The sequence below is a fragment of the Mobula birostris genome, chromosome 11 (genome assembly GCF_030028105.1).
Source record: "Mobula birostris isolate sMobBir1 chromosome 11, sMobBir1.hap1, whole genome shotgun sequence".
NCBI lineage: Eukaryota > Metazoa > Chordata > Chondrichthyes > Myliobatiformes > Myliobatidae > Mobula > Mobula birostris.
Genome location: NC_092380.1, coordinates 13,202,139 through 13,324,034, shown reverse-complemented (window position 1 = coordinate 13,324,034; position 121,896 = coordinate 13,202,139). Strand labels below are relative to the sequence as shown.

Below are 121,896 nucleotides of genomic sequence, written 5' to 3'. Positions count from 1 at the left end.
TACAATAGGGTCTTTTAAGAGACTCCTGGATAGGTACATGGAGTTTAGAAAAATAGAGGGCTATGGGTAACGCTAGGTAATTTCTAAAGTAAGTACATGTTCGGCACAGCTTTGTGGGCTGAAGGGCCTGTATTGTGCTGTAGTTTTTCTATGTTTCTATGTATAAAAAAAGTTGGAAACCCCTGGTTTGAGGGATATGGCCACCCTCTGGCTCAGGTCAGCATCAATATCACAGGCACCTTGTGAAATCTGTTGTTTTACGGCAGCAGTACAGTGCAATACATTAAAAAATATATATAAATTAAGATAAGAAATATATATATTTTAAAAATTAATTAAGCAAAAAGAGAGCAAAAATAGAGAGGTAATGTTCATGCGCTGGTTCACTGTCCATTCACAAACCTGAGGAGAGAGGGGCGGAAGCTGTTCCTAAAGCATTGAGTGTGTGTCTTCAGGCTCCTGTACCTCCTCCTGGATGGTAGTGAAGAGAAGAGGGGATGTCCTGTGTGGGGGGGGGGGGGGGTCCTCAACGGTGGGGAGGCCAGTGCCCGCGATGGAACTGGCTGAGTTTGCAGCTTGTTCTGATCCTGTGCGAGCTTCCATACCAGACAGTGATGCAACTGGTTGAAATGATCTCAACGGTACACCTGTAGAACTTTGTGAGGGTCTTTGCTGTCAAACCAGAATCAGCACGGATGAGTTGGGCTGAAGGGGTCTTTTGATGTTGGTTGACTACATGATCCATGCTTCTAATCCTGAGCTCAGTATCTCATAACAGTATCTAGCACTAAGAGTATTTCCATCTTCCATCAGATGATCTATCACTCTGCTTTCTTCCTGCACTATCCCCACAGCCCTTGATACTCTAAAACCCAGAGACGATCTAGGGCCCTCTTCCCAAGAGCTCACTGATGGACCTTCTCTCTGAAGCAGAGAGTTCATTAGAGTCCTTGCCCAGCTTCCACACGAAGAAATTTCTCATCACCTCAGTCTTGGGTGAGACAGTGTTGCAGCGGGTAGAGCCACTGCCTCACAGCGCTGGCGACACGGGTTCGATGTGCTGTCTGTGTGGAGTTTGCATACTCTCCCCGAGACTGTATGGGCTTCCTCCAAGTGGTCTACTTTCCTCCCACAGCCCAAGACTCACAGGTTAGTCGGATAATTAGTTGCTGCAAATTGCCCCTTGTGTGTGGGTGAGGGGTAGACTCTAGAGAGATGAATGGGATCAGTGTAGGTGGGTGCTTGATGGTCAGTATGGTCTCAATGGGCTGAAGGGCCTGTTTCATTATCCTATCCCTCTATAACACTGAAGTCCAAACCACGTTTATGAGTATGCTCTTCCTAATTCTAGACATCTCTCTCAACCTCAGAAATTCGGGTCCAGTGGTACGAACACACGTCACAAAGTGTGGTCTTCCTTGGTCGTAGTGGATGAGCATGGTGTTGGTTGTCCATCGTGTCTGACGCTGACGGGAGACCTGTGTGGGAAGAGTTTTTAAAGTGGAAACACCGTTGCACTGTGGGGCAGTTCCATTCTCTCGACCTCGGAGGTCTAAGTCCAGTGGTACGAACAAACATCACAAACTGGGGCCTTCCTTGGTTGTAGTGGTCTTCTGTGGTCTGTCATGACCTTCGGTCTCCACGGAGCGTTGCAGTACCGCCTTCTTAGCTGTTCGATCTCACTGTAGATCTCATCTGCCCAGTCCGCTGGGAGCTGACTTCCCATGATAGGACAGGGACGTCCCTATCTCACCAGGGTATGAGTCCGTCGGCTACCTTCACCTGGTTTAGCCCACCTGTTGAAGTGGGGTACCAGCGTATGGGCGCTGTCGTATGCAAACAGCCACTTGGAAATCATAGTAGCAGAATGGTTCTGATCCCCAGGCTTGAATGTCTTGTTATTTATGCTTCCTTGCCCCCTCAAAGCCGGCTGGCACTGAGGTACAGTTGGTAGAGCTGTTGCCCCGCAGGTCTAGTGACCCGGGAGCGGAAGGAACAACTGTGTGTGTTTCCCCTTGGTGTTCCGGAGTGAATGGCAGGTTAATTGGCCCGTATTGTGCAGGTGAGTGGGGGAGTCTCGGGGGGAAGTGCATGGGAATGTGGGGAGAAAAGGTTATTGGAAAAATTAGTGAGGAATGAGGTTGCTCAGTGAGCCAGCACAGACTTGCTGAGCCAGAATGGCCTCCTTATAGAGCAGGGGTTCCCAACCTTTTCATAGACCAATACCATTCAACAAGGGGTCTGTGGGCCACACGCCCTGTTCTAGATACTAAGATACTAAACTTCCCTTCTACCTGACTTGGATTCCAATATGGTCCATGGCCTCTGAACCCACCCACCGCCCCAAATCCTTCCAGGTATTCTGTAGCTAATCAGTGACTGGCTACAGAATTAGAGACCCTGTAAACATAGGAAGCGACGCAGCATCCTGAATCTCTGTGGTTATGGGAACGTCTGTCTGGGGAATTGCTCCTCTAGTCCCCTCACCTTCCTCGTCCCCATCGTCCTGCAGAACCACCCGTCACTTTGACTTTGCTCCCCAAGCTGTCTCCTTCTCACCAACGTTGACCACAAGAAGCTGCGGAGGGTTGTGGACACAGCTCAGAGATCACCGAGACCAGCCTCCGCCCGATGGACTCTGACTACGTCTGCTGACTCAGGAAAGCAGCCAGCATAACCAAAGACCCTTCCCACCTCAGGCAACCCCTATCCCAACGGGCAGAGGATAGAAAAACCTGAAACCATGTGCCGCCAGGCTCAAGGGCAGCTTCAACCCCGACGTTATAGGACTATTGGATGGTTCCCTGGTAAGATAAAATGAGACTCTTGATCTGATGCTCTGTCTTGTTATGATCTTGCACCTGACTGTTTACCTGAACTACACTTTCCTCTGTACCTGTTACACTTTATCCTGCACGGTTATTGTTCTGCCTCAATGCACTGTGTAATGATCTCATCTGTATGCAAGAACCAGCTTTTCACTGTATCTCCTCCACCTAATAAAGTGGCCGCTGAGTGTATGTTTGTGATCTTCTGCTGCTGTAACCCATCCACTTCAAGGTTCAACATGCTGTGTGTTCAGAGACGCTCTTCTGCACAGCACTGTTGCAACGCGAGGTTATCTGAGCTACTGTTGCCCTCCTGTCAGATTGAGTCGGTCTGGCCATTCTCCTCTGACCTCTCTCATTAACAAGACATTTTCACTCACAAAACTGCTGTTCACTGGATTTTTTAAAAATGATTTTCGCACCATTCCCTGTAAACTTTAGAGATTGTTGTACACAAAAAGAATCGTAAGAATTTCAGGTGGTATACTGTATATATTCTCTGATATTAAATGTTACTATTTAATGAGCACGCCTTCAGGTATACCTAATAAAGTAGCCACCGAGTGGATTTTTTACCACCTCTTAATGTAGCCCACTGCCCCAAAATTACAGCTATAGACTTGCCAGAGAACAAAACATTATCCTTCAGAAAAAGCTCATTGTGCCAGTGCCAACCAGAATACCAATCTGCCTGCACGTGGTCAGTACCCCTTTATCCCCCGCAGTTCATGCACGTTTTAAACACTTCACACCAGCCCGGAAGCATGTACCACCAGGGCCATGGGCAGCTTCTACCCCAATGATATCAGACTTTTGCACCCCACTGTCTACCTCATTGTGAACTTCTATTCTATCGTTTGTTCGCACTGCACCTTCACTGTAGCTGTGAAACTTTATTCAATGTTGTTATCGTCCAACCTCGATGCACTGTGCAATGATCTGACCTCTACGAGCTGTATGCAAGACAATCTTGGTTCGTGTGACAACTGTAAACCAACACCACTTTTCCTGGCAGCACATACCAGGCCCCCACCCCTCTCTGTGTAAAGAAAAACTTCATTAGCAAAAGATCTTCTTTTAAATAAAACCTGAGATGTCCTTTTAACTTCCTCCCTCACATAAGCCCCGTGCCCTCGAGTGTTCTCTGGTTGACGTTTCCACCCTGGGTAAAATACTGACTGTCTACTCGATGTACGCCTCTCATAACTGTTTTGGTCAGATCTCCCCTCAGTCTCCGACACTCCAGAGAAGACAACCTAAGCCTGTCCAACCTCTTCTTACAGCTAATCCACCAAAGCAGGCTGCTTCCTGGTGTAGAGCTGCTAGGACTTGATGTTTCAATCCCTATGGTAAGATGGCACTCTTGATGTTGGCAGTGGGTTTGGAGTGGTGACAAGGAGGGAGGGTAGGTACGTCATCGGGGTCATCAGGTGAGCACCCTCCTTCTTGACATTTTGTTGATAAGCCCACGACGTCTCCAGAGGGCTCAACGGTGCTACCTGGCGTCCCAGATACACCCCCCTCAGTTCCATACCCTCCTGTCTTCACCTTGCAGCCCAGTTGTTGTCTTTCCTTTTAATCCAAATCCAATTGCTGCTTTCTTCTGCTGCGTTTGACAAGGACTTGATTGCTTGTTGGAGGGAGTGACCCCTCACCCCCATCTTCTTCAATAGACTGGTCGTAGATGTAGCAACGAATCCCCTGCATCCCACTTCTACAGGGAAAATCTTGGTCTTCCAGCCATTCTGGGCAGCTTCAGTTGCCAGTTCAGAGTACTTGGTCTTTTTCCTCTCATAAGCTTCTTCGACACCATCTTCCCATGGTACTGTCAATTCCACAACATATGCCAGCTTGGCTTTTGTGGACCACAAGACCATGTCTGGCCGGAGTGTTGTAGCTGCAATGTCTGGGGAAAACACAAACTTTTTTTTCCAAGTCCACGTCCATTTTCCAATCCCGAGCAACCTGCAGAATGCTTACATCTTTTGAGAACCTCTGCCTCCTCCTCCACGCCCCCCCCCCATAATGCAGTAAGCAGAACTGTGCATAATACTCCAAATGTGGCCCAAGTTAAGCTTCATACCGCTGCAAAGTGATTTCCATGACTTTTATATTCGTTGCCCTGGCCGAAGAGGGAATGTGTGCCCTACGCATTCTTCACCACCCTACCTATTTGCTTGATACTTTTGGGAGATACTGACTTGCACCCCAAGATCCCTCTGTACATCAGTGCTTTTCATTTACTTTATACTTTCCTTTTGCATTTGATCGCTCAAATTCTTCAAAGTTATTTGTAGGCCACCACACCTGACTTTAGAACGGAAGGAAGGTTTCTGATGAAGAGTTATATGCTGGCCATTGTCCTCCGGAACAACTGTGGTGAGGTTCTGGTGCTGAGATGATTGACTTCCAATAACTACAACTGGGTGTGATGTGTGACTCCAGTGCCTAAAGACAGCTCCCCCATCATCCACTCTGCAAGGTGTTGCTATGACAACAGAGAGGTCAATCTCGTCCCACCTTTGCAATTCAGCTTTTTTCTTTGGACGGAGGATGCCAGGCGCATCAGAAGGGTGACGCGGTCGATTTTCGCCGGTGTTCGCTGCTTGTACGGGTCAACTGATTGGTCCTTGGTTCGGGCGGCAGTGTGGCGCAGTGAGGGAGGCCAGAGACCCAGGTTCAAGCCTAACCTTGGGTTCTGTGTGCGGTTTGCACGTTCTCCTGGTTTCTGAATGAAAATCAGGTTTAGAATCACCGGCAAATGTGGTGAAATTCGTTGCCTTTGTGGCAGCAGCACAATGCAATACGCAATAGAGAAAAAATATGTGAATTACAGTAAGAAATAGGTATATTACAAAAGTTGCAAAAATAAGTAATGCAAAAACTAGTGAGGTGGTGTTCACAGGTTCAATGTCCATTCAGAAATCGGACGGCAGAGGGAAAGAAGCTGTTCCTGAATCACTGAGTGTGTGCCTTCAGGCTCCTTTCCGACAGTAGCAATGAGAAGAGGGATCTCCCAGTGGCCACGCATCTTAATCCCATTCCCATTCCCATTCTGGAATGTCCATCCATGGCCTCCTCCACTATCATGATGAAGCCACACTCAGGTTGGAGGAACAACACCTTATATTCCACCTGGGTAGCCTCCAACCTGATGGCATGAACATTGATTTCTCACACTTCTGGTAAAGCCCCCCATCCCATCCCCCCACCATTCTCCATCCCCCTTTCCCTCTCTCACCTTACCTCCTTGCCCGCCCATCGCCTCCCTCTGGTGCTCCTTCCCCCACTCCCCTTTCTTTCTTCCACGACCTTCTGTCTCTTCCACCAATTTACTTCCCAGCTCTTTACTTCATCCCCTCCCCCTCCAGCTTTCACCTGTCACCTTGTGTTTGTCTCCCTCCCCTCCCCCGACCTCTTAAATCTACTCCTCAGTTTTTTTTCTCCAGTCCTGCCGAAGGGTCTCAGCCCCAAACGTTGACTGTCGACTGTGCTCTTTTCCGTAGATGCTGCCTGGCCTGCTGAGTTCCTCCAGCATTTTTGTGCGAGTTGCTCGGGTTTCCAGCATCTGCAGCTTTTCTCTTGTTTGAGAAGAGGGATCCTTGAAGATGTCCTGGACGCTGGGGAGGCTAGTATTCATGATGGCGCTGACTGAGTTTACAACTTCCTGCAGGTTATATTGATCCTGTGCAGTGCCCGCCCCACCACCCGATACCAGACGGTAATGCAGCCAGTTAGAATGCTCTCCACTGCACATCTGTAGAAATTTGCAAGTGTTGTAGGTGACATACCAAACCTCCTCAAACTCCTAATGAAATATAGTCGCTGTCCTGCCTTCTCTGTAGCTGCATCGATGTGTTGGGACCGGGTTAGATCCTCAGAAAAAATCACAATGTGGGTTTTCTACAAGTTCTCTGCTCCACCTACCCACCCACCCACATCAAAGACGTGCAGGTCGGGAGGTTAGCTGGCCTCTGTGAATGCCCCTAGTGTGTAGACGAGGGGTAGGATTTTGGGGGGTGGAGTGGAATTAATGGGGATGTGGTAATATGGAAAGGCATAACAGCAGAGCAGTTAGCATAAAGATGTTGCAGGGCCAGAGTCCCAGGTTCAGTTCCACTGCTGTCTTTAAGGAGTTTGTACATTCTCCCCGTTACCATGCAGGTTTCCTCTGCGTGCTTTGGTTTCCTAATTGGGTGTTACTGGGAAGGGCCTGTTACTGGGCTCGATCACCAAATGAAAAAAGGGATCAGTGTCATGTAGCTGGATGGTCAGTTCAGACCCTATAGGGTAAAGGGCCAGTTTCTGTGCTGAATGACTCAATAAGAACAATGGTGAGCAGGGTGTTGGGTAAATGTAGCTCAATATAATTATTAAAAACATCTTCCAACAATTTACAGATGTTCAGGAACAGTTATTACCCTACGACCATCAGACTCCTGAATGAACATGGATAACCTCACATAAGTTCAAGTTCAGTTTACTGTCATTCAACTATACACATGTATATGGCTGAACGAGACATCGTTCCTCTGGGGCCAAGGTGCAAAATACAGTCCATATAGTCACGCACAGTCCATACAGTCACAGACTGTCCACATAGTCACACAGTCCATATAGTCACAGACAGTCCATATAGACACACACGCAGTACATATAGTCACACACAGTCCATGTAGTCACACAATAATATTAACACAGGTCCCTGAGTGGTGGGGCCTGAAGATTGAGTTTGACTGATTCCACAACCTACAGACTTTACAACTCACGATCTCAATATTATTTATTTATTTTCCTTTATTTGCTCAATCTGTCTACTTTTGCACAATGGTTGTCAGTCCTAACATATAGTTTTTCATAAATTATATTGTACTTCTTTATTTCCTTGAGATGCCTGCAAAAAAATGAAACTCGAGGTGGTATACAGTAATCTATATGCACTTTGCCGTGGACTCAATTTTGTTAACTTCAGTTCTGAATGATAGTTGTTTACGTTTATTGTTTGCACGATTTTTTCCTGCACATTTGACAGTCTTATTTTAAAGGATTGTATTGGGTTTCTTTGTTTTGTGGCTGCCCGTAAGGAGACGAATCTCAGGGTTGTATATAGTATACATACTTTGATAATAAATGTACTTTGAACTTTGAATTTACTTTTGATTTTGACTTTGTCTAACTTTATCTAGGCAATATTCAATTTGGTCAGCAGGTGTCAGTGTTGTAATGGCGACAAGGGAGAGCAAGTCAAAGTTCAAAGTGAATTTTATATGTCACCATATAGTAGCTTGAGATTCGTTTCCTTGCAGGCATAGACAGTAAATCCAAGAACCATAACAGAATCAATGAAAGACCATACCCAACAGGGCGGACAAACAGCCAATGTGCAAAAGACAACAAACTCTGCTAATACATAAGAAAAAATAACTGTCCCTGAAGCTGGCGATGTGAGTCCTGAGGCTCCTGTACCTTCTTCCTGCTGGCAGCAGCGAGGAGAGAGCATGGCCTGGGTGGTGGGGGTCCCCGATCATAGATAATGTTTTCTTGCAACAGCTCTCTGTGTAGATGCGCTCATTTATCAGGAGATCTACGTACACAGGGCCCCTAGCATTATTAAGGATCCCACCCATCCATCCAGCATCCTCTTTGATTTCCTACCCGTCAGGTAGGACTCTATGATGCATAAAAACAAGAACGGTCAGAATGAGAAATAGTTTCTTCCCCCAGGCCATCAGGCTCTGAACTCCCAGCCGCATCGTATTCAAAGTGTCACTGGTTAATCTGATCCATACCTTACAATATTTAATAATGCAATTTAGTTTGTTATTTATGTGTGATTCATCTGTAGATTTTATCCTTACCATCATATATTATCATGTGTAATGTGCGTTATGAGTACTTCCTGGTTCAAAGAAATGTCTTGTTTCTATATACATTACACATTAATATAATGTATATAACCATATATAGTTGAACGACAATAGACTTGACTGGACTTGGTGGGGAGGGCTTTACCCGTGATGGACTGGGCCATATCCACTACTTTTTGTAGGATTTTCTGTTCAAGGGGATTGGTGTTCTCATACCAGGCTCTTATGCAGCCAGTCAATATACTCTCCTCCACACATCTATAGAAGTTTATCAAAGTTTTAGATGTCACGCTGAATCTTCGCAAACTTCTAAGGAAATGGAGGCGCTGCCATTTTTTCTTAATAATTACATTTATGTGCTGTGCCCAGGACAGATTCCCTGAAATGAGGAATTTAAAGTTGCTGACCCTCTCCACATCTGATCCCCTGATGAGCACTGGCTCATGGACCTCCGGTTTCTTCCTCCTGAAGTCAGTAATCATAGAAACCATAGAAAAACTACAGCACAGAAACAGGCCTTTTGGCCCTTCTTGGCTGTGCCAAACCATTTTCTGCCTAGTCCACTGACCTGCACACAGACCATATCCCTCCATACACCTCCCATCCATGTATCTGTCCAATTTATTCTTAAATGTTACAAAAGAACCCGCATTTACCACCTCGTCTGGCAGCTCATTCCATACTCCCACCACACTCTGTGTGAAGAAGCCCCCCCTAACGTTCCCTTTAAACTTTTCCCCCCTCACCCTTAACCCATGTCCTCTGGTTTTTTTCTCCCCTTGCCTCAGTGGAAAAAGCCTGCTTGCATTCATTCTATCTATACCCATCATAATTTTATATACCTCTATCAAATCTCCCCTCATTCTTCTACGCTCCAGGGAATAAAGTCCTGACCTATTCAACCTTTCTCTGTAACTGAGTTTCTCAAGTCCCGGCAACATCCTTGTAAACCTTCACTGCACTCTCTCAACCTTATTTATATCCTTCCTGTAATTTGGTGACCAAAACTGAACACAATATTCCAGATTCGGCCTCACCAACGCCTTATACAACCTCATCATAACATTCCAGCTCTTATACTCAATACTTTGATTAATAAAGGCCAATGTACCAAAAGCTCTCTTTATGACCCTATCTACCTGTGACAATCATCTCCTTGGTCTTGCTGGCATTGGGTGGGAGGTTGTTGTTGTGGCATCCCTCAGCCAGATTTTCAATCTGCCTCCGACATACTGATTCATCACCGCCTTTGATTTGGTCAACGACGGTGGTGTTGTCAGCAAACTTAAATATGGCATTGGAACTGTGCATAGCCTTACAGTTACAAGTATAAAGCGAGTAGAGCAGGGGCTAAGCACATAGTGGGGATCGTGGAGAAGATGTTGCTGAGAGCCTTGGCTTCCCTGCCCAACAACCCCGATTTTAAACCTGCCTACTTCAATTTAACCTACCAACCAGTTTGCCTTTGGACTGTGGGAGGAAACAGGAGCACCGGGAGGGAACCCACGGGGAAAGCGTACCAACTCTTACAGGCAGCGGCGGGAATTGAACCCGCGTCGCTCACACTGCGAAATGTCGTGCTTACCAGTACGCTACCGTGATTCCGTCCGACTGTTCGTTCCTCTCCAGAGGTTCTTCCTGACCTGCTGAGTTCCTCTACCATTTTGCCTGTGTGTGTGTGTGTAGCTCTGAATGTCCAGCATCTGCAGAATCTCTTGTGTCTATGGTTTATGGTATTTTTTTTGCACTAACACGTCGTTTTGCAATTTTGTTCTCTTCGCTGTCTTGTGTAATCTGTGCTCTGTGTTGTCGCTACTTGTATGCGATTACATCACGCCCTTGCGAGTTTTTTCATTATACCAGTACCTCGCCGTACCACACAACAAACTCAACTTGAAATTCACTCCATCAAGATCCGATCTAGTCGACCCTCACTCGTCACGGATACCAGCCTACCCTGCAGAACTTTTTCTCCCCCGCCAACCTTCCCATTTCAGCCCAGCGAGTTTTCCAATTCACGAAGGTCCGGCCTTGACCCGGGGGACCACAAGAGCCCAGATGAACTCCATTCCAGGTCAGTGAGATGGAAGGTAATGGACGTGAGCCGCTAACTCTCTATCTGTCTCGCCAGAGCTGCTTTATTTGATGGGCAGTTTATTTGTAAGGTCGGGGTCACAATGCCACCCCCGCTTTAGACTGGGCTGTTGTATGGGGGGAGGGGGTTTAGGGAGTTAGGGAGTTAACAACAGATACTGTTAACTTTGTTTTCCCAAGTAGCCCTTCGCCTTCCAGTAGCCGGTTAGTCCTTGAGTGAGTCCTTTAAAGGCAGAGAGACTCGATGCGAGGCTTTGGATTCGGTTATGTCATTTCCATCTCGTTCTCTCTCACGAAACCTGTAAACTCGGCTCCCAGGCGGACACAAAAAAAATCATTCCGAGCATATTTGTTGAATAATCCAATCAAAGAGGCTATAGCGGTCAGCGAACTCACAGTCCCGCGGGCTGTTTCAGACTCCCTTTCATTTCGAGTTTGCTGGGGTGAATCGGAGAGGGTGTCTCTCTGCGCGGGGAAGGGGGGTGGATATGAAGCCGGATTACTCCTCCTCCGCTGAGTCATTGCATTGATTTCATTCCTGACATTTTTCCCGAACCTGTCATCCACCCGGCTTCCAAAATACCTCATCTCCAGAATTCCAGTTTGGGAAAAGCGGGAAACGGACGCGCTCTGCCGCTCCGAAGGTAAGTTTGGCTTCTGTCAAACTTCGCCTCACTTCGCACACGATGCCGCGGCAGAAAGAGGCTCTCGGAATCGTTCTCATTGCTGGCATTTTTTGTGCCTGAACTTCCGCATTGAGGAACTAAATCTCAGTGGACCCTCCAGCCCCGGAGCTGGCGATTAAACACGGTTGTATTCCTTTCTCGGCACTCGTCTGTATCTCGGGAGAGGAGCCCAGAGGTTCTTACATGCAACTGAGTATGTTTTAGAAATATTGACCAAAGGGGACGTGCAGATCAGAACAGCATCCGAGATTTGTAGCTCCGCTCGGGAAAGCTCCTTGGCTTGTAAGTTATTTCTTTGTATTCTATTAATTATTCTGCGGTTAAAGTTTTGAGTCGCCAGCATAAAACGGCTGGCTGGGCGAAATCCCAGCCGCCAGTGGGATTAGCACAGAACACCAGAGAGCGAACAAACAAAAAAGATTAAAACTTTTCTGGCATTTCGCCAGTGCGGTTTAGTTGCAAAGTCACGTATTTTATTATGTTGTACCCCGGCACGATGTCCGTACAAAACAACTTTTTGCATGCGGGCAGTCGAAGGGCACATTTAACACATCTTAAAGCAAAACTGAATATCTTTGTGCGGTCTTTTAAAAGTTCATAAATGATTAAGGGGTCAATTAACTTTATTATTCAGAGTGTTCCTTTTTATAACTTTTAGCATTCACAATACAATAATGGGAACGTACAATCAGTGGCCACTTTATTAGATACCTCCTGGTCTCCTGCCGCTGTAACCCATCCACGTCAAGGTTCGACATATTGAGCGTTCAGAGATGCTCCTCTGAACGCCACTGTTGTAGCGTGTGGTTATTTGAATTACTTTCGCCTTCCTGTCAGCTTGACCCACTCTGGCCGTTCTCCTCTGACCCCCCTCATTAACAACACACACTGGAGGGCCTTGGCAGGCCAGGCAGCACCAACGAAAAGAGTAAATGTTGTTTCAGGCCGAGATAACGTTTTCGCCCACGGAACCGCTGCTCCCCAAGTTTCCCTGTTTGTTTTTCGCACCATTCGCTGCGAAGAGACTGTTGTGCACGAACATCCCGGGTGATCAGCAGTTTGCGAGATACTCAAACCACCCCGTCTGGCACCAACTATCATTCCACGGTCAGTCACTTAGATCACATTTCTTCCCCCATTCTGATGTTTGGTCTGAACAACAACTGAACCTCTTGACCATGTCTGCATGCTTTAATGCATTGAGTTGTGGCCACCTGATTGGCTGATTAGATATTTGCATTAACGAGCAGGTGTACTTAATAAAGTGGCCACTGAGTGTAGTTGGCTATTTCAAATGTGTCCTAACTCTAAGTTTTCTTGCTGTCTGGTCTGATGGAGTCCTGGTCATAGAATTGTACAGCACCAAAACAGGACCTTCGGCCCATTGCATCCATGTTGACCCTTCTGCCCATCAATACTAATCCTATTTGCATGCATTAGGATTGTATCTTTCTGCAGAGTTGTGGTAGCACCTGCTTGTTTGATGTTTAAGGAGTTTATTGAAAACAGATTGCGATTTCTCTTCAATGATGGGAATTTTAACCAGTAATCCTTCACTAGCTCATCTTCTCATGTCATTCTCTGTCAAAATCCTTGACTCCTCCAGGCAATCTTTACAGTGTAGACCAACAGAAACCCTCTAATGATGGATGGAGCGATGGTCTGATGGAAGTATAGTTTGATTGAGGGATTGTCTGATGGAAGAATGAGGAATGAGTTGATGGAGAGATAGTTTGATGGAGTGATGGCGTTACACAGTCGTGGTCTGATGGAGTGGTGATTGATGGAGGGATGATTTGAAAGAGTGATGGTCTGATGGAGGGATGGGCTAATGGAGAGATTGACAGTGATGGGTTGATAGAGTGATGATCTGATGGAGGGATGGTTTGATAGAGTGATAGTCTGAGGAGTGATAATCTGATGGAGGGATGGTTTGATAGAATGATAGTCTTATGGAGGGATGATCTGATGGAGGGATGGTTTGATAGAGTGATGGTCTGAGGAGTGGTGATCTGATGGAGAGATGGGCCGATGGAGGGATGGTTTGTGGAAGGAGTGATTCACTCTCTCCCTCGTTAGTGAGAGGAAGAGCCAGTGGGATGTTGAACTATTGGGATGCACAGTGCTTTTTTATGAACTCTCGATCATGGTCTCTTCGGGGGCTTGCATGGTGGGTGGAGGTGGGGGTCTAATGATTTTGTTAGGGCAGGTGGGGGCTAGGAGATGGGGGAGGGTTGATGCTTTGCTGCTGCTTGAGCATGGGAGGGTGAAGGGGGCTTTGGAGTTCTAATGTTTTTCTGTCATATATTCTTTGGGGGGGGTTCTTCTGTTTCGTGGATGTCTGTGAAGAGTAAGAATTTCAGGTTATATCTTGATAACACTCTCTGATATTAAATAGAAGCATTGAACCACAGATGTGAAGGATGGTGGGGCAGTTAGCTACTGTAAGTTACCCTCAATGTGGAGCTGAGTGGTAGAATCTGGTGGCAATTGATGAGAATGTGAGAAAAATAAAAGGGGTTGGATTCAGTGTAAAAATGGGTGTTTGATGGTTGGCATGCATTCAGTGGGATGTTTCCATGCAGTATCTTTCGCTCTATAACTACAGAAAATGTGTGGATTGCTGCAGTTTGTGAAGTTAAAACAGGGCATGATTTACACAGTAAATGGTGAAGCCCTGGAGAATGTCGTAGAACAGCGAGACCTACTGAGTACAAGTACACAGTTACCTGAGAGTCTCCAACTCAGATAAACAGGGTAGCAAAGGAGGTGGTTGGCATGCTTGCCTTCGTTGTCAGGGCACTAAGTACAAGAACTGGGACGTCACGTCAAGGTCGAAGTTATTGTCAAATGCAGAAGTACGTGTGAGCACAGGTACAATGAAAAGCCTACCTGCAGCAGCATTGCAGACACACATAAGCAATATTCACAAGAAAGATATAAATTATTCACAATTTTTACGGGAAAGAATACCATTAGAACCAATTAGAAGCCCATTTTAGTGCAAGGTGACCAAAGTAGTCATAATGTTGCGAATGATCAGGGTTCCCTGGTTGGTGGGGATCTTTGATGATGGATGTTGCCTTCCTGAGGCATCACGTCCTGTAGGTACCACTGTTGGTGGGGAGGGATGTACTCACTGCCTGTTACACTGCTGGAGTTTAGGGCAGCAGTGAAGGTCCTCCAACTCTGGTGATGTTCAGGGTTTCCTTCATCATGTCAGTAGCTTCCTCTCTGTTTTCACTACTGTCAGTCATGCAAATCCCGGGTGGAGACTCAGGAATACTGTCGCACTCAGATGTAGAAGGATTCTTCATTGCTCTTTCCATAACAATTTTGTTTGACCAGTCAGGGTTGTCAGCCTTGAGCTGAATCCTTGAACCTGGAGGACCAGTGGACCACTCTCAGTCTGTCCTCTATCCTTTGACCTGTTTGGCATGAGTGACCCTGACAAGAGCCAAAAATCAAGGCCCTAACTCCAGGCAACATAGCTCTGTGAGTTGTTTCCTCTTGGGGGGGGGGTGTAGTGGGGAGGGTGGAGTGATGTACTCATGGTGTTTTGAGCTGAGTCCATGGCTCTCCGCAGCTTCTTACGTTCCTGTGCATTCGAATTGACATTCCAGAACATGATGCAAGCAGTCAGGAAGCTTTCAGCTGTACAGCTGTAGAAATTGTCCCAACAGTAGGAGATGTCGGCCAAGCCACATGTGGTCCATCAAACCTCCAGGTTCTGGGGTTCGTCTCAGGGCTAACAACCCTGACTGGTCAAACAAAGCTGTCACAGGAAGAGCAATGAAGAATCCTTCTGCAACTGAGTGCGACGGTATTCCCGAGTCGCCACCTGACTGACAGCAGTGAAAACTGAGGGGGAAGCTCGACGAAGGAAGCCCAACAACACTAGAGCTGGAGGACCTCCATTGCCACCCTAAACACCAGTGGCGTAATGGGCAAAAGAAGAAGAAGATAGGTAGATAGATAGGAAAGGTTTTAAAAGATATTTTGAACTAGCTCAGGTAGATAACTTGGTTGGTAGGGATGTGTCAACCCAAAGGGCCTGTTTCCATCCAAGTTGCATAACTCTGTGGCTCTAAAGAGGAGTACTCACAGAAACCGGTGTGGCAACGAAATAGATCCCATACTGGGAAGTCTAAACCAAATAGCACAGATGGAGATAGCCAGAGAAGAGAAGGAAAAGATTCAGGGTCCAGTCTTAACTTCTAAATAAAATTAATAACGGAACTTATTGGCTGGTTTCAGTCTCAGTGCGAACTTTAACATACAGAAACATTTGATTCCTGTCAATTATTAATAGCTTTAGCACAATCTCTGCCGATGCTGTAAGACTAGAAATCACAGGACCGGCCACCTTGTGTGTGCTCGGGGACAGGCTCAGACCAAAACGCCTCCTCTTCACTGATGCTGCCTGGCCTGTTGAGTTCCTGCGGTACTTTGTGTGTGTTGCTCTGGATTTCAGTGACCAGAGCCAGGACTGAAGTCTGGGATCAGAATCAATTATATTATCACTGACACCTCACATGAAATTTGTTTTGCAATATCGTGCAAATAAATAAAAATCTATGAATTACAAATATAACCAAAAAAGAACTAGCAAGGTAGTGTTTATGGGTTCATGGACCATTCAGAAGTCTGATGGTGGAGGGGAAGAAGCTGTTCTTAAATTGTTGAGCGTGAGTATGCAGGCTCCTGTACCTCCTCTCTAATTATAAAGATGTAATTATTAGCTTTATTTGTCACATGTACATCAAAACATCTGAAATGCATCAAATCAAATCAGTGAGGATTGGACAGGGCAGCCTGCAAGTGTTGCCACACTTCCAGCACGAACGTAGCATGGCCACAACTCACTATCCCTAATCTACGTCTTTGGAATGTGGAGAGGAGAGGAGAGGAGCACCCACTTGGTCACAGAGAGAACATACAAACTCCTTACAGGCACGGTGAAAATTGAACCCCAGTCAGTGATTGTTGGCACTACAAAGTGATGCACTAATGGCTTTGTTACTGTGCTGCCCCTAGCAGTAACGAGAAGAGGGCATGTCCCAGAAGGTTAGTTCTGGATGCTGCCTTCTGTAGGCACCATCCCTTAAGGATGCCCGAGAATGCCAGGATCTGGAATGTGGACGGGCTTGTGGTTGGGACTGGGGTCCAGCTTGCTTTTGCGTACCTTGCCCTGTTTCAGCTGGAGGATTCACCGCGCTAATGTGTCACATGTAGAACATGTGGGATGGTAGCGTAGCGGTTAGCACAACGCTTTACAGTACAGGCGATCTGAGTTCAATTCCCGCTGCTGCCTGTAAGGAGTTTGTATGTTCTCCCTCTGACCCCCGTGGGTTTCCTCTGGGTGCTCTGGTTTCCTCCCACAGTCCAAAGATGTACTGGAGGTTAATTGGTCATTGTAAACTGTCCAGTGATTAGGCTAGGGTTAAATTGGGAGATTGCTGGGTGGAGTGTGTCGAAGAGTTGGAAAGGTAGGTTCCATGCTATATCCCAATAAATAAATAGATATTTAGATAAAGTATCTGGGTACAAGTGTAATATCCTAGAGTTCAGAAAATATGCTAGTCCAGCCTTTCCATCGCCCTCAAAGTGCTGGATTATTGTAGTGTTGCTCTGCTCAAGCACTGGGGGGCGGTGTTGGGGGCATCGCCATTGGATCGTGACTGGGAGCCTTTGGGTAGATATTATCCATCAGGGTATCAGGACCGTTGTGATTTTTCTCAATATGCCTTCTCGCTTACCACGAGATGAATTCCCAACGGTTGCCAAGTCGTCAAGGACTCTGGGGAGGCAGTGGGATGTAGCGTCCCTGACGGACTGAAGTGGTTTCAGTGAACTCCGGCGTTGTGCAGTTCTGTCAGCATGGTGCAGCTGCTGATAAACATGTCAGAGCAGCTGAGTCGTTCTGCGGTGCGACGGGAACCTGTGTCACTGCCCTATATGGCCGTCTGGATTACCTGCTATCATCACCAGAGTGTAGGATGAGAAGAGCCTGTCTCTGCCCAGAGAAATGACGACTCGAGCCCTGAACTAATACAGCCTGCACCCCCGTGATTCTGTCCCTCGGGATCACGGGAGATTCTGCAGGTGCCGGAAATCCTGAGCAACGCACGCAACGTGCTGGAGGAACTCAACAGGTCAGGCAGCATCAATGAAGAGGAGTAAACAGCTGAGATCTTTCATCGGGACCAGAAAAGAAGGGGGCAGGGGACAGAATAGAGAGGAGAGGAGTATGAGTTGGCAGGTGATAGGTGAGATCAGATGAGGGGGAAGGAATGAAGAAGCTGAGAGGGGACAGGTGGAAGAGGTAAAAGGCTGAAGAAGAAGGAATCTGCTAGGAGAGGATTGTGGACCATGGGATAAAGGGAAGGAGGAAGGGAACCAAAAGGAGGTGATGGGTATCCATTTCTCTCCCCCCCCCCCCCCCCCGTTTCCCGTCCCCAGTCTTCTCCTCCTTCCATTTAATCCACGGTCCACTCTCCTCCCCTATTAGGTACTGGGTGTTGTAAATACGGTGCGATTTTATGACTGGTATCAACCTAAGGCGGTTGTCTAACTTCCTCAGCCCCAGCAGGTTGTGACTGTGCTTTTACCCAGCCGCGTTAGTACATCAATGCGTTTCCAAAGAAGGACTGATCCGCCTCGCCTGTGATCCACACGGTTACTGTTTACACAGCACCCAAAGACATCTCAAAGCACATTTCTCAGTCCCGCTTTTCTATATAAACGGTGGACATTTGCACAACCCCTCACTAACTTTCCGCAGAGAAGTTTTTTTTTAAGAAAAACAAGTTGTTCAGGTTTTACTTTGCTTAAAGAAGGCAAGTGACGTCACGGGGCAGCTGTCAACGGGAGGTGCCAAAGCGGGGGGAGAACTGTGGGCCAGCGAGCCTGTCCTCTGTCCCGTTAACATTCTCGACAGGTGCTGACAACCGAGGCAGCAGCTGGTCGGAACGAGAGAAATTCTAAAGGGGGACTGACTGTAAAAATAATTTCTTTACAATGCCCATCAAAACCGATGCTGTTGGATCCCTGCTCCGCGCGGCTCTCTCTAAAGCTCGGGGGGCCGTACTGGCGCACTATCGGCGTGGTCCAAGCGTCCCCGGGGCTGTGCGGGTTTACACAGCAATGGCGGGGGTGTGTGCAAATTGTGTGAAGTGTTCATCGAGATTGGAGGCTAGGCCACCTCCGGAGAGAACATTCAGGGTCAGAATGCTGACACCAGGTCCTCCGGCGTCTGTCCCAGTTACAGCGACCCACAAGACCCCTTGTATTTGGCTGAAGTACGCCGTTGCCGAAAGGAGGGTCGGCGCCCTTTTAGGAAAAGCTTAATGTAGCCGGAGCCTGGCATTGTCTCAAGGGTCAACGTTATCCGCCTTACACACTGACTTGCGCGAGAAACTTGCTGTGGTGTGCTGGTCAGCGCCGCGACATGCAACAAAAACAACACTCAGCAATTATTAACAATTATGTAAAATAAAGTTAGAGGTTAAAGGAAAAATGCGCATAAATGCATATTTAGAATGTAAACAACATCGTAAAAGGTGGTTTAAAGTGTTTACAGTGCAGTGACTGAGCTAATAGAGGGGGCGGGGGCTAACTAGATGGTTGGTCAGATTAACTTTTATTTACTATTTTTTAATTGAGATACAGCGTGGAGCGGCCCATTTCGCGCTGCCCAGCCCCCCCCCCCCGATTTAACCGTGGAACAATTTGCAATGACCAACTAACCTATCAACCGGCACGTCTTCGGACTGTGCGAAGAAACCGGAGCACCCGGAGGAAACCCACGCGGTCATGGGGAGAACGTACGAGCTCCTTACAGACAATGGCGGGAACTGTACCAGGGTCGCTGGAACTGTGAAACATTGCGCTAGCCATTACAATGCCGTGCCGCCCTGATAAGATGGCGTGGTTTTTGCAGCGCTTTCCAGGGGAGAGCCTGTCGGTAAAGGCAGTTTGCAGGATGGGTAGTGTCCACTACATTTTCTCCTGCCCACTCTTTGTCCTGGACGCACACAAGTCTCTTTGCATCTCAGAGTTTTGGATTTTCTCCTGGTTTAGAAAATAGTCTGCACATTTATTTCTTCTACCAAAGTAAATGGCCCTGCATTTTCCAACATTGTATTTCATTTACCACTTTCTTACCCATTCTCCTAATCTGTCTAAGTCCTTCTGCTGCCTTCCTGTTTCCTCAACGCTACCTACCCCTCCACCAATCTTTGTATCATTTGCAAACTTGGCAACAAAGCCTTCTATTCCATCATCTAAATCATTGTTATACAGCATAAAAAGAAGCGGTCCCAACACCGACCCCTGCAGAAAACCACTGGTCACCGGCAGCCAACCAGAATAGGATCCTTTTATTCTCACTCGCTGCCTCCTACCAATCAGCCAATGCTCTAACCATGCCAGTAGCTTTCCTGTAATACCATGGGCTCTTAACTTGGTAAGCAGCCTCATGCGTGGCACCTTAGTATGTAGAGATGTGGTTACCCGGTGTCACCTACTGTCTCCTGTCATGGAGAAAGTTTGTGATCCACCTGTAACTGGCACCTGGGTATACTAAGTTTGGAGAGTTTCTCTTCCAGAAGCTCTGGGAGGATAGTATTGAAGGCTGAACTGAAACCAATAAAGAGAATCCTCAAATATAAAATCATAAGACATAGGAGCAGAATTAGGCCACTCGGCCCATCAAGTCTACTCCACCATTCCATCATGGCTGATTTATTATCCCTCTCAACCCCATTCTCCCTGTAACCTTTGACACCCTGACTAGCCAAGAACCTATCAACCTTCACTTTAAATATACTCAATGGTTTGGTCTTCACGGCTGTTTGTGGAAATAAATTCCACAGATTCACCACCCTCTGGCTAAAGAAATTCCTTCTCATCTCTGTTCTAAATGGACATCCCTCTATTCCAGGGGTTCCCAACCTTTTTTATGCCATGGACCAATACCACTAAGCAAGGAGTCCATAGAGTCTATTCGGAGGCTGTGCCCTCTGGTCCTCGATTCACCAACTATAGGAAATATCCTCTCCACATCCACTCTATCTAGGCCTTCAATATTCTATCAGTTTCAATAAAAGCCTCCTCCTCCCCCCAATCATTCTTCTAAACTCTAATGAATATAGGCCCAGCACCATCAAATACTCCTCGTAGGTTAACCCTTTCATTTCTGGAATAATTCTCAGGAACCTCCTCTTGTCCCTCTCCAATGCCAGCACATCCTTTCTTAGATAAGAGACCCAGAACTGCTCATTATACTCCAATTGCGGTCTAGCCCAATATAAAGCCTCACCATCATGTCCTTGTTCTTATATACTAGTCCTATTGAAATAAATGCTAACATTGCATTTCAAAGTTCAAAGTAAATTTATTATCAAAGTACAGAAAAGTCACCATACACAACCCTAAGATTCATTTTCTTGCAGGCATAGTCAATTGATCCATAATAGAATAATAAAAATAATGGAATCAATGAAAAACCACTCCAACTTGGACATCAACCAGTGTGCAAAAGACAATAAACAGTGTAAATACAAAAATAAGTAAATAAATAAACAAACAAACAAACAAACAAACAAATAAATAAATAAATAATAAATAAGCAATAAATATTGAGAACATGAGATGAAGTGTCCTTGAAAGTGAATCCATTGATTGTGGGAACATTTCAGTGATGGGACAAGTGAAGTTAAACCCATTTGGTTCAAAGGGCTGATGGTTGAGGGGTAATAACTGTTCCTGAACCTGGTGATGTGGGTCCTGAGACTCCTGTACCTTCTTCCTGATGGCAGCAGGGAGAAAAGAGCATGGCCTGGGTGGTGAGGATCTCTGGTGATGGATGCTGCTTTTCCACAACAGCATTTCGTGTAGATGTGCTCAGTGGTGGGGAGGGCTTTACCCGTGATGGATCCACTACCTTTTTGTAGGATGTTCTGTTCAAGGGCGTTGGTGTTTCCATACCAGGTTGTGACTCAATCAGCCAATATACTCTCCACCACACATCTATAGAGGTTTTAGATGTTGTGTCTTCCTTTATGTGCCAGGGGATTTGAGATGCTGAAGTCCAAACTGATGTTAACTGTATCAACTACAGATCTGTTGACTCTGTGAGCAAGCTGCAGCAAATCTAGAAAGTTTGAGTTATGGATTTGAGAAATCACATGAATAACCTGTTCTGCTATACCTAAACTCCCGAAATCTGGCAATTTTATGAATCTGATGGTGTTGGGCTATTGGATGTAACTTCTATTAATATTCTCAATACACTACAATAGACTTTGTTTTAGGTGGTGCACAGTTGTATAATGAATCTTCAGGTGAACTTGGTGAATTCCTAGGGAACACGGGAACAAGATCTGAATGGGTTTGAAGGGAGTGTGGAAACTTCAGCCAATGAAGCAATGCTGAGCTGTCAGGATATCTGAACAATCAGGTAGTTGGTTATTGGAGTTTTACCGTGGAAAAATAAAGATCAAGTTCAAGTTTAATTATCATTCAACTAGACCCATGAACTCAGCCAAATGAAACAATGTTCCTCTGGGGCCAAGGTGCAAAACACAACACCAACAGTCATACACAGCACAAGGCACATATAACACATATAAGACAGCAGTAAAATACAGATATAGTCAAGTCCCTGAGTCCATGAATATTACAGCAGTCTGCAGTTGAACACAATACATCTTGTTTTCTGCTGAGTGAACACCGGAAGGCAGCACTGACTCCAACGTGTACACTGCGCCACCCCAGTTCTGGCACTGGTGGAGCTCACCAATACCTCTCTGAAGCAGGCAGCAACACAATCTGCATCAAGTCCTGCTCATTCAGTTTCTCCGCCAATGAGTAACTCGCTAACGGGGTAGACCTGCATGACTTCAAGTTCTTAATGTCCATCAGGGTCTTGCGATCATAAAAATTTTGATTAAAGAAAGGCAAGGTTTTGGTCAACCGCGTAGCAGCTGTTGCATCCGAGCTCACCGCCATCTTACCGGAAGTTGGACACAAACTAACTTTTAGACAGAAGGACAGAGGTCGAGACAGTCACAGACTTGATATGCAAAGATGGTAAATGGTATAGATGGGCGCTTGGTAATCAGTTTATAATTGTCATGTATACCAAGTAGAAAGCTTTTGGTTGTATGTCATCTAGTCAGATCATTCCAAATGCAAATACATCGAGATAGTGCAAAAGGAAAAGTAGACAGTTACAGTGAAAGTGTCATGCAGGTAGAAAATGTTCACGATGAGGTAGATTGAGAGATCAAAAATTCATGTTTAACTTATAAGAGTTTCCTCCAAGAGGACCACCACGTTGTCATAGGGTTTGGAGGCTTGTGTACCTCAATGACCTGGAGAGTGGTGTTGGCTGGAGTCAGGGCTTTGGCTCTTGGTAGGGTCACCCATGCCAAACAGGTCAAAGGGTAGAAGCCAGACTAAGAGTGGTCCACCGGTCCTCCAGGTTCAGGGGTTCGGCTCAGGGCTAACAACACTGACTGGTAAAATGAAACCCTTACGGAAACAGCGATGAAAAATCCGATATCTATGTGCAACTGAGGACCATGAACCACACCTGGGGCACAATGGAGAGAATGGTCAAGGACAAACAGAGATAGGGGAACTTCATTGCTGCCCTAAACACCAGTGGTGTAATGCGCAGTAAGTTATAAGAGGTTTTCTCAAGAGTTTTATAAACTGATGGCAAGAATTTGGTGTGCCAAAGGGTTTGAACCCCTAAGAGCCAAAAAAATGTGAGCCAATAGAATTCAAAGGACAACTGAAGGGGTAGCCAATCAGGACCGAGTGAATGCGGGAGGGGCAATGTAAACGCGAGCACTCCCCAGAGAGAAACACCAACAACTGTGTACTGAGGATGTCACCTCGACGGGTGATGAAACGTCTGCAAGGTCTACAGAGGGGAGGCTGCTTTCTGTGATGTGCCGAACTGCGTCCACAACTCTCTCCAGCTTCCTGCAATCTCAGCAGAGCTGTGATGCGTCTGGGTGGAGAATGACCTTGTGTTTTGTCTTGTCCATTTGTGAATGTGTGAAAACCAAGCCTAATTTGCTGGGCTAAGAGGACTGTTTCTGTACTGTATATTCTGTCAGTAATCCTTTAAGCTCCCTCTGTCTACAATTATAAAAATCAAAGAGTTCACAACGCAGTGGTTGAGACAATTACCCTGTTGCATGCTATTTACATTTGGTGAAGAAACTACGTCAAATCTGGAGCGACACACACAAAATGCTGGGGGATCTCAGCAGGCCAGGCAGCATCTATGAAGAGGAATAAACAGTCAACGTTTTGGGCCAAGTCTCTTCTTCAGGACTGGAAAGGAAGGGGGAAGACGCCAGAATAAATAGGTGGGGGGAGGCAAAGGAGGACTAGCTCGAAGGTGATAGGTGAAGCCAGGTGGGTGGGAAAGGTAAAGGGCTGGAGAGGAAGGAATCTGATAGGAGAGGAGAGTGGACCATGGGAGAAAGGGAAGTTGGAGGAGCACCAGGGAAGGTGATAGGCAGGAGAGGAGAAGAGGTAAACGGCCAGAGTGGGGAATAGAAGAAGAGGAATGGAGGGAGTGGAAAGATACTCTTTTTACCAGAAGCAGAAATCAATATTCATGCCATCAGGTTGGAGGCTGTCTAGACAGAATATTAGATTAGATTCAACTTTATTGTCATTGTGCCAAGTACAGATACAAAGCCAATGAAATGCAGTTAGCATCTGACCAGAAATGCAAAGAATAGTGTTATTTACAAAATAACTGCGAATAAAAAAAAGTGTTACAGCACACAAATATAGAAGTACTCAGACAGTACAATATGGGTGCAATACTGCTTAGCGCTGTGATGTAAGGTTCAGCAGTGTCACAGCCTCAGGGAAGAAGCTCTTCCTGTGCCTGCTGGTGTGGGAGCGGAGGCTCCTGTAGCACCTACTGGATGGGAGGAGAGTAAAAAGTCTATGGTTAGGGTGAGATGCATCCCTGATAATGCTTTTCGCCCTGCCCAGGCAGCGTTTATGGTAGATGTTCTCAATGGTGGGCAATTGGGTGCCGATAATCCGAGATAATCCGATAATATGAGATGTTGCTCCTCCACCCTGAGAGTGGCTTCATCATGGCAAGAGAGGAGGCCGTGGACCTAGATGTCAGAAAGGGAAAGGGGGTAGGAATTATAAAATGGCTGGCAGATGGAGCGGAGGTGCTCGAGAAAGTGGTCCCCCAGTTTACATCGGGTTTCATCAGTGTAGAAGAGGCCACATCAGGATCACCAGATACAACAGACGACCCTAACAGATTTGAAAATGAAGTGTTGCCTCATCTCACCTGGAAGGACCATTTGGGGCCCTGGATGGAGGTGAATGGGCAAGTGTAGCATATCTGTCGCTTGCAGGGATATATGCCAGGAGGGAGACTAGTGGGGAGGGACAAATGGGCAAGGGAATCCCTAGGAAAGCGGAGAGTTGGGGTGTAGGTAAAGATATGTTTGGTGGTAGGATCCCTTTGGAGATGGTGGAAGTTGTGCAGAATGATGTGGAGGCTCATGGAGTGGTAAGTGAGGAAAAGAGGAACTGTATCCTGGTTAAGGCGGCAGGTGAATGGGCAAGTGTCATTTGCAGGGATATGTGCCAGGATGGAGATTAGTGGGGAGGGACAAATGGACAAGGGAATCCCTTGAAAAATGTAGAGTTGGGGGGTGGTTAGGTAAAGGTGTGTTTGTGGTAGGATCCTATTGAAGATGGCTGATGTTGTTGACGATGTTGTGTTGGATGCGTAGACTCATGGGGTGGTAGTTGAGGGCAAGGGGAACTTGTGTTTACATTGAATGTAACCCTTCTACATTTTAACCAATGATCAGTGATTTTATAACTTATCCCATGGACTAACAATTAACCCGTCAAAGTATTACGGAAAAACTCTCAGTTGCATGAAAGTGAAAACCTTTGAAACATTCGACTGAGGTTTAGGACTTGACCTCCCTCCGCCCAAGCACACTCCTTGCCCATCAGGCTACAGTGGCGTAGTGGTTAGCACGACACTTTACAGTACAGGCAACCCAGGTTCAATTCCCGCCGCTGTCTTTAAAGAGTCTGTATGTTCTCCCTGTGATCGTGTGGGTTTTCTCCAGGTGCTCTGGTTTCCTCCCACAGCCCAAAGACGTACCGGTTGGTATGTTAATTGGCCATTGTAAATTGTAGGATTAAATTGAAGTTTGCTGCGTGGTTCGGCTCAAAGGGCTTATTCCGTCCTGTGCCTTATTAGGTAAATAGATTTACTCTTTTGCATAGTATCGTTAAACGCTCAATCCTGCACAAGTTATGTGCCAGTGATGGGTTGCGTACGTTGTCCCCCATTCCCATCTCCAAGTGGAGGTGGGAATGTTGGAGGCAGTAAACAGCCCTCGCTTTCTCTTTTGTCAGCATGTCCTGTGCTGGTCTCTAGCTCCAAGTACTTCTCTCTTCCACTGGGAAGCCAACTGTTGTGGTACTGTATCTAGAAGGAAAGAACATTGCAAACGCACTTGACCTTGATGACTATGAAAATGTTTGTTTTTGGAAAGCCTAGAAAACATCATTATTACTACAAAACAAGTACAAAAGCAAAGCAGTCTTGGCACAATTTTTAATAGGGCTTAGATGTGTCCACAATTGGAATATCGTGCAACATTTTGATCTACTTACCTAAAGAAAGATATACTACCCCTTGAAGAGTGGAAGTATACACTCAATGGCCACTTTATTAGATACCTGCTGTACCTAATAAAGTGACCACTGGGTGTATGTTCATGGTCTTCTGCTGCTGTAGCCCATCCACTTCAAGTTGCGATGCGTTGTGTGTTCAGAGATGCTCATCTGCAAACCACTGTTGTAATACATGATTACTTGAGTTACTGTCTCCTTCCCTTGAACCAGTCTGGCCATTCTCCTCTGATCTCTCTCATTAACACGGCTTTTTCGCCCACAGAACTGCCGCTCACCGGATGTTTTTTTTGTTTCTCACACCATTCTCTGTAAACTCTAGAGACTGTTGTGTGTGAAAATCCCAGGAGATCAGCAGTTTCTGAGATACTCAAACCACCCTGTCTGGCAGCAACAGTCATTCCACTGTCAAAGTCTCTTAGATCACATTTCTTCCACATTCTGATGTTGGGTCTGAGCAATAACTGAACCTCTTGTCCATGTCTGCATGATTTTATGCATTGAGTTGCTGCCACATGATTGGCGGATTAGATGTTTGCATTAATGAGCAAGTGTACAGGTGTGCCTAATAAAGTGGCCTCTGAGTGTATTTCTCCTCAGGAGATCAAACTGTTATCTGATTCCTTGGATAACTGCTACTGAGGTGGTCCTTTGAGGAGAATTTGAGCAAAGGAGGCCAATATACCCTAGAGTTTAGAGCAACGAACTACTGAATCATCTAAAGATGATAAGGAACATAAGCCATGGACAACTTTGGTGGCTGAGTGGGACAACACAAACTTGGAGATACGGTCAATGAACTGAGATGAGGAAGGATTAGTTTCACATAGAGGAATATAAATCCTCGGTATTCTGTACCCTGAAGCTTGTGGATTTGGTATCTCACCAAAGGTTCTGGCAAATTTATGCAGGTGTACTGTGGAGAGCATTCTGGTTGCATGGAAGGGTCACCGCACATGCTTGGAAAAGAATCTGCAGAGGGTTGTAAACTTAGCCATCTCTATCGTGGATACCAGCCTCCCCACCACAGAGGACATCTTCAAAAGCCAGTGCCTCAATAAGGTGGCATCCATTATTAAGGATCCCCACCACCCAGGCCATGCCCTCTTTTCATTGCTGGTATCAGAGAGGAGGCACAGGAGACTGAAGGCACACACTCAGTGTCTTGTGAACAGCTTCTTCCCCTCTGCCATCCGATTTCTGAATGGACATTGAACCCATGAACCTCACCATTTTGGCTCTCATTTTGCACTACTGGTTATCTTCCAGATTGAGACTGATAGATTTGTGAATACTCTGGAATGGGACAGGGATGCTGAGATTGAATCTTGGTTCAAATGCCAAAATGACTTTCTGCCTTCCTGTCTGTTTTCACCAGTTAACTTTTCCTTCATCTCCTTTTTTTTTTGGCTTCTCTCAGATGCCTTTCAGCACAAAGGTCTAAAGCCGAGAAACTCTTTAGCATACTCCAGAATGCTGGCGCCACATGTTTAGATGAAGACTCTCAATCCAGAACATCGACTGCGCATTCGCCTCCACAGATGCTGCCTGACCGACTAGGTTCCTCCAGCATCTTATTTGCTGCTCCAAATGGTTAGATCTTGATTTAACCCGAACAGAGCAGTGTCACAGCTTCGGTGACAACTATGACGACCAGAGAATTCAACTCCTCATATTAGAGTTGAATTGAATTCACTTTATTACTGTACTTACATCCTTCATGTGCATGAGGAGTAAAAATCTTTAATTAAGTCTCTGTCTAAATGTGCAATGTGCAATTTATAGTAATTTATAATAAATAGTACGTACAACAGGACAGTCAATGTAGCATAGAAATACAATTGTATCAGCATGAATTAACCAGTCCGATGGCCTGGTGGAAGAAGCTGTCCCGGAGCCTGTTGGTCCTGGCTTTTATGCTATGGTATCATTTCCCAGATGGCAGCAGGTGGAACAGTTTGTGGTTGGGATGACTCGGGCCCCCAATGATCCTTTCAGCCCTTTTTACACACCTGTCTTTGTAAATGTCCTGAATCATGGGAAGTTCACATCTACAGATGCGCTGGGCTGTCTGCACCACTCTCTGCAGAGTCCTGTGATTGAGGGAAGTACAGTTCCCACACCAGGCAGTGATACAGCCAGTCAAGATGCTCTCAATTGTGCCCCTGTAGAAAGTCCTTAGGATTTGGTGGCCCATACCAAACTTCTTCAACCGTCTGAGGTGAAAGAGATGCTGTTGTGCCTTTTGCACCACACAGCTGATATGTACAGACCATATTAGATCCTCAGTTATGTTTATGCCAAAGAACTTAAAGCTGTTCACCCTCTCAACCCCAGATCCTTTGATGTCAATAGGGGTCAGCCTGTCTCCATTCCCCCTGCAATCCACAACCAGCTCCTTTGTCTTTGCAATGTTGAGGAAGAGGTTGTCTTCTTGCCACCAGTGAGTCAGGGTGGTGGCTTCTTCTCTGAAGGCTGCCTCATTATTACTTGAGTTTAGACCAATCAGTGTAGAGTCGTCAGCAAATTTAATTAGCAGATCAGAGCTGTGGGTGGCTACACAGTCCTGAATGTACAGAGAGTAAAGGAGGGGGCTTAGTACCATAAGACCATAAGACCGTATGATATAGGAGCAGAATTCAGCCATTTGACCCATTGACTCTGCTCCACTATTCAATCATGGTTGATTTTTTTCAATCCCATCTCCTGTCTTCTCCCTGTAATCCTTTACTCCCCTGCCTATCCTAACAACCAATATTTTGGCAAGACATAAACACAAAAGATTCTATAAATGCTGGAAATCCAGAGAAATGGTCACAAAATGGTGGAAGGACTCAGCAAGTCAAGCAGCATCCATGGAAAGAAACAAAGAGTTGACATTTTGGGTCAAGACCCATCATTAGGGTCCCCTGAAATTCCCCTAAATGGTGTCACATCCAAAATTACCGTCCCATGTGATTTTCAACCTCACTCCACTGAGAAACAGCCGTTCCAACTTGTAGAGCCACCACGTGTTTCTAACCATCTCTCTGACAGAGCCGTTTACAGGGCTAGCATCCTCTCTGTGAGGCAATGTATGGTTTACTGGAATCTGTGAGTCTGTGGGAATGAAGATCTCAGCTTTCAGACTGAGGAGTCATTCAATGGTGCTGCCACTGATCCCTAAAGCATCTTCATCTGCTGCTCATCAGAAGGCCAGGTAAAGTCCCTAAAAGAATGAAGACTCCACCTTCTTTTCCGTCCATCCCGAGAGCCTGTACAGTGGGCGTAGAGCTTTTTCCCACATACTAAAATTCACCAGGTCATCATAGCTTTTCACACCAGACAGCCAGCCACTCTAGTGTTGTTTGGTTGATGCTGAGCAGGTCAGTGTCAGCTAAATCAGGTGAGAGTGGGCAGTTGTGCAGAGCATGTTTGATGTTCTGCACCCTTTCGCCACACTCACAGGATTCGCTGGTCTTTAAACCCCACTTCACCATATTGTCTCCCGTCCAACAAACTCCCACTCTCGCTCTGTTGAGAGTGCACCACTTCCGTCTGTCAAGCAGTGCCCTGTCTGGTAACATTTCTGTGGGGTCTTGCACTGTATTGTTTAGTGGGGTTCTGGCTTCTGTTTGTTGCCAGATGTCAATCCTGTATGTTTGGGGGGATGTTCCGTGTGGTAGTTCCTCCACTGTAGCAAAGTTTTTCCTCGGTTTTAGGCGGTTGGAAACTGGCACATGATGATGTAGTGGGTGCCGTGGATCCGAGTTCTGTTTACCTTTTTCAATTTTTGTTGTAGTGTGTCTTCGGATCTCTGGGGGAGCAATGCCTGCAAGTCTGTAAATGATGTTAGTGGGTGTGGGGCGCAGTGTGCCCGTGATTATTCGGCAGGCTTCGTTAAGCAACGGGTCTATTTTCTTCGCATGGGCTGATCTGCCCCACACAGGTGCACAGTATTCTGCAGGTGCATAGTACAGACTGTACTCATAGAGTTTACTCTTTACAAAGGTCTCCCTGTCAATCTCTTCTCGATGGTTCCTTCACCCCTCCGTAAAAAGTCATTGAATCATAGAGTCACACAGCACAGAAACAGGCCATTCAGCCTGTTGAGTCTGCACTGACCATCAACCACCCTAAACCCACAGTAATTCCATAGAACCATAGAACCATAGAAACTACAGCACAGAAACAGGCCCTTTGGCCCTTCTTGGCTGTGCCGAACCATTTTCTGCCTAGTCCCACTGACCTGCACACGGACCATATCCCTCCATACACCTCCCATCCATGTATCTGTCCAATTTATTCTTAAATGTTAAAAAAGAACCCGCATTTACCACCTCGTCTGGCAGCTCATTCCATACTCCCACCACTCTCTGTGTGAAGAAGCCCCCTCTAATGTTCCCTTTAAACTTTCCCCCCCACCCTTAACCCATGTCCTCTGGTTTTTTTCTCCCCTTGCCTCAGTGGAAAAAGCCTGCTTGCATTCACTCTATCTATACCCATCATAATTTTATATACCTCTATCAAATCTCCCCTCATTCTTCTACGCTCCAGGGAATAAAGTCCTAACCTATTCAACCTTTCTCTGTAACTGAGTTTCTCAAGTCCCGGCAACATCCTTGTAAACCTTCTCTGCACTCTTTCAACCTTATTTATATCCTTCCTGTAATTTGGTGACCAAAACTGAACACAATACTCCAGATTCGGCCTCACGAATGCCTTATACAACCTCATCATAACAATCCAGCTCTTAATAATACGATTAATAAAGGCCAATGTACCAAAAGCTCTCTTTACGACCCTATCTACCTGTGACACCACTTTTAGGGAATTTTGTATCTGTATTCCCAGATCCCTCTGTTCCACTGCGCTCCTCAGTGCCTTACCATTAACCCTGTATGTTCTACCTTGGTTTGTCCTTCCAACGTGCAATACCTCACACTTGTCTGCATTAAGCTCCATCTGCCATTTTTCAGCCTATTTTTCCAGCTGGTCCAAGTCCCTCTGCAGGCTCTGAAAACCTTCCTCACTGTCTACTACACCTCCAATCTTTGTATCATCAGCAAACTTGCTGATCCAATTTACCACATTATCATCCAGATCATTGATATAGATGACAAATAACAATGGACCCAGCACTGATCCCTGTGGCACACCACTAGTCACAGGCCTCCACTCAGAGAAGCAATTCTCTACTACCACTCTCTGGCTTCTTCCATCGAGCCAATGTCCAATCCAATTTACCACCTCTCCGTGTATACCTAGCGACTGAATTTTCCTAACTAACCTCCCATGCGGGACCTTGTCAAAGGCCTTACTGAAGTCCATGTAGACAATATCCACTGCCTTCCCTTCATCCACTTTCCTGGTAACCTCCTCGAAAAACTCCAACAGATTGGTCAAACATGACCTACCAAGCACACAGCCATGTTGACTCTCCCTAATAAGCCCCTGTCTATCCAAATGCTTGTAGATTCTGTCTCTTAGTACTCCCTCCAATAACTTACCTACTACTGACGTTAAACTCACTGGCCTATAATTTCCCGGATTACTTTTTGATCCTTTTTTAAACAACGGAACAACATGAACCACTCTCCAATCCTCTGGCACTTCACCTGTAGACAGCGACATTTTAAATATTTCTGCCAGGGCCCCCGCAATTTCAACACTAGTCTCCTTCAAGGTCCAAGGGAACACCCTGTCAGGTCCCGGGGATTTATCCACTTTAATTTTCCTCAAGATGCAAGCACCTCCTCCTTTTCAATCTGTACAGTTTCCATGGTCTCACTACTTGATTCCCGCAATTCCATAGATTTCATGCCAGCTTCCTTAGTAAATACAGACGCAAAAAACCTATTTAAGATCTCCCCCATTTCCTTTGGTTCCGCACAAAGCCGACCACTCTGATCTTGAAGAGGACCAATTTTATCCCTTACAATCCTTTTGCTCTTAATATACTTGTAAAAGCTCTTTGGATTATCCTTCACTATGATTGCCAAGGCAACCTCATGTCTTCTTTTTGCCCTCCTGATTTCTTTCTTAAGTATATTCTTGCACTTCTTATACTCCTCAAGCACCTGATTTACCCCCTGTTTCCTATACATTTCATACAACTCCCTCTTCTTCTTTATCAGAGTTGCAATATCCCTTGAGAGCCAAGGTTCCTTATTCCTATTCAATTTGCCTTTAATCCTGACAGGAACATACAAACTCTGCACTCTCAAAATTTCTCCTTTGAAGGCTTCCCACCTACCAATCACATCTTTGCCAGAGAACAACCTGTCCCAATCCACGCTTTTTAGATCCTTTCTCATTTCTTCAAATTTGGCCTTCTTCCAGTTCAGAACCTCAACCCTAGGACCAGATCTATCCTTGTCCATGATCAAATTGAAACTAATGGCGTTATGATCACTGGAACCAAAGTGCTCCCCTACACAGACTTCCGTCACTTGCCCTAATTCGTTTCCTAACAGGAGATCCAATATTGCATCCCCTCTAGTTGGTCCCTCTATATACTGATTTAGAAAACTTTCCTGAACACATTTTACAAACTCTAAATCATCTAGACCCCTAACAGTATGGGAGTCCCAATCAATATATGGAAAATTAAAATCCCCTACCACCACAACTTTATGTTTCCTGCAGTTGTCTGCTATCTCTCTGCAGATTTGCTCTTCCAAGTCTCGTTGACTATTGTGTGGTCTGTAATACAATCCCACTAATGTGGCCATACCTTTCCTGTTTCTCAGCTCCACCCATAAGGACTCAGTAGACAAGCCCTCTAATCTGTCCTGTCTGAGCACTGCTGTAATATTTTCCCTAACAAGCAATGCTACTCCCCCACCTTTCATTCCTCTGCCTCGATCACATCTGAAACATCGGAACCCTGGAATATTAAGCTGCCAGTCCTGCCCCTCCTGTAGCCAAGTTTCACTAATTGCTACAACATCATAATTCCACGTGTTAATCCACGCCCTCAACTCATCCGCCTTCCCCGCAATACTCCTAGCATTGAAATATATACACCTCAGAAGATTTTTACCACCACTCACAACCTTTCTATCAGCAGATTTGCTTAAACTTTCAACATCATTTATTTTCACCCCAGCCACACTGTCAGCTCTGGCACTCTGGTTCCCATCCCCCTGCAAATCTAGTTTAAAGCCTCCCCAATAGCACTAACAAACCTCCCTGAAAGGATATTGGTCCCCCTGTGGTTCAAGTGTAACCCGTCTCTCTTGTACAGGTCCCACCTGCCCCAGAAGAGGTCCCAATGATCCTGAAATCTGAAACCCTGCTCCCTACACCAGTTCCTCAGCCACTTGTTCCTCCTCCAGAGCATCCTATTCCTACCCTCACTGGCACCTAGCACAGGTAGCAATCCTGAGATTACCACCCTGGATTCCATTTCATTCTATTCTCCCCGCATTCTCATTCTATTCTCCCCGCATTCCCATCGCTTCCCCCACCCACCCAATACTCTACCACTCACCCACACACAAGGGTTGTTGTTCCTTTCCGCGCCCTGTGGCGCATCGGGCAGCATATTTTGCCGTTTCCATAGCACTTTGACTGTTTTTTTTTAAACGAGGCCGAGCGGCTAGCTCGACGCCCAGCCCAGCATGGATGGAAAGCATGCAAGGGGACAGCCGGATTCGAACCCAGGACCCTTGGCCTGGAAGTCCCACTACACCACCAGTGGGCAAACACACACACACACACACACACACACGGGGTAATGTACACAATGTTGGGATGTGGGAGGAAAGCAGTGCACCCAGGGAGGGCGTGCAAACTCCACACGAACAGCACAGGAGGTCAGGATCGAACCCGAGTCTCTCCGGGACTCTGAGGAAGCGGCTCTGCCAGTTCACCGCTGTGCTGCCCCAGAGAAATCGGCTCCTTGTATCTTGGCAGGATTCTTGTTTTCCTCTCGGCATTAGTTGTCCCCAAGCGATGTCGGCACCCAGAATTCATCTTCTCTGGACAGCATTTCTCAGCAGCTGCCTGAGCTCCCTCTTAACCCCCTGGGAGCTCTCTCTCACCACCCCCCCCTGCACATTCTCCCACTGTCGCTAACTAGCAGGTCGCCTCCGCAGACGCATGTCCCTTTAAGGTCTGGCTGTCACGGCCGCAGCTGCTAGGTTTAAGTGTTGGCAGCTGCAAACACAGATGCCAGGTCAAAGGAGAACTTTACCCTGATACTGACACAATACAGAGCCACCCGATAGCCCTGCTTTGTTGTAAATCATTCTTGGTTGAATCAGATTCCGATTCTGATTTATTTATCACACGTGCATTGAAACATACAGTAAAACAACCAGCATGAACCAGGGCTGCGCTGGAAACAGCCCGCAAGTGACGCCACACTTACCAGTGCAAACGTAGCTCAGCCACAATGCTCAGCAGAACAACACGGAACACAATGAAACACGGCACAAGAAGCAATGGAATTACAGGAAAACAAGCCCCTTTGCTCCCTCCCACCCACCCTCACACATGGACATTACAGACAGTCCTCCAGTCTCCAGTCTCCGTCTATGGCCTTCCGTCTCCGTCTCCAGCCTCTCATTCCATTCTGGCCTTTTGTCTCCATTTCCTGCCTCTCGTTCCCGTCTCTGGTCTCTCATCTCCGGTCTCTGGCCTCCCGTCTCTGTCTCCTGCCTCTCGTCTCTGGTCTCTGCCCTCTCATCTCCATCTCCATCTCCGTCTCCAGTCTCCAGGCTTCACCCATCAGGCTTCGACTTCTGGACTTCCGATTGGGTTTCTGTCTTTGGTATCAACCCTCAGACTAGCCGACAACGGGACCCTGAACTGACTGACTGGCTCTCCAGCCTCCTGCTCACACGGCCATCTCATCCTGGAACACCCCACCACCATCCCCCCGCGACCTGGGACAGCCCGACACCCACGGATGGCGACCTGACCCCCTAGCTCCCCTCTCTGTCCCCGAAACCACCTCTACAGACTTAAAAATCAGTCTGGGGAGAGTTGCTGGGAATGCGGAGAGAATAAAGTGACAGTGAATTCCAGTTCAGTGGGCTGTCGGATAACCATGGCGGCCACTTATCTGGGGCAACTCAAAGAAAATGACAGGATTCCCTTCGTTTATTTGGGACGTGATGCCACTTAATTGGGGCAGGAGACCGTTGCTGAACAGCTTCTAACTTGTGTGGCCATTTGACACTATACCAAGCTTAGAGAGGCAGCACATCCCATTCACTTAACACTCTGTAAAAAAAAACCTACCTCTCACATTCCCCACCTGTACTTCCCTCCAATCACCTTAAAATTATGCCACTGCCACCCTGGGAAAAGGCACTGTCTGTCCACTCCATCTAAAACCATTCAGCAAAGAAGAGCACAGCTGAAATTTCACTCTTAGACGATAAAACTTGAGCTGAGCTTGACCGTTTGGCCAATGGAGTTTGTTGCCATTCCATCATGGCTGATTTATTTTTGGTCTCAACACCACTCTCCTGCCTTTGCTCCATAATTCTTGATGTCCTTCCAAATTGAGAACTTGCCAACCTCTTTTTTAAGTATTCCAAACAACTTGGCCTCCACACCCATCTGTGGCAATGAATTCTACAGACTCAGCACCCTCTGGTTAAAGAAACTCCTCCTCATCTCTGTTCAAAGGAGACGTCCTCGTGTTCTGAGGTTGTGCCCCCTGGTCCTTGACTCCCCCACTGTTGGAAACCTCCTCTCCACATCCACTCTATCCAAACCTTATTCAACAGGGTTCAATGAGATCCACTACCCCCCCCCCCCAAACTCATTCTTGTAAACTCCAGTACAGGCCCAGAGCCATCAATTGCTCCACTTTCATTTCTGGGATAATTCGATTAGAACGTTAGATTAGATTAGATTATGAGGACACTCAGTCCTCATTTATTGTCATTTAGAAATGCATGCATTAAAAAATGATACAACATTCCTCCAGAATGATATCACAGAAACACAAGACAAACCAAGACTAAAACTGACAAAACCACATACAGTAATTATAACATATAGTTAGAACAGTGCAAAGCAATACCATAATTTGATAAAAAGCAGACCATGGGCATAGTAAAAAGAAGTCTCAAAGTCCCGATAGACTCATCATCTCACGCAGGCAGCAGAAGGGAGGAACTCTACCCGCCATGAACCTCCAAGCACCACAAACTTGCCGATGCAGCACCTTTGGAAGCTTCCGACCGCAACGGACTCTGAGTCCGTCGGAAAACTTCGAGCCTCCGACCAGCCCCTCTGAGCACCATCCTCTGCTGAGCGCTTCGACCCCACCCCGGCCACCGAGCAACAAGCAAAGCCGAGGACTCGGGGCCTTCCCCTCCGGAGATTCTGGATCACACAGTAGCAGTGGCAGCGAAGCAGGCATTTCAGAAGTTTCACCAGATGTTCCTCCGTGCTCTCACGTCTGTCTCCATCAAATCAGGATTGTGCACGGCACCCTACTTCACAAATAACAGACATCACCACCAGAGTGGCTGCTGCGAGCTGCGTTGAATCGCCATCTTCTCCTCTCCTCTTTAATTCCTGTAGACTTCCTCTGGAGCCCCTGCAATGTCAGCATATCCTTTCTCAGATAAGGGGCCCTAAACTGCTCAGAGTGGTTTAACAATGTGAAGGTAAATGCAGCCAGCTACAGCGCAGGCAGTTTAATTTTGCTGGTGGGAAAGCTGATAGCAGTGATAATCCAAGATGCATTTAACGGCCAAAGAAAATCAAAAAGCTGCAGACATTTGGAATCTAAAATGCTGGATAAACTTGGCAAGTCAGGCAGCATTTTTGTGAAGAGAGATAGTCAACATTTCAGGTCTGGGACTCTAGATCAGAACTGGGAAAGGGGGAAACAAGTTGGTCTCGGTAGTGGGACAACGATGGGTGGGATGAAGGGAATTTACAGAGTGCCTGTGTCCAGTCCTCAGGAGTAACCGTGACGTGCCACCTTAATTCTCCACCCCACTCCCACTCTGACCTCTCTGTCTGTTGTCTCCTGCCTTGTTACAGTGCGGCCCAATGCAATGTCAATGCTTCCCACCGTCTGGGCCACGGCATCTTTTAGCAGCCACCATTGGCCAGGAGCTACAGAAATCTGAGGTTCTACACTGTCAAGTTCAAGAACAGCAACTTTCTGTTCCTGAACCAACTGGCAAAACCCTAATCACCACATTTTAGCACACTGTGACCTCCTTGATCATTTTACCCCAAATGGGCTTCTAATCTTTCCCTCCTACATAGCCCTCCATTTTTCTTTCATCCATGTGCCTATCTAAGAGTCTTTTAAATGTCCCTAATGGATCAGCCTTTACCACCACCCCTGGAAACGCATTACACACACCCACCACTCTCTGTGTAAAAAGAAAAACTACCTTTGACATCCCCCCCATACTTTCCCCCAATCAACTATTAATTGTGTTCTTTCCTGTAAAAAACGTGCGTAATACTGAGGCTTTGGACCCACTCCTGGCTGCTCCAAGGATTTGGGTCTTAGGACTCCATCTGGTTCAGAATGCTGTTGTTGTTGCTAGCTTCTGGTGTTTACATGATTTGTTTTTTTTTGTGCGCATTGGGGGTTGGTCTTTTTTTAACTGGGTTTCTTGCTTTGTGACTGCCTGTAAGCAAACAAATCTCAAGGTTGTATAACTTATTCATTGTTTGATAATAAATTTACTTGAATAATAATTTACATTTTTCTTGCGAGTGGCGCATATATGATGCTGCGCCTGTGATACGTGCCATGATGCTGCTGCAAATAAGTTTTCCACTGCCCCTATGGATGTGATGTTGAAATTTTATAACACACTGGTGAGGACTCAACTTGTACTGTGAGCAGTCTGGAGCCTCTTATGCTAGAAAAGATGTGTTGAAACTGGAGAGGATTCAAAAGTTCACAAAAAATGATTCCAGTATTGAATGGCTTGTCATATGAAGAGTGTTTGATGGCTCTGGGCCTGTCCTCACTGGAATTCAGAAGACAGGGATGACCTCATTGAAACCTATCAAATGTTGAAAGACCTTGATAAGAATGGATGTGGAGAGGACGTTTCTGATGGTGGGAGAGTCTAAGACCAGAGGATACAGCCTCAGAGTAGAGGGGCATCCTTTTAGAATGGAGATGAGAAGAAATTTCTTTAGCCAGAGAGTGGAGAATCTGTGGAATTCTTTGCCACAAGCAGCTGTGGAGGCCAAGTCTTCATGTTTATTTAAGGCAGAGGTTGATAGATTCTTGATTGGTCAGGGCACACAGGGATTATGGGGAGAAGGCAGGAGACTGGGGCTGAGAGGAAAATTGGATCAGCCATGATGAAATGGTGGAGCAGACGCGATGGGCCAAATGGCCTAATTCTGCTCCTATATCTTATGGTTTTATACATATAGGTACTTGTGCATATATAAACTGAACTTTCTTTGAATCTGGTTCAGATTAATTTACTTATCACTATACTATATATACTATACTATATATAGCAGATTTTTACATATAACCTGTAATTAATTATTTAAACGAACAAGAATACTTAATTAAACAATATATTTGTAAGGTTACTCAAATATTATTGAAATATTAAGTACCTACACAACAACCAACACAGTCTAATGATGCACTGGGGGCAGGGGCAGCAAATGTCGACACAGATTCTGAAGCCAACATAGCAGAGCCACCATGTTCACAGAACAACACAAGCAACAACAGCACTGCAGACTCCTTACCTCCCCACGCACACACAGAGCCAGTCCTCCAGCCCTCTGCCTCCGGGTTACAGTGAACTCGCAGCCACGCCGATATCGGACTACAGATAGTGAATCTTCGAAGAAACACTATTGCACCATTTATTATTTATTGTTATAGTAACTTACAGTAATTTTTTAGCATAGTACACTGTACTGCCGTCACAACATGCTGCCAATCTGATTCTGGTCTGGCGTTGCCAGAGATTTCCGAAACTCTTACGCACCCAGAAACCAGAAGCAGCAGTTAGTGAAGCTAAACCCAGCGATGAAGAGATGTGAATTTTTAGACCTGATATTGCAGGATTGCTTCATCTGTACGATGGTTCAAGGACCTGAGATTGAAGTATTTAATAAGGGAGCTTACAGAACGATCACTGATTCAGGATTCAGGCTTGTTTAATGTCATTTTCAGCCACAAGTGTGAAGGAGAACGAAATAATTGTTACTCCAGACCCCATGCCACACAAATTAAACACAATAAGATAAAGAACGCAACAGTAATCATTAAAAAACAAACAATAAGTATAAAGCAAAACACAGACTATACTGGAGGAACTCAGAAATTCGGGCAGCATCGATGGAAATGAAGAAACAGTCGATGTTTTGGGCCGAGGCCTTCTTCAGGAAAGGAAGTTGGGGAGACGCCAGGATAAAAAAGTGTGGGGAGGGGAAGGAGGCGAGCTTGAAGGTGATGGGTGAAGCCGGGTGGGTGGGAAAGATAAAGGGCTGGAGAAGAAGGGGTTTGATAAGAGAGGAGAGTGGACCATAGGAGAAAGGGAAAGAGGAGGGGACTCAGGGGGGAGGTGATAGGCTGATGAGAAGAGGCTAGCGTGGGGAATAGAAGGTGGGAGGTAGGGAGGTTTTGTTTTACATAAATACACAAGATATCTTACATACATAGATTAAAGGGAGACCAGGTGCAACAGTGTTTGTACATAAGGTGACTGACAGGAAATGATAAAACTGTGGACATGGAGACAGTGTTTAAAAACATTTAAGTTATTTTGCTCTGGGCACAATCCCAACCTTGGTTTGTTGGGGTGGAGCTGTTCAGTGGTGGTGCCCACAGCTACAGACCAAGTGCTGGTGAATGAGAAAGGAAGTGTCACTGTACCTTTAAGAACCATGTATCACATGGTAAGATTTTGATATATTGTTGCAGCCCTTTAGTTGATAATTACTTAGTTCAATAAAAGATGTTCTATGATATTTCTGCATCCCTTTGTCAGCAAAACTGAAGAGTTTCACATACAACAAAGAGCACAAAATCATAAAGGTCCTATCTCATCTCCATACATCAGCTGGAGTGTTATATTCATTTCTGGTCACCGTACGGCTCGAGGGAGGTTGCGGGGGAGATTTTATGGAATGATTCTAGAGGTGAGGGATCAGTTCTGCGTAGACTGAGGGGGATAATATTAACCATGAATGGGGAGAGATCTGAGAGGTGATTTAACAGGAGAATTCAAAATGACCAAGGACGCTGAGAAAGTGAAGAAGGAGAAATGTTCCCACTGGCTGGGGGATGGAGGATTTGATCAGCTATAGTAACGGGAAGAGAAAAGACTTTCTCATAGTCAGGGTCAGAAGCAGATTAACTTATGGAGAGTGAGATAAACTGTGGGCTAGGACCTAGGGAGAGCGAATGGTTCAGTGACAGAATGGGCAGAATAGTCCTGCAGAGCTATGAGTGAGAATGAGAGTGAGAGAGAGAGAGAGGGGGAGAGAGAGAGAGAGAGAGAGAGAGAGAATCTATTTGTATGTACTTTTCTGAGTGTGCATGTATCTGTGTATGAGTGTGTGTGTGTGTGTGTGTCCATGCATGTCTCTGAGTGTGCATGTATCTCTGTGTGTATGCATGCATGTATCAGTGTGTGTGTGTGCTGTCAGGGAATATTCTAGAGTTAGGGTATATAACAAATACAAATTTCAACAGCAGCCTGTCTTCAGAACTGAACATGGATTGTAGATTGAATTTAAAATGCAGCTGTGAACAATGGTCTTCCTGGAGCTGCAAATTGGGTTGATTGCAAACAAAGAAACACTCCATTTGACAGCAGATGACTGCATTTGCATGAACGCAGCCCAGAATCGGTGGGAATTAACATCCATTTCGGGTGTCTGGAGTGTGGGTATGGAGATGGAAGTGTTTGAAAAGTTTATATGTAATTCAAAGGAAGCATTGTAGATACATTGTAAATAGAGATTGTCCTGTGGTTACCTTTGATCTTTAGCATATAAAAATGTCATGTGATATTGAGTCAGACTGGCCCCTTCTTCCAAGAGTGTCTCGAGTATGATGCCTGCTGCTCATTTTGCTGAATAAAGACTTTTCTATTCACTCGCTTCAGTGTCTCCCCATGTGTGTGCATATACCTGAGTGTGTATGTATCTGTGTGTGTCTGTGCCTGTGTATATATACACATGTATACCTGCATGCACATGTATCGATATATGGGTGTGTTTGTGTGTGTGTCTGTCTGTCTGTGCGTGTTCACATGGACCTGAGTGTGTGAGTATCTGTATGTGTACGTGTGTGTCCCACATTGTTGAATGGTACTGATTTTTTTCTCCCTGTTTCAGTCTGCACCATTGAAATTCTTTGTCAAAGTGTGAAATTCCAGTGGGTGAGCAGTCTACTGCACCAGAACAATATGACCAGCAAGAATGAAAAGCTTCAGTGTGCGATGGTGAAAATGAGAGAGCTAGAAACAGTGGTTAAAATCATAAAATTATTACATTGGCTGCTGGCTTCTCTTCTGATCATATTCACTTTTTCAACTGTCTTCAAGTCCTTCCCCATCGATGAGCATCTCTTCCCTTCTCCATTTCATTCCTCTCCCAGTGCTTTACCCTTTTGACAGTTAGTTGCAGAATTCGTAAGTGGGGAGGAAATAAGGAAGAGGGAAGTGGAAGAAATGCAAGCTATGTGCAAACAGAAACAGGGTGGAGATCTGAAATGAGTGCTCCATCCCCAGCCCGTCTGCATGATGCAGCTGTAATTCCTGGGCAAGTTCCTCCAATGCCTCCGCTGTTTTCTCTCAGCAGGTCGGTGCTGCCTCCAAGCTAAGGCTTGGACACCCACAAGGAGGCAAAATAGAGGCGAACGGCTGGGGCGAGGGCATGAGCCCTGACCGTGACTCGGAGGCAATGAGCAACTCGATTGACAAGAGCCTGGACAACGATGCGGAGGGAGTGTGGAGTGCCGATATCGAGCAGAGCTTCCAGGAGGCGCTGGCCATCTACCCGCCGTGCGGCAGGCGGAAGATTATCCTGTCGGACGAAGGGAAGATGTACGGTGAGTGACCGTGGTGGGGTGAGTGACCACTGAACAGAGATGGCAATATTTTGTTTCCCTCGAGCTGGAGGGAAGCACCATGAGGCCTGATAGCGGCAGGGACGCCGGTTCGATCCCGACCTCTGGCACTGACTGGGTGGAGTTTTCATGTTCTCCCTGTGATTTCCCTTGGTGTGCCAAGTGGTAAACAGCACCACAGGGGAGTTGTTGTGTACGTGTGAGGGAGAATGAGTAGCAGTGGCTCAGGGGAATAAGAAGAGGGGATTGATGGGGATTTCCTGCTGGGAGCTGGCAGGCACCTGATGGGCCAAATGGCCTCATTTTTTATTATAATAAGTCAGTAAATAAGAATGAGTCGGTCTGTTAGCTCACTGAATGTCCTCTGTTGGTATCTTGTCAAACATTGCTTGACACTCAGGGTGCCCTGAATTTAAGTGTCCATATTAGCCATTAAGTCATGAGGCAAGGAAACTGGCCTTTCAGCCCATTTAGGAATGCCTACTTACGGCCCGTAACGCTGCTGGAGTTTAGGGCAGCAGCAAAGGTCCTCCATCTCTGTCTGTCGTTGGCCATTCCCTCTATCGTGCCCCGGGTGTGGCTCGGGGTTCTCATTTGCACGCAGATTCTTCATTGCTGTTTCTGTAACAGTTTTGCTTGACCAGTCAGGGTTGTTACCCTGAGCCGAACCCCCGAACCTGGAGGACCGGTGGACCACTCTCAGTTGGGCCTCTACCCTTTGACCTGTTTGGCATGGGTGACCCTACCCAGAGCCAAAGCGCAAGGCCCTGACTCCAGCCAGCACAGCTCTCCAGGTCATTGAGGCACGCAAACCTCCAAACCCAACGACAAGGTTGTGGACTGCTTGGAGGAGTTAACAATATAACGTGGAAATCAGATCCAAAATTCCTTGAAAGAGATATCACGGGTCATAAAGAAACCTTTTGGAACATTAGCCTTCATAAATCAAAGTACTGAGTACAGGAGATAGGATGTTATTTGTACAAGACATTAGCAAGGCCTAATTTGGAGTACTGTGTGCAGTCCTGGTTATTGATACCTTCCTACAGGAAAGATATCAACAAGATTGAAACAATACAGGGAAAACTTACTAGGATGTTGCCAGGAGGTGAAGACCTGAGCTATAGGGAAAAGTTGAATAAATTAGGACTTCATTCCCCGGAGTGTAGGAGAATGAGGGGACGTTGGATAGAGGTACACAAAACTATGAGGGATCTAGATGGAGTAAATGCAAGCAGGCTTGTTCCACCGAGGCTAGTTGAGACTAGAATTAGAAGTCATGGGTTAAGGGTGAAAGGCGAAAAGTTTAAAGGGACTCTGAGGGGGAATTTTTTACTCAGAGGCTGGAGCAAGTGTGGAATGAGCAGCCAGTGGAAAGAGTGGATGTAGGTTTGATTTTTACATTTAAGTGGAGTTTGGATAGTACATGAATGGCAGGGGTATGCAGGGCTATGGTCCTGGTGCAGGTCGATGGGAGTAGGCAGATTGGCACAGACTAGATGGGCCAAAGGGCCTACTTTAGTGCTGTACTGGTCTATAACTCAATGAGTCTGTGCTGACCGTCAAGTACCATTTGCACTGTTCCCGTTCTCCCCCAGCGTTCCCAATTGCCTCCTTTCAGACTCTATCATGTACCTGAAAACTGGGGATAATTATCAGCAGCCAAAGGTCATCTTTAGGGAACAGAAGCACACAGGGAGAACCCGCACAATCATGCAAACTCCACACAAACGACCCCTGAGGTCAGGATTGAACCTCGAGGCAGAAGCCCTATCAGCTGTACCACCCTGCAGCATGATTCTCCCATCAAAACATTTTCCTTTCCTCTCCCGAAAGCACTGGCCTGTTCCAGGGTACAGGCCCGGCATTCCTTCCATCTTAAAACATGTCATAGAACATAGAACAGTACAGTACAGGACAGGCCATTCGGCTCACAATGTTGTGCCGAACCAGCTAAAAAGCAAATTTACAAAAATCCCCCAAAAAATCACTCTTACCTACACAATGTCCATATCCCTCCATCTTCCTCATATTCATGTGCCTATCTAAACGTCTCTTAGAAAATGCTAACTTATTTGTGTCTACCACCATACCAGGCAGCACATTCCAGGCATCCACTACTCTTTGAGTAAAAAACATCCCCTTTGAACCTACCCCTCAGATCTTCAATGCATGCCCTCTGGTATTAGACATCTCTACCCTGGGAAACAGAGACTCCCTGTCTACTCTGTCGATGCCTCTCATAATCTTATAAACCTCTATTAGATCTCCCCGCTGCCTCCTCTGCTCCAGAGAAAACAACTCAATTTTGTCCAGCCTCTAATTAAGACAGCATCCTGGTAAACCTCTTCTGCACCCTCTCCAAAACCTTGACATCCTTCCTATAGTGTCAATCCCTATCTTTTCCAAACTCTAGCTTAAGTTCAGAGATGAAACGGGTCTTAAAGTACAGGGAATTTGGAGAGAAGGAAACCCGGAATCTTTGCTAAGGTGTGAGGTATGGCGAGGATGGTGGGAGTCCTTGAAGATAGATTCTGCTCTCTTCTGGCAGTGCTCCTTGTAGTTGTACTCAGTGGTGAGGAGAGGGTTTTGTCTGTAATGGACTGGGCTGTATACTTATACTTTATACTTTATTGTCGCCAAACAATTGATACCAGAACGTACAATCATCACGGCGATATTTGATTCTGCGCTTCCCGCTCCCTGGATTACAAATCGATAGTAAATATTAAAAATTTAAATTATAAATCATAAGTAGAAAATAGAAAAATGGAAAGTAAGGTAGTGCAAAAAAAACTGAGAGGCAGGTCCAGATATTTGGAGGGTACGGCCCAGGATCCGTTCAGCAGTCTTATCACAGTTGGAAAGAAGCTGTTCCCAAAGCTGGCCGTACGAGTCTTCAAGCTCCTGAGCCTTCTCCCGGCGGGAAGAGGGATGAAAAGTGTGTTGGCTGGGTGGGTTGTGTCCTTGATTATCCTGGCAGCACTGCTCTGACAGCGTGCGGTGTAAAGTGAGTCCACGGACAGAAGATTGGTTTGTGTGATGTGCTGCGCCGTGTTCACGATCTTCTGCAGCTTCTTCCGGTCTTGGACAGGACAACTTCCATACCAGGTTGTGATGCACCCTAGAAGAATGCTTTCTACAGTACATCTATAAAAATTAGTGAGGGTTTTAGGGGACAGGCCAAATTTCTTTAGTTTTCTCAGGAAGTAAAGGCGCTGGTGGGCCTTCTTGGCAGTGGACTCTGCTTGGTCGGACCAAGTCAGGTCATTTGTGATATTGACCCCGAGGAACTTGAAGCTTTTGACCTTTTCCACTTGCACACCACCAATGTAAGTTGGGTCGTGCAGTCCGCTACTCCTTCTGAAGTCAACAACCAATTCCTTCGTCTTGCTGTATCCGTATCCACCACTTTCTGTATGATTTTCCATTCCTGAGCACCGATTCGTGATGAAACCAGTCAGGATACTCTCCACTGTGCATCTGTAGAAGGTTGTGGTAGGAACCCTGGTGACCCGCTGAGGATTTTCGAGTGTTATTTCCGATATTTTTGTGTAGGTCGTCGTTTGCTTTGGTGGCTCCATTTGTACGTTTAGTCTCACCCAGGATGGAATGGGGAAACCATTCTGAAATGGGGCCATCAATGGAGAAATAGAATTCAGGAGTCTCCAGCTGCCAGGCCTTGGTCTTCCAAATACTGGGCACCTGATCTCAGTCCGACGCAGTAGATGGTCTGGCACTTGGAACCTCACTGGGGCCGGCATCAAGGCTCCAGGGATGAGGCATGGAGAGAAGTGTTGGGCTTTGTTAGATTTCTAGACTAAGTATAAATCTAAATCTGAGGGACGCAGGACTGTTAGTATAAAGTAGGCTCGGTGCTGGTGTATATAGGTCTATCAATATATACGGTACCTCTAGGCACATATCTGTCACCATGTACCACCTTGTTTCAGTACAAGGTCTGTAACTGTGTACAACAGTGGTACAAAGTTCAAATTTCAAAGTAAATTTATTATCTAAGTGCATATATGTCACCATAGACTACCCTGGAATGTACTTTCTTGAAGGCATTTACAGAAAAAAAATGGCAGAAATGATGAAAAACTAGACATAAAGAGACAAAGACAGATTTCTGTAGAAGTGTGTTTTAGGTGACATAGCAAATCTGAAACTCGCAATGAAATACAGCCACTATCTTGCCTTCTTTATAGCTGCATTGATATATTGGCACCAGGTTACGTCCTCAGAGATATTGATGGCCAGGAACTTGAAGCTGCTCACTCTCTCCACTGCTGACCCCTCTATGAGGATTGGTCTGTGTTGCCTCCTCTTAACCCTTTCTGAAGTCCACAATCATTTCTTTGGTCTCACTGACGTTGAGTGCCAGGCTGTTGCTGCATCACCACTCATCACACTGGGGACAGATCTCCCAGTGCATCAGATATAAAGACAACAGTAAGTTTTGTTGGCATAGCCAGAACTGAACAAAAGTTTCTTTTTTTGTAAATTTAAGAAATAGATGTTACTTCATGATAGAAAAAGATATACAACTAGAGAGCAGGCTATTCTAGACTGGGTATTGGGCAATGAGGAAGGGTTAATTAGCAATCTTGTCGTGAGAGGCCCCTTGGGTAAGAGTGACCATAATATGGTGGAATTCTTTATTAAGATGGAGAGTGACATAATTAATTCAGAAACAAAGGTTCTGAACTTAAAGAAGGGTAACTTTGAAGGTATGAGACGTGAATTAGCTAAGATAGACTGGCAAATGACACTTAAAGGATTGACGGTGGATATGCAATGGCAAGCATTTAAAGATCGCATGGATGAACTACAACAATTGTTCATCCCAGTTTGGCAAAAGGATAAATCAAGGAAGGTAGTGCACCCGTGGCTGACAAGGGAAATTAGGGATAGTATCAATTCCAAAGAAGAAGCATACAAATTAGCCAGAAAAAATGGCTCACCTGAGGACTGGGAGAAATTCAGAGTTCAGCAGAGGAGGACAAAGGGCTTAATTAGGAAGGGGAAAAAAGATTATGAGAGAAAACTGGCAGGGAACATAAAAACTGACTGTAAAAGCTTTTATAGATATGTGAAAAGAAAAAGATAGGTTAAGACAAATGTAGGTCCCCTACAGACAGAAACATGTGAATTGATTATGGGAAGCAAGGACATGGCAGACCAATTGAATAATTACTTTGGTTCTGTCTTCACTAAGGGGGACGTAAATAATCTTCCGGAAATAGTAGGGGACAGAGGGTCCAGTGAGATGGAGGAACTGAGGGAAATACATGTTAGTAGGGAAGTGGTGTTAGGTAAATTGAAGGGATTAAAGGCAGATAAATCCCCAGGGCCAGATGGTCTGCATCCCAGAGTGCCTAAGGAAGTAGCCTAAGAAATAGTGGATGCATTAGTGATAATTTTTCAAAACTCTTTAGATTCTGGACTAGTTCTTGAGGATTGGAGGGTGGCTAATGTAACCCCACTTTTTAAAAAAGGAGGGAGAGAGAAACCAGGGAATTATAGACCGGTTAGTCTAACATCGGTGGTGGGGAAACTGCTAGAGTCAGTTATCAAAGATGTGATAACAGCACATTTGGAAAGCGGTGAAATCATCGGACAAAGTCAGCATGGATTTGTGAAAGGAAAATCATGTCTGATGAATCTCATAGAATATTTTGAGGATGTAACTAGTAGAGTGGATAGGGAAGAACCAGTTGATGTGGTATATTTGGATTTTCAAAAGGCATTTGACAAGGTCCCACACAGGAGATTAGTGTGCAAACTTAAAGCACATGGTATTGGGGGTAAGGTATTGATGTGGATAGAGAGTTGGTTGGCAGACAGGAAGCAAAGAATGGGAATAAACGGGACCTTTTCAGAATGGCAGGCGGTGACTAGTGGGGTACCGCAAGGCTCAGTGCTGGGACCCCAGTTGTTTAAAATATATATTAATGACTTGGATGAGGGAATTAAAAGCAGCATCTCCAAGTTTGCGGATGACACGAAGCTGGGCGGCAGTGTTAGCTGTGAGGAGGATACTAAGAGGATGCAGGGTGACTTGGATAGGTTAGGTGAGTGGGCAAATTCATGGCAGATGCAATTTAATGTGGATAAATGTGAAGTTATCCACTTTGGTGGCAAAAACAGGAAAACAGATTATTATCTGAATGGTGGCCGATTAGGAAAAGGGGAGGTGCAACGAGACCTGAGTGTCATTATACACCAGTCATTGAAAGTGGGCATGCAGGTACAGCAGGCGGTGAAAAAGGCGAATGGTATGCTGGCATTTATAGCAAGAGGATTCGAGTACAGGAGCAGGGAGGTACTACTGCAGTTGTACAAGGCCTTGGTGAGACCACACCTGGAGTATTGTGTGCAGTTTTGGTCCCCTAATCTGAGGAAAGACATCCTTGCCATAGAGGGAGTACAAAGAAGGTTCACCAGATTGATTCCTGGGATGGCAGGACTTTCATATGATGAAAGACTGGATGAACTAGGCTTATACTTGTTGGAATTTAGAAGATTGAGGGGGGATCTGATTGAAACGTATAAAATCCTAAAGGGATTGGACAGGCTAGATGCAGGAAGATTGTTCCGGATGTTGGGGAAGTCCAGAACGAGGGGTCACAGTTTGAGGATAAAGGGGAAACCTTTTAGGACCGAGATGAGGAAAAACTTCTTCACACAGAGAGTGGTGAATCTGTGGAATTCTCTGCCACAGGAAACAGTTGAGGCCAGTTCATTGGCTATATTTAAGAGGGAGTTAGATATGGCTCTTGTGACTAAAGGAATCAGGGGGTATGGAGGGAAGGCTGGTACAGGGTTCTGAGTTGGATGATCAGCCATGATCATACTGAATGCCGGTGCAGGCTCGAAGGGCCGAATGGCCTACTCCTGCACCTATTTTCTATGTTTCTATGTTAACAGAAAGAAATAGTGCAAAAAAAAAACCTTTACATTCATGGACACCACAATATGTAGCGTAAGCTTTAGAGCAGAGGTTCCCAACCTTTTATATCCCATGGACCCATACCGTTAACCGAGGGGTCCGTGGACCACAGGTTGGGAAGCCCTGCTTTAGACTTTTAGATTTAAAGAGAAACAAAACATAAAGGAACATAATATAGACACTAGAAAATCTGCAGATGCTGGAAATCCAAAGCAAGACACACAAGATGCTGGAGGGGCTCAGCAGGTCAGTCAGCGTCTATGTAGGGGAACAGATTGGGCCAACACCCTTCTTCAGGACTCTGAAGATGGCGTCCTGCCAAGACGTGGCCCCTGAGATGATACCCCTTTCATTGATCGAAAGGCTTCCCCACCCAACTTTGCCCCGCCGTGTGTGCCGGTGGAAGGAGCCGAGAGGAACCTATGGCGCACGTGATCAAATCGAGATGGCGTATGCAAATAGTTTTGTAGGCTTGTGGCGCATATGCTTCCCCTCGATCCTTTAAACCCCATCCATAGTAAAAAGGTGCAAAATGGTCATTATCATTACTGCCAAATGAAGCAGCGAGTGATTTTTTTACAAACCCTTACGCCATCTAGCAAGACAGTTGCATAATATGTTTAGGAATCCTTGAAGATTTGATGTTTGCATCAATATTGTACACATCAATATTTTAACTGTTTACTAGTTGGAAATGATGTTATTTTTCAATTGTATTTTTAAAAGATTAATATTGATATTTGTTGTACAGGTTTTCTAAAACGCTTCTCTGATTTCAATCCGACTTTGTTACATTTCAATTAATGTTAAGGCATCCGTTAGTCTTGCGAGACCATGGATCTGCGCCTGGAAAGTCTTCACTCTCCAGGGCGCAGGCCTGGGAAAGGTTGTATGGAAGACCGGCAGTTGCCCATGCTGCAAGTCTCCCCTCTCCACACCACCGATGTTGTCCGAGGGAAGGGCATTAGGACCTATACAGCTTGGCAACGGTATCGTCGCAAAGCAATGTGTGGTTAAGTGCCTTGCTCAAGGACACAACACGTTGCCCTGGCTGGGGCTCAAACTCACAACCTTCAGGTCGCTAGTCGAATGCCTTAACCTCTTGGCCACATGTCTACACTATTAATTTCAATTAATAGTTAAACAATAAATACACATAACTAAGCAACAGGAGTTGTCCTTTTACCCTTAAAAAGTCCATAATCAAACAATGATCATCTTCGCTCAAAACTACCATGGCACTCAAGACAATCTTTTACAAGGCTATCGCCCATCTGGGCACACGCTCTCAAAGGGGTTAGCCACCCCTGGCCTAGACTGTGATCCTTCCCACAGAGCCTTAGCACCAGGTCTCAATGGGTCCCTCAGCATGTTCTCCCCCAGTTGGGACTCTGAGAGGTGGAAGCATCTCGCTGTGCTGGAAGACCAACGGGCTTCGGGCAGACCACAGATCACCGAGGTGACCCTCCAGCTGCGCGCCATGGCTGTCTTGCCACAACCCCAGGAACAGCCCATGGACCAGAGACTCCTCTGATACATAGCTGCTCAGGGTAAGCCGAGCACGGGCACCCTTGCATCTGTCTTAGCAGACAAGGCCCAACATTACTGCAATCTCTTTCCAAAACAACAGGCCCACTCAGGGAGCTAAAACACATCATGTGTCAGCTTCCTGTAAGTGTAACCTCCCGCTGTGGCCTCCCGCACATCGGTGAGACCTGACGTAGGATGGGAGACCGCTTCGCCAAGCACCTACGCTCCAACTGCCAGAAAAAGCGAGATTTCTCAGTGGCTTCCCATTTCGATCCAACTCCCCATTCCCATTCCAACATGTCAATGGCCTCATCTACTGCTACAAAGAAGCCACTCTCTGGTTGGAGGAGTAACACCTCATATTCCATCTGGATAGCCTCCAAACTGATGGCACTCACACTAATTTCTCAAACTTTCAGTAATTGCCCCTCTCCCATTCACCATTCCACATTCCCATTTTCCTTCTCTCACTTTATCTCCTTACCTGACCATCACCTCCCTTTGGTACTCCTCCCCTTTCCCTTTCTTCCACTGTCTTTCATCCTCTCCTACCAGATTCCCCCTTCTCCAGTCCTTTATCTCTTTTTCCAATCACCCTTCCCCCTCTCCCGGTTTCACCTAACACCTACCACCTTGTACATCTTCCTCTCTTCCCCCCACCTTCTTACTCTGAATTCTCATCTTTTTTTTTCCAGTCCTGATAAGGGGACTCAGCCCGAAACATCAGTTAACTCATCTCCACAGATGCTGCCTGACCTGCTGAGCTCCTCCAGCATTTTGTGTGTGTTGCTCCGGTCTTCCAGCACCTACAGATTTCCTCTTGTGTGTTTCAGCTTCAGTGCGGGTGTGAGAAGGTCAGATAGCAAGCGTTCAGATGAAAAGAGGAAGGGATTTGAAATAAGAAGCAGGATCAGGGTAGCAGCAAGGACAGGAAGAGGAGATTTAATCTCTGACTGGGGTAAGAGATGAGCAAGTGCTTCCTTGTAGACAAGTCATCTGAGGCTCCTTTTCCAATGATAGCCAAGATCATCATCATCATCAGGTGCCATGCCCAGTTTGAGCTTTGACTGCCATGGCCCACACACTGCTGTTTCGGGTCAAGTGGATCAATTCATTGGTATTCATTTCCAGTTCTCTGGCTGCTGTCTCCATCATCATTTGTCTTTGTCTTCCTCTTGCTTTCTTCCCTTCAATCTTTCCCATAATTACCGTGCATTCTAACTCCTCTTTCCTAATCACATGTCCAATGATAGCCAGGATAGGTTACTTATAATCTGGGTGATGCATGTGGTGACCTGCTTACCTGCCTGTGAATCCAACTCTGTTCCACACTGAGCTGTAACATGAGAGTATCAGGCTCTCGTGTTGTTGGAGTTTGATCCCAGCAGTCTGGTGGTTAAGGGAATCACTCACCTGTAGTTCCATTTGGTGTGAGTTGGAGACACGGGGACTGCAGATGCCGTAATCGGGAGTGAAAAAACAAAGCAAGCTGCTGGAGGAGCTCAGCATTTCAGGCTGCATCTCTGAGGGGAAATGGACACATGTTTTGGGTCGAGAATATTCACAATGACCGCATCCATAAGACATGGGAGCATAATTAGGCCACTCAGCCCATCGAGTCTGCTCCACCATTCCATCATGGCTGATCCCAGATCCCACTCAACCCCATACACCTGCCTTCTCACCATATCTTCATCTACTCTCCTTTAACCTATCTATATCCCCCTGTAACCTCCTTATGTCCTCCTCAGAACTTACTTCTTTCCTCTCCTATACTCTCTCCCCGTCCGTTATCCACAAATTCCTCTCACGGGCATGCTGCCTTCACGAACTCTGTCCTCACTTTGAGAGAGCTATATCCTGTAAACCCTAGTGCAGGTTTAATGTAGGGTCTTCAGCATCCTGCAATGACCCGTCGTAAATTGGGGGTCTGCTTCATCGAGCACCTCTGCACCATCCGCCACAAGCGGGACTTCCCGGTGGCCAAGCATTTTAATTCCCATTCCCATTCCCGTTCTGACGTGTTGATTCATGGTCTCCTCTTGTGCCAAAATGAGGCCACCCTCGGTGGAGAGGCAACACCTTATATCCTGTCTGGGTACCCTCCAACCTGACTTTCTTCTTCTGGTAAACAAAATTCCCTCCCCCATCCTCTATTCCCCAATCTTACTTCTTCTCACCTGCCTATAAATTACCCTTGGATCTCCTCCTCCTTCCCTTTCTCCTATGGTCCACTCTCCTCTCCTATCAGATTCCTTCTTCTCCAGCCCTTGACCTTTCTCACCCACCTGGCTTCACCAATCACCTTCCAGCTAGCCTCCTTGCCCTCCACCTACCTTTTAATTCAAGCATCTCCACCCCCACCCCCTTCCTGCTCAGTCCTGATGAAGATTCTTGGTCCAAAACGTTGACTGTTTACTCTTTTCCATAGATGCTGCCTGACCTGTTGAGATCCCCCAGCATTTTGTGTGTGTCACCTGTTATGTCCTGCCCTGGTTTAACTTCCTAAAATGTTTCACTTTGCACTTGTCTGAGTTAAATCCCATCTGCCAATTGTTTGCCACTCTCCCAGGCGATCGCGATCCTGCTGAAACCTTCACTCGCCACCACACCGTCTATTTTGATGTCATGTGTAATCTTGGTAATTGTGCCACAAATATTCTCACCCAAATCATCAATATACACTCAGTGGTCACTTTATTAGGTACAGCTGTACACGGGCTCAATAATGCAGATACCTAATCAGTCATGGTGTTGGTGCGTGGCCAAGTGGTTAAGGCGTTCATCTAGTGATCTGAAGGTCTCTATGAGGCAGCGTGTTGTGTCCTTGAGCAAGGTACTTAACCACACATTGACTCCGGTGCCAAGCTGTATGGGTCCTAATGCCCTTCCCTTGGACAACATCGGTAGCGTGGTGAGGGGAGATTTGCAGCATGGGCAACTGCCAGTCTTCCATACAACCTTGCCCAGGCCTGCGCCCTGGAAACCTTCCAAGGCGCCAATCCATGGTCTCACGAGACTAACGGATGCCTATATAATCAATCATGTGGCAGCAACTCACTGCATAAAAGCATGCAGACATGGTCAAGAGGTTCAGTTGTTGTTCAGACCAAACATCAGAATGGGGGAGAAAATGCAATTTAACTGACTTTGACCATAGAATGATCATTGATGCCAGACAGGGTGGTTTGAGTATCTCAGAAACTGTTGATCTCCTGAGGAAACGCACACAAAATGCCAGAGGAACTCAGCAGGTCAGGCGGCATCTATGGAAATGAATGAACAGTGGGCGTTTTGTGCTGAGGCCTTTCTTCACGACTGGAAAGGAAGGGGAAAGGTGCCAGAATAAAAAGGTGGGGGGGTCGGGAGGGGGACCAGCTAGAAGGTGACGTGAATCTAGGTGGATGGGAAAAGTAGGAGGAGGAGGAATTTGATTGGAGAGGAGAGTGGACCATGGGAGATGGAGCAGCTCAGGGAGGTGATAGGCAGGGGAGGAGAAGAGGTAAGAGACCAGAGAGGGGAATAGAAGAAGAGAGGAGGGTGAAGGGAAAGAGTTACCAGGAGGAGAAATCTTTGTTGATGTCATCAGGTTGGAGGCTACCCAGATGGAATGTGAGGTGTTGGTCCCTGAGAGTGGCCTCATTGAGGCAGAAGAGGAGGCCACGGGCTGATGGGAATGGGAATAGGAATTAAAACGGTTGGCCTCCGGGAAATTCTGCTTTTGGCGGATGGAGCGGAGGTGCTTGACAAAGCAGTCCCCCAATTTACGTTGGGTCTGACCAATATAGATGAAGCTACATCAGGAGCTTCGGACACAATAGATTTGCAGGTGAAGTGTTGCCTCACCTGGAAGGACTTTTAGGCCATGAATGGAGGTGAGGAAGGAGGTAAACGGGCAAGAGTAGCACATCTGTCACTTGTAGGGTTAAGTGCCAGGAAGGAGATTAGTTGGGAGAGGTGAATGGTCAAGGAAATCACAGAATCATGGAGGCAGTAGTCCCTGTGGAAAGTGGGCAGTGAGGGGGGAGGGGGAGGTAGAGGTGTGGTTCTTGGCGGAGGTTGCGGACAATGATGTGTTAGATGTGGAGGCTCATTGGGTAGTAGGTGAGGACAAGAGGAACTCTATCCCTGTTAATTCGGCAGGCAGATAGGGTGAGCGCAGATATCCAGGAAATGGAAGAGGTGCGGGTGAGGGCAGCGTGAATAACGGAGGAAGGAAAACCCCATTTTTTGAAGGAGGACATCTCTGACGTCCTGGGAAGGAAAACCTCATCCTGGGAACAGATACGATGGAGGTGAAGGAACTGAGAAAAGGGAATAGCTTCTTTACAGGAGACAGGCTGGGAAGAGCTGTAGTCAAGACAACTGTGGAAATCAGCAGGTTTATAAAAGATGTTAGTTGACAGTTTGTCTCCAGAGATGGAGACAGAGCGATCGAGAAAGGGGAGGGAGGTGTCACAGAAATGGACCAATTGAATTTAAGAGTAGGGCGGAAGCTGGAAGCAAAGTTGATTAAGTTGACGGGCCCATTTTGGGTGCATTAAACAGCACCAATGTAGTCGTTAATGTAGTGCAGGAAGAGTTGGAGGGCATTACCAGTAAAGACTTGGAACATGGATTGTTCTACGTAGCCAACAAAAAGGCAGGCATACCTGGGGCCCATGGTTACACCTTCATCTGGAGAAAGTGGGAGGGGCTGAAGGAGAAATTGTTGAGTGTGAGGGTGAAATTGTTGATCTCCTGTGGTTTTCACACTCAACAGTCTCTAGAGTTTACAGAGAATGGTGCGAAAAACAAAAGAAGCACCCAGCGAGTAGCAGTTCTGTGGGCAAAAATGCCTTGTTAATGGGAGAGGTCAGAGAAGAATGGCCGGACTGGTTCAAACTGACAGGAAGGTGACAGGAAGTCAAATAACCACGCGTTACAACAGTGGTGTGCAGAAGAGCATCTCTGAATGCTCAATGTGTCGAAAGTTGAAGTAGATGGGCTACAGCAGCAGAAGACCATGAACATACATTCAGTGGCAACTTTATTAGATACCTATTAAAGTGGCCACTGAGTTTTTGTGACAAGCAAGAGAGGATCTGGGACTGATATCTTCAACACACCACTGGTCTCAACCACTCCACTACCACACTCTGGCCTCTACCTAGACAACTTCGTATCTAATTAGCCAGCTCACTTGGATCTCATGTGATCTAACCTTCTGAACCAGCCCACTATCTGGGCTGCGGGGATTCGGTGGGAGATAGTTGTACGGTTTCACAGTTCATTTTCTAGATACACAATAGGTCTTTTGTTAGAATGGGATCCTTTCTAAGCCAATTCACTCCTTTTCTGGGGAATGGGCTTCTTTCTGGGTCTGATGCCTTGCTAGACCATAAGACTGTAAGACACAGGAGCAAAATCGGGCATCTGGCCCATTGAGTCTGCTCTGCCATTCCATCATGGCTGATTTATTTTCCCTCTCAACCGCATTCTCCTGCCTTCTCCCCATAATTTGACATCCTTATAATCAAGAACCTATCAACTTCCGCTTTATATATACCCAATGATGCAACCTCCACGGCCGTCTGTGGCAATGAATTCCAGAGATTCACCACCCTCTGGATGAAGCCTCTCTCTGTTACATAGGATCTTCACCCTCTTGCTGTGACGCTGTGTTCCAAGACACTGGAATTAATAAACATACCAGACTGAGTAATCAGACCACACAGGAGAAAACCAAATAATATCTTGCACTGGGATTTCTGAGAGTAAATGTGCTTTGGATAATGTTGGCAGATTCCTATCTGACCTCAAGAGGATGTCGAAGAATTAATGTCAACTCTCAACGGGAAATTAGACATTTCTTCAGGTTTTCCCAGATGGGGTTTGATTCCAGAGTTGATGTAATAGTCTGCAGAGTGGACAGTTTAAAAGTCTGACATGGCTGAACTGCATGGTGTAAAATGGTGGAGGCTGTAAATGCTCCTTGCATGACTCCTCAAGGCAGAGGGGGAGGAGGGCATCTGGAATCTGAGACATTGGGAAGGAGCTCCGTCTAGAGACGGAGACAGAGACAGTGAACAGGAGCCCCATCTGGAGACGAAGACAGTGGACAGGAGACCTGTCTGGAGATGGAGATCGTGGTCAGGACCCTGTCTGTAGACAGGAGACCTGTCTGGAGACAAAGACAGTGGACAGGAGACCTGTCTGGAGACAAAGACAGTAGACAGGAGACCTGTCTGGAGATGGAGACAGTAGACAGGAGACCTGTCTGGAGACAAAGACAGTGGACAGGAGACCTGTCTGGAGACAAAGACAGTGGACAGGAGACCTGTCTGGATTCAAAGACAGTGGACAGGAGACCTGTCTGGAGACGGAGACAGTAGACAGTAGACCTGTCTGGAGACAGAGACAGTAGACAGGGGACCTATCTGGAGACAAAGTCAGTGGACAGGAGACGTGTCTGGAGACGGAGACAGTAGACAGAAGACCCGTCTGGAGACAGAGACAGTAGACAGGGGACCTGTCTGGAGACGAAGACAGTGGACAGGAGACCTGTCTGGAGACGGAGACAGTAGACAGGAGACCTGTCTGGAGACAAAGACAGTAGACAGGAGACCTGTCTGGAGACGAAGGCAGTGGAGAAGAGCTCCATATGGAGATGGAGATGGTGGACAGGAGCCCCGTCTTGAGACTGAGACAGTGAACAGGATTCCTGTCTGTAGATGGAGACTGTGGTCAGGAGACCCATCTGGAGATGGAGTCTGTGGACAGAATCCCCTGCTGGAGACTAAGACGGTAGATAGGAGCTCCATCTGGAGATGGAGATGGTGGTCTGAACCCTGTCTGGAGACCAAGATGGTAGACAGGAGCTCTGTCTGGAGATGGAGATGGTGGACAGGAGCCCTGTCATGAGACAGAGACAGTGGACAGGAGCTTCATCTGGAGATGGAGAGGGTGGACAGGAAACATGTCTGGAGACCAAGACAGTGGACAGGCACTCCCTCTGGAAATGGAGATGGTGATCAGGACCCTGTCTGCAGACCAAGATGGTGGACAGGTGCTCTGCCTGGAGATGGGGATGGTGGACAGGACCATGCCTGGAGACAGAGACAGTGGACAGGCATTCTGTCTGGAGATGGAGATGATGATCAGGCAGGACCCTGTCTGCTAAACAGCAGCTATGCCTGGAGATGGAGACGGTCTGGACCAAAGATGATGAACAAGAGCTTCAGTATCTCCCAGACCTGCCTGAGCACAAGCTGGGATTCGTGATTCAGTGGCATTGTTCTCCTCGGATTCAGACTCAGATTTATTTTTCACATGTACATTGAAACGTACAGTGAAATATGGTCGTTTTGTAGTAAGACCATTAGCCACAGGAGCTGAATTAGGCCATTTGGCCGATCGAACCTGCTCCATCATTTCATCACAGCTGACCCAACTCCCTCTCGACCCCATCCTCCGCCTTCTCCCTGTAACCTTTCACTCCCTGACTAATCAAGAACATATCAACCTCCGCCTTAAATACACCCAATGACCTGGCCTCCACAGCCATCTGCGGCAGTGAATTCTGCTGATTCACCACCCTCTGGCTAAAGCAATTCCTCTTCATCTCTATTCTGAATGGTCATCCCTCTATTCTGAGGCTGTGTCCTCTAGTCACCAAAGGAAACAACCCCTCCACGTCCACTCGATCTAGGCCTTTCAACATTTGTCGGCACATCCTTGCTTAAACAAGGGGCCCAAAACTGCTCGCAATACTCCAAGTGAGGCCTCACTAGTGCCCCATAACACCTCAGCCAGCAACTAATGCAAATTAAGGGTGTGCTGGAGGCAGGATGCAAGTGTCTCCATGTGTTCTGGTGCAAACATAGCATGACCAGAGTGATCAGCAAAACAACAGCACCAATACAAGCCCCTGTCCTCCCTCCCATCCATCCACCCACTCACGCACACAGACAGTCCTCTCATGATTCATTTTCATGCAGGCATTTACCGGAAGACAGTGAAATACAATATATTAAAAAAGCTATACACAAACAAAGATGTATAAAGAACCAATGTGCAAAAGAAGACGAATTGTGGAAATTTAAAAAACGTAACTCTGAGAACGCGAGTCGTCAAGTCCTTGGAAGTGAGTCCGTGGATTGTAGAATCAGTTCAGAGCTGAGGGGAGTCAAGTTATCCCCTTTGTTCAGGGACCTGATGGTCAAAGAGTAATAACTGTTCCTGAACCTGGTGGTGTTCTTTATCTATCTTTCTATTTATTTGTTTGTTTATTTATTTATTGAGTTACAGCACGGAATAGGCCCTTCGAGCCGCGCTGCCCAGCAACCCCTGATTTAACCCTAGCCAAATCCCAGGACGATTTACAATGACCAATTAACCTCCCAACCGGTACGCCTTTGGACTGTGGGAGGAAACCGGAGCACCCGGGGGAAACCCACGCGGTCACGGGCAGAATGTACAGACTCCTTACAGGCAGTGGCCGGAATCGAACCTGGGTCACTGGTACCGTAGAGCGTTGTGCTACCGTGGCGTGGGACCTGAGGCTCCTGTACCACCTTCCAGAAGGCAGCAGCAAGAAGAGAGAATGGCCTGGAGGGTGGGGGGGTTGTTGATGGTGGGCGTTGCTTTCTTGTGGCAGCGCTGCGTGTAGACGGGCTCAGCGTTTACCTGTAACATCCCGAGGAGGCAGGTATATGACTCTCCCCCTTCCCCCCGTCTGTATGGATTCCTCTCCATCCTTTCACAATAGAAGAGCTGTGTGGTCATTTCCATCCTGCCTGTCGTGTCTGCTCTGTAAGAATTACGGTAGACGTTGATGAGAAGCAGCTGTAGCACTGGAGTGAAATTACCAGGAGAGTCTGAGTCAGTATCGCTCCGCCTGACTCACCCAGTGCTCTTATCGCTGACTGTAATCCTTTGAGACTCCAATGGGTGACTTCATGTCCGTTGTTATTGGCGAGGGGGCGTAAGGAAAAAAAATCTCATTACCTTCAAGGAATAAGTTAGGAAATTCTGGGAAAGAGCTTCAGTCTCTGTTGCCCCTTTCACTTGCAATTTTACTAAATGGTTACGTAACATAAGGAGCTGCAAATAATTATCTGGCCAATTACTGGAAGTATTTATTGTGTTTGTATCTTGCATCAAGTTAGAATGACCAGTCTAAATGCAAATATGATACATTCAGCATTGAGACACCACTATTGGTGTTGACTCCATCACATAAGTACCACTACAAAGAAAGCACAGCAACGCCTCGACTTTCTTAGAAGCTTGTGAAGATTTGGCAAGTTTATGAACTTTGACAAACTTCTATAGATGTGTGGTGGAGATATTACTGACTGGGTGCATCCCAGCCTGGTATGCCCTTGAACGGAAAATGCTACAAAAAGTAATGGAGACGGCCCAGTCCATCACAGGTGAAGCCCTCCCCACCATTGCGCACGTCTACAAGGAGCTCTGTTGCAGGAAAGCAGCATCCATCGTAAAGGATTCCCACCGTCCCGGCTGTGCTCACAGCTGCCATTGGGAAAGAGGTACAGGAGCCTCAAATCCCACACCACCAGGTTCAAAAAGAGTTATTACTTCTCAGCTATCAGGCTCCTGAACCAATGTGAATAACTTCACCCACTTCAACTCTGAACTGATTTCACAATCTATGGGATCACTTTCAAGGATCCTGCAACCCATGTTCTTAATATTTATCTATTTCTGCATGAATGTATGTATGTATCTATCTATTTGTCTATTTAGTTTTTGTTTCTTTTTGCACAAGTTGCACAGTAGTGGGCACGTGGCCAAGTGGTTAAGGCATTCGTCTAGTGATCTGAAGGTCACTAGTTCGAGCCTCAGCTGTGGCAGCGTGTTTGTGCCCTTGAGCAAGGCACTTAACCACACATTGCTCTAGTGTCTGTGCAAGGAGTGGCGCCCCACACAGACTTCCAATCTGCACCTTGTAAAACATGAAAATGCCTTATTTTCGACGCAGGCCTCTCATGGTCTGAGTCGACGTTCCCCCCTCCTCCCTGTTTATTTAGTTTTTGTTTCTTGTTGTATTCGCACAATTTGTTGGCTTGCGCACATTGGTTGGCTGTCTTTGTGTGCAGTTTTTCATTGATTCTATTGTGTGTCTTTGAATTTACTGTGAATGCCCACAAGAAAATGAATCTCAGGAAAGCAGCATCCACCATCCAGGCCATGCTCTCTTCTCACTGCATCTGTCAGGAAGGAGGTACCGAACCCTGCTATAGAAGCTATTACTCCCTCAAACATCAGGCCCCAATCACCACTACTCTGAACTCATTCTACGATGTACAGTCACTTTCAAAGACTCTTTACAAATAATGTTCTCAGTATTATTTTCTATTTGCAGAGTTTGTCTTCCTTTGCTTGTTTTTTTTTTGTAAAATCTATCATATTACAAAGGAGTCAGATGGAAGGAAAAAACCTCGGGAATGACTATGACCTCTGGTTATTCGCTCCATAGCCACTTTATTAGGTAGACTTGTACATCTCCTCTTTAATGCAAATATCTATCATTAGAGCACGCAGCAGCCACTCAATGCATAAAAGCACGCAGACACAGTCAAAAGGTTCAGTTGTTGTTCAGACCAAACATCAGAATGGGGAAGAAATGTGATCTAAGTGACTTTGACTGTGCTGGCGCCAGATGGGGTGGTTTGAGTATCTCAGAGATTGTCAGGAAATGTAGAGGGGCTTGACTCAAAAGCAGAGCAGCGGAGAAGATTCAGCGATGAACGGCAACTTTGACAGTAGACCACAAAATGATGAGCCGCAAGGGGCCATGAAACAAGAGAGAAGAGAAACTGAGCACAGCAGCAGGCAACGAGGTAAACTTTAGACAGGGAGAGCAAAGGCTAAGAGCGACTGGGTGGGGCTGGCTGGTTCGATGGGTGGACAAGAGCTGCGTTTAAACAGGCTGCCAGTGATGTGTTAGGAATGAGCGGCAGGTGACTGTTATTAGTTGGGTGGGGATGGGAGGCGCCCTGAATGTGCAGGACAGGCAGAAGCTGGTGATCTTCTGGGATTTTTACTCATAACAGTCTCTAGAGTTTACAGACAATAGTGTGGGAAAACAAAAAAAAAATGTCCAGTGAGTGGCAGTTCTGTGGGTGAAAACATCTTGGATTATGAGAACACTCAGTCCTCTTTTATTGTCATTTAGAAATGCATACATGCATTAAGAAATGATGCAACGTTTTGAAGGTTTTGTTAATGAGAGAGGTCAGGGGAGAATGGCCAGATTGGTTCAAGCTGATAGGAAGGTAAAAGTAACTCAAATAACCACACGTTACAACAGTGGTGTGCGGAAGAGTATCTCTGAACGCACAACTTGTTGAACCTTGAAGGGGACAGTCCAGAGCAGCAGAAGACCACGAGCATGTACACAGTGGCCACTTTACTATGTACACAAGGTACCTAATAAAGTGGCCACTGTGTATATTCTGCACCTCTGACATAAACCGAGAGTAACTGCATTTATTCCCTTTTAAGGTAAGACTGATCCAAGTTGCTGGTGTGTGAGGAACTGAGTGCATACTGTACAATGCCAATGAAACATTCTTATCTCTATAAAGCGCGTGCTGTTGACCAGTGACTCCAGTTACTTGCTGTGAGACAGCAACCAATGCGGACGAGCTTGGCTACAGAGAATATTACAAAGAGGAGGCAATATGATGGCAGGATTAGCTTAACATATTACATTGTAAATGCACGCTTGTTTTTATGTATTTTTGCACATTTTATTCCATATCCATACTTTAGCCTCTAACTTTAAATAGCCTCTGACAACCAAGTCCAGCTCCTGGCCTTCACGTGTGGCTTAGCTACTAAGCTTGGCAGAACCGTTTCCACTGACAGGAGAAGAGACAGAAGTGGGTTTCTGGCACCTTAAAACAAGTCGCTTTGGGCAGACGGGGCTCGTCAGCTACGGTTGGCAACTCACTTCGGAGGAGGAAAACTCTGATCTCAAACCTCTACTCCCTTGTGGCTATACCCACTCATAGTGAAGGCTTCAGGGGTAAACCCCAAGGGTAAGATCCGGAGCTGGGGTCCCTAAGGCAGTCCTACGTTGAGTTCAACGCTGACTGGCAACTCCTGCGTTGTTACTGGTGCCAAACTGTACCGGTCTCTGCCGTTCCTTTGGGTTCATCAGATGTGTGGAGAGGGGGAGCCTGCTACTTGGGCAACAGCTCACTCTCCATATCGTACTGCCCAGGCTTGTGAATCTAGACAGCTAGGACACAACATCCATGTTCGACGCTGACCGACAGAGGCCTAGATATTGTCGGGCATGAATACTGAAATAAAGGGATGACAATGAATATGTATTACTGAGAATATTGTGTACAGGACTGTGTCCACAGATGCTTAAAAGTTGCTGGTGAACGCAGCAGGCCAGGCAACATCTCTAGGAAGAGGTACGGTCAACGTTTCGGGCCAAGACCCTTCTTCAGGACTTCGTTAGTCCTGACAAAGGGTCTCGGCCCGAAACGTCGACTGTACCTCTTCCTAGAGATGCTGCCTGGCCTGCTGCGTTCACCAGCAACTTTTAGGTGTGTTGCCTGAAATTCCAGCATCTGCAGATTTCCTCTTGTCCACAGATGCTGCCTGGTCTGCTGCCTCCTCCAGCATTTTGCATGTGTTGCTCTGGATTTCCAGTATCTGCAGAATCCCTTGTGTTCATGATTAACCTTATCCATCAATGTCCCCTGTTGAGAAAGATCACTGGATGGTGATAACCACCAGAGACTAAAGCTCTTCAAGACCGAGTGAGGGGAGGGCCTCTTGGTGGGCTGCTTGGTAGGGTACAGGAGAGGGACGAACGTCTGGATGAGTGTGGAGAATATCTTAGATCAGTATGGATATTGGTGGCAATGGGAAAGAAAACCTTCCAAACAGCAACGACTTGGTAAAACAAACAACAGGTAAAATAATTTTTAAAAACTATAAACCATTAATTATAAACTTCTGGTTTGAAGTGTTACAGTTTTGAACTTTACTTGTGTGTGGGATTTAAAAAAAAATCTTCACAGCAAAGAAGCATTGGACCATACGAGAAGCTAAACACAGACGCACAACCATGTGGCACCTTTGTAATAATAACCTGTCTGAGTGGCTGCATGCACAAATAGCGAGGGCACAGAAGGAGAATCCAGAGTCAGTTAGCCTTGTTTCTTAGAGCACTGTTTAAAAGCGTCTTTACTCTAGTTCAGCTGATCCATTAGAGGCCCTTTGTGAAGTACAAGGGGGCCTGTATAAATGTTGCTCGGAGCTGAAAGAGACAAGAGGGGAGCGACAGCCAGCAGCTGCTTGCCAGAGCAAGAGGTCTTGCGGGCTGCCAGTGCGATGAAAAGCTCTGCACCTGCTGGTCCCTAAGGGAACCGCAGCACAATTCCCGGCAGCAAGCTGCAGACTCACATTCAGAAGCAAATTGCAGGAACCCTGAAGAATGGAGCAAAGAAAAACAGGCCAAAGGCTGACATGGTTGCCTAGCAACGGAAAAAGACAAGTTTGGATCTTGGCAGGGGGCACATTAATACTGCTTCACGATCATTTAAAATGTATAATAAAAGCTGAATGCAATTAACTTAAAACCCCATAATTTTATTTTATGTGTTTGTGTACAGATCCAATAAACCTTTAACTTTAGGTATGATCTGGGTATAAATGGCAGGCCTGGTGCTTAATACTCATTCCTAATTCTATCAGAAGATGACAGACAGGAGTCCAGGTAAAGATCTGATGAAATATAGTTGGGTAGGAAGTTCCTGGATTTGGAACCAGTGCAAACGAGGGAATGGTTATGGACCCCCAACTAAGGAAGGTGTGTGTTTGGAAGGGGATTCTGCGGCCACGGACCACCTGGCCTTGTCCGCCTTGGGGGCAGGTGCCACACAGGGCCGACTGGATTGTCACGATCGTGACGTGCTTTGTGTGTGGTGGAAAAGCTTTGGGGAGTCAGAGGTCAGTCATTGACCACAGGATATCCGGGCTGTGGTCTTCCCCTGCAGCCACCGTGTTTAGGTGATCAGTCCTGTTGTTTTCTGGTCAGCCGTGACCTCCTGCCACTCAGTATATTTATAGTGGGAGCCCAGCACTGGTAATATGTTGACTATCACGGATGAAGGATGTACTTTTCTTGCCTTATATATTTGTATCGACGAAGAAATTTCTGTGGAGTGTTGGCACAACATACAATTAAAAAATGACAATATTCAATTATACAGAAATATATAAAAATAGGATAGAAGCATGGATATGGAATAAAATGTGCATAAATATCAGCATGAATTTACAGATTAGGAGAATGGGCAAAGAAGTGGCAAATGGATTACAGTGTTGGGAAGTCTATGGTCACGCACTTTGGCTGAAGAAATAAAAGCACAGACTATTTTTTAAACGGGGAGAAAATTCAAAAATTCGAGGTGCAAATGGACTCGGGAGTCCTCATGCAGGATACCCTAAAGGTTAACCAGCAGATTGAGTCGGAGGTGAGGAAAGCCAATACAATGTTGGCATTCATTTTGAGAGGACTAGAATATAAAAGCAAGGATGTAATGTTGGGGCTTTATAAAGAACTGGTGAGGCCTCGCTTGAAATAGTGTGAGCAGTTTTAGGCCCCTAATCTAAGAAAGAATGTGCTGACATTGAAGAGGTTCAGAGGAAGTTCACAAAATGATTCCAGGAATGAAAGGGTTAACATATTTGGAGCGTTTAATGGCTCTAGGCCTGTACTTGCTGGAAATTAGAAGAACGAGGGATGACCTCTTTAAAACAGATAGATCTTTGAAAGGCCTAAATAGAGTGGATGTGTAGAGGATGTTTCCTGTGGTGGGGGAGTCGAGGACCAGAGGGAACAACCTCAGAATAGAGGGATGTCCATTTAGAACTCAGATGTGGAGGAATTTTTTTCAGCCAGATGGTGGTGAATTTGTGGAATTCATTGTCACAGGCAGCTGTGGAGGCCAGGTCATTGGGTGTATTTAAGGCGGCGGTTGATAGATTCTTGATTAGTCAGGCCGTGAAACGTCCCAGGGAGACGGCAGGAGATTGGGGTTGAGAAGGAAATGGATCAGCCATGGTGAAGTAGCAGTACAGACTCGATGGGCCAAATGGCCTAATTCTGCTCCTATGTCTTACGATCTTATATAAAGCGAATTATAAAAAAGTTATTTAAAGTCTTAACAGTGCAGGGCAGCGACTGAGGTACTAAATAGAGGGCAACAGATGGACCGAGAGTCAATGGTGAAACTCTCTCTGGTTCGAGAATGACACTGCTTGGTTCTACTGGGACACAGGGGTCTCCATCACCTCGGCAACTCGTGCCTAAATATTGTTGAGGTCTTGCTGTAAGCAGGCATGGATAATGGATCATTGCCCGAGGAGTTGTAAGCAGAATTGAATGGGAAATGTTTCAATGCCCAATAAATAAATGGGAAAGCATTTAATAGAGTGGAGGAGCAAAGCAAGCTTGGAGAGTATGTCCTTAGATCCTTAAAGGTGGGTAGGAAGCTACACTGTTATTAGATGAAGCCTAGTTTATAAAATCAGGAAGATTGTGCTCACATTGTATGCTAGTCAGGGCACAACTTGTGATTTATGTTCAGTTCCAGCCAGCACATTATAGGAAAGACACCATTGCACTGGAGAGGGTGCAGAGGAGGTTTACAGGATGTTGGCAGAATTGGAAAAGTGTAACTGTCAGGGAAGGTTAGATAAACTAGACTTGCTTGATCTAGGATGGAGACTGGCAGGCATATAAAGGGGAATTGTGGCAGGGCACCAAAACACTCATATGAGGATTGTAAAGCTACAGTCAAAGCCTCAGCCTGGGCCATTTTACATTCAAGCCTAGCAATTTATCCATTTTAAAAGATGGGTTCCCCCCCCAACCCCTGTATTTTTAATCCCTCCCGATGTTTAGACGATTTAAATGCTGGGCTAGAGTGAAAAGGCAGGGTGTGGGATCTCAGGCGAGGGTCGGGACGGTTCTGCTCACTGCTGTGTGACGTTTACTCGGCTCTGCACTGAACTGTGGCTGTGGTCTGCTCTGGGCTTCATGTCTGTGGACTCACTTTCATTCTGAATGCTGCTTGTTTACTTTTATTGTTTGCACCATTTGTCATTTTATCTCTCTGCACATTGGGTGTTTGACCGTCTCCTTATTGTTGATGGGATCTTTTGGTTTCTTTGTTTTGTGACTGCCTGCAAGCACACAAATCTCAAGTTAGTATAATGTATGCATACTTCTATAATAAATGAACTTCAAATTTTCCTAATACTTCACGTTCCTGTTACCGTAATCTCCAATTTAATTGTAAAGATAGTTGGCAATTATTCACCAAGAGCCTTAAAGCTACAAAATTTTAAGACATAGGAGCAGAATTAGGCCATTCAGCCCATTGAGTCTGCTCTGCCATTTGATCATGGTGATTTAATTTCCCTCAACCCCGTTCTTCTGCCTTTTTTCCATAACCTTTGACACTCTTATGATGAACTTAGCAACCTCTGTTTTCAACGTACCTAATGACTTGGCCCACAGCCACCTGTGGCAATGAATTCCACAGATTCACCACCTTCTGGCTAAAGAAATTCTTTCTCATCTCTGTTCTAAATAGACTCTATTCTAAGGCTGTGCCCTCTGGTCCTAGACTCCCCCACTACTGGAAACATTCTCTCCATTTCCATTCTACCTAGACCTTCTAATAGTTGGTAGGCCCAAGTAATATGGAGATTGGGAGGCATAACCCACCATAAGACCATAAGACGATAAGACAAAGGAGCAGAAGTAGGCCATTCGGCCCATCGAGTCTGCTCCGCCATTTTATCATGAGCTGATCCATTTTCTCCTATTTAGTCCCACTCCCCTGCCTTCTCACCATAACCTTTGATGCCCTGGCTACTCAGATACCTATCAATCTCTGCCTTAAATACACCCAATGACTTGGCCTCCACTGCTGCCCGTGGCAACAAATTCCATAGATTCACCACCCTCTGATTAAAAAAATTTCTTTGCATTTCTGTTCTGAAAGGGCGCCCTTCAATCCTTAAGTCATGCCCTCTTGTACTAGACTCCCCCATCAATCATGGGAAACAACTTTGCCACATCCACTCTGTCCATGCCTTTTAACATTCGAAATGTTTCTATGAGGTCTCCCCTCATTCTTCTAAACTCCAAGGAATACAGTCCAAGAGCGGACAAACGTTCCTCATATGTTAACCCTCTCATTCCCAGAATCATTCTAGTGAATCTTCTCTGTACCCTCTCCAACGTCAGCACATCCTTTCTTAAATAAGGAGAGCAAAACTGCCCACAGTACTCCAAGTGAGGTCTCACCAGCGACTTATAGAGCCTCAACATCACATCCCTGCTCCTATACTCTATTCCTCTAGAAATGAATGCCAACATTGCATTCGCCTTCTTCACTACTGACTCAACCTGGAGGTTAACTTTAAGGGTATCCTGTACGAGGACTCCCAAGTCCCGTTGCATCTCAGAACTTTGAATTCTTTCCCCATTTAAATGATAGTCTGCCGGTTTATTTTTTCTGCCAAAGTGCATAACCATACACTTTCCAACATTGTACTTCATTTGCCACTTCTCTGCCCATTCTTCCAATCTATCCAAGTCTCTCTGCAGACTCTCTATTTCCTCAGCACTACCGGCCCTTCCACCTATCTTCGTATCGTCAGCAAACTTAGCCACAAAGCCATCTGTTCCATAATCTAAATCGTTGATGTACAATGTAAAAAGAAGCGGCCCCAACACTGATCCCTGCGGAACACCACTGGCAACCGGCAGCCAACCAGAATAGGATCCCTTTATTCCCACTCTCTGTTTCCTGCCAATCAGCCAACGCTCTATCCACGTATGTAACTTTCCCATAATTCCATGGGCTCTTATCTTGTTAAGTAGCCTCATGTGTGGCACCTTGTCAAAGGCCTTCTGAAAATCCAAATATACAACATCCACTGCATCTCCCTTGTCTAGCCTACTGGTAATTTCCTCAAAAAATTGTAATAGGTTTGTCAGGCAGGATTTTCCTTTAAGGAATCCATGCTGAGTTCTGCCTATCTTGTCATATGCCTCCAGGTACTCTGTAACCTCATCCTTGACAATCGACTCCAACAACTTCCCAACCACTGATGTCAAGCTAACAGGTCTATAATTTCCTTTTTGCTTCCTTGCCCCCTTCTTAAATAGCGGAGTGACATTTGCAATCTTCCAGACCTCCGGAACCATGCCAGAATCTATCGACTTTTGAAAGATCATCGCTAATGCCTCCGCAATCTCCACAGCTACTTCCTTCAGAACATAAGGGTGCATTCCATCTGGTCCAGGAGATTTATCTACCTTTAGCCTATTCAGCTTCTTGAATACTTTCTCTGTCGTAATTGTGACTGTGCACACTTCTCTTCCCTGCCACCCTTGAGTGTCCGGTATACTGCTGTCTTCCTCAGTGAAGACTGATGCAAAATACCCGTTCAGTTCCTCTGCCATCTCCTCATCTCCCATTACAATTTCTCCAGCATCATTTTCTATCAGTCCTATATCTACTCTCACCTGTCTTTTACCCTTTATATACTTGAAAAAGCTTTTAGTATCCTCTTTGATATTATTTGCTAGCTTCCTTTCATAGTTAATCTTTTCTCTCTTAATGACCTTCTTGGTTTCCTTTTGTAAGGTTTTAAAAACTTCCCAATCCTCTCTCTTCCCACTAATTTTTGCTTCCTTGTATGCCCTCTCCTTTGCTTTAACTTTGGCTTTGACTTCTCTTGTCAGCCACGATTGCATCCTTTTTCCACTCGAAAATTTCTTCTTTTTTGGAATATATCTGTCTTGCACATTCCTCATTTCTTGCATAAACTCCAGCCACTGCTGCTCTGCCGTCCTTCCCACCAGTGTCCCTTTCCAGTCAACTTTGGCCAGTTCCTCTCTCATGCCACTGTAATTTCCTTTACTCCACTGAAATACCGACACATCAGATTTCGGCTTCTCTTTTTCTAATTTCACAGTGAACTCAATCATGTTATGATCACTGTCTCCTAAGAGTTCCTTCACCTCAATCTCTCCAATCACCTCCGGCTCATTACACAATACCCAATCCAGTACAGCTGATCCCCTAGTGGGCTCAACAACAAGCTGTTCTAAAAAGCCATCTCGCAGACATTCTACAAATTCTCTCTCTTGAGATCCAGTGCTGACCTGATTTTCCCAATCTACTCGTATGTTAAAATCCCCCACAATTATCGTACACGGTCCTTCTGACAAGCCTTTTCTATTTCCAGTTGTAATTTGTAGTCCACATCCCTGCAGCTGTTTGGAGGCCTATAAATAACTGCCATCAGGGTCCTTTTACCCCTGCTATTCCTTAGCTCAACCCATAAAGATTCTGCACCTTCCGATCCTATATCACCTCTTTCTAATGATTTAATATCATTTCTTACCAATAAAGCCACGCCTCCCCCTCTGCCTACCTTCCTATCCTTCCAATACACTGTGTATCCTTGGACGTTCAGCTCCCAGAGACATGCATCCTTTAGCCAGGTCTCAGTGATGGCGACAATATCATACCTGCCAACCTGTAGCTGTACGACAAGATCATCCACCTTATTCCTTATACTGCGTGCATTTAAGTACAACACCTTAAGACCAGTATTTGATACTTTTTGCTTTGATTTCACTGCAACTTTATTGCACTGCAACTCATCCCAATGGCTACAAATTTGCCCCATCACCTGCCTGTCTTTCCTGACATCCTTACTGCTCATTATCTTAGATTTATTTCTGTTTTCCCCTTCCTCCGCTCTATCATTCCGGTTCCCATCCCCCTGCCAAATTAGTTTAAACCCTCCCTAACAGCTCTATTAAACTTACCCGCCAGGATATTGGTCCCCTTCACCATGTGTGAACAGGCCCATGGACAATAAGAATATCAGGACCCTCAGGCTGAGGGACAATCTAGACTTGCAAAGGCAGAGTTTGGTGTGTGGTGTGGGGATTGGGAGCTCGACGAGTCAATGGGCTGGTTTGCTGCTGAACAAGGCAGACCAGACCCAAACCATGCCCACGATCCCACGAGGCAGATCTGTACGTGTGTACCCTCGATTGTGGTCATTGCTCGCAGGCCCCACCGTTAATTACCTTTGTGAAAGAGGTGGTGATCTTCTTCCCCAAACTCCTACTTCAGAGGAGGAGGAACGTGTGGTAGGATTTAACCATATTTAAAGAGGGTGGAAGGTCTCATGCTATCCGTTCGAAGTAGGCTGCTGTGGGTTTATTGTGTTCACTTTCCAGAAGTGGCTGCATGACCTTGGCTTCACTAGAAGAGAGATCAAGTCAACCAGCAGGGCTGTAGCTGAGGCAGCAGAGACAGGATCAGCATGGGTGTGGACCAAGTACGTCCAGAGGGGCAGATAGTCAGACAGTGTACACATATCTTGCAAACCCTTCAGTAGTTGCATAGACACCTGAAGAGCAGACTACCTGTTGGATGGAAGTGACCAACAACTCTGATAGAGGCAGATGCCAAGTTTTTAAGCTCACCAGTGGGAGGTGGTGCTTTAGCACTGCTGGCCCACCACCTCAAGGGAGTCTTGATCATAAGTGGGCCGAAACTTCTGAAGACAGGTGGCAGATCAACTGATGATCCCACTGGTGATAGCACAGGACAGTTAACATCTTAGTCCATGTGTATTTTCAATCCTATTTATTTGTTCAGATACAGTGTGGAATAGGCCCTTCAGACCCTTCAAGCCTCACCACCCTGCAACCTCTAACTTAATCCTGACAATTCAATTAATGTTAAGGCATCCGTTAATCTTGCAAGACCATGGATCTGCGCCTGGAAAGTCTCACTCTCCAGGGCGCAGGCCTGGGCAAGGTTGTTTGGAAGACTGGCAGTTGCCCATGCTGCAAGTCTCCCCTCTCCATGCCACCGATGTTGTCTGAGGGAAGAGCACTAGGACCCATACAGCTTGGCACCGGTGTCGTTGCAGAGCAATGTGTGGTTAAGTGCCTTGCTCAAGGACACAACACGCTGCCTCAGCTGAGGCTCGAACTAGTGACCTTCAGATCACTAGACCGACATCTTAACCACTTGGCCACACACCAACATAGTAGCATAGGTAGCATAGCGGCTAGCTTAACTCAGTTACAGCACTTGTGACCCACGTTCAATTCCTGCTGCTGTCTGTAAGGAGTTTGTACGTTCTCCCCATGACCGCGTGGGTTTCCTCCGGGTGCTCCGGTTTCCTCCCACATCCCAAAGATGTACAGATTAGTAGGTTCATTGGTCTCATGGGTGTTCTGGGGTGGTGTGGCCTCATTGGGCCTGTTACAGTGTGGTACCCAAATAAAACTGCACCATGTAAGCAGTTCTTGTGCAGTCTATGCTTTAATAAATTAGAGACCATCTGCTTTCTTGTAGATCCACTGCAGACGCTTCATATTTACGGGCGCAGTTAATACGGTTAACTTGACGCTGCTTCAGTGACCGGTTACTAGCTCTCGTTTCTTTCCCCTCAGGGCGGAATGAGTTAATTGCCAGATACATCAAGCTGCGCACGGGGAAAACACGGACTCGGAAGCAGGTTTGTCCAGAACTTTCTGAAAGTGTTGTGTGTGTGTGTTTATATGTACAAGGCGCATCAGCCAGCCACTCTTTCCCAGAGCAACAATGGCTAATAGGAGACAACATAATTTTAAGGCGATTGGAGGGAAGTATAGGGGGGGATGTTAGAGGTAAGGTATTTACCCGGAGAGTGGAGGGTGCGTGGAACGCGGTGGTAGAGGTGGATATACTTAAAAGACTATTAGATAGGGACATGGATGACAGGAAAGTGGTGTGCTATGTGGGAGGGAAGAGTTAGATTGACTTTGGAGTAAGTTGAAAGGTCGACAATCATGGGCTAAAGAGCCTGTACTGTTCTATATACACACACAAGTATATGCAAGCTGTGTGTCTGATGCCTATACATACAGACTATATTCTCGGTGACTGTGGCGTTTGGCTGTGGGTGAGTGGTCCCTAGACAGGCAGCTTCGGGCTGGCGATCTCTCCCGGTCACGGTGGACGGACAGTGAAAACCCTGCCTCTCACTCCAGAGTTGCCATCTCCCTTCTCCGACAGGTATCGAGTCACATTCAGGTACTCGCTCGACGGAAGTCCCGTGAGATACACAGCAAACTGAAGGTAAGGGCTCACCTGCTCTCACAGCTTGTGACTTCTAACCCTCCTCGCGGGCAACTTGATGAACAGAATACATTGAATCCTTTTTTATTATGTTTTGTAACTTCAAAACATTAAACTAATTCAAATGCAAGTCCCAAAATGCTGGGGAAACTTCTAGTTTACTTTAAGCGAGGCGCGCACGTATCACGAGCGTGATGACGTATACAATCAACGTATGCATCCATATAACCGGTAATGAATTGTTTAAAGCAACAGGAAAGCTTAATTGAACAATATATACACAAGCAACACACATCAAAGTTGCTGGTGAACGCAGCAGGCCAGGCAGCATCTCTAGGAAGAGGTACAGTCGACATTTCAGGCTGAGACCCTTCGTCAGGACTAACTGTATACACAAGATTAATATATACACAAGATTAGTCAAATGTTATTGACATATCAAACACACAACAGTTTTGAAAGAATTTAAGTGTCCATACCATTTCTTATCACTAAATAACAGGCACATAACTTCACCGTAGCTGCCCCTGGCGGGAGGCAGCTGGACTGTACAACCTCAGTGTCGCCGCCTCTTTTTTCTTGGTTGTCGCTCAGTCTCACTGCCTTGCCCTGGTGAACACAAAACTTCACTCTCCCTTTGCGGGGGGGAGCGGGGGTATTCAAAGACTCACAGTAAATGCTGTTCCTTAGGGGCCAGCAGAGATTCGGCACGACATCACAAACTTTGGCAAACTTCTATAGATGTGCAGAGGGAAGTGCGCCGACTGGCTGCATTATGGGAACACCAATGCCTTTTGAGTGGAAAATCCTACAAAAGGCAGTGGACTCAATCCGTACATCACGGATAACGCCCTCCCAACCAGTGAGCACATCTACATGAAACACTGCAGTAGAAAATCAAATCAAATCAAGTTTAATTATCATTCAAACCATATATGAATACCCATGAACAAGTCAGTGTTCCTTTGGGGACAGGGTGCAAAGCATCCAAAATAGTAAGCAGCATCCATAATCCGAGATCCCCACCACCCAGGCCATGCTCTTTCCTCGCTGCTGCCATCTGGTAGAAGGTACAAGAGCCTCAGGACTCGCACCACCAGGTTCAGAAAACAGTTACTATCCCTCAACCGTCAGGCTCTTAAACAAAAGGTGGTAACTACACTCATTTGCCCCATCCATTGAGATGTCCCCACAACCAACGATCTCACTTTAAGGACTCTTTATCTTGTGATCTGATGTCCCCATTATTTATTGCTGTTCACTTATATTCGCACTTGCACAGTTTACATAGAATATAGAACAGTACAGCACAGTACAGGCCCTTCGGCCCACAATGTTGTGCTGACCCTCAAACCCTGCCTCCTATATAACCCCCCACCTTAAATTCCTCCATACGCTTGTCTAGTAGTCTCTTAAACTTCACTAGTGTATCTGCCTCCACCACTGACTCAGGCAGTGCATTCCACGCACCAACCACTCTCTGAGTAAAAAACCTTCCTCTAATATCCCCCTTGAAATTTCCACTCCTTACCTTAAAGCCATGTCCTCTTGTATTCAGCAGTGGTGCCCTGGGGAAGAGGCGCTGGCTATCCACTCTATCTATTCCTCTTATTATCTTGTACACCTCTATCATGTCTCCTCTCATCCTCCTCCTCTCCAAAGAGTAAAACCCTAGCTCCCTTCATCTCTGATCATAATGCATACTCTCTAAACCAGGCAGCATCCTGGTAAATCTCCTCTGAACCCTTTCCAATGCTTCCACATCCTTCCTTTGTTGTCTTCTGTGTTCTACTTGCTCTTTCATTGACCCTGTTATAGTTACTATTCCATGGATTCGCTGACTCTGCCCACAGGAAAAAGAACCTTGGGGTTGTAGGTGGTGGCATGATAATAAAATTCACGTTAAGCTTGAACCCAAGGATGCATTGTAACTGCCCCAAGGTGTACACGACCATGTCACAACTGGCTCCAGTGCAGAGACCAGTCTGTTGTAATTGTCCCTGGCATAGTACTATTGACCAAGGCCAGCATTAGGATCCTGTTGTTTAGCTCAACGGCTACACCAAGACGTTGTTCTTACTTGAGCTCCACTCTCAGAAGGCTGAACTCCCAACCAGAGGAGTCGTTGGCTCGGAAGGGCAAAGTCTTTGGAGCAGCCACCAACAACTGCTTCAGTGGTAATCTTCCTCTTGTCGTTTCAGCAGTGGAAATGTCCGCTGACAATTGGAACCGTGCGCACACTGTTCCCAACATCAGAACCGTGAGCTGGTGAGTGGCAGGTTACTCTCTTCCCCCACCCTCACACAAAAGTCAGGTAGTTATTATCCCTAACCACCTAAAAAGTTCAAAAGCAAAGTAAAATTGTTATCAAAGAACATATATGTCACCATATATTACCCTGAGATACGTTTCCTTGCAGAAATTTCAACAGAATCAGTGAAAAACTTAACACAAACTAAGACTGACAAACAACCAGTGTGCAAAAGAAGATAATCTGTCCAAGTAAATATATAGATAGATAAATAATACTGAGAACGTGAGTTGTGGAGTCCTTGAAAGTGAGCCCATAGGTGGTGGAGTCAGTTCACCGTTGAGGTGAGTGAAGTTATCCACTCTGGTTCAGGAGCTTGATGGTTGAAGGGTAATAACTGTTCTTGAACTTGGTGGTGTGGGACTTAAGGCTCCTGTACCTCTGCCCCGATGGCACCAGTGAGAAGTGAGCGTGACCTGCTCGTCTAAGGTCTTTGACGCTGCTTTCCTAAGTCGGTGCTCCTCGTAAATCTGCTTAATGGTGGAGCGGGCTTGGCACTGGGCTGTATCCACCACTTTTTGCAAGCTTTTCTGGTTTTGGGCATTGGTCTTTCCGTACCAGGACGTGATGCAACTTGTCGGAATGCAGTCACTGTGCCTCGATAGAAGTTGGTCAAAGTCTAGGATGCCATGCTGAATCTGCACGTTTCTAATAGAGGTGCTGTTGTGCCTCCTTTGTAACGTTCTGTTTCTGTTCCCCACTATCCACAAGCTGAGGGGTCAGCTTCGTCAGAAACACGAACCATAGGGTTACAAGAGCTGTTTGTACTTTCCGTGACAAATGAGCCATCTCTTTATCCTACCAACAAGGCATACATTAGGACAGTATTGGATATTTTTCATTGCTTGGGTGAATTTAACTCTGAGTTTAAACACCATCCATGACTTGATTCTCTCCCCTATCCATTATACTAATTTCCACGCCACACCAGCGCCACCTAGCTGCAGTATGTAAAATTGTCACATGCATCGCCCTTGCATCTGGACCTGTGATCTCTACCACCAGGAAGAACATGGACACCAGAATTATAGGTCCATCACCCTCTGAGTCTACCGTCCTAGTTGGAAATGCACTCAGTGACCACTTTATTAGGCCCATTCGTACACATGCTCATCAAGGTAACTATCAAATCAGCCAATCGTGCGATGGCAACTCAATGCAAAAAAGCATGCTGACATGGTCACGGGGTTCAGTTGTTGTTCAGACCAAACATCAGAAAGGAGAAGAAATACTATCTAAGTGACTTTGACCGTGGAATGATTGTTAGTGCCAACTCAATGGTTTGTGTATCTCAGAAACTGCCAATCTCCTAGGATTTTAGAAAATAGAACGTAGAAATCTACAGCAGATTACAGGCCTTTCGGCCCACAATGTTGTGCTGACCATGTAACCTACTCTGGAAACTGCCTAGAATTTCCCTAGCACATAGTCCTCTATTTTTCTAAGCTTCATGTACCTAAGAGGCTCTTAAAAGACCATATTGTATCCGCTTCCATTGCCACCGCCAGCAGTGCATTCCATGCACCCAAAACTCTCTGTGTGAAAAACTTACCCCTGACATCCCCCCAGTACCTATTGCCAAGCACCTTAGAACTATGCCCCCTCGTGTTAGCCATGGTAGAAAGCCTCCGGCTATCCACAAAATCAATGCTTCTCATCATCTTATACACCTCCATCAAGTCACCTCTCACCCTCCGTCGCTCCAAGGAGAAAAGGCCAAGCTCACTCAACCTATTCTCGTAAGTTATGCTCTCCAATCCAGGCAACATCCTTGTAAATCTCCTCTGCACTCCCTCTGTAGCATCCACATCCTTCCTGTAGTGAGGTGACCAGACGTGAACACAGCCTCCAAGCGGGGTCTGACCAAGGTCTTATATAGCTGCAACATTACCACGCACAATGGTCTCTAGAGTTTACAGAGAATGGTGCGTGAAACAGAAGAATGTCCAGCGAGCGGCAGTCCTGTGGGCAAAAGCACCTTGATAATGAGAGAGGTCCGAGGAGAATGGCCAGACTTGTTGAAGGTGACAGGAACTCAAATAACCGCGTGATACAACAGTGGTGTGCAGAAGGGCATCTCTGAACGCACAACATGTTGAACCCTGAAGTGGATGGGCTACAGCAGCAGAAGATCATGAAGATACACTCAGTGGCCAGTTTACTGCGTAGAGGAGGGATCTAATAAAGTGGCTACTCAGAGTGCGTCGCTGTTCCTCTTGTCACTATTTGTTGGAACTCCCCGTCCAGCAGAATGGTGTGAATAGCATCACACAAAGGACTCTGCAGCAGTGAAAGTCTCCCACCATCGCCTACTCAAGGCAGCCTGGCATTTACAATGAACGCTGGACAATTGCCTGCAATGCCCACGTCCTGCTGCCCACTTTAATTAATGTTCAAATTCTGACGTTCTGCTCCGAACCACACTGAGTGCTCTGTTAAGAATACAGTAGGTCCGAGGGGAAATATTCCTTCTGCAGTTAGAATCCCTGGCTGTACAGTTTGGTCCTTCTCGAACAGGGGTGAGATCAGTTTACTTCAGATACCAGCCCTGCAAATGAGCAGCAGCTACAATGGGGAACAAGTTCTTCCCACTGTTAATGCAAGAGGTTCTGCAGATGCTGGAAATGCAGAGCAACACATACAAAATGGTGGAGGAACTCAGAACCAACTTTAATATCACTGGCACATGTCATGAAATTTGTGGTTATGTGGTCACAGTACATTTAATAATTAAACTCTGTGAATGACAGTATTAACTATATATTATAATGCACCCACTGTGGAAGGGCAGTATATATATACATTTTAAAAAGTTAAATTCAAGAAGTTCTTTAAAAAGAGGAAAAAAGTACTGAGGTAGTGTTTATGGATTCCAAAGTCCAATCAGAAATCTGAAGGTGGGGGGTGGGTGAGGGGGGGAGGCAATTCCTGAATTGTGGAGCGTGTGCCTTCAGCTTCACCAATCCTGGCTGATGGGTGTCCTTAATGATGGACGCCTGTAGGAGGGGCAGCAGTGAGGGAGCACCCTCTGTAGGAGGGGCAGTAGTGAGGGAGCACTCACTGTAGGAGGGGTAGTACTGAGGGAGCACCCTCTGTAGGAGGGGCAGTACTGAGGGAGCACTCACTGTAGGAGGGGCAGTACTGAGGGAGCACCCTCTGTAGGAGGGGCAGTAGTGAGGGAGCACCCACTGTAGGAGGGGCAGTACTGAGGGAGCGCCCACTATAGGAGGGGCAGTACTGAGGGAGCACTCACTGTAGGAGGGGCAGTACTGAGGGAGCGCCCACTATAGGAGGGGCAGTAGTGAGGGAGCGCCCACTGTAGGAGGGGCAGTAGTGAGGGAGCGCCCTCTGTAGGAGGGGCAGTAGTGAGGGAGCGCCCACTGTAGGAGGGGCAGTACTGAGGAAGCGCCCACTATAGGAGGGGCAGTACTGAGGGAGCACTCACTGTAGGAGGGGCAGTACTGAGGGAGCGCCCACTATAGGAGGGGCAGTACTGAGGGAGCACCCTCTGTAGGAGGGGCAGTACTGAGGGAGCACCCTCTGTAGGAGGGGCAGTACTGAGGGAGCACCCTCTGTAGGAGGGGCAGTAGTGAGGGAGCGCCCACTGTAGGAGGGGCAGTAGTGAGGGAGCGCCTACTGTAGGAGGGGCAGTACTGAGGGAGCACCCACTGTAGGAGGGGCAGTACTGAGGGAGCGCCCACTATAGGAGGGGCAGCACTGAGGGAGCACCCTCTGTAGGAGAGGCAGTACTGAGGGAGCACTCACTGTAGGAGGGGCAGCAGTGAGGGAGCGCCCACTGCAGGAAGGTGGTACTGAGGGAGCGCCCACTGTAGGAGGGGCAGTACTGAGGGAGTGCCCACTGTAGGGGGTGCAGTACTGAGGGAGCACCCACTGTAGGAGGGGCAGTACTGAGGGAGCACCCACTGTAGGAGGGGCAGCACTGAGGGAGCACTCACTGTAGGAGGGGCAGCAGTGAGGGAGCACCCACTGTAGGAGGGGCAGTACTGAGGGAGCACCCACTGTAGGAGGGGCAGCACTGAGGGAGCACTCACTGTAGGAGGGTGCTACTGAGGGAGTGCCCACTGTAGGAGGAGTGATACTGAGAGAGCACCCACTGCAGGAAGGTGGTACTGAGGGAGCGCCCACTGTAGGAGGGGCAGTACTGAGGGAGTGCCCACTGTAGGGGGTGCAGTACTGAGGGAGCACCCACTGTAGGAGGGGCAGTACTGAGGGAGCACCCACTGTAGGAGGGTGGTACTGAGGGAGCGCCCACTGTAGGAGGGGCGGTACTGAGGGAGCACCCACTGTAGGAGGGTGGTACTGAGGGAGCACCCACTGTAGGAGGGGCGGTACTGAGGGAGCACCCACTGTAGGAGGGTGGTACTGAGGGAGCACCACTGTAGGAGGAGCGATACTGAGGATGCACCCACTGTAGGAGAGTGCTGCTGAGGAAGCACCTGTTGTTTGAAGGCTCCGTGATGTTTAGCAGAAGACGTTAAACCAAGGCTTTCCTTACTGTCCGATATTAGATGCTAGCAATCTCCTGACCACCATTGTCTCAGCATCCAAGGATTAACATTAATCCCCCAGTCAGCGTGACTGCACCTGCCTCCCTCATCACTGATAGCCCACATTGCTCATTGTAGGCACACTGTACACGATTTGTCCATTGTCTCCCTGAGGCCTCCATTGCAACGGTGACTGCTCCTCAGACTACACTGAGCTTTGTGTTGTCCTGAAGTTGGGAAGGGCGGCGAAGAGATTCGAGTCGTCCAGTTAGCGACGGGGTGATCATTGAGTCCTGCCGCAAGACTGCTTCGTAGCAGCACGGTGTTCTGTCTCACAGCCTCTTCTCTCATCCACTAGGACCAGTCAGCCAAAGACAAAGCTCTGGCCCTGTCGTCTGCACAGATTGTATCGTCAGCTGTGATCCAGCACAAGCTGGGCATGTCCGGCGTGCCTCGCTCTTTCCCGGTGTCGTCAGGGGTAGGTAATGATTTTACTTTCGGGGTCTGGATGAAACAGTCACACACTGAGCCGTTGGGGAGTTGCTGTCCATCAGTAAACTTACGCATTAGTGGAAACAGGTGGGTCCAATGCATGGGCAACAAAGAGTGTTACAAGACATCACCTGCAGTTGCTGCATTTAGCAACATGCATCCATCCCCAGCCCTTCACTTCAAGATTACTTAATGTCATTTTCAAAGTTCAAAGCTCTAAGTAAATGTTATTATCAGCATACATATACAACCCTGAGGTTCTTTATTTTTCCCTCGCGGACATAATCAGCAAACCTATAGAATGGGAGCTATGACAGGATCAGTGAAAGATCAACAAGAAGAGAAACTGTGCAAATGCAGATATAAATAAACAGCAATAAATAATGAGAACGTGAAATAACAAGATAAAATGAGGTCAATGGTGTGGGAACATCTCCCACCCGGCACTTATCCCTGTGAGCGTAAGTGCTACACTGTCCCTACACCTCCTCTCTTGCCACCATTCAGGGGCCCAAACAGTCCTTCCAGGTGAGGCAACACTTCACTTGTGAGTCTGTTGGGGTCATCTATTGCATCCGGTGATCCTGGTGCAGCCTCCTCTACATCGGTGAAACCCGACGCAGATTGGGGGACCGTTTCGTCGAGCACCTCCGCTCCGTCCGCCACAACAGACAGGATCTCCCGGTAGCCACCCACTTCAACTCTGCTTCACATTCCCATTCAGTTATGTCCATACGTGGCCTCCTCTACTGCCATGATGAGGCTAAAGTCAGGTTGGAGGAGCAACACCCATATACCGTCTAGGTAGTCTCCAGCCCCTTGGTACAAACATTGAATTCTCCAACCTCTGGTAATTCCCTCTCCCTCCCTTCCCCTATCTCTATTTCACTCTGGCCCCTCCCCCAGCTGCCTATCACCTCCCTCATGGTTCCGCCTCCTTCTACTACCCATTGTGTTTTCCCCTATTCCTTCTTCACCTTTCCTGCCTATCCCCTCCCTGCTTCCCCTCCCCCACCCCCTTTATCTTTCCCCTTACTGGTTTTTCACCTAGAATCTACCAGCCTTCTCCTTCCCACCCTCCCCCTACCTTCTTTATAGGGCCTCTGCCCTTTCCCCCTACAGTCCTGACGCAGGGTTCCGGCCCGAAACGTCGACTGATCATTTCCACGGATGCTGCCCGACCTGCTGTGTTCCTCCAACGTGTTGTGAGTGGCACATATAGCAACCCCATAAAACATATCAGTAAAATACAGTCACCCACAAAAATAAAGTCCAAGTCCCCGAGTCCATCAATGTTGCAGCAGTCTGCAGTTGAACATGATGCAGCTTGTCTTCTGCCGAGCGAACACTGGGGGGCAGCACCGAGACCAGCATGGATGCCTCAGATTCAGATTCAGTAGTCAGAGATGAAATTACGGATGGACCAAATACAAGTGTGCATGGTTCCCTAAAGATGGGGTCACAGGTATGTGGTGAAGTGAAGTGGCATTTGGCACACCGCCCTTCTTGAGTATAAAACTTGTGAGTCATGATGTAGTTATAAAGGACGCTGGTGAGGTCACACATGATCATCTGCATCATACGACACGGCACGTAACGATGATGTTGTTATTGCCGCGTGTACCGAGAAACAGCAAAGAGGTCTTATTTGCATGCCTCCCAGACAGATCATTCCAAGTTAAATTAATTCCTCCCGAAGGGTCTCAGCCCGAAATGTCGACTGTACTCTTTTCTCTACTTGCTGCCTGGCCTGCCGAGTTCCTCCAGCATTTTGTGTGTGTTGCTCGGATTTCCAGCATCTGCAGATTTTCTCTTGTTTGTAACTAATCCCATATATCTTTCATATTAAGAGTGGCAGATCAGATAAACGCACCTATTGAGATTATACCTGTGGTTTGTTACATTTTAATCACATGCTTAAACTATTACTGATTTTGGCTGGACCAGACCCCGCTGATTTATTCAAAGTTTCAAAGTACACTCGTGATCAGAGTGCAGGGTAATGTAGAAACTTAATTCACAACCACCGACCTTGAGCCACAGTTCACCTTAAGAGACTGGTCTGACGTGACGACGTGACCTTTTTTTTAAACCAGATTTTATGTTCTGCGTTTGGTTGACAATGAATTGAGTTGTTACGGTTAAACTTAAAACGCCTCTGCCATTTTATTTACGAAAGCCTCCAAAAGTATGTACAGTAATGTGCCAAGGTCTTAGGCAAATATTTATATATATAGCTAAGGTGTCTAAGACTTTTGCACAGTACTGCATTTCTCAATGTGGAATGAAGAGCCCGTTTGTAAATCTGGTGAGGGCAAAGTTTGTTGCGAATGGTGAGGCTGGAGTGCCGCGGGAGGGGTGTGGAACAGGTGGCAGAGAAGCAGTGCCAGGGGCAGGGGGTGGCACGGGTGCAGGCACACCCAGCCCTGAGACACCAGGCAAGGTCATTTGATTCCAAACAATTGCTTTATTGATCATTGCAGAATGTCGCTGCTGCTTCCCACCCCTGATTTCCCAACCATGGTTCCCCTCTCCCTGCCCCCTTCCCACTCTCAGCCCGCAATAGGGACCCATATCAGAATCAGGTTTATCATCACTCACATATGTCATGAAATATACTTTATTTTGCGGTGCAGTGCAATACACATGTAGCCCCCCTGGCCAGCCTCAGGGTCTCTCGGCCCCGCCAAACTGGGTAATTCGTTTGTGTGGATGCTGTGTGATGTACCCCACCCCACCCAAATAACAGACAATACACCAGATGCGATTAAATGATTTACAGTTTATAGATATTACTGGAACTATATAATTAATAGAGATAAAATATAAAAGGAAAATAAAAGGCGTCACACTTATCAAAGTTCAATCCCTTCGTGCACAAAACAGTTGGAGCTCAAGACCCTTCTTCTTCACCCTACGACCCTTCGGACCACCTCGACCGGTCGCCTGGGACCAACAACGGTGGTCGACCAGACGCTTCACACGAGTCCGTCTCCGTCTCCTCTCCTCACCGAATGCCCTCCTCGGGGTCCGACCCCGTTAGCGGACTCACAGCACCTGGTCCATCCTCTGTCTTGCTCTCCCACCTTCTCCTCAAAACCCCGCGCATACAGTATCTTCAAATACACCAAAAACATAACAAATATCCCAATTGGTTCATTCGTCCTCATATCAATAGATAATACAAAACAAACTGCTAGTGGGAAGGACTTTCTCAGTGTTTAGCATAACAAAGAAGCATTCCTAAGTATAACATAACAAAGAAGCCATTTTAATTAGCCTACACAGTAACATAAAAGACAAAACCCCCTCACACATAGAATTACTACAGTATTGTGCTGAAATGCGAGGTGCCCTGGCTATGTAAAGCAGCACACACAAAATGCCGGAGGAACTCAGCAGGTCAGTAAGCGTCTATGGAAATGAATAAACAGTCTACATTTCAGACCGAGACCCTTCTTCTGGACTGGAAAAGAAGGGGGAAGATGCCAGAATAAAAAAGTGGAAGGTGATGGATGAAGTCAGGTGGGTGGGAAAGGTAAAGGGCCGGAGAGGAATTACTCAGTAAGGTGAGGAGAGTGGACCATGGGAAAAAGGGAAGGAAGAGGGGACCCAGGAGGAGGCGAGAAGAGGTAAAAGGCCAGAGTGGGGAATAGAAGAACAGGGGAAGGGAGAAGGATTTTTTTTTAATAGGGAGAGGTTGATATTCATGCCGTCAGGTTGGAGGCTACCCAGACGGAATATAAGGTGTTGCTCCTCCACCCTGAGGGTGGCCTCATCTTGTCGGAAAGGAGGACATGGAGCGACGTGCCTACGATTTTTGCACAGAACTGTATGAATACAGTACAGAACCCTGCAATTTATCCTCCTGTAGGCAGCCACCAAACAAAGCAACACCGTGGAACCCATTTAAACAAAAACATCAAAGACTTAATGCACAAAAATGAGAACAAATTCCGTAAAAACGGAGCAAATAACGCACAGAATATTAAACATCAAACGGCAGGGCCCCCGAAACGGATTCTTCAACTCCTTTGGTTGCACTGGTACACGTTATATCTGGTGACTAAAGCTGAGCGGGGGGGTTCAGGCGGAAAGTTTCTCTCCCGAGTCAATGTCGAGAACTCTTACCATTTCTTAAAGAGGCGGCAAACAGATATTTTAATGTGGCCAATCTTTCTGTTGAGGAGAAAGAGAGAGAATCAATTTGGTAAGAGAGTTGCTGGGAGATCTGGAAGGTGTAAAGATCTAGAGGAGGTTCAGGAGAATGATCCCATGAATGAAAGGGTTAACATATGAGGAGCATTTGATGGCTCTGGGCCTGTACTTGCTGGAGTTTAGAAGAATGAGGGGGATCTCTTTGAAACCCATGGATTATTGAAAGGCCTTGATGGAGTGGATGTGGAGAGGATGTTCCCTACAGTGGAGGAGTTTAGGACCAGAGGGCACAGCCTCCGAATAAAGGGATGTCAACTTAGATTAGAGGTGAGGAAGAATCTCTTTAGCGTGAGGGTGGTGAATCTGTGGAATTCATGGCCACAGAAGTTATGGAATTTAAGTCGTTGAGTATATTTAAAGTGGAGATTGATATGTTCTTGATTATTCGGGGCATGATAGGTTATGAAGAGAAGGCAGGAGAATGGGGTTGAGAGGGATAATAAATCAGCTGTGATGGAATGGCAGACCCATCTGATGGGCTGAATGGCATAATTCTGCTGCTATGTCTTATGGTTTATGGTATGTTACGTACCCCGTAACTGGGTTGCCAAACCAGCAGAAATGGACCACTCAGTTGGAGTCTGGATTACTAGAACTAAGAAAGTTTTATTAAAGAAACAAGCAACACAGTACTCTAATCAAAAGGATAATGAATGCAACAGTTCAGCAATGATAAACACACATGTACACAGAATTAGGATAACAGGATCAATCAAGCTCTATCGTTGTCTAAGGGTAAATGACCAGTTTCAAAGTAACACAAAGTTCAGTTCAGTTCGCAGTAATCGTTGCCATGGCGATGGACAGTGGGGGGGAGGAGGAGAGAGAGAGCAAAACGAATGAATATTCAAGGCTTCCACACACAGACCTTCGCAGTCAGCTTTCGGGCAAGTCCTTTGTGATGTCATCTGAGGTCACCGACTGTGACCCCTCCGTTTCCAGACACGATCGTTTCCCTGCGGTGAACCTGGCACCCAGGCAAGGGTGGACACACACCAGGTTCCCGCCGATCGTGCCTTTCCACTCTGTGTGTTTATGGCCCGGTACTTCCCACCGACTTGTGAGAGACGCACCGCTTCCAGGGTCTTGTTACCTCGGGTGTCGTGTGTGTCGCCTTAGTGAACCTGTCCCTTTTTATCCCCCTGCTGGGGTATCGCCTGTCCATCACTTCAAACAGTTCAGGGTTCAAAGGGGGAGCCGCTCTAGACAGCTCTCTCTCCCGTCCCTTCATTACACATCTCCAAATGCTGCTCCATTGTTTTCCTTATCTCTCTCTCTCCTGAAGACAGATGGCAGACCAACTGCTGATTCCACAGGACAGCTAACATCTTAATCTATGTGTATTCCTGTCACACTTCCCCCCTTTAAGGATTTTTACTGGGGGGGTAAAAATTACAAACATGAATACATTATTTGATACACACACAAATATACATCGTTATCAGCTATTTGACTAATACAGCAAATTTGAAGTTGTCAACACCTGACAGACAGTCAGTCATCACATTTTCTGTTCCTTTTATATGTGCTGTTAATAATCCCTTAGACCAGGCTCCAATTTAGCAAACTTCATAGTGGCCAAGAACACTGATGAATTGCGATCAATGTAACCTCTCATTTGGTTTTGTCCCGGACCACAATAACAAGGGTCGTCCTATTCCGACTTGGTTTTCTCTCGCAAGGGCTTAGTAGGAGGGGGAGGGGTAGTTACCACAGAGTTATTGCAAAACTTCCTACAGTACCCCACCATCTCCAAGAGCCTTCTGAGGGCCCTCTTGTCTGTCGGGGTTGGGAGGTCAGCGATAGCCTGCACTTTAGCTTGCATTGCTGCCAGCTGCCCCTGTGTCACCACAAGTCCCAGGTAAGTGACCTTCGTGTGGCCGAACTCATTTTTATCACGGTTCACTATCAAGCTGGCTTCAGACAGCTGTATTAAATTGCCAATACACACCTCTGTGTTCATCAGCCCTTTAGTCACTGAATTACTCATTCTATATGGCTGTTGCTTGCTAGGCTAACCTATTGTACCAGACACCACCCAACGTCCCAGTTCTTTGCATCGCCTCGGGACAATCAAACACACGTGTGCGAGTCGTTTAATTACTTCTCCTAAAGAGTCGCTTTGTTCGGGGATTAAGGGAGAGACCTTATCAGCAGACCTGGCCAAAACAATAGCCTTCTCCCATCTGATCGATACCATACTAATCTTTTCAAAATGGTTTTTTTCTCTTATCAGGGTGCCCCTAGCTTCATTGATTTCCGCACTAACCCCGACTAGATTTGTTAGCATATCAAAAGCCTGTGACCGTCCCAGTTCGCGTCGGCCCTAATCAATAACATCCTTCCCCCTGGGCGGCCGGTAAACCTCTTTAATGATTCCACCAACTGTTTCCTCCAGCACCGCAAAATGTCCACTGGGGGGGGGGGTACCTTGTGGGCCAGGTTAAAAACCTCAACCCCATAACTCTTTTGCACCACCCCCCATTCCTCATCTGCGGGTACTGTACTGGGTTTCCCTTTCTTCCTTAGCACTTCCTCCTCCACACAATAGCCTACTAGTTCCCTTGTCAAGTCTGTGTCAGAGAGAGCTGTCTCTGCCAAAACCATCAGCCCCTCGTCTCGCTCCTGCGTCTGCACAAATTCTTTCCTGGCTACTGCTAAGTTTGTCTCAGCTCCCTCACTACCTCTTGTCTCACTACACTCCTTCTTTTCATTTTCTACCCCCGTCTCGTACAAGGTTGGCAGAAACGTCTCAGCTAAATTTACCACCGCAGCCCCGTGATGAACCTGTGAGTCCATGGGCGGGGCCTCACTGCTGGCAGGCTGACCTGTCAATCTCACGATTGGGAACACGATTCCCCCAGCGACGTCATTACCGAGCAAAACTTCCACGCCTTTCATCAGTAATTCGAACCTCACCCCGATCGTGACTAGTCCAGAGACCAGGTTGCTTTGTAAGTGTATCTGGTGCAAAGGGACTGACTCTGTCCCTTTCCCAACACCCTTGACCTCTACCTCCCCAGTCTGGGTCTCTGAGCTAAACTCTAATACACTCTTCAGTATTAGTGACTGACACGCTCCCATGTCTCTCCAGATCCGCACTGGAACTGGTTTTAACCCCTCCTTCACTGACACCAATCCGGCCGAGATAAACCTCTCGCGCCCTTCCTGAACTTTGGCAGACCTGCCCTTCCCTAGCAGTTCGTTTACCAGCTCGATACAGCCAGTCAAAATCGCCGTTTTTCCTTTTCCCGTCTCCTTCTTTGGGGCAAAGCACCTGGACGCAAAGTGTCCGACTTTCCCGCAATTATAACAGACGACCCCAGGAGACTTCCTACCAGACTGCTCCCAGTCTACCTTATCCTTCTCACTAGTCCCCGGCTTACTTTCTGACTTTTCCGGCGGACTCTCCCCGCCGTCCTGACTACCCTTCTGGTAGCCTTTACTCGGGGCAAACTTCATTTTATGCATCAACGCATACTCATCCGCTAACTTAGCAGTTGCGGCTAACGTGGCTGCCTCTTTCTCATCTAGGTAGGGTCTCATACTCTCAGGGACACAACCTTTAAACTGCTCAATCAGGATCAGCTGTAGCAGTCTGTCATAATCCCCCTCTACCCCCTTCGAGGCGCACCAACACTCACAATATGTCTGCATCTCACGGGCAAACTCTAAATACGTGCGGTCCCACTGCTTCCTCGCATTCCGGAACCTCTGCCGGTATGCTTCCAGGACCAACTCATAAATCCTGAGGATGGCCTCTTTCACCACCTCATACCTCTGGGCACCTTCCGCAGACAAAGCTGAGTAAGCTTGTTGGATTTTCCCTTTTAGTACACTCTGAAGTAAAACAGCCCACTTATCCCTCGGCCAGTCCTGACTTATAGCCACTTTTTCGAAATGGAGAAAGTACCGATCCACGTTGGTATCGTCAAATGGGGGAACCAGCCTAACCTCCTGGGTCGCCCGGAACCCTCCACCTTAGTTCGGCACGAGCCCCTGCTCTGCTCTTATCTTTAACTTCTCCAGCTCGAATTCCCTTTCCCTCTGTTTCTCCTCTGGCTCCAGCTGTCTCTCTCTCTCTCTCTCCTGCCTTTCTAACTCTCTCTCTTTCTCCCGCCTTTCTAACTCTTTCTCTTTCTCCCGCCTTTCTAACTCTCTCTCCTGCCTTTCTAACTGCTTCTCTTCGTGTTCTAACTGCCGTACCCGGAACTCGTGCTGGAGTCTCAGTTTTTCAAGCTGTACCTATACCGCGTTTCCAGCAGGTTTTTCAATAGACACCACCCCCAGCTCCCCTTGGGGAAACACACCTTTAGATACATAGTGCTCTACGATAGCTCTGTGTATCTCCTCCCTCCTCATTGTCGACTTCCCCTTAGCAAGATTCAACCGTTTGGCCACAGCTACCAATTCCGATTTCCTGGCATCCTCTAATGCCTCCAAGGTCGGCGCCTTTATAAATTCCTCAGCCTCCATTTCTGCTGTTTGTCTTTTCTTTCTTTCAGGAATTTTGACCCAATCAATTTACTCCAACCCAAATTTAGCGTTCAAAATCGCGGACGAGAACCCCACTTATGTTACGTACCCCGTAACTGGGTTGCCAAACCAGCAGAAACGGACCACTCTGTTGGAGTCTGGATTACTAGAATTAAGAAAGTTTTATTAAAGAAACAAGCAACACAGTACTCTAATCAAAAGGATAATGAATGCAACAGTTCAGCAATGATAAACACACATGTACACAGAATTAGGATAACAGGATCAATCAAGCTCTATCGTTGTCTAAGGGTAAATGACCAGTTTCAAAGTAACACAAAGTTCAGTTCAGTTCGCAGTAATCGCTGCCGTGGCGATGGACAGTGGGGGGGAGGAGAGAGAGAGCAAAAAACGAATGAATATTCAAGGCTTCCACACACAGACCTTCGCAGTCAGCTTTCGGACGAGTCCTTTGTGATGTCATCTGAGGTCATCGACCGTGACCCCTCCGTTTCCAGACACGATCGTTTCTCTGCGCTGAACCTGGCACCCAGGCAAGGGTGGACACACACCAGATTCCCGCCGATCGCACCTTTCCAGCCTGTGCGTTTATGGCCGGTACTTCCCACCGACTTGTGAGAGACGCACCGCTTCCAGGGTCTCGTTACCTCGGGTGTCGTGTGTGTCGCCTTAGCGAACCTGTCCCTTTTTATCCCCCTGCTGGGGTATCGCCTGTCCATCACTTCAAACAGTTCAGGGTTCAAAGGGGGAGCCGATCTTGACAGCTCTCTCTCCCGTCCCTTCATTACACATCTCCAAATGCTGCTCCATTGTTTTCCTTATCTCTCTCTCTCCTGAAGACAGATGGCAGACCAACTGCTGATTCCACAGGACAGCTAACACCTTAATCTATGTGTATTCCTGTCACAGGTATCTTACCTGTAAGGTATCCAGGCTGTTCAACTGTAGGACTGTCTCTTTCATTCTCCATTCTGGTTCTGGTTATGGGAATATAAATGATATTGGGGAAAAAATGCTTGCTGACTATTTCTCCTTACTTATACAGCCATCTGTTTTCTTTCCGCAGAAGCACGAGTTCTTTCAGTTTTGGCCCGGTGTTGTAACTTCAGAGGAAGCAGGCTCCTCTCAAGAGTAGGTACAGTTCCGAGGGGCAGCTGGGAGGTTGTATGTGGCATTGGACACAACGCTGCCTTATAGAACTCCAGGAGTTCAGCGGGTCAGGCAGTGTCGCTGGATGGGAACAAACAGTCGACGAGACCCTTCATCACCCGAAACGTCGACTGCTTATTCCCATCCATGATCTGCTGAGCTCCTCCAGCACATTGTGTGTGTGTGTTTCTCCAGATTTCCAGCAGAACCTCCTGTGTCTATAAACTCCAACACTGTACACACACCATTTAAGTTTGTCCACCAAAACTCTGACTAGGGTGTATTTTGCAACGGGTCCCTTTTGGTCCAGGGCAATCCAGGTGTCATTGCTGGATGTGGTTTTTATTGATAGAGAGTCATAGACAGAGATGGCATGGAGACCGGCCCTTCAGTCCATCAAACCAGTGCTGACCATCAACCACCCATTTACTTGAATCTTGCATTAAACTCATTTTTCATTCTCCCCTGATTCCCATCCAACTCTCCCAGATTCTACCACACAGCCATACACCAGGAGCAATTTGCAGTGGCTTTGGGATGTGGGAAGACATCGGGGCACCTGGAGAAATCAACTTGGTAACAAGGAGAACGTGCACTCAGACAGAACCCCTGGGTCTGTGTGGCTCTGTCCACCTGTGTTGTCTTGCCCTTGAGAAAGCTGTAGTAACACAACATTATTTGAGTTAGTCATCTTTCTGTCAGCTTGAACCAGTCTGGCTTTTCTCCTCTGACCTCTCATTAACAAGGTGCTTTCACTCACAGAACTTTTCTTTTGCTTCTTGCTCCATTCCCTGTAAACTCTAGATACTGATGTGCATCAAAATCCCAGGAGATCAGCAGTTTCTGAGATACTCAAACCACCCCGTCTGGCACCAACAATCATTCGACAGTCAAAATCACTTAAGATCACATTTCTTCCCCCATTCTGATATTTGGTCTGAACATCATCTGAACCTCTTGACCTGTCTGCATGCTTTTATGCGTTGAGTTGCTGCCACGTGATTGGCTGATTAGATATTTGCATTAATGAGCAGGTGTACAGGTGTACCTAATTAAGAGAGTGTATCTTACTTGTTTGCATTCTGACTAACATGCAGTTTTGATGGTGCTATCATGTCGCCTTCAAAGTTAAACGTTCAAGGTAAATTTGTTCTTAAAATGAGTATATGTCACCCATACATTACTCTGAGATTCATTTTCTTGTGGGCATTCACAGAAGAACAAAGAAATGCAATAGAATCAATGAAAAGCTGCACACAAACAAAGACTGACAAACTTGTTTTGTGGCTGTCTGTATGGAGACGAATCTCAAGGTTGTATAACATATATGTACTTTGATAATAAATGTACTTTGAACTTTGAACCTTGAACTTTAGAAATAAGCAATAAGATGATTCAGAACTGTTTTGCTCACTGTGTTTTCAAGCATTCAGGCAGTGAGCAAAACAGTTTAGAAACTGCCAGGAGTGAAAATGAAAGGATCTCACAACTTCAACAAGTTAAGAACTATGTAAAATTTGAAGGTATCAGCCATCATCTTGAATGTTACAATGAAAATGAAGATTTGGAGAATGCAATTAGCAAAAACATTGTATGAAGGCAGTTCATCCTCTGCACAAGGTGTCTGCATTAATTTTGTTCATTTACAGTCGATAAAAGAACACGGCCACATACACTGGATGAATTCCCCCATAGGTAACTATGAGGAACCAACACACAGTATTATAATACTGCAGTGGTATTGGTAACTTGTTCCGTGTTTCATTAAAATGCAAAATTTGTTACTCGGTTAAAGAGTAGTTTGTCTTCTTTATATCATTTTAACTATTTCCATGAAACTTTATCTCATTGGGCCAGCTGCTTAATTGGGCCAAGATTTACTGGTGCCAATGTATCCCAGTTATCCAGAATCCACTGTATATATAATTAAACAAGTGGCGCACAAAGAGAGCAAAAATAGCGTTCATGGGTTCACGGTCCGTTCAGAAATCTGGAAGGAATCAGGGAAGAAGCTGTTCGTAAAATGCTGAGTGTGGATTTTCAGGCCCTTGTCCCCTCCCTGATGGTAGTGATGAGAAGAGGGCATGTCCTGGGTGGTGGGGCTCCTTCATACTGGCTGCTGCCTTTTTGAGGCATTGTCTTTTGATGAAACATAGAAACATAGAAACATAGAAAATAGGTGCAGGAGTAGGCCATTCGGCCCTTCAAGCCGAATGTCCGCGACGCTGGGGAGGCTGGTGCCCATGATAGATCTGGCTGAGTTTGCAACCCTCCGCGGCTTTTTCCAGTCCTCTGCATTGGCCCTTCTGTACCAGATGGAGATGCAACCATTTAGAATGCTCTCCACAGTACATCTGTAGAAACGTACTAGAGCCTTTGGTGACGTACCAAATTTCCTCAAACTCCTGAAGAAATAAAATTGCTGATGTGCCTTCTTCATAGCTGCATCGATATGTTGGGCCCAGAATAGATCCTTTGAGATGCTGACTGCCAGGAACCCGAAACTGTCCACCCTTTTCACTGCTGACCCCCTTCGACGTAAACTGGTGTTTGTTCCCTCAACTTTCTGTCCCTGACAAAACCTGGCAAAATCTATTGCAGACATTGAGTGCAAGGTCCCACCTAAATTATCGATGATTACCTGTTGTGCCATGAAATGAGCAGCTTGTGTGATGGGAATGATTCTTTGTCAAACCTCACAAGAGCCAGTGGTAGATGAAGAGCATTAATGGTTTTTTTAAAAATAAATGTATTTTCCTTGCAGCATGAAACCTTTCATCCAACAATCGTTTGCTGTTCAGTCAAATGTAAGCCATTCTCCTCTCTCAGGTGAGAAGGATACTTTATATTTGGGAATTAATTTAGCTCTGAAATTATATGGTGATCCTTTGTATAGTGCAATGTTCCTCGTGCAGTTTGATACTGTGGGCTGAATGCCTGTTTCTGTGCTATACTCTTCTGTGTATTGTGCCGACCATCAATGGATCAATGTTTGACCACCTTGGCAGAACAAGCTTGGCACCGGCTTCACCTGATGGCTCTGCCCTGCAGTTAGGTTGGCACTGGCATCTTGTAGTGGTGCTGGCTGCCGGGAGTAGCTTGGCACTGGAATGGGCTGGTATTCCTGTGTGGAGTCTTCAATAGCACTGACACTGTATGTGGGGTGGAGACGCATCTCTACCAAAGGAGGTGTAAGAAGCTCCTTCCCTCCGCTAGCCTGCAGGTCACCCTTGGGCAAGGTGTAGCACCTGCTTAGCCCCCTATCAGGGTCATGTGAAGCCATGGGAGCTGGTGGTGAATGGTTGTATGAGCATCTGGTGCATATCAAGTCCTGGTTATGTGACCATTGACACCAGGGATATAATCTCTGAAGAGTATTGATAATAGCTGGGGCCACCCGTTTTGTAAAGACACTGCCCAGAAGAAGGCAATGGCAAACCACTTCTGTTGAAATATTTGCCAAAAACAATCATGGTCAAAGATCATGAGTGCCCATGTCAGACAACACGGCACATAATGAGTGACCAAACTGTGTGTGATTCTATTGAGCAGTTTGGTTGGTGCTGGCATTGTGACGATAAGACCATAAGACAAAGGAGGAGAATTAGCCCATTGAGTCTGCTCCGCCATTCAATCATAGCTGATCCTTTTCCCCTCTCCTCAGACCAATCCCCAGCCTTTTTCCCATAACCTTTGATGCCATGGCCAGTCAACAACTAATCAAGCTCTGTCTTATATATACCCAACAGGCCTGCACTGCTGCCTGTTGTAACACATTGCACAAATTCACCACCCTCTGGCTAAAGAAATTTCTCTGCATCTCTGTTTTAAATGGACGCCCCTCTATCCTGAGGCTGTGCCCTCTTGTCCTAGACTCCCTCACCATGGGAAACATCCTTTCCACATCTGCTCTGTCTAGGCCTTTCAATATTCAAAAGGCTTCAATGAGATCCCCCCTCATTCTTCTAAATTCCAGTGAGTACAGACCCAGAGCCATCAAACGTTCCTCATATGATAACCCTTTCATTCCTGGAATCATCCTTGTGAACCTCCTTTGAACGCTCTCCAATGCCAGCACATCTTTTCTTAGATGAGGAGACAAAAACTGTTCACAATACTCAAGGTGAGGCCTCACCAGTGCCTTATAAAGCCTCTGCATCACATACCTGCTCTTGTATACTAGACCTCTTGAAATCAATGCTAACATTGCATTTGCCTTCCTCACCACCGACTCAACCTGCAAGTTAACCTTTAGGGTGTTCTGCATAAGGACTCCCGTCCCTTTGCATCTCAGGTTTTTGGATTTTCTCCCTGTTTAGAAAATAGTCTGCACATTTATTTCTTCCACCAAAGTGCATGACCATGCATTTTCCAACTTTGTATTTCATTTGCCATTTTCTTGCCCATTCTCCTAGTCTAAGTCCTTCTGCAGTCTTCCTGTTTCCTTAAAACTACCTGCCCTCCACCAATCTTCGTATCATCTTCAAACTTGGCAACAAAGCCATCTATTCCATCAACTAAGTCATTGACACACAGCATAAAAAGAAGCGGTCCCAACACCAACCCCTGCAGATCACCACTAATCACTGGCAGCCAGACAGAAAAGGATCAACCTTGATGTGTCTTGCTTGAATTTCCAGCATCTGCAGAGTTCCTCGTGTTTGCCTTTTATTCCCACTTGCTGCCTCCTACCAGTCAGCCAATGTTCTAACCATGCCAGTAACTTTCTTGTAATATGATGGGCTCTTGGTGATCTGACATATGGAGTTGAGTTGGTACTGGCGTTGAAGGCATTAAATTTTCTAGCTATTCGGCTGATTAGAGCAGCACATTTCGATTGGTTGAGCACCTCACTGTGTGAAGTGGGATGAAACTCCCACCTAGCCGGGAGTGGGAAGCCACTGGAAAGTGCTCCAGTTTTACCGAACACCGTTGAAAGAGGGTGCCGAGGGTAATCATTACTGACGTGCTTGAACACTGTGATTCCGCCATACAGGTTATGAAGGGGCTTCCCTCGGCCTTTCACCCGCCCGTTCACATTCAGCCTGGCAAGCTCGCTGCATTGGGACTCCGAAGATCCAACTTGTGGAATTCTCGGCATTCACGGAACAGCAGCGGGATCCAGAAACTGTGAGTGCCTCGTGGGTAAATCCAGCCTGACAGACCAATCCAAACCGGAGGGTTTCGGGAGTGTACTTATGACCCAATGACACTACGTTTGCATGACTTGCTCTTCTCGTTACTGATCCTTTCTCTCTACTTCAGCATTGTGCCATTGATGGCTTGGCCCCATTTTGTTACGTTGGACTAGTTGGTGCTCACGGGTTGGGTGCAGCAGAGACGGGGAAGGGGGGAGCTACTACTGGCACTGTTACCCCAGCAACCCCACTCTCACTGGTGTAGTATACGTGACATGTCATACCTAGGCATGCATGTGATCCTCGACTGAAAGTGGGGCAGGTACATGTAGGGCATTTTCAAATTCAGATTTTATTTCTTTATTTGTCTGTTTATTTATTTACTTGTTTATCTATCTATTTAGATATACAATGCAGAATAGGCCCTTCCGGCCCTTTTCAGCAACCCTTCCCCACCCCTGATTTAACCCTCGCCTAATCACAGGGCAATTTACAATGACTAATTAACCTACCAACCGATATGTCTTTGGCCAGAGCAACACAACACAAAATGCTGGAGGAACTCAGCAGGTCAGGCAGCTTCTGTGGGAAAAAATAAACAGCCAACATTTCGGGCCGAGACCCTTCATCAGGACAGGAAAAAAAAGATGAGGGGGGGGTCAGAGTAAGAAGGTGGGGGGAGGGGAGGAAGAACCGCCAAGGCGATAGGTGAAACTGGGGGGAGGGGAGTTGTGAAGTAAAGAGCTGGGAAATTGATTGGTGAAAGAGATACAGGGCTGGAGAAGGGGGAATCTGATAGGAGAGGATGGAAGGCCACGGAAGAAAGAAAAGGGGGAGGAGCACCAGAGGGAGGCGATGGGCAGGTAGGGAGATGAGGTGAGAGAGGGGAATGGTGAAGGGGGAGGCATTACCAGAAGTTCGAGAAATCGGTGTTCATGCCATCAGGTTGGAGGCTACCCAGATGGAATAAAGGGTGTTGCTCGTCCTACCTGAGTGTTGGCCTCATTGCGACAGTAGAGGAGGCCATGGATGGACATAGTGGAATGGGAGTGGGAAGTGGAATTAAAATGGGCGGCTACTTTGGACTGTGGGAGGAAACCAGAGCACCCAGAGGAAACCGACAGGGAGGATGTACAGACTCCTTACCGATGGCATTGAAATTGAACTCCGAGCTCTGACTCTAACAGCGTCATGCTAACTGCTACTCGAGCATTATCACACGTACATCGAAACGTACAGTGAAACTCATGGACTGCGTTAACAACCAACACGCCCAAAGGCGGGCTGGGGGCAGCCGGCAAGTGTCGCCACTCATTCCGCCGCCAGCGTAGCACGCACACGGAGAACAACGCAGAACCCAACAAAGCAGGACACAGCAAGTGACTAAACAACGACAGCTGAACAAGCCCCGTTCATTCATTCATTCATTCATACACTCATTCATTCATTCATACACACATTCATTCATTCATAAACACACACACACACACACACACACACACGCACACGCACACGCACACGCACACACACACACACACACACACACACACACACACACACACACACACACACAGAGTCTTCCAACCCCAGGGCAGGTTTTCTTTGGCCTCCCACCTCTGGGTTAGGGCGGGAGATCAGATTCGGATTTCCTTTATCACATACAGTGACCTGGCGTCATTTGTGTTAGCAACCAGCACAGCCGAGGGTGTGCTGGGGGCAGCCGGCAAGTGGGGCAATGGCAACCTCTCTAGTCGGGTGAGCCTGCAATGCCATTCAACTGGAGTTCCTTTATCTCACCTTGCACCCTTCACTTTGCCCTTCCCAGCTGAGCAACAAAACCCTCCCAGTTTCAGAACCTACCAGCGATGCTCTTGAACTTAGACCATAAGATACAGGAGCAGAATCAGGCCATTTGGCCCATTGAGTCTGCTCTACCATTTCATCATGCCTGATCCATTTCCCCTCTCAGCTCCAATCCCCTGCCTTCTCCCCGTATCCCATCATGCTCTGAGTAATCAAGAACCTATCAACCTCTGCCTTAAATATACCCAAAGACCTGGCCTCCACGGCTGCCTATGGCAACGAATTCCACACATTCACCACTCTCTGGCTAAAGAAATTCTTCCTCATCTCCATTCTAAAAGCACGCCCCTCTATTCTAAGGCTGTGTCCTTTGGTCTCCCCACCATAGGAAGTTCTCCCCACCATAGGAAACATCCTTTGCATTTCCATTTGCATTGCCTTTTGGCTTTCGATAGGTTTCAATGAGATTCCCCCGCATTCTTCTGAATTCCAGCATTTGCAGGCCCACAGCCATCAAACAATCCTCATTTGATAAGCCTTTCAATCCCAGAATCATTTTCGAGGGACTCCAATTTCTCCCTCACTCTCTTAACTCCTAACGTTGTCTCAATTCATTAGCTTGTATTTTGTGCCAAGATTCCAGCGTCTACAGGCTCTTGCGTCTCGTTGCTTTCCCCGATGTGGTTTGTGTCCTAGTTTCTACTTCTTGCATTGTTCCAATGCTGATGTTGCTCTATTCTTCCTTGACAGTTCAATAAGCACCTCTTTGTCCACATTGGCCAGTCGAGTCGATCTTACAGTGAGGGTCTGCTTGAATCCATTGACATCCGCCAAATCTACGATAAGTTTCCGGAGAAGAAGGGGGGCTTGAAGGAGCTGTTTGAGAAAGGAACGCCAAACACGTTTTTCCTTGTCAAATTCTGGGTCAGTACGAACGGTCCGGACATTCTGTGTTTCCCGTTTGTAACATCGTGGCTCTCTCCAAACAAACCAGAGTGATATGGCTGAAATGGCCGCACCTCAGGAGAGTTCAATTCTGCAGAGATACTTGAATTTGCATTTCCCTCATTCATTCATTCTGTAAGTTTGAAAAATCACCATGGCAACCTTCGTTGGGTGATCAGAAAATTCTCTGGGGGGCTATAGTACCAGAGCAGGACAATGGGAGTAGGCAAATTAAATGGTTTGACTTTGACTAGATGGGCCAAAGGGCCTGTTTTTGTGCTGTACTTCTCTATGACTCTATAAGATGGATGTGACTAATTTTCATGATGAAATGAGTCAGAGAAAAAGGAATCCATTTATTTTCTGTTAGCAGCACAGACAATGTTGGAAATCTGAAATAAAAAGATAAACTGCTGGAAAATCTGCAAATTTCACAAATTCTGTGGTAGAATGTGGAGAGAGTTGATGGGGATCTGGGGAGAATAAACTGGGTTAGGGCGGGATTAGTGAGCTGTTGATGGTTGCCATAGACTCGAAGCCAAGTGGCCTGCTTCTGAGCTGTGTCCTTCCCTCTGCGGTTCTCTGACTCAGAGTTCAAAGGTTCAAAGTAAATTTGTTATTGTTGTTGTTGGCATCCGTCTGTTTGGAAGGTCAATGGGTGATGTGATCATCATCACAAGCCTGGGCAGAAGGTATGGAGATCCTGAGATGCCCAGTCATCAATATCCCCTCTCGGCCTCACCAGTGTAGTCCAAAGGAAAGCTTATGGAGCAATACGTTTGGCACCAGCTTGGCAGCAGGAGCTGCTGGAAGGATGTTCAACGACATCCAGCTGCCTGAGGGGCTCCACTCCAGATTTGCTGTCTGGGTTTACTTGTCTCTCCCGAGGCTGCCCACAAGGCAGTGGGGCTATTTACCCCTAGCTGGGGATCTGGTTCGTGAGCACCAGGGCGTGTCCACACACCAGTGAGCCTGCGTGCTACGTGTGCAGGGTCCAGACCTCCTCCCCGTCCTCTGTAGTTCAGTTTCCATGCGTCGCCAGCAAGGAAGCACTGCATGAGGCTTGTTATTGGAGAGGCTGTGTACTGGCAGGGAGAGACTCACACATTCAGCTCTCCATTTTAACAAGACTGCCAGCCAGCAGTGGAAGCTGAAAGTGAGACGACAAGCACTACCCACTACACTACCACCCTAGCTCAGGGGTCCCCAACCTTTTTGCACCACGGACCGGTTTAATATTGACAATATTCTTGCGGACTGGCCGACCGGGGGGTGTTCAAGTAGGGTTAAACTCACCTCAACATGTCTTTTACAGTTAGGGTTGCCAACTTTCTCACTCCCAAATAAAGGACAAAAGTAGCAGTCAAATCCCGGGACACTTTACCCCAGGAAAGACTACCATGACCATGAAGCCTTGCGCGGGCACCTAAGTGTGCATGCGGGTACATGCTGATTTCCCCTCCCCACACAAATCAGTTTTGCCTTCATCTTCCCGACTACACTGTACATTTATTATTTCTATTTCATATAGGCTGTGTATTTATCATATCATTCCTGCTTTCACTATATGTTAGTGTTATTTTCATTTTTATGTGTTATTTGGTTCTACCTTAGCGGGGGAAATACAGGATAAGAGCGGTCCCATATGGAACAAACCAATTTAGCCCAATATACGGGATTTCCTGGCAAATACGGGACAGTTGGCAACCCTATGTTCAAGTTCAACAGTGCGTGACAGGGAATGAGGAAAGGGGCAGCTGACTCATATCGTTTCCTCGCGGCCCGGTACCGGTCCGTGGCCTGGTGGTTGGGGACCGCTTCCCTAGATGCATTACAACAACCAATTTGACACCAAATTTGTTACAGAAGTATGTACGCACTCAAAGTGTATACATACTTCTTAGGCGCTTCCTGTACCTAGTAAAGTGGCCACTGAGTGTAGGTTCATGGTCTTCTGTTGCTGTAGCCCATCCATTTCAAGGTTTGACATGTTGTGTATTCAGAGATGCTCTTCTGCACACCACAGTTGTAACACATGGTGATTAGAGTTACTGCTGACTGTCAGCTTGAACCAGTCTGCCCATTCTCCTCTGACCTCTCTCATTAACAAGGCGCTTTCTCCCACAGAGCTGCCGCTCACTGGATTTTTAAATTTGTTTTTTTGCACCATTCTCTGTAAACTCTAGAGACTGTTGTGCATGAAACTCCCAGGAGGTCAGCAGGTTCTGAAATACTCAAACCACCCCATCTGGCACCAACAATCATTCCACAGTCAAAGTCACTTAGATCACTTTTCTTTCACAATCTGACGTTGGGTCTGAGCAATAACTGAACCTCGTGACCATGTCTACATGCTTTTATGCAGCATTGAGTTGCTGCCATACGATTGGCTGATTAGATATTTGCATTAATGAGCAGGTGTACAGGTGTAATAAAGTGACTTGCATGTGTATGCCACCATGTACTACCCTGAGACTCATTTTCTTGCAGGCACTCACAGTAGAACAAAGAAACACTATAGAATCAAAGAAAAACTGCACACGACAGACAAATAACTAATGTGTAAAAGAAGATAAACTGTAAAAACAAATAACAATAATAATAATAGATATAGCCATTCCAAACACACATAACTTACAGGATTCAATAAGTGAAAAACAGCAGAAATGTGCTGAATTAAAAGAGGAAATTGAAAGACTATGGAACATGAACAGGTTATACATTGTCCCAATAGTAATATCTACATCTGTTATCATTCCAAAGTCACTACACAACAGCATTAAACAATTAGGTCTACACAGCAATATCTTTGTAAATCTCCTGATAGCCACAATTCTAAACACCACCAGAACAGCCCAAAAGTTCCTAGCAATTGACAGATGAGAGAGATTGGCTATTTCCATACCTCAAGTTTTACCAACTTGAGCTGGAAAATGTGTAGGTAGGTAAGTATATATAGATAAAGAAAATGATAGATAGATAGATAGATAACACTAAGAACATAGAGTCCTTGAAAGAGGGTTCATACGTTTGTAGGTTGTGGCTCTACTGGGCAGATAACATCTATAGAAAGAAAAACAGAGATAATACTTCACATCCTTTGTCAGAATTGGAAAAGAGAGAAGACAAATTAGTTTTAAATTGGGTCGAAGAAAAAAAATCATGAGCTGCTAGGAAAACTCAGTCGGTCAGGCAGCATCTGTGGAGGCAAAGGAATGGTCGACGTTTTGGGTTGTGACCCTGCATCAGGACTGAGAAAGAGGAGGGGAGACGAGATGAAGGGGGTGGGGGGAGGGGAGTGAGGTTTGGGCTGGCGGGTGATAGGTGGATCCAGGTGTTGATTGACAGACGGAGGGGAAGGGTGGAGAAAGCGACGGGGGATGAGATAACGGGTGGAGGCTGCAGATAGCGAGCCCTGTTTAGAAAGGAAGGTGGTAAGGGAGAGCTGGTGGCCTGATAGGAACAGGAGAGGGAAGGGATAGGGGACCCAGTAGATTGAGTGGGTGGTGGGTGGATGGAATCATGTGAGGGAGGGGAAAGAAACTGGGGTTTAGATGGGGGAGGATGTGTGAGAGGAGTCGGGTAGATCAGAAAGAGAGTGGGTTACCTGAAATTGGAGAATTCAGTGCTCACTGTGTTGAGTTGCTGACCACACCGGTGGAAATTAAGATGCTGCGCAGACACTGTGAGGTGAGGGGGGAGGAGGAGAGGGGGGAGGGAGTGATCAGACAAAGGTAATCGCTCTGATAGGAAGAGAAGAGGATTGCAGAATCATGATCAGGTTCATTACCACTGACACCTGTAGTGAAATGTATTGCTTCGTGGCTGCAAGACATAAAGTTTGCGATAAATTACAAAATAAATAAAAAGCACAAGAGACAGATAACGAGGTGATGTTCGTGGGTTCGTGGACTATTCAGAAATCTGGTGACCGAGGGGAACGAGCAGTTCCTAAAATGATGAGTGTGGGTCTTCAGGCTCCTGTACCTCCTCCCTGATGGTAGCAGTGAGACCAGGACAGGTCCTGGGTGGTGAGGGTTCTAATGATGGATGCTGCCTTCTTGAGGCGCGTCCTTTTGAAGATGTCCGCGGTAGTGGGGATCGCTGTGGCTGTGACGGGGATGGCCGAGTCCGCAGCCTCCTTTGATCCTGTGCGCTGGAGCCTTCTTACCAGCTGGTGCTGTAACAAGTCAGAATGCTTGCTCTCCAACGTTCTGTATATCTATAGAGCTTTGCTAGAGTCTTTGGTTGCAGACAAGATCTTCTCAAACCCCTAATGAAATAAAGCTGTTGACATGCCTCCTTCATGGCTGCATCAATGTGCTGCGACCAGGATAGATCCTGTCAGACACCCAGAAACTTGAAACTGCTCACCCTTTCCATCTCCAGCCCCTCAGTGAGGACTGGTGTGTGCTCTCTTAACTTCCCCCTTCCCGAAATCCAAGCCAGTTCCCTGGTCTAGCTGATGTTGAGTGCGAGGCTGTCGTCGTGCCGCTGCTCGAACCAGCCGACCTATTTCACTCTGAGATTCTGCCAACAATGGCGGTGTCATCGGCGAATATATAGATGGCATTTGGTCTGTTCCTAGCCACGCGGACACAAGTGTAGAGAGAGTCGAGCAGTGGGCTAGGCGTTCACCCTTAAGGCAGGCCTGTGCTGATTTTAGCTAACTGATTGAATCACTTCTCCACCCTGACGGCAGTCTCCCAAGAGGAAGTCAGGATCCTAGAGCAAAGGGAATGATGGTATTGGGTGGGACGATGTGAGTCTTTGATTAAACCTAATACTTATTCTCTCCTCTTTCAGGCCGACCTTAGTATCAATATCCAGGACGAAACAGGCCTGTTTTACGGGGTTACCAGTCAGTACGAAAGCATTGAAAATATGACCATCACTTGCTCCTCCAAGATCTGCTCCTTCGGCAAACAAGTTGTAGAAAAGGTTGAAGTAAGTTCCCGTTTCCTTCGTTTGGGCCTACTTCACCACGATGTACAGCAGAACTGTAGGAACCCGGTATCCCATTGTAAAGATCCCGATGGAGGCGCACGATGTCGGAATCTCGAGCAGCAAACAATCTGCCGGAGAAACTCAGAGGGTGTGGGGAGCAAAGGAATAGTCTCATGCAGGCTTTCGGCCTGAAACGGCAACAGTTCCTCTCCCCTCACAGATCCTGCCCCCAAGAGGTCCAGCACCTTGTCATAGGGTCTGGAGGCTTGCCTACCTCAATGACCCAGAGGGCTATGTTGGCTGGGGTCAGGGCCTTGTACTTGATTCTTGGTAGAGTCACCCATGCCAAACAGGTCAAAGGGTAGAGGCCAAACTAAGAGTGGTCCACCAGTCCTCTAGATTCCAGGGTTCAGCTCAGGGCTAACAACCCTGACTGGTTATTAAAAAAAAGTTGTTGCGGCAACAGCGATGAAAAAAGGCTTCATGGATGCCCTAGTGTCAGTGGTGTAACAGGCATTTGCCGTTGTACAGATGCTGCTCAGCCCCTGAGCAGTGGTGTAACAGGCATTTGCCGTTGTACAGATGCTGCTCAGCCCCTGAGTTCCTCCAGCAGATAGTTACTTGCCATACAAAATCCAAAAGGTTCTGAATAGTTTCACTGTTTCCCAGCCTCCCTTAAACACAACATTCCGGAGAATTCCGGAGAATTTATTGTACTACTGTGGTTCATGCTTATGAATGAAACCATGTTGGGGCAACATCCAAAAATACACAAAATCTGTTCCTTCCAGCACTGTCAGTGTGCTCAGAGTGCCGGATTATCGGAGCTAGAATGGAACAAGATGGGCCAGTTTTGCAGACTGTTGGATTTGTTCGACTGATTTTTGGGTTTAGGGCATGCACATCTAGCAATCGACTTTGGCTACCAGTCTTCAGATCTGAATATGGATTGTGGATTTAATTTGGAGTGCAGCTCTGAACTATGGGTTCCTCAGAACTGTGAATCCCAGTCCAGACAATGCTGATTCAAACTCGTTTGGATGTACAGTATGTGGTGTGGATGTGAATCAGGAGGTGTGAAGGTCGTATGCAGTTTCAAAGAAAGCATTGTCCATACATTGTGAATATGGAGTTGTCCTTTGATGTTTGGCACATAAAATATCAAGCCTTATGTTGGGCCAGCAGATCTTTCGACCAAAAGTGTCTTCATATGATGCCTGCTGTACCTTGTTTTGTTGAATGAAGAAGCTGCTTTGTGTCTACCAGTAATGTTCTCTGGTGACTTTATTCACGCAACAGCAGATATTATTCCAGTATCCAAACAACCCAAAACACAATTTTGTTTCACCTGTTATACTGAGGAAGAATTCCAGATCAGTTTAAAGGGAAGCTGGGCACCTCTGGCCACCAGCTCCTGCTGCAAACCCACTGTCGTTCTTGATCCCTGGGCTTCCAGACCCCAACCCAGCTCAGGGCTCGGACTCCAGACTCACCACATCTCAGACCTCCAGGTCTGCTCATGCACACCATCTCCTCCCCTACCTCCCCTCCCCCCAAAACTCTGGACACTCAGCTCACTTTCCAGATGAATGAGAGAACGGGATGCCAAATTTTCAGAACAATCAGTTGCAAGGTTATAGGAGCATTTTTCAATGATTGACTTGTGGAGGAAGAAACTGTGTGGACAATTTAATTGTTTTTACACCTTTGGAACTGAAGGTCCCAATCTTGTTATTTTTTCTATTTTCTCCCCTGGTGGAAAATCTTACCGTCCGGGCAGCTTGCTATTCTTTCTTTTTAAATCTTTTTATTAATTTTCAAAATTATAAGCTCAATAACAAAATTGGTACAAAGAGATTGGAATAATCTTAATCAGCATATACAAAAAGGATTTTAAGTAACATAGGTATAATAAACTTCCAAACTCATAATGAAATTAGTCATATAAAAAGAAATAAAAAGAAAAATATATATATATAAACAAAGAAAAATCCCCAAAAGAAAAAGAAAAAAAAAACCCAAAAGGAAACAGGGCTAGACCAATATCCTGAATCAGACATGTTCAGTAATGTCACCCCGGACAGCTTGTTGTTACCTTTTCCATCTCAGTGCCCTGGGTTCTCACTGAAGGACGCCCCTGTTTATCTCCTCCAGACAGAATATGCCCGGTTTGAAAACGGCCGCTTTCTGTACCGGATCCATCGTTCTCCAATGTGCGAGTACCTCGTCAACTTCATCCACAAGCTGAAGCAACTGCCTGAGAAATACATGATGAACAGCGTCCTGGAGAACTTTACCATCCTGCAGGTACGATTGTTGGCAAATAAATAAACTGAAGTTAGACCGACTGTCAGCAACATGCCTCTGCACGATGGTTGCTGTGATTAGCATCACTTGTGGGATCTTTTAATGATTTTATTACTAGTCTTAAACAGACACTTGTTAAAAATTCATCGACTATTCGAAGTAACTGGCTGGTAATTGAATTTTCTTGCATTTGTAAGCTGCAGTCTGATGAAAAATATTACTTTATTGAATGCAGGCAATTTAATGCACGATCTGAAACGTACAACCAGAATGCTCCGTGCATTAGGTTTACAAATGTGTACCTTTATACTCACAGGCATGCTGCAGGTCACCCTTACAGGAAAACTGAATACCAGAAGCTGTCCCGGCTGAAGAGAGTTTCCCCTCACCTCCACCACTCCCGAGTTTCTCTCCCCCGGGGCCCTAATCCCAGGCCTGAAGCCTGATGGATTTTATTTGAAAATTCCACCTTGGGCCTCGTGCTGTTAAATTTCCTGTGTCTGGGACCTCATAATGTGTTTGTTGTTCAACATTGTTGTTTGTTGTACAGCACCGTACAGGCCTGTCGGCCCATGACATTGTGCCAACCTTTTAACCTACTCTAAGATGAATTTAGTCCTTCACTCCCACTTAGCCCTCCGTTTTTCTATCATCCACGTGCCTCTCTAAAAATCCCTAATGTATCTGCCTCTACCATCACCCCGGCAATGCATTCAATGGTTCAATTTAAAATCAAAGAATGTATACAATATGCAACCTGCAATTCTTACTCTTTGCAGACATCCACGAAACAGAAAAATAAATTACAAAGAATGAATGAGAGAAAGCATTAGAACCCTAAGCCCCCCCCCCAACTTCCAGACATCCCACCTGTCCCGGAAGTTCCGGGAGTCTCCTGCATATTAATAATGGCTCCCCGATGCCTGCAAATTATATACAATATCCTGGAAATCAATTTTTTTGAGAGCGAGAGAGATGGAGAGCGTGAGAGAGAGCGAGCATGCGAGCGACCACAAGAGAGGGAGAGAGAGAGAAAGAGAGAGGGAGAGCGCGCACGTGCTAGAGAGAGAGAGAGAGAGAGAGAGCACACACGCACTATGGGAGAGTGTTCCAGAAAAAGAAAATATAAAACGTACCTCACCCCAGACTACCCTAAAATGTACCCCTGCCTAATAGGGGTCAAAAATAATGACCGTGTTGCTCACTGCACTGTTTGCAACAGTGACTTTTCTATTGCCCAAATGACTGTAAAAGACATGTTGAGGTGAGTTTAACAGGTGTCATTCGTTCATTAGCATAGCTAACGTTATTTAAACTAGCTGGCTAGCTGCTAAGGAGCTACTCTATTGCAGACATCCCACCTCTCCCGGAGGTCTCCCGCAAATTGATGGTGCTACCTCCCTGAAATGAGTTTTTGCAGGTTGGGATGTCTGCACTTCCCCCTTTGACGCACAAGCAGTGGCAAAAGCATCAACCACCCCCTTCCCCCCACTTGCTCCAGCAACGGCATCAGCCCTCTCCCCACTACCCACCATGCATGAAATAGCAACGCCCCCTAGAGACGCTGATCTAGAGTCTGTCAAAATCTACTGTCCATCCCAACACTTTGGCGTCTCAAACAGGCCCTCTCCCTCACACACCTGCCACTCTGTGTAAAAACTTATCTCTGATATCGGCCCTACCTCCCTCCAAACACGTTGATTCCATGTCTTGCCTTGCACCCTTAGCTCCTGGTGGAGTTGTCTGGGCGCCATCATGACAAGATTTTCACCAGTCTGTTCCATCTGTCGCGGTTGTGTGCCAGAGCCTGGGTCACCGCAAATGTTTTCCCCTGTCCATTCTTTAATGTTGTCCGTCCATCTTTTCCTCTGTCTACCTCTCCATCTTTTCCCCTCCACAGTTCCCTGTAGAATGGTCTTTGCAAGGCCACATTTGCAAAACACGTCAACGTTATGCCATAAATAGAGGTCATAAGTTTAAGGTGGGCAGTAAGAGATTTACAGTAGCTTCTGCATATCGACCACTTAACACAATTTGGCAGTATTCGCCAAATTCTACCCCAATAATGTGAGTCCTTAGTTCTTCCATTCCTTTTCTTGCTCCGATATTCTCATCATTTTATTTCATTTAATATTTGGGATCCACAATTTAAACTGTACATAGTACTCTCATCAATACATATTCACAGTCACCCCATTATTTCGGTATTTATGTCCAACAATATCAAGGCTGCCGTTGGTCAAAGTTGACCATGGTTGTGCGTCCTAGCTGTCTAGATACACGACCCTGGACAGTACGACCATGGAGGGCAAGCTGCTGCCCAAGTAGCGAGCTCCCCCTCTGCACGCATCCGACGAGCCTAGAGGAACGGCAGAGACCGATATAGTTTGGCACCAGCAGCGCCGCAGGAGTCAACGGTCAGTGTTGGACTCAATGTAGGGGCTCCAGCACTGGATTTTTTCCCTCGGGGTTTACTCCAAAGTGGGTGTAGCTGCAAGGCGGTGGAGGTTTGAAATCAGAGTTTCCCTTCTCTTGGATGAGCTGCCAACCACAGCTGACGAGCGGCTGGTGTTAAGGCGCCTGTAAAACGCCTTTGCCCCTTCTGGTGAAAACGGTTCCGCCAGGATTAGGAGCTAAGCCACACGTGAAGGTCAGGAATTGGACTTTGTTATCAGAAGCCATTTGAGATGCACACCATTGGGAGCATTCAATAGGTAGTGGGAACTTATCCCCATTACCACCCCCCGGGTATAACAACTTTAAGGAACCCTACAATACAGAGCCATACTCGTTGCTTCCTCCGCCCGTGTCTAGTTGCATGGACCTGCGTGGTCACCCCATCCCAAATCTCCTCAGTTGCTCACTGCCTGGACCCCATTCAAGATTCAAGTTTATTTATCGTGTGTAGGTCAACCACGCAGTGAAGTTTGTTGTTGTGGCGTTCGCCGAGCTTGGCAATCAGTCTGCAGGTTTTCTCCCGGGAGTGCTCGCGATCTGAGCGCGTCGCCTCGGCTGGCAGTGAAACGTCCGCCAGCTGGTCGCCAAGCTCGGCGAACACCGCGACATCAAATGCCTCAACCCGAGCTACCAACATTCACCGCCGTCCTAAATACAACGAGACAACCAACACACTGGAGGTGTGCTGGGGGGGGGGGGGGCAGGGCCAGCCCACACGTGTGGCTACACATCCCAGCACCAACACCGTACACCCATCACATTCCACAGCTCAGTACCCTCTAACTGTGTCCTTTCTTCATTTGAATAACTATCCCGACTTTCTCTAATCTCTTCCAGGTAGTAACCAACAGAGATACACAGGAACTACTCTTGTGTGTTGCTTACGTCTTTGAGGTCTCAACTAGTGAACACGGAGCCCAGCATCACGTCTACAGACTCGTGAAAGACTAAACAAAACCTCTGCTCTAACATACTCAAGTCAACCTCCGGGTTGGGAGGTTTATTAATTGCAGCCTTTGCATCCTGATGCATCTCCAATGAAAACACAGTCAGGGCTCCCTAATGGAGCCGGATTTCTCTACAACACTAAAAGTTCTTGTGGCTGGATTTGCGAGGACAGCAATTGTTCTCGAAGACTTTCCAGTGTCTTTGTGAAAGCGGCAGCATGTTGGACTTGGACAGATCACAACCATAACAATGGCTTGCCATGGAAGCCCAGGAGTTGTGTGTTTGTAATGAGGTCAATCTGATCATTTGATGTTGATAAATCTTGTTCTTTACCTGCATTGCTGATTGGAAATGATGGAAGTGATGCCAAGTACTTGAACATAAAATCCAGAAAAAAAGGAATTGGCTGATCCCATAAGGACGAAGGACTAAGCCGACGTTCACCCCTCTGGAAAGGGTGAAGTGTGTGTGTTTGTGTGTGTGTGTCTGTGTGTGTGTGTGTTTGTGTGTGTGTTTGACTCTTCCTGAAGTCAGAAGCTGGTATGGGGAAAGTAAATGAATGCCTGACTGTGACACTCCCTCCCCACAAAACAACATCAGCTTGATTTGACTTGTACCATTTATACCTTCCCTCCTCACTCTGTATGATAGGCTGTGATTTGGTACATGTTTCTAAACCTCTGGTCAAAGGATGATAATGTGATGTTTACAGTAGGCTCTTCAACCTTTGGGTACAATGAGCAGCGTACAAAACTGTGTCATGGGTTTTCCTCTGAAGCTTTGTGTGTGTGCAGGAGAGACCATGTGTGTACCTATGTAATTGCTTTGTAATTTACTATGTAATTACTATGTAATTGTAATTGTGTGCGTGCCTCTGTATGTTTGTGTTATATGTATGCATCTTTTTGTCTGTATGTGTGTGTGTATCACTGTATTCATCTGTTTGTGTTACATGTATCTGTGTGTGTGTCTGTATAGTATGTGTGTATGTCTGTGTGCATCAATGTAATAAGTGTGTGTGTGTTTGTGTCTGTGTGTGTGTATAGTATGTGTGTGCATTTGTGTGTGTATGTGTATGTACAGTATGTATCTATGTATGTGTGTGCCTGTCCATTTGTCTATGTGTCTCTGTTATAGTGTGGGCACGTGGCCAAGGCATTGGACTAGCGACCTGAAGGTCGTGAGTTCGAGCCCCAGCCGAGGGAATGTGTTGTGTCCTTGAGCAAGGCACTTAATCACCTCTGTGACGACACCGGTGCCAAGCTGTATGGGTCCTAATGCCCTTCGACAACATTGGTGTCGTGGAGAGGGGGAACTTGCAGCATGGGCAACTGCTGGTCTTCCATACAACCTTGCCCAGGCCTGTGCCCTGGTGAGTGAATATATATATATATATATATATATATATATATATATATATATATGTATATATATATATATACACATATATATGCGTGTGTGTGTGTGTGTGTGTGTGTGTGTGCGTGTGTGTGTGTGTGTGCGTATGTGTGAAAGCACATTTCTACATTTCTCACCAGTGATATACATTTCCCTGCAGTTTGACAGATGGTTTCAGACACTGCACTGATGATTTACGTTGTGAGAGCTGATCTAATGCCTGTCCACTCACACACAAACCTATCCTTTACACCTTCAAGGTAGGGATCAGAAGATGCTTGGTTCAAACATATTTACATAGCTCAAAGCACCAGCTAAAGAGGAGAAACAGGAACAATTCATCTGGGCTAAGGAAGCTGTGAACTGTCCTTGGTGAGTAGGATTGGGTAGAATGTGAAGGCATTTTCTTTATGTGTACATAAGGAGCAAGATGTTACCTAGGGAAGTGTTGGTCCATGCAATAACAGAAAAATACCTCTCCACCACCACTACCACCCTCTGTCATCTCTCACCAAGTAGATTCTGGATCCAATTTAGCAACTCACCATGGATTCTACATGACTCCATCTTCCAGACCAGGAGATCCCAACCTTTATTATGCCTTTAAGCAAGGGGTCCATGCATTCCAGGTTGGGCATCCCAGATTGGGAACCCCTGTTCTAGACCAACCTACAAAGAGGGACATTTTAAAATACTTTACCCAAACCCAAGTAGACACATCCTCTGCCTTGCCCTCATCCATCAATGCTTCCCTCAGAATCCTGGGATAGATCCCACCAGGCCTTCAGGGCTTATCCACCTGAATGGTTATTAAGACACCCAACCCTTCCTCCTTAATATCAACATTCCTTTGATCATCAACACCTCCCTAATCACACCACCATCCATGCCCAGCTCCTTGGTGAGTGCTCATGGGCAAAGAAGTAACTAAAAATGTTGCCAGCTCCACCTACCATTTCTCTCCTTCATTCTTGGGTGGAAGCCACCATTTCCTCGGATACCTTGTGCTCCTCAAATACATGTAAAATGCCTTGGGATTCTCCTTAAATCTAACTTGCTAAGGACATCTCTTGGCCGCTTTTAACCTTCATGATTCCTTGTTTTCCTTTTCTACTTCCTCAGATTTCAGCTTCCTAAAACTTAGAAAGTGGGCAATTTGTTAGGTACACCTGTACACCTGCTCGTCAATGCAAATATTTAATCAGCCAATCATGTCGCAGCAACTCAATGCATAAAAGCATGCAGACATGGTGAAGAGGTTCAGTTGTTCAGACCAACATCAGAATGAGGGAAGAAATGTGAACTAAGTGACTTTGACCATGGAATGATTGCTGGTGCCAGATGGGGTGGTTTGAGTATCTCGGAAACTGCTGATGAGCTGGGATTTTCACACACAACAGTCTCTAGAGTTTGCAGAAAATGGTGCAAGAAAACCAAATAAAAACAGCCAGTGAGCAGCACTTCTGAGGGCAAAAACACATTGTTAATGAGAGAGGTTGGAGGAGAATGGCCAGGCTGATTCAAGCTGACAGGAAGGCCACAGTAACCCCGACAGTGGTGTGTAGAAGAGCATCTCTGAACACTCAACACATCAAATGTTGAAGTGGATGGGCTACACCAACAGGAAATCATGAGCATACATTCGATGGTCACTGAGTGTACACTTTCTTTTCCTTTTTGACCAAACTTACAACACCCGGTGCCAGCCAAACCTTGCCATCCCTGTCTTTTCTCCTCACTGGAAGATGCTGGACCTGAACTTTAATCAACGTACTGTCAAAAGTCTCCAATATGTCAGATGTGGATTTACCCTTGAACAGCTGCTCCATTTCCTGCCTAATACCGACATAACCAGCCTCCCACCAGTTTAGCACTCAAATCCAAAGACCACTCTTAATTTTATCCAGAATTCCTAAAACTTATGGAATTGTGGTCATTAATTCCAAGATACTCCATTATGGAAACTTTGTTCATCTGACCAGGCTCATTCCCCAGTATAAAATCAGGGACAGTCCCATACCTAGTTGGACTATCTACACCATTTCAAGAAACCCTCTAAAGTTCAAAGTAGATTTATTACTAAAGCAAATATCTGTCACCATATTCAATCCTGAGATTCATTTTCTTGCCGGCATACTCATTAAATCCAATTACTATAGTAGGATCGATGAAAGGCCGCACCAACTGGATGTGCAAAAGGCAACAAACTGTGCAAATACAAAAAGAAATAAATAATAGTAAATAAGCAAAAAATGTTGAGAACGTGAGGTGAAGAGTCCTTGAAAATGAGTCCGTAGGTTGTGGGAACGTTTCAGTGATGGGCAAGTGATGTTGAGCGTAGTATTCTCCTTTGGTTCAAGAGCCTGATGGTTGAGGGGTAGTAACTGGTCCTGAACCTGGTGGTGTGAGTCCTGAGGTTATTGTACCTTCTTCCTGATGGCAGCAGCGAGAAGAGAGCACATCCCGGGTTGTGGGGCTCCCTGCTGATGGATGCAGCTTCCCTGCAATGTTTCTCCAGGTAGATAAGTTCAATGGTGAGGACAGTCTTACCCATGTTGAACTGGGTCATATCCTCTACATTTTGTTGGATTTTCTGTTCGAGGGCATTGGTGTTTCCATACCAGGCTGCGATGCAGCCAGTCAATATACACTAACAATTTGTTAACAAAGAGTTTACAAATTTCATGACACACGCCGGTGATAATAATCCTGATTCTGATTCGCTACATATCTATGGAAGTTTGTCAAAGTTTCAGCTGTCATGCCAAATTTTCAGAATTTGGCTCTGCTGTGTTTTCTTCGTAATTGCACATGCTCTGAAATGAGGAATTTAAAGTTACTGACCCTCTCTGCCTCTGGCCCCCTGATGTGGTCTATCTCTGGATTCCTCCTCCTGAAGTCAATAATCAGCTCCCTGGGTTTTGCTGACGTTGAGTGAGAGGTTCTTGTGGCACCAGTCAGCCGGGTTTACAATCTCCCTCCTGCATGCTGGTTCATCACCACATTTGATTTGACCAGCGACAGTGGTGTCGTCAGCGAACTTGAACATGACATTGGAGCTGTGCTTAGTCACAGAATCATAAGCGTCAGGTGAGTAGAGCGGGGGCAAAGTCCACAGCCTCCTGGTGCATCTGTTCTGATGGAGGTTGTGGAGGAGATGTAGTTGCCAATCGGAATTGACTAGGGTCTGCGTATTGGGAAATTGAGGATCCAGTGGCACAAGGAAGGATTGAGGCCAAAGTCTTGAAGCTTATTGATTAGTTTTGAGGAGACGATGGTATTGAAGGTAGAGCTGTAGTTGTAAAGAGCATCCTGATGATGCTCTCCAAATGCTCCAGAGTTGAGTGTAGATCCAATGAAACAGGATGCATCTAAAGTAATGCTGCCCCATTGAAGTCCCTGGCACTAAGGGAGTCCCAGTCAATATTGGGGAAGTTAAAACCACCCTCTAGAACAACCTTACTGTTTTTACATATTTCCAATTTTCCCCACCAGTTCCCACTGGCTATTGGGAGGCCTGCAGTATATAGCTAATCGTAGTGACGCCATCTTTCCACCCACATTGCCTCGCAGAATGTTCCCTCCGGGATGTCCTGTCTAAGTGCATCCATGACATTCTTCCTATCAGTAATACCACTTCCCCCCCCCCACCTCATTTACATCCCCATATTCTGTTTGGGTGGCCTCAGACCTGACAGGATAAATGTTGATTTCCCTAGCTCCCAGTAATTTCTCCCCTCTTCTTCTTCTCTTCTTTTCCATTCGCCTTTCTGGCTCCCCTCTTACCCCTTCTCTTCTCCTCGCCCGCCTATCACCTTCCCCTAGTAGACCTGCTCCTTCCCTTTCTCCCAAAATCCTCTCCTAACAGATTCGGCCTTCTTCAGCCCTTTACCGTTTCCACCCATCAGCTCCCAGATTTTCCCTTCATCCTCCCCTCCCCGACCCACTTACCTTCCCCCTCACCTGGTTCCACCTGTCGCCTGCTAGCTTGTACGCCTTCCCCCTCCCCTCCCCTTCTAATTGTGGCTTCTTCCCCCTTCCTTTCAGGTCCTGATGAAGGATCTCAGTCTGAAGCATCAACTCTTTATTCCTCTCCATAGATGCTGCCTGACCTGCTGAGTTCTTCCTGCATTGTGTGTGTGTGTGTGTGTGTGTGTGTGTGTTGCTCTAGATTTCCAGCATCCACAGAATCTCTTGTGTTTACCTGTCACATCTAAAGCATTGGTACCTAGCTCACTGAGCTGCTAGTCCTACTCCTTTCTCGACCAAGTTTCTGTAATGACCACATGTATTCTGCACTATGTAAGTCTGTCTGCCTGAGCTGTGACACTCCTTACATTGAAATATATACACTTCAGGCTGTCTGTCCCACCATGATCTTTAACCTGGCCTTGCCTGTTGTTCCTTAGACCTCCTTGCCTTAACTCCTGTCTTCTTGGAGTGCTGGTATTGTGAGCAATTTTGGGCCCTCTATCTGAGAAGGGATGTGCTCGCGTGGGAGAGGTTCCAGAGAATGACCCTGGGAATGAATGGGTTAATATATGAGGAGCGTTTAATAGCTCAGGACATGTACTCACTGGAGCTTAGAAGAATGGGGGGGGGTGGGGGGGGGCAGAATCTCATTGAAAGCTATGGAATATTGAAAGGCCCAGGCAGAGAGTGGTAAATACAAAATACTCTGCAGATGCTGGGGTCAAAGCAACACGCACAACACACTGGAGGAACTCAGCAGGTCGGCCAGCATCCGTGGAAACGGACAGTCAACGTTTCGGGCCGGGACCCTTCGTCAGGACTGAAGAGGGAGGGGCCAGCCTTCTCCTACCAGCCTTGGAGAAGATGTTTCCTACTGTGGGTTTCTTGGACACAGCCTCAGAATAGAATGACTTCGCTTTAGAACAGAAATAAGGAGGAATTTCTTTAGCCAGAGTGCAGTGAATGTCTGGAACTCATTGTCACAGATGGTATGAAGATCGTCAATGGGTATATTTAAAGTGGAGGTTGATAGGTTCTTGATTAGTATCAGAAGGCATCATTAACTTCCCATGGACCAGCTGGTGACAAACACTGGGTAAAGAGTATGGATCACAAGACCGTATAACCTTGTCCCGCCCTCACAAACTGCTCTAAGATATAGAACGTGGAAAGGTTGGAATCATTGAATAGCTGATAAGAAGAGGAGTGGGGATAGGAACAAGGATGGGGCAGGAACAGGAACAGGATTGGGAGCAGGAATAGAGTTGGGGACAGGGAAAGGGATGGTGGACGTGCACGGGGATGGACAAGAGGGGAGAAATTTGAGAGGAACTTGAGTGCGGGGTCGGTATATGGAATGAGCTGCCTGAGGAAGTGGCTGAGGGAGGTACATTAAACATATTTAAACCGGCACGTGGACAGGTACATCAATAAGAAGTGTTCGGGGGACGTGAGCCAAATGCAGGGACGTGGCTTGAGTAAACAAGTTGGTTAGCATGGATGAGTCGGGCCGAAGGGCCTACTGCCATGTTCAATAGCTCTGTGACCCCATGACTGGAGTGGAGGTGAAGTTCAAGAGCAGGGGTGGGGAGAGGAACTGGGACTGGGACAGGAATAGGGATGGAGCCAGGAACAGGAAGGTGAACTAGAGTAGGAACCACCTCCGGGGATTTTGACTGTTTCCAGCATCACCGAATCAAACCAACACCAGAACTGGCTGGTTGGATGAGCTGACCACCACCCAGCGTGTGGGCTGGGAGTTCTTTGTACTGGCTGGTCCAGCCCACAGGGTAGGGCACAAACACAACACAGAAAATGCCGGAAGAACTCGGCAGGACAGGCAGCACAAGCGTCCCCCAAATATTAGCTGTTCATCGTTAAAAAAGCTGCCACTCCCAAAACGCTTCCAACATTTCCTGCCTGTGTCTCAGACCTGCAGCATCTGCAGGTTTTTAGTTTCCTCGGGACACGAATATCGCCAGCAGATGATAAGATGTGAAGGCCCGGGCTTTCGACCATGACCCAGTCCCTCATCAGAGCAATAATCATCTCCACAGACAACCCAGCACACACGGCTCACTGAAACCCACCAAGTGACTTTATTGAGCGATTTGCTTTGCAAATGATTTCACGCTGTGAGTCGGGGAGCAGCAGGCCGCCGCCGGGGATCAGCGGAGAGGCAGCGGAATTCCGAGGAAGCGCCACAGGATGTACGGCCACTTCTTGTTGGAGTTAAGTTGCCGCTTCAGGATGTACGGTGACCTTTGGCGGCTGGATTTCTTCAACATTCGCCTCCCGTTTTCCTTCCATGTTTCACACAGCAGGGCCTGCGGACAGAAACAGGCAGAGTTAGGGACCAGAGTCCGGTGGAATCCCTGCCCGCTGGGGTTAAAGGACTGTGTATGTGCGTGGCTGGGAGGGATGATGGTTTTGTTCTATGTTGCTTCTCTCACCTTATTTCCTTACCTGCCCATCACCTCCCTCTGGTGCTCCTTCCCCTTCCCTTTCTTCCGCGGTCTTCTGTCTTCTCCTCTTCTCCAGCCCTGCATCTCTTTCACCAAGCAACTTCCCAGCTCTTTAATTCACCCCTCCTCCCTCCGGGTTTCACCTTTCACCTTGTGTTTCTTCCTCCCCTCCCCCCACCTTCTAACTCTGACTCCTCATCGTCTTCCTCCAGTCCTGACGAAGACTCTGTACTCTTCTCCATAGATGCCGAGTTCCTCCAGCATTTTGTGTGCGTTGCGTGGGTTTGTTGTGTTGGTTTATTTATTTATTTATTGGGATACAGTGCAGAACAGGCTCTTCCAGCCCTGCAACCCCCGATTTAATCCTAGCCTGACCTCGGGTCAGGTCACTCGTCTGAGTGCTGCTGGTACCATGTAACCCAGTACTACCTGTCGCATAGTCGGGTGGTCGACGACTAAACCAGCTCCCCCACCAGGCTTGCCCGGTGAGGAGGGTGGCTAGACACCCTGCAGGACGAAAAACAAGACCTGTCAAAGGGCGGATGAACCCTCTCGTAGGGTCAACGGCCATCTAGCAAACACGTGCCGTGAAGCGCGGAAAGGGCACCCCTCGCATCGAAGCTTGGTCTGGCCATTCACTGCAACAGAACTTCCCCCGGCTGTCTTGGACCCCACCATGCCGCTGGATCCGGGAGGGGATGTCCAGAGGGTGGGTCTGGACCTGTGCAACCCCCTACTCACCTAAAATCCACTCACGCACACGCTGTTCCTTTCTGAGGAGTGGGGTACCACCCCACTAACTGACTGAAAGGAACCATCATCATGCTATGGGATGGATAGCCAGAGAGAGAGAGAGAGGATCCTAGCCTAATCACAGAACAGTATACAATGACCAATTAACCCACCAACTAGTAGGTCTTTGGGCTATGGGAAGGAACCGGAGCACCCGGGGAAAACATACAATCTCCTTACAGGCAGCAACAGGAATCGAACCCGGGTCACCTGTACCGCTAACCACTGCACTACTGTGCCGACCTACGTTGGTGCCGGAATGTTTGGCAACACTTCAGCACACCCACAGGCGTGTTGGTTTTTAATGCAAACAACACACTTTGCAGTACATGTGGCAAATATAGTTAAATCTTGAATCTTGACCAATCAGCATTCAGGAAATCTCCTGCAGACATGACGTACCAAATCGGAGAGTTAATCTACCTGGGACATTTGGCATTTTGAAGAGGGCCCTGGTCTTCAGGTGTGGTTCGAACTGAAAGGGACAAGGTGTAGGGAGTTTGAGCTCAGTGATAGATTGTGGACAAGGTGCTGGTGAACCAATGTCAGGGAGAAGAGCTGACGAAGAGGTGTGGATGGAACACACAGACAGCTATCAGGATCTCCCTACGCATGATGATACAGGATCAGAATGTACAACATCCAGTGAGTGGCAGTTCTGTGTGTGAAAATGCCTTGTTAGTGAGAGAGGTCAGAGGAGAATGGACAGATTGGTTCAAGCTGACAGGAAGTTGACTGTAACTCAAGTAACCTTGCATTACAACAGTCCTGAAGAAGAGTCTTGGCCTGAAATGTGTATCCACTTCCATACACGCCGCCTGGCCTGCTGAGCTCCTCCAGCATTTTGTGTGTGTTGCGTTACAACAGTGGTGTGCAGAAGAGCAGTTCTGAATGCATAACACGTCAAACCTTGAAGGGGATGGGCTACAAGAGCAAAAGGCCATGAGCATGCACTCAGCGGCCAAGTTATTAGGTACAGGAGGTAATAAAGTGGCCAGCGATTGTACATTTGCCTTCTAATTACATTCTCCCGCAGAGAGTGAAATCGATAAACGTATACTCACGTGCGAGTTTTGCAGACCCTCACTGTAATCTTGTGTCATCACTGAAGGCAGCTGGAGTTCTGGATAAAAACAAACAAGACGTACGTCAAGGTGAGGGAGCGTTTGAATCGCACAGGCAGAGACAAGGCCTTCGACGATCTGCCGCCAGCTTTCAATGCGTTACTTCAGACGTCTTGGCGTTAGGTTCCACCAGCTCCAATCACCAGTCTGCCTGTTCTGATTCAGATTTACTTATCACGAGTACTGTACATCGAAACATACGGTGAAATGTGTTCTTTGCATTAACAACCAACACATCCCGGGGATATGTTGGGGCAGCCTACAAGTGTCACCACACATTCTTTTGCCAACACAGCATGCCCAATGTGCTTGGCAAAACAACACAGACAAGATTGTTTAATGCCACTCCCAGTACACAAGTGTAAAGGAGAACAAAATAATTATTACTCCGGGTCTGATGTAGCTCCAAAAAAACACTTTCCGATAAAGAACACAATAATAATAAAAGCTCAGGATAGCTTATATTCATAGGTAGATTGTATGTCCATAAATGACACTAGGCACAGGAGTGTCTGGGCATAAAGTGTCCGACAGGAAATGATAAATAATGGTGGTGGGGTGTGTGGAGGGGTGGGTTAATGGGTGGAGATGTAGATCAGCCACACTGCTTGAGGAAAGCAATTGTTTTTGTGTCTGGTGTGAATACTATGCAGCCTCCTCCCTGATGGGACTGGGACAAACAGCCCATCAGCAGTGTGGGTGGGTGTACTATTCTACGTTCTATGAAACTAAAGAATCTTTGACTTATTTGAACTAATAGTTATTAATAAAGAATGATATTTGTCAGGCAAAATCACTTGCCCTTTCATTGAACTGTTCCCACCACCAATGGACTTGGTTTCAATGACTCGTCATCTCATGTCCTCAATATTTATTGCTTATTTCCCTATATTATTGTTTCTTATTTTGTATTTGCAGTTTGTTGTCTTCTGCACTCCGGCTGATCACCCTAGTTTGGTGGCCTTTCATTGACTCTTTTATAGTTACTATTCTATAGATGTGTTGAGTATGCCCACAAGAAAATGAATCCCAGGGTTGTATATATGTATTTTGATAGTAAAATTTACTTTGAGCTTTGAACTTTAACCAATACATCTTTGGACTGTGGGAGGAAACTGGAGCACCCGGAGGAAACCCATGTGGTCACAGGGAAAGCATGCAAATTCCTTACAGACAGTGGCAAGAATTGAACCCCAGTCACTGGTGCGGTAAAACGATGTGCTAACCACGGGAGATTACCGTATGTCCTGGGTCTGTGCTGAACCAAACCAAAACAAAGACACAAGAGACCGTAGATGCGGCCTCTCTTTTCTGCCCTTCAAGCTATGCCCACCCTGAAGAAGGCTTCCTGCCCTCTCCAACAGGAGCTCTGTGAGACCCTCTCTCACTGCTCCTCCTCTGTGGTTTCTGCTGCCGTCCCGCTCTTCGACCACACTCTCACCCAGACTCACCAATCCCGGCCCCGGTACTTGTCCAGATCCTCAACACAGGAATAGGAACAGGCCCTCGATGTCTGTGCCAAGCATGATGCCAAATTAATCTAAATCCCTTGTGCCCGCAGATGATCTCTATCCCTCCATTCCCTGCGTATTCCCATGTCTATATAAAAGCCATTATTGTTGTGTCTATTCACAACTACATATCAATTAAGTAAAAGCACGTACGTGGGAGATGGCTTTAACCGGTGTATTCGCATAGCAGCATGAGAGAGAACAATACACATGTGCAGACAACAGCGCATGCGCAGACGGTAGATCAATATGTAGTGCCAGGGGATGGGAGTGATCATTGCTCTAAAAGAAATAGACCCATACATTACACTTCCTCCCCCTTTGGATTAATGTAACGTAAACCCGATTATGTACCAAAACAATCAATTTCCCTTTCATAAGCCAATATTCCAAATAAACGTGCTTTCACAGTAACAGTCCATAACTAACTTCACAGTTCTAAAGGTTCAGTCTTTTGGGGGGCGCTTTGTTTCTTTAAGGACATCGCCTCTGGACCAGTGGCGTGGCATCAGGTTTGGTAGGTGTCTTGTCTAAGACAACATTCTCGTTTTCCCTTGCCACGTTGCTGTCGGTGACATGATCATCACTGAGAGGTAAGTCAGTGGCTGTAATGTGTTCTTCTTGTTGGATGCAGTCGACTCAGGTGTGTTCTTCGATTGAGCGTCCAGCATCTGGTCCACATGACGTCTTCATGTCTGATCTCCAACATTAGATTAGATTAGATTACGAGGACACGCAGTCCTCATTTATTGTCATTTAGTAATACATGCATTAAGAAATGATGCAATGTTCCTCCGGTGTGATATCACAGAAACACAAGACAAACCAAGACTGAAACTGACAAAACCACATAATTGTAACATATAGTTACAGCAGTGCAGAGCAATACCGTAATTTGATAAAGAGCAGACCATGGGCACGGTAAAAAAAAGTCTCAAAGTCCCGATAACCCCATCATCTCACGCAGATGGTAGAAGGAAGAGAAACTGTCTCCCTGCCATGAACCTCCAGCGCAGCAAACTTGCCAATGCAGCACCCTGGAAGCACCCGACCACAGCCGACTCTTGAGTCCGTCCGAAAACTTCGAGCCTCTCCGACCAGCCCTCCGATACCGAGCACCGAGCACCATCTCTGCCGAGCGTTTTGACCCCGGCCCCAGCCGCCAAGCAACAGGCAAAGCCGAGGACTTGGGACCTTCCCCTCCGGAGATTCTGGATCACACAGTAGCAGCGGCAGCAAAACAGGCATTTCAGAAGTTTCACCAGATGTTCTTCCGTGCTTCTCACGTCTGTCTCCATCAAATCAGGATTGTGTATGGCATCCTACTTAACAAATTACAGATATTCATTCCGGAGTGGCCACTGCGAGCTGCGACGCGCCGCCATCTTCTCTTCACTGTGTACTTCAGTGGTCCAGTTCTTATAGCTATCCTGCCAGGTGTGCACTTGTCTTCTCGGTAATCATGTGCTGGGACTTCCTGTCCAATCACGAATCTCCTTGCTGGCTGAGCTGTTTATTCTGCACTTCCCTCCTTAGGTCTGTTTCAGGAGGTCTATGCGAGATCTCAGATGTCTGTACGTGAACAACATTACTGGTGTTTGATTTATCATCACATGGACAGAATTCCAATACACAAAAGAAAGTTGTCCACCTTGTGCAGTAGAGGAATATCCTCCTTGTCCATTGCTTTAATGGATTTCTTGAAGGTTTAGATAAACCTTTCAGCGAACCCATTTGTTGTTGGGTGGTGAAGAGCTGATTAGAAATGTCTGAGGCCATTTTTCTTCATGAACATTCGGAGTTCTTCTGATGTTTTTGTGGTCTATTGTCACTCACTATTTGTACTGGTAAGCCATTTCTGGCGAAGATCATCCTCAGAGCGGAAACAGTCTTTGCTGAGGTGGTTGACTTCATTGGTATAACCTCCAGTCACTTTGAATGAGCATCCACAATATTTCAAGGTAACATTGTGTTCCTGGG

General features: G+C 46.6%; 1 protein-coding gene across 12 annotated transcripts; it reads left to right on the top strand.

The window, feature by feature from the left end:
- The first annotated feature begins 10,500 nt into the window (after positions 1 to 10,500).
- Positions 10,501 to 108,992, top strand: LOC140204835 (transcriptional enhancer factor TEF-1-like). 12 transcript variants are annotated; one of them, XM_072271679.1, is made up of 12 exons: positions 10,501 to 10,785; positions 41,968 to 42,217; positions 72,268 to 72,332; positions 72,872 to 72,934; positions 80,112 to 80,231; positions 90,027 to 90,091; positions 92,874 to 92,938; positions 95,106 to 95,239; positions 97,801 to 97,974; positions 102,802 to 102,942; positions 105,097 to 105,249; positions 108,544 to 108,992. In XM_072271679.1, exons 1-12 carry the CDS (start codon positions 10,516 to 10,518, stop codon positions 108,655 to 108,657), a joined length of 1,614 nt encoding a protein of 537 aa, XP_072127780.1. In that variant the 5' UTR covers positions 10,501 to 10,515; the 3' UTR covers positions 108,658 to 108,992. The 12 variants fall into 12 exon arrangements, with proteins under 12 accessions (XP_072127780.1, XP_072127781.1, XP_072127782.1 ...); XM_072271686.1 differs by having other exon boundaries at positions 10,680 to 10,769; positions 41,965 to 42,217; XM_072271688.1 differs by having other exon boundaries at positions 10,683 to 10,769.
- Positions 108,993 to 121,896: the final 12,904 nt, after the last annotated feature.

Coding starts and splice junctions, on each gene's coding strand:
- LOC140204835 (XM_072271679.1), top strand. CDS start 10,516: ATGCGATTACATCACGCCCTTGCGAGTTTTTTCATTATACCAGTACCT. Junction 10,786..41,967: donor CCAGGTCAGTGAGATGGAAG/GTAATGGACGTG, acceptor TTCTCTCAGCAG/GTCGGTGCTGCCTCCAAGCT. Junction 72,333..72,871: donor AAACACGGACTCGGAAGCAG/GTTTGTCCAGAA, acceptor CTTCTCCGACAG/GTATCGAGTCACATTCAGGT.